We start from the raw sequence: 121896 nt of genomic DNA, 5'->3' as shown, positions 1-121896 counted from the left end.
CATAATCTTCCCGGTACTTTAGACCGCAGTGTAAACTCAGAAAGAAACCGGTCTGGGGTAAAAAAAATACTGGTAATAAAGTTCCTGGGACAAATGGGAGTTCCTGGGATTGCTGCATTATTCTCTAAGAAGGCAGTCCAATATACAGGCTGGACCCGGTCCTGGTTGATGGACTATTGAGGGTTGGATGGGGGCTGAGTAGGGGAGCGATGCCTGAGGAAGTCAAACATCCCATTATCCTCTCCAAAGAGCAGCATGTCGCAACGCTCATCCTCAGATATGTTCATCAGAGTCTGGGCCATGCTGGACGTACTCACACGATGTCATCAGCAAGGAAGAAATGCTGGATAGCCAAGGCGAATGCGGCCGTCTGAAAAATTATTACTGAGTGCAGCTTCTGTAGGCGCAACAATGGACGTCTTCTGGAACAAAAGGTGGCTGATCTTCCAGAGATGAGAATTCAGCCAGATCTACCCCCTTTAACCAACACGGGAGTGGACTTTTTTGGTCCCTTGGAAGTGAGGAAAGGAAGAGGAATTTGTAAGCGGTATGGAGCTATACTTGCCTGTTTAGCCAGCAGACGGATGCCTGTATCAATGCTCTGCAGCGCTTTATAAGCAGAAGAGGTCAAGTGACTCACCTGGTGTCTGACAACGGTACCAACTTTTTTGGGGTGAACAGAGAACTGAAGGAAACTCTTGCTGCACTGAACCATCAGCAGATTAAAGGAGTCCTCTCACAAGTTGGAATTTGCTGGAGTTTTAACCCACCAGCCGGTTCCCATCATGGCGGTGTGTGGGAGAGGATGATCTGCATCATAAGAAGAGTCCTTAGTTCTGTCCTACGTCAGCAGACGCTAGATGATGATGGTTAACATACAATGCTCTGTGAAGCAGAAGCCATCTTGAATGACCGACCACTTACCAAGCTGTCAGACGATCCAAATGATTTGGAATCACTTACACCTAACCATCTACTTTTGCTTAAAGGGAAGCCAGCCCTTCCACCTGGATTGTTCCAGCCTCATGACCTCTATGTGAGAAGAAGGTGGAGACAGGTGCAATACCTCTCAGACTTGTTTTGGAAGAGATGGGTGAGGAAGTACCTGCCTCTACTTCAAGAGAGGCAAAAGTGGAATGACAAGAAGAAGAGTTTGAAGGCTGGAGATATTGTGGTCATTATGGACGCTTCGGCTCCTCGTGGTTCTTGGCCACTCGCAAGAGTACTTGAAGTTTTTCCTGATAAGCAGGGCCAAGAACGTTCTGTGAAGTTGCAGACAAAATCTAATGTCATTGAAAGACCTGTGACCAAACTTTGTTTAGTGTATGGAGTATAACTGTGAAGGTATCATCTTGATTATTTCATGGTATTTTGTAACATTTTGGTTCCTTTTGTTTCATATGTTTGAATTGTTGTGCCTGCTGGCCATCAACAATTAGGGGCCAGTGTGTAAGAGCCAAATGCTACTTTGTATTCAGGTTGTAATTTCTTTTGTCTAGCACTGGGTGGCGCATGTCTGTAAATTGGTTTTTGACCACTTGTGCACGGCGCCTTGTATTGTTACGCTGATGGGAACTGCTATGGGCAATGTGCTGGAATATTGGAATAAATGTACCACTTTGGATTTCAACGTCAACATTTGTCTACATGCGTTTGTTTAGCACAGGGCAATCAAGTGAGCGTAGCATTCGTAACATCTAGCGTGTCAGCCAGGCCTTCCCCGGGCTCTGTGATGGATTATCACGATTAATACCGTTCCCAATTATCCTACATCCTCCCTAGGATATATATATACACTGTATATATATATGGATAATCTTGCGGTAACTAAAGAGCCTATCCTTTAGTCGTGTACTCAAGAGTTAGGTGATCAGTCTATACAAATTTGTATTCTAACAATAATAGATCTCCCATTTGTATTATAAGTTGCCTTTTGTGGTACTCTTAAACCTTGATCGCAATACAACAATATTGTTATATGCTGCCTCTTTGGCTAGGCTAAATGATCAATCAAATCTCATAATGACTATTCTTTTTTATTAAAAGAATGCTCACCCTCTGGTGTCGTTTTCTCCAGGAAGGATCCAGGTCGAAGAATATGACTCGTACTCAAAAATCCAAGGTCCAGTCAGATGATTACAATAAATGTTTTAACAAAATTTATTAAAAAGAATCAAATGAAAGGAATACTTGTTACAGATTTATAAATCAGTACTAACTAACAGATAGATAATAGCTAGGCTTAAAGTTTCTTGCATCTGATAAATGCTGGCGTATCAGCCGTTGGTTGCAAGGAAGAGCGATGAGTCCTCATCAGTCTTCTTATATAGCCTTGAATTCTTGCTGAATTCAGGTCCTGCCTTGTTACATTGTAATTAGAAGCAGCATGGCTGACATAATCATTTCAAAAAGAGGAACAGGGATACGAGAGACACATAAGGGTATGAAAGGCACATTTTGATATGAGAGGCACATTGGGTTATGAAAGGCACAATCTCTGTTACCATAAATTATACGTTTATCTCTGTAAAGCTGCTTTGAAACAATCTACATTGTTAAAAGCACTATATAAATGAGGATAACTTGACTTGACATGGTTATGAGAGGCTCATTAGGTTATGAAAGGCACATTAGGTTATAACAGACACAAAGCCCTTACTCAAGAGATACGCAGCCCCTATTCAGCAGAGGAACTTGTAATAGTAATGTTCTTTATTCCCCCGGACAGTTCTCTGACAACAGCTGCAATATCCTGGGATGTCTGTGTCTTATTATGACGTTTTCTGCGCTCGCTGATGCCGAGAAAAAGGATCTGAAAAAGCGAGAGAAGAGCCATCCTTATATGGGCTTCCCTTAACAGCTCAGGCACCTCAGTAGTTCGGTGTTAGACCGAACTCCTTAAACAGGACAATAACAATAAGCTGTTGATAAAATGATAATTAGTTTAATTGAGTTTAATTAAGTGAAAACGAACAGAGACAGATCTCAAACAATGAACAAGTTCAAATTAATTTCAGATTCATGTCTCTGTTGAAAGTGTTACAGCCTCTCCTTCAGCTCCCTGAACATAGAAGCTTTTTCCGGTGTATTTTTCTGGTGCACTTCTTCAGAAGAGAAGGCAGAACTCTCATGTAAACTTTAAGACTTTTCCATGTGAAGCGTATTTACACTGAGGGCAAGAAACAGATTTTTTGGCTTCCGTTATTCCTTTCTCGTTCACGTCCATCAGATCTAAAAGAAACAATAAATCAAGCGAGATTTCAAATGAGAGACAAATGTGAAATGAAAAGTGAAATGAAAAGTGAGGCTCAAAGTCAAGATAACTGATGAGTTCAATAGACACTTTAATCCCATCAAATCTGGTGTACAACTGCTGTGCATGAGTACGATCTATTTTAATGTCATGAAGATGATTTGTGTTATAAATCACTAGTTTGGTCATGAAACAATGTAAATCTGGTGAGCATCAGCATGTTCTTCATCATGATGAGTGAATGAGGAATCAAGAATAAACACCAACCTCTTTGTTCTTCAGTGTGTGTTTCATTCTGCAGATTCTGGATCACTGGCGTTCTCTCTGTCCACTCCTTCCAGATGCTTTCTGGTAGTTCTGCTAAAAAACAATAAAAGTTTCATTTCTAACAGACATGATGCAAGAGGAATAATTAATATTTCAGAATCTGAACTAGGATAATCATGTTTAAAAAAAATTGTGAGATTGATCATGTGACTAAAGGGCACCTGTTATGGAAAATTCACTTTTACATGGTGTTTGACGGACACTGCAGTTTTAGAGTAGACCCGCCCTGAGTGAGCTAAACACAGTCCGCCAGTGTTTCGACGCCGGAGCAGCTGTAGACACGAATGTCTCCTAAGCGATTGAGGTGTTTTATTGTTGGATGTAAGAATGAACATGGCAGTCTTCATTTACTCTCGTTATTACTCGAGGATGGATCTGTACCAACTGACCGTGATCCAGCTTACAGTCTCCGGAGTGATAGGACTAACGTTACTGATCACGACAGTAATGGAAGGAAGAGCGCTCACTTTATTACAGTCAGAGTCACAGTTGTTTTATGGATATAAAGTTAACCAGTTTATTAAGCACTCCCTTAAAGGGTGTAAGGGTCAAACAGGTCAATTGAGCTCAAAGGGAATTATTTATTCATTTATAGGGAATTCGAAAGAATCACTTATTACTGCTCTTATTACCGCTCGTCCAGCGTTCATTTGAAAAGGCGTAACTATCAGCTCTGCAGCGGATATACAGTGAGGAAAATAAGTATTTGAACACCCTGCTATTTTGCAAGTTCTCCCACTTAGAAATCATGGAGGGGTCTGAAATTGTCATCGTAGGTGCATGTCCACTGTGAGAGACATAATCTAAAAAAAAAAATCCAGAAATCACAATATATGATTTTTTAACTATTTATTTGTATGATAAAGCTGCAAATAAGTATTTGAACACCTGAGAAAATCAATGTTAATATTTGGTACAGTAGCCTTTGTTTGCAATTACAGAGGTCAAACGTTTCCTGTAGTTTTTCACCAGGTTTGCACACACTGCAGGAGGGATTTTGGCCCACCCCATCTTCTCTAGATCAGTCAGGTTTCTGGGCTGTCGCTGAGAAACACGGAGTTTGAGCTCCCTCCAAAGATTCTCTATTGGGTTTAGGTCTGGAGACTGGCTAGGCCACGCCAGAACCTTGATATGCTTCTTACAGAGCCACTCCTTGGTTATCCTGGCTGTGTGCTTCGGGTCATTGTCATGTTGGAAGACCCAGCCTCGACCCATCTTCAATGCTCTAACTGAGGGAAGGAGGTTGTTCCCCAAAATCTCGCAATACATGGCCCCGGTCATCCTCTCCTTAATACAGTGCAGTCGCCCTGTCCCAAGTGCAGAAAAACACCCCCAAAGCATGATGCTACCACCCCCATGCTTCACAGTAGGGATGGTGTTCTTGGTTCTGATGGTACTCATCATTCTTCTTCCTCCAAACACGTTTAGTGGAATTATGACCAAAAAGTTCTATTTTGGTCTCATCTGACCACATGACTTTCTCCCATGACTCCTCTGGATCATCCAAATGGTCATTGGCAAACTTAAGACGGGCCTTGACATGTGCTGGTTTAAGCAGGGGAAAAGAAAAACCATGACGTCTTAGTGTATTACCAACAGTAACCTTGGAAACGGTGGTCCCAGCTCTTTTCAGGTCATTGACCAGCTCCTCCCGTGTAGTTCTGGGCTGATTTCTCACCTTTCTTAGGATCATTGAGACCCCACGAGGTGAGATCTTGCATGGAGCCCCAGTCTGAGGGAGATTGACAGTCATGTTTAGCTTCTTCCATTTTCTAATGATATCTCCAACAGTGGACCTTTTTTTCACCAAGCTGCTTGGCAATTTCCCCGTAGCCCTTTCCAGCCTTGTGGAGGTGTACAATTTTGTCTCTAGTGTCTTTGGACAGCTCTTTGGTCTTGGCCATGTTAGTAGTTGGATTCTTACTGATTGTATGGGGTGGACAGGTGTCTTTATGCAGCTAACGACCTCAAACAGGTGCATCTAATTTAGGATAATAAATGGAGTGGAGGTGGACATTTTAAAGGCAGACTAACAGGTCTTTGAGGGTCAGAATTCTAGCTGATAGACAGGTGTTCAAATACTTATTTGCAGCTGTATCATACAAATAAATAGTTTAAAAATCATATATTGTGATTTCTGGATTTTTTTTTTGTTAGATTATGTCTCTCACAGTGGACATGCACCTACGATGACAATTTCAGACCCCTCTATGATTTCCAAGTGGGAGAACTTGCAAAATAGCAGGGTGTTCAAATACTTATTTTCCTCACTGTAAATCTCTAATCTATAGTGAAACACTATTTATGAGCAAGGTAACTTGGATCAGCAGTTTAAGATATTAGATTCGTAAGCACATGACACAAGAACACTTCTCTTTAAAATACAAACATGACTTTGATTATTCGAACACATAAAACTAATATCTAACACAAACACATGCACACACACACACACACACACACTCATACGAGTTGCAGAAAGAAAGTAAGTGAGGAAAGAATGAGTTTTAAGAGTGAGATGATGAAATCCCAAACTTCTAGCAATATATGCACTTATAAGACAAGACATGAACGAACCATCAATCATTCATTTAACTCATCTATAGTTTCTTAGGCGGGGTTATTGAATTTTATATCAAGGCATCAGTTCAGCTAAGAGTCTGGAGGCTACTAGCGTTTGTTGCGTTCCTTTGCTCGAAAAGGGGTTTTCCTTTGTCTGCGTTCGGGTTCATTGATTGGCTGGCGGTCTCGCCTGGATTGATGTCTTGAGGATGAAGACATCTGGATTGATGTCTTGAGCGGTCAATCACGTGGTGTGTTGGCAGATGGATGGAAAATCTTTGAATGAATGAATGAATGAATGAAGCATTTATATAGCGCTTTCATATGTACTACTGTTCACCAGGGCCGGCGCGTCCATATAGGCGAACTAGGCAATTGCCTAGAGCGGCACTTTTGTAAGGGCGGCAAAATGTGTACCAATCGGGAATGAGCAATTCACAAAATAGGCTATATGATTTGCTGAGCTGCCGCTGCGCCGCCCTGCGCCGCCCCGCCCCGCCCCCTGCTCTCACGAGTCATGACTCATGACTGAGTGATGGGAAGTTCGGATAATTTTACTGACTCTCTTGTTCGATCTCGTTCATAAAAATGAACGAATCTTTATTTGAGTCATTTCGTTAATTTAAGTGGCTTTAAATGTTACACAGCCAAAATCCCCGATCACATCCACCTACGCATATAGTAGGCTATATGTATATATTTGCTTCCTCTTGGCCTAAAGTGTTCCTGCAACAGGAGTGTTCTCTGGCTAGAGCGCAGAACAGCGGAGTTTGTATGGACAGAAGTGCATGCCTGAGCTTGTGTTTTGGGTTAAGCTGCGTTGCTTTGACATTGTGGAAAATATAACAATAGAAACAAAATATAGGCTATTAGCCTTTTTACCCATTATTATCAATCTAAATTAATTTCGTTTTTCTTTATGTAAATTTCGTTTTTCTTTATTTAAATTTCGTTTTACTTTATTTAAATGTCGTTTTTTCTTTATTTAAATTTGAAATTTAGTTTTTTCTTTATTTAAATGTTTTTTTTTTCTTTATTTAAATTTCGTTTTTTCTTTATTTAAATTTTACATTTAGTTTTTTTCTTTATTTAAATTTTACATTTAGTTTTTTTCTTTATTTAAATTTTGTTTTTCTTTATTAAAATTTTGTTTTTCTTAATTTAAATCTACCCTTTACTGTGTCAGTAATTTGTTAGGGACTGTTCGTTTTTTATTTAAGGGGCCACCGGAGGAGTTTTGAGATCTGTTGTCAAAAAAGACATGACCCTCCCTTCGCCAGCAATACATTTTTCTATGACCCTCCAAAATGTTTGTGAAAAAAGGCATGACCCTCCCCGATAATTTATTGATTAGCCTACTTCTGTACTGGTTTGCGCTTGGCAAAGATGTTCAGATAGCCATTGTTGTTTTTTTTGTTTGTTTTTTTTAAACCATAAACTCTTGCTTTCTCATCTTACTAGGGCTGTAACGATAGACCAAACCTACGATTCGGTTCGTATCACGATTTTTGATTTTAGATTTGAAAAAAATCATGTTTTCGGTGCTGATGGTGAACATGTGGGTGGCGCTGCCAATGAAGCATCTAAAAGCTGTCACAAAGAACCAGCAAAAGTAATGATTATTAATATGTCAAATATAGCAAGGAAACATTTTAATTGTTTATTAATAAACAAGTGTTTTCTGTGTCGACTACAAAGATGAAGTTGACGATGCGTCGCGATCTTCTCAGAACGCGCCAGAGAGAAATGCACATTTCATAAGCAGAAAGCAGTCTGTTTTTTTAATTGTTCTGTTTAAAAGTAGACATTTCAAGCTTTCTATATATTTCTCAGGTCTGTGAGGCAAGTAGCATACCTTACGCTGAGTTTCGGTTCATTTATGAGACAAGAGTCCAGTTCACTCGCCCGCGCCTCCGTGATGATCTATTTTCTACTATATTTACTTCTTATTTATTAAATCCAGATGAAACATTGATTAAAATTAAGATACAATTAATAAAAAAACGAAATTCACTTTAAAGAAAGGCTTTGTGCTTTCTGTTTGAGGTCTCTGTGAATTTTTTAAAGTCGCTTTCAGAGCAGTCATGTCCGTAATGGAGAACTGTCACGAACATTGTTTTTTGGGGGGGTTTTTTCACATAAATGCGAACACGAAAAATAAAATAAAAATAATATTTTATGTTCTGTGGAGGCCGATCTTTATTCATCCGGTGGGTATATATCTTTTGGTTTGCACAGTGTAATTTATAGAAGAATTACTAAAACATATTTTGTTTTAGTAATCCCTCCCCTATTTTATATAGACCCTCCCCTATTTTCCTCCGGTGGCCCCTTCCATAAATACCGAACGGTCCCTTAGTCAGAAAAATATAGACTAGCCTACCTTAAAGTATTGCTTAATTTAACAGACATGTGTGTGTGCGTTTTATATTGCTAGTGCAGCGTGCATCAAGTATATAAGCCCTGCCCGCTTGAGGTGCGTCGCTTCCCGCTCGAGGTGTTCTGTAGTTTACTAAAAGTTTATTAATTCTGAACGTGTCGTGTCTCGCGTGTCCATCTATATTGCACCACCAAATGCTACACTGCACTCCCTTGTGAAGTCGATTGGATGAACGGTTCTCGAAATAATCAAAATGCAAACGGACATAGACACATAGAGATTCCTGCCTTTATTAGAGAGAAGAATATGTTCAGCACCCTCTCGAAGCTTTGAATATTCGATGTTCATTACTACCGCAGCTTCGAAGCTCAAAAATGGTATTCGGACCAGCCCTAGGGGCGGCACAAATGTTTTTCGCCTAGAGCGGCAGAAGTGCACGCGCCGGCCCTGCTGTTCACCCAAAGTGCTTCACAGTCATATCAGGGATCTCTCCTCACCACCAGTGTGAGCATCCACTGGGATGATGCGACGGCAGCGACAGTACAACGGCGCCAGTGCGCTCACCTCACCCCAGCTATAGTGGAGAGAGAGAGAGAGAGAGAGAGAGAGAGAGAGAGAGAGAGAGAGAGAGAGAGAGAGAGAGAGAGAGAGAGAGAGAGAGATAAAGCCAATTCAGTGGATTGGGATTATTAGGAGGCCATGATTGGCAAGGGCCATTGGAGGGAATGTGGCCAGGACACCGGGGTTACGGTGGCCTTCAGTGGGCAACCAGTCTTGGTCTACAGGGTGATGGCGTTTAAGTTGGAAGCGGGCTTTGCAGTCAAATCATTGACCGAAACCTAACAGCAAAACTTACTTAGACCCGAGACTCTCAAAGGAAAAGAAAACTAAGTAAAGAGAAAGAGAATTGAGATGAGAGTAGTTTGATTGAATGAAGCGGTTTAACCTAAGATTTTAAACTCAAATGTTTTTCCAGCCTTCTGGATGAGTTCTGACCAATTAGTCTTTATGTGAGATGTGGCATTTTCTTCCCCTCTCATCGTAAAAAATGACCTTGTTATTTGTACACGCTGTGACTATACAAATCACAACATGTAAATAGGAAAATGTTGGCGTTATTTTGTCACTTTTTGGAGCAGTAGGCTAGAAGGAGCCGCAAATAATATGGTTTGCCAAGTACAATTTTCCTACACTTTGAAACTTTTAGTTTTACAAATGGGGGCAATCTTTGAAGGATGAACAAATCGTGTTTTTAGTCATCACATTAAAAATAAAATTAAAGCTGGATAATATTAAGAGATTTGAAGAGCTGGAAATGGCTTGAAAGTCCTTGATTTGTGCTTGAATTTTACTCACAAAAGGATGTACGAACCCTGAAATGAATAATGTAAAAACATTTGAACATTTCTGCCACAATACCATGGTTACAGTTCGCATTACTACATTACAGTTTTTTACGATTGTTATGACAGATTTTTCAATACTTTTAACAATTTTCCAAAACTCTTAACACAGTTAGCACTACATCCGTCTGTGTAAGCTATACTATTAACACATTTCTTGTTGCTTTAACACAAAATGCATACAATTAACACAAATTTAAAATGCTTGAACTTCTTTTACACACAAGCTCAAACAAGACCAAAACAATGGATTTTTACTGCCAAATTTACCAATGCTTTCACACTGTATGTCAGAACAGATAACATCATGTTCTAAACCTAACCTTACAGTAAAGTCAAGGTAAACAGCTGCTTATATTGTGAATTAAAACACAAATATATCCCCTGTATTTTATTCCATTGCTACTGAGAAACAGCTGATTGAAGTTATGCAAATACCGTATGGGACATGGCATTCCACCATTCCCGTCTAGTCACAGCCTGGTTTGACACCCATCAGAGGATGATGTCAATTTTCCTTGCCCCTTACTTCCCTTTCCTCAACTCCATTGAGGAGTTTTCTCAGCCTGGAGATGGAAGGTTTTTGACCATAGTCCACAGGACCAAATGTCCCTCCTGTATGCAAAAGATGCTGCATACCAAGACATCACAGCTGAACACTGCCAGGATAAGGCAAGCCAAAAGATTCTTCCCAAGATGCCTTGCCAGGGAAGATATCAGGTGTGATGTGGATGAGAACATGTGGACAAATGCAGAAGACCGCGCAGATTAGAAGATGGCTTTTTCTGTTTGTATATGTTGTATTTTCACATACAGTAGTACTGCAAATGGCAGCTATATTGCATATTTTTGTTATCTTGCAGAAATGTCCTGTTGCAAATAAAGCCGTTACTGCAGCAATTCTGTCTCTGTCTTCTTTTTTTCATAATCCATACATTCTATAAAGCTACTCTAAGAAGGGTCATTTATTTTGTTGTATTGAATTTCTGCTGCAAAAAAACAACAACAAAATGCATGCATTTACATTACAAACAAAACAAAAATGTAGAGAGACTTCAAAAAAAAAAAAAAAAAAAAACTGCAGTGCAAAACACAATCTATGATCAATACAATATACTGTCTATTGTATAAGGGCAGACCTGTCACATAAATAATGCAGTTTCTGTAATTTCAGCTGATGATAGTGTTTTTTTGTCATTGTGTTATGATTGACTAAATGTTCCTGTTGGAAGAGAACATGTGTTAGTGTTTTGAATAATTATTTGATTTTGAAACATGTTTGCAGTGTTTTGTTAGACATAGTGTATTGTGTTAGTGTGTTATTGTATTTTGAAAATTAGTTTTGGAGTTATAGTTTACAATGTGTGATTTTGAGCATGAAATTAACCGTTTTGCCAATTGTGTGTTTTAGGTGTGTTGGTGCGTTAAGAGTTTAGGAAACTTGTTAAATGTATTGAAAAAACTGTCATAGCGATTGTAAAAAACTGTAAATCCATAGGGAATGTTGGGGATTTGTGGACTTAAAAGCCTTATAACTTGCTCGTTCATAGCACAACGTTTCTCCTGGCTTCCAAGTCAGTGCTGTTTGATCTGATATACAGTATATGGTTAATAACAACTGAATTAGCCCATGATTTACTCACCCTTAAAGGTACAATATGTAGTTTTTTTGCTTTAAAAATAGCACAAATCACTATATCTACGTTATATATATTTTTTAGTTGTGTACTTACATTATCCCGACTGTTTTCAACAACTTTCAAACCAGGAGAAATTTGTAATTTAATTCAAAGACACGGACCATTTCTTTATTTCCGTTTTGTTGCCGTCAATGGCGTCATATCCGCGTTCTCCCTGGTTTCCGCTCGTACTGCCATAGTAACCAGAGCCCTCTGATAGTAACCAAGGCGACAGACGTGGACAACTGTGTAGTTCGAAATGTCTATCTGCACGCTGTTGTTGTTTCGTTCAAACATTATGGACCATGGCAAGCAGACTTTGGAGAAAATTGGAGAACTAAAACGAGAATCAATATCAGCGCGGTGCTTTCAAGATGCCAAAAGCTCCACATCTGAGACTTCGACCGCTAATACATGTACTTTATTAAACAAGTGAGCACATTTACATAAAACGAATCAATGTTATATAGTTCAACAATGATAAAATGTTAGAATATGATCTGTATGTTATTCTAATGTTGATCTAGCTTACTGCTAGTCTCATACAGACAAACTAACACATAGAATAACATAAAATTTTCACAACACATTCAAATGCAGTTTAGTGTGCTAGTGTAATGTTAGACCAAGTGAAACAGTGCTGCGTTACCTCACAAGTTTAATTTGTCTAATAAACTGACTTGTGAGTAGTAATTCTGCACTTGCGTGCAGTTCGGTAGAATGAAATGCCCATATTCATTTTATATCCACGGCTTGCATCGCGTGTGGAGCTGATAGCTGTCTCTTAGCAATCCCGACCTGCTTCATATCACAGTCATGATAAAAGCATCAGTGTATTCAGTCATCCATAAACATTATTAGATCAGTCGGCTTGACGTTGACGACAAGATCCATAGTTCTTAGCAAATGTTGCATCATCAAACTACACCTTTGTTATTGTAAGAGGTTAGCGACCCCTAGTGGCGAAAAAATTACATATTGTACGTTTAAGTCATTCTAGGTGTATATGACATTCTTCTTTCAGACGAATACAATAATTTATATTAAAGTTATATTAAAATATGCCCTGGCTCTTCCAAGCTTTAAAATGGCAGTGAATTAAGTCCATAAAAGTGCATCTATCCATCATAAAAGTGCATCTATCCATCATAAAAGTGCTCCACTGCTCCGGAGGGTTAATAAAGGCCTTCTGAAGCGAAGCGATGAGTTTTTGTAAAGTCATAAGTTGTGCTTTGTAGCATATGGCCGGAAGCTAGAATTTTACTTTGTTTACATCAGAAGTAGCGTTGTGCGTCATGGCATAGCGTAAATATCAGCAGTACGTCACATTACTCGCATAAGATGCGCTTATGCTGTGTTCACACCAAACGCGAAAAGAGTGTCAAATTAAAAAAACTATCACGTCTAGTTGGACGCTTGAACATTTTTAATCGTTGAAAATGAAATGGACTCGCGTAAAAAGCAAGCGTTTGAAACAAAATTGGATCGTTGCGTCCGAGGCGAAATACGCTTCTTGTGGGAGGAGCAAGTACTAGGCTGTTGTCTGTTTGCAAGATGGCTGATGTTGATCGAGCATTCATCGAGTTACCGCTCTGTATCTGCTCTGGAGAGCAGAACAGCAGCATAGGCGTCATCGTTGCAGCAAGCAGGATCCTGATTGGTTAACGCGGCGCGAACTGACGCCAAAGTACAGATTTTTCAACTCAAACGCGTGAATGCACCAAATAAAATCACTCCCGCCAGACGCTCAATTCACCTCATTCGCACAAACTGGATGTGTGCGAATTTGCATCCAAACGCCGCGCTAAACGCCTCATTTGCGCCGCAGGACCTCCAGACGTGCGTAAACACGTCTTTACATTGACTTAACATGAAAATCACTCGCGCCAGACGCTTTCCACAATACAGATTGTATCAAAGCAGCTTCACAGTATTAAATTAAAATAATACAACAAGGTTTGTTTCTAGTGGAATTTATTGCTTGATAAAATTAAATATCCCCAAAATATCCCCAAAATATCCCCAACTGAGCAAGCCAAAGGCAACAGTGGCAAGGAAACGAAACACTCCATCAAGTGACATGTAGTGATGTTAAAATCGGTGTTATATGATCATATTTTCTTGATCTAGTAAGAATTCTAGCGGCTGCATTTTGGACTAACTGTAGCTTGTTTATTGAGGATGCAGGACAACCGGCTAATAAAGCATTACAGTAATCTAGTCTCGAGGTCATGAATGCATGAACTAACTTTTCTGCATCAGAAACTGATAGCATATTACGTAGCTTAGCAATGTTTCTAAGGTGGAAAAAGGCTGTTTTTGTAACATATGAAATATGATTTTCAAAAGACAGGTTGCAATCTAGTATAACACCCAGGTCTTTTACTGTAGAGGATAAAGTAACAGGACATCCTACTATGTTAAAGTTGTATTGTGAGAGGTTTTGTGGGCGGTTTTTTTAACCGATAAGTAGTACCTCTGTCTTGTCTGGATTTAATAAAAGAAAATTACGCGTCATCCAGTCTTTTATATCTTTAACACACTGTCAATTTGGATAATTTAGCGTTTTCATCCGGCCGTGATGAAATATATATTTGAGTGTCATCAGCATAACAATGGAAACTAATTCCATGTTTCCTTATAATATTTCCAAGTGGCATCATATATATTGAGAATAATAGAGGGCCTAACACAGATCCCTGCGGCACTCCATAGTTTACTGAAGTTATGATAGATTTTTCTCGATTTAAATAGACAAAATTGTATCGGTCAGATAGGTATGATCTGAACCAGCTTAATGCTTGTCCTTGAACACCAGTATACTTTTGTAGTCGATCTAAGAGTATTGTGTGATCTAAAGTATCAAACGCAGCACTAAGATCAAGTAAAACTAGTATTGAGATACAGCCTTGGTCAGAAGCTAAAAGTAAATCATTTGTGATTTTAACGAGCGCAGTTTCAGTGCTATGATGCGGTCTGAAGCACCTGAATCCAGACTGAAACTTTTCATAGATGTCATTTTCTTGCAAGAAAGAGCCCAGTTTAGCAGACACCACTTTTTCTAATATTTTAGACGTAAATGGAAGATTTGAAATGGGTCTATAATTTGCTAGGTTATTATGATCTAATTGTGGTTTCTTAATGAGTGGTTTTATAACTGCCAATTTAAATGTTCTTGGAACATGACCTAAAGAAAAAGATGAGTTAATAATATTGAGGAGAGGCTCTTCCACTATAGGTAACACTTCTTTCAGTAGTTTAGTTGGTATAGGATCTAATAAACATGTTGTTGTTTTAGATGAAGTGATAAGTTTATTTAACTCTTGTCTCTTTGTCTTGTAAAGAACTGTAATTGTTCTTGCGGGGTGATAATTGAGGCTGAATTATAAAGCGCTATTGAAGATTGAACGTTTACAATTGTGGTTCTGATGCTTTCTATTTTCTCAGTGAATATTTTGTTCAGGGGCCCGTTCTTCGTACGTTGCTTATTACATCCGAGATCAAATGACACATCCAAGATGATATCATCGTGCGAATCATGATCTGGCTAACTCGGTTCTTCGAACACACTTGCCGGATATGATTAGTATAGCTGGATTGAGTTATCTGAGATAATTGCGCGTTCATGCGCTGGTTTAAAAGGGGATATGTATCGATAGTAGAAACATTGATCAGCAACGCTGCTATTGGCTGCTCAGCGTGGCCAAAGAGCGCGCACAGTTTTTCTCCTCAGCAGAGCAAGAACTAATAGTCGAAGTTTATTCGGAATTTTAATGTTTAATCAAAACGCCAGGGAACACCTCAAAGTCTGCAAAAGCCAGGAGAGAGGGCTGGCAAAAAGTAGCAGACAATTTAAATCCGTTAGAAGTGGCCATGTTAGATGTTTTTATCAGCCTATATTTATATAATATATTTATCCTATAATATATTTATTAGCCTATATTTTTGTATTTTAATAATTGCATAATTACTTTGTTCATTGTAATGCCAGAGTCACCACACTAGAACATGGGAACTAATAAAAGTGAAGTACAAAAATATTCTACATAATGGTCATTTTTAGTTATATTATAGTCTCTTTTATAAAAGGCACTGTTAAATAAATGGTTGTCTGTTTATAAAAGCAACCAAGAAAAAGGCTAAGAAAAAAAAAAGATCTTAGTAGCCTACACTGTAAAATAATTTTTGCTGCATTAAATTAAAGCTGTATAGTCATTTCAACTGTTAAATCTTGAGTAATGATGAATTGCTTTGACTTGTGAAAGTGAAAACTGATAAACTTATGTTAATGTAAAAATATTTTGCCATGAGTTATTGATCACATTTTTCCCGAGTGTAGTTCATCGTAATGACATTGTGTTTTCCTCTTTTGTTCACCCTTTACATAATACACCAACACTTGTATCTGTTCCCAAGAAAGTGGTGGCTGAAACATGTGCAGTAAGTGGACATTTTCTAACTTTCCAAAGGAAAGAAAGTATAAGACTTTGTAATGTCCATTTGTGTCCATTGCACTGGACAGTGAATAAACCCTCTCAGATAACTGTCATATGGAGGAACTAGCCTACCTGCAAGTGCATAAATAACTTTACTTAATTTATACTTGTATGCTTTATGGCTGCAATATAAGTTGCAAGATTCCACATCTACAGAAAGGCCTACAGAAGAGTCTACACAGACAGAGGACACATAGGCCTACAGGTGGGCAGTGTATAGCCAACTTTTCCTTTTTATTTGTTGCATGAGTCTAATATCACTTGACCACTGGCTTTTCTTTACAAAGAACAATTTAAATAAAACTCAAGGAACTAAGCATATTTGTCTTTTATTAAACATTTAATGAAAAGTTTTTGTTTTTTTTTGGCAATGTTGTGTAATATGGCACATGCAACAATGTCACAGGCTCTGTCAGGTGTGCAACCCTCAGACTTTTCAGACACTGAAATCTTCCCTTTAGTTAGCCAAAGTTAATTTCATTGTGTGCCCTTGTCCTGGCTAGAGCTGCATTGTAACTGGTTTGGGTCAGGGAATGGGGTCATAAACACCTGTCTGCTGGCAGGAACATGTCATAATCACCTATGAAAAAATGCAGTTCTGTTAGGATCAGCATAAGTGTATGTAATACAGTGAGCTTGATATTTAATTGTGGAACTTTTCTTACCACTTTCAAATAATGTGCATAAATGTGAATCTCTGAAAATTCTTAAGTCATGCACAGATCCTGGCCATTTTGCTTTCACATTTGTGATATGGAAGATTTTAGTCAACTGCCTTTTTTTTATTTGATATAATATTACTAATTTGGAATATTAAGAATCACAATAGTAACTGGGCTGCACATTTACATTGTGAATCCCCTTTCTGTTCACATAATCCCCTTCATTGAGGCCTTGGTGGCAGTCTATGGTAGCCTATATAGTCTATGGTACCAATCAGTTAGTGAAGCCTGAGTGACATATCTGTAATTCGGCATGGTCATGATTGTATGATCTTCATAAAAAAGCATTAAAAAAACTAAAAAAAAACTGCTTTAGCCTACAACATTGGGTCTTAAGTGGCTTGGAAATGCCACAAAAAAAACCAAAAAACAAAAAAAAACTGTTTTTTAAACATAAAAGCGACAAAAAAACGACAATCTCACGAATTACGAGAAAAAATATATATTTCAGAAAGAAAGTGCACTATCGCGCTGCGCTGGACTTCCCGTATCAGCTCCGCTTATGAAGTCGGGATCTAATCCTGTTAACATGAAATAAGCCTGCTCCCGAGCAGGTTTAAGTTTGTGCACATGTTGCTATGACAGCAAGTCCAGGATGAGCGTTGAAGAACCAAACAATCCAAGATCATGCCAAATCGCCAACAATCAAATCCAGCTAAGTGAGTTAGCGACGTACGAAGAACGGGCCCCAGGTGACGCTTGTTTATTTGTTAGTCTAGCCACGGTGTTAAATAAAAACCTTGGATTGTTTTGGTTGTTTTCTATTAGTTTGCGGAGGTGCTCAGCCCTGGCTGCTTTTAGGGCCTTTTTATAACGTGACATACTGTCTTTCCACACGATTCTAAAGACCTCTAAATTAGTTTGTTTCCATTTACGCTCTAAATTACGGGATTCTCTCTTTAGAACACGCGTAGTATTGTTGTACCATGGTGCTTTAATTTTCTCTCTGACCTTTTTTAATTTAATGGGTGCAACAATATCCAATGTTCTGGAGAGAATGGTGCTCATAGTGCTAGTTAGTTCTTCTAGTTCATCTGCTTGTTTGGGTTCACTGAGCAGCTGAGACAGATCAGATAAGCAATTTGAGAAATTATCTATGGTGGATGGAAGGATTGTTCTGCCTGGTCGATAACGTGGCGCAGCATGATATATTACAGCAGTACGTAATATGCAAGTTACCATGTAATGGTCAGTAACATCATCACTTTGTGGAATGATATCTATATTGGTTGGATCGGTTCCATATGAGTGTATGATTAAGACGATGAGTGGGACCAGTGACGTTTTGCTTGACCCCAAAGGAGTTTAATAAATCTGTAAATGCAGCCCCTAACGCATCATTTGGATTATCTACGTGTATGTTAAAATCTCCAACAATTAATGCTTTATCGACATTGACCAATAGATCTGAGAGAAAATCTGCAAACTCTTTTAGGAAATCAGAGGAGGGCCCTGGCGGTCTATATACGGTAGCCAAGGCTAGAGATAATAGGGATTTTTTTCTTACATCTGAGAGCGTAACATTTAGTACAAGTACTTCAAATGAATTAAACTTGTCACCTGTTTTCTGGGTAACATTAAGAATATCTCTATAGATTGTTGCAACACCGCCGCCACGACCAATCAGATGGGGCTCATGCTTAAAACAGTATCCTGATGGAGTAGACTCATTAAGAGCGAAATAATAATTTGGTTTAAGCCAGGTTTCAGTAAGGCAAAGTACATCGATGCTATTATCTGTGACTATTTCATTTACAATAACTGCCTTAGGTGTGAGTGATCTAATGTTTAGAAGACCTAGCTTTAGAAATTGTTTTTGTTCACTAATAGCGAGACTAAGACCAAGATGTGGTGCCTCATTTCGAGGCAGTTGATGAGTAGGTGTTTCTCCGAGCTCGACCAGAGGCTGGAAGCGTCTGTTGAGATAACCCTCCTCTGTGAAACCAAACCCATGTTCACAGCCTACTGATACCAGCTGGTGACCTTCCAGGGGGCCAGAGCTCTGGTACAGCGCTGGTTTACCCTGATATTTACGAGGCCCGAACGCCACGCATGGGCTGGAATTTGAGGCATTAGCCACAGCTGAAGGGGGCGCATATGCAGTAGGCCTAGCTGGAGTACTAACGATGCTGAATCCATAAGGCCCAAAACCCTTCGAAACTTTCTGAGGGGTACACAGGAGCCCAGTTTGAACGACGCGGCGAGCCGCTGAATCGACAGAGCCGGCCCGACGTGGGCCATGCTCTCATGTAAACAGAGTTGAGAACTGTTCCCAGGAACGTGATCCGTTGGCTGGGGGACAGCACAGTCTTGGCAAAGTTTACCCTGAGCCCGAGGCTTTCGAGATGGCCAAGGAGCCAGGCTCTGTGAGTATGGGACGAGCTCATTCTGGTCGAGCTCTGACTGAGTCAGTATGAGCCAGTCATCGAAGTAATTCAGAATGTGCATTCCCCGCTGTCTTAGGGGGGAGAGAGCCGCATCCATGACCAGCAGCGGCGTAGGCATGACCGGCCATAGCGGTAGTAGTTCTGCATGGCTTAGACGGGTGCGTTGCTTTTGTTCTCCAACTGCCTGCAGTGGGAGGGCACAAATGAGCGGCGACCACTTCCTCAAGTGGCGGGAGCTTCACATAGCCCTTCTCTTCAGCTCCGTCAACAGATGAGAGCGTGGTAGAAGCAGAAGAGCGCATCCGCTCTGAAAAGGGCGCGCGCCAGGATTTAGTGAGCTCGATGTGGACCTCGGGGAAAAATGGAGCAGCGCTGGCGAGGAGCCTGTTGGTGCCCCAGCAGGAACCATTCATTAAGGCGGCTTCTAGCGGCTCTTCTGGGGAAAACCAGTCGAGAACCAGTCGACAGCGTAAGTGACAACCCGCCACAGAAACTGCGTCATCCAGGTCTTCTGCAGATCCGCCGAAAGAGACGAGTGCAGCCGCTTGGAGAGAGGGGTATTGGTCGCTCTTTGCGAATAATACAGGAGAAGTATCAGAAGGTGAAGGAGAGGGCACATGGGGAGGGACCCGGTGTGCAGGCGCTCAGATCACCACTGTTCAAACAGTTCACACTGTTCGAAAAGCTTTTCCACTGAAGGGCTGCTCGTCTGCGAGGCGGCTTCTTATCCGGAGAGGTCAGCAAAACGAGGTGAGAAACAGAGCTCGAGCTGAAAGAGATTAAATCTGTCATATGGCGAGTTCTCTAGGAATTTATACTCTTCAGCCACGCCTATTTTGGCGCGTTCGAGGCTGGCAAGGTGCCAAACGCTCCGATTGGACCGCTCGCCTCTGCCGACTCGCCATAGGTTTGTGCAGTTGCTGCAGCACAGCCAATGAGCTTGCTAGCGCTCAAGCTATGATGCTCTAGCTGTGCAGCTGCAATGCATTTTAAAATAAAGGCTACAATCATTCTCGAGAAAGGAGATTGCCATAGTGTTTGCAACGCAGTACGAGAGAACCTTTCTCGTAAGGGAACATGGGCTAATTTTCCTTTTTGGGTGAACTATCCCTTTAAAATGCTTTCTCAATGGATCTGCCAGCACTGTGTAGTAATGTTGTTTCGTGATCGAGATCGGCTCACGAGTAAACTGCTGTCTAGTATTGCTCTGAGCTGATAAACTGTTTGCGCTGCGCAGCTCAGACGGGTAGCGTGGGTTCAGTCTGCTTTCGTTTGCCGTGTGATGTTTCTCGTATGCGGCAGAAATGGCAGCTCTCTCTTAAAAAAGGTCGCAAAATGTGACCATTTAGTCGCAGTCTAGAGCCCTGTATAGTGCTGTATTTCTGCTTTACATGAGCGCCACCGTTTTTTGCATTGATCTGAACTGACAAATTAGACATTCCTGTTGGTTGAACACAAGTTAATGGATATAAATCAATCAACAAAGTGTCCTGTGCTCACCACACACCGGCTATAGGTGGAGAGGAGATATTTGGCTATAGGGTGATGTGTATCTAACTTACACAGAAGAGACTTTGTTGCTCAGCACATGAAAATAAACTACTTACCGTGATCTCAGACTGAGGTGATGTGGTTTCTCCACTGTATGGATCTTCATGTGTAGATTCAGGTCACTTTTAAAAGCAAAACTCTTTCCACATTGATCACACGTGTGCGGCTTCTCTCTGCTGTGGATCATCTCATGTGTTTTCAGAGATGATGAGTCACTGAATCTCTTGTCACAGTGTGAACACTTGTAAGGTTTTTCTCCAGTGTGGATCCTCTCATGTCTTTTCAGATGTGCTGACAGACTGAATCTCTTGTCACAGTGTGAACACTTGTAAGGTTTTTCTCCAGTGTGGATCCTCTCATGTCTTTTCAGATGTGCTGACAGACTGAATCTCTTGTCACAGTGTGAACACTTGTAAGGTTTTTCTCCAGTGTGGATCCTCTCATGTGTTTTCAGAGTTGCTGACTGACTGAATCTCTTGTCACAGTGTGAACACTTGTAAGGTTTTTCTCCAGTGTGAATTCTCTGGTGCAGTTTCAAACTGTACGTGTAACAGGGTTAAAAAGAACATTTGATTTAAAGAGTATTGTGTGAATTTCATAAAATAAGGCATTTGGTTGTATTTATTGGTGTTAGAAGGCTCCCCTCCTGTGGCTATTAATGGTACTGCAGATATTGGATTTTGTCGCTCTTCTCTTGCCGTACCGCAGCAGATTCAAGTGTCAACGCTGCGGGTATGTATGGTTTTTCATGCGCTGACGCATTAACAAATTAATTGTGAAAATGATACGTTTCAAGTGAATCTTTTTGACGCAATATATTTCATACATATATGTGAACATATAGATAATGCATTTAGCACTTTAACACGGTTGTTGAGAGTATTATAAGATGTATTGAATTTCCATGTGCGTCACACGTGCGAGCACAGATTCATTTCTCGTGACGATTGCGTCTGTCTTAACTATTTGACGATTATTTGTATTATGAGTTGAGTGAATGTGTCATTTCTATCTTTCTAGTCCATATGAATGTCTGCAGTCTGTCATCAGCCAATGTAAATTGTCTTTCTTGTTGTTTCCAAAAAAAGGTATGTTGCTTTCGTGTTTATTCTGTTATAATTGTTAACAAATGTTATTTGACAATTAATGAAGGATTACTGATGTTGTCTGCAATTAACTATTTTGTACATTTACATTGGTGTACTTATAAGTATTATGTTAAGTTTTTCACATTGTATATCATTACTATGTGTTTAATGTGAATAATACAAGTTAGTGGTGGCAGCAGATTCAAGTGTCAACGCTGCGGTCCATATGAATGTCTGCAGTCTGTCATCAGCCAATGTAAATTGTCTTTCTTGTTGTTTCCAAAAAAAGATAAATTCGAGCTGAACCCCATTTGTGAGTGTGTCCTTCCACATCCGTTACACTGGTGCCGTGACTCCGTGGATCCCTTGATCAGCTTGATGCAGATCGACCGTGATTGCTGTGTGCAGATCGAGTTCATCGGTGGTTCGAGTCTTCATTGCTGTGAGCAGGTCAAGTTCGTCAGAGGGGTCAAGTCTTCAATGCTTTGGATGCGGACAGTATACACATACTCACACACTGTCATTGGGACTGTACATTAGTTTATTACATACACAACGCATGGACACATGGAATGTAGTTCTGATTTGACTGTCATCGCGATCAAGATATAATTTCAAGTAGTGAGCTTTCTCATAATCAATCGCGTTGATATTTTTCTTGTTTTATTTTATTTTTTTATTTTTTTCATGCACAACTTTTGATTTCATTATGGCTGAGAAACCTGAATATGATGGTGATCTGGATGCATCATGTTATGGTAACATGGGTTTCCCTAGAGGAAGGGGTACATGGTTACTGAGTAGCGCCGAAGGTGGTCATTTCCGTGAAGACGTTAGTCGGGGGGTTGGACGACCACAGTTATATGATGACAACGGTAGGGGTATTGGGTTGAGTCAGTTCCCGGGTGGTACTCCTGTTGGTCGGATTCCTGGTGAGGGTCCATACACCTCGACACCTGGTGTTGATAGAGTTGCTTTTGACCACCTCACAGACATGGTAGGCCAGTTAGGTTCGCAAATTGGCGAGTCGATAGTTGCAAAACTAGTGTCTGCTGGCTTAGTTAATGCAAATGCTGATTGCCAAACCAATTCACTCAGTTACACTCAGGCACCAACACGTACTGAACAGTGTACACATACACAAATGATGGCACCACAAGTTACAGTGCACATGAAGTCTGAACATGACTCATTTAGGGGCGATGGCTCTGATAAGTATGGCATTGAGGAGTGGGTGGACAGGACAAAAGCTTACTTAAGAAAGCAAAAGTGCCCTGTTCATGAGCAAGCCGAAGAGATAATGAGTAGATTAGCTGGAAAGGCAAGAGATGTTGTCAAAGTCAGCCTTCGCAGTGATGACATGCTTAACGTCAAGCAGGAACCTGGGTTAATTTATGGCATTCTTATGCAGTACTTCAGTGAATCTACCTCTTGCTTGCCACTTGCAGATTTTTATGCCACTCTCCCCAGAGCCAAAGAGAATCCTGTGGACTACTGGATTCGAATTAACAAAGCGGCTGATCTGGCAGATGAGGGACTGCGAAGACAAGGCAAACGTTTCGACAACATAGGAGAGGAGGTAACACGGATGTTTGTTAAATTCTGTCCTGACCCCAGTTTGGCGAGTATGTTCAGATGCAAGCCTGTTCAAGAATGGAGTGCAAAAGAAATACAGAGCAGGATTGATGATCACCAGAGGGAATTTAGAAGCCGGGGAAATAGTACAGCGAATCTACGGAGCCACACAACTGCAGTGTTCAACAGTGAACATATGTACGATTGCCCCAAGACTGAGTCGCCTTCTGTTCCAGTCCAATCATTCAGTTCTATGCCTGATAGTCAGGCACGTCGCCAGCCTGAGCCTACACCAGCACCCAATCTGGCACAGCATCAGCCCTCCTCCTGCTCAACTCTGGCCCCAGCGATGTCTCAACACACACAGCAGGCTGAGAGTCAGTTGCTCACTCGAATGATGGAGATGATGGAGCAGCTCATGGGCAGGGTGCAATTTCGTGATGTTTCCAACCCAAGGCATGGCTCTAGACAGCAGCGCAGTTTTGTCAGAAGTGCCTGTCGAGTCTGTAATGACAGCAAACACACCACGGTGACACACTGCATGACGGACAAACTGTGTTTTGCATGCTTTTCCCCTGGGCACACAAAGAAGGACTGTCCTAAACACTCCTCTGCCCAGACACAACATGAGGGAAACTAGCAGACCCGTATTCGGAGGGAGGCAGTGCGGGTCCTCATTGTAACTCCCAAGCCATTGATGATTGTGAGTCTGAGAATACATACCTTTTAGCCAAAGAAAGTCTTGATCATTCAGATGTCATTTATCAGAACACGCACATTGTAGGCGGACGTGACAGCCTATTTTATACGCCAGTGAAGATTGGAGACACGGTGACATTACATGCAATGTTGGACAGTGGTTCGATGGCCTGCACTATAAATGAGTCTGCTGAGATGAAACTGAGATCAGCTGGTGCAGTGGATGAATCCAGTGAGTTCAAAACTGATGTCACCCTTGTAGGCTGCGGAGGGCTGCGCGTGAAACCTAAATCATCATTCAATGTTACCATGGAAGTGTATGGTATAAAGATGGCAGTACCCACCTTAGTGGTTCCTGGACAACATGATGAGCTGATAATTGGGACTAATGTCATTAAACACATTCTCAGATACTTCAAATTATGCGATGGATTTTGGCAAGCTCTGTCTAGTCCAACTTCAGCAGACCCTGAGTGTGAAAGTTTCTTGTCGATGCTTGCTGGATTGGACCGCTGGAGAGGAGAAGAGATTCCTGGGAAGATAGGAACAGTCAGATGCAATTCAGCTGTCCAGCTCGAGCCGGGCCGTGAGTATTTAGTATGGGGGAAGCTGCCCAAATCCGCTGTTGTGTCCCCGGGAAGTGCAGTCATGACTGAACCTACGTCATCTCACTCAGCTCCCAGAGGTGTTGTGGTGGCTAGACTAATCACGTCTCTGTGGCGAGATGGATGGGTCCCCTTGAAACTTATCAACACATCAGGCAGTCCAGTGTTATTGAGACGGAATGCAAAAATTGCAGATCTTTATCCGTGCATTGCGCTTGAAGATCTTGATCACACCAGTGCAGTCAATCCTTTTCTGGTAAACTGCCCCACTAGTTTGTCTGATGTGGCCGACATGTCACCTGTGAAAGAGCGACTGAAGTCAGTTGGTCTGGACAGTCTTAACATTGACTCGTGTGATATCTCGGATGCCTGCAAGCAACGGTTGCTGAACCTAATACTGAGTTACGAAGACATCTTTTCACGTGACCATCTTGATTGTGGGGAAGCAAGGGGTTTTGTCCATAGAATACACCTCTCAGACACCAGACCGTTCAGGCTTCCGTTCAGAAGAGTAGCACCCAGTCAATATCAAAAACTGCGACAGGTGCTATCTGAAATGGAGGAGAAGGAGATAATTCGACGATCCACCAGCGAGTACGCGTCTCCTCTCGTTTTGGTCTGGAAGAAGAATGGAGACCTGCGTGTGTGCACTGACTTCCGTTGGCTGAACAGGAGAACGCTGAAGGACGCGCACCCTCTTCCTCACCAGGCGGATTGTTTGGCAGCACTTGGCGGTAACGCCCTCTTTAGCACAATGGATTTGACGTCCGGATTCTATAATATGCCGCTGCATGAGGAGGACCGCAAGTTTACCGCCTTTACTACACCTATGGGCCTTTTCGAGTACAATCGATTACCCCAAGGTCTCTGCAACAGTCCTGGCAGCTTCATGCGTATGATGACCAACATATTCGGGGATGAAAACTTTCTCAGTCTCCTGTGTTATCTGGACGATCTGATTGTCTTCGGCCCAGACGAGAAAACCGCTATTGATCGCTTGGAAATGGTGTTTGGCAGGCTTCGCACACACAATCTTAAGCTGGCTCCAAAGAAGTGTCACCTAATGAGAAAATCAGTGAAGTTCCTTGGGCATATGATTGATCAGACGGGTGTCTCTACGGACCCAAGTAAAGTTGAAAGCATCTCTAAGATAAACAGTTTAGATTTGATGGAGCTAGATGGAACAACTCCTTCTCAGAAGAAGATAAGATCATTCTTGGGAATGGTGAATTACTACCAGCACTTTGTTCCAAACTATTCTGCCGTAGCCAAGCCACTTTTTAATCTTCTGAAGGGTCAAAAGACGACAGCGAGGAATTTGAGGAAGCTGGGTCATGCTCGTCAGAATAGGAAGCTGAAATCTAGTGACTGGACACAAGCACAGGACCAGGCAGTCGAGCGGCTGAAAACATCATTGGTTGAGAGCGTTGTCCTTGCCCATCCAGATTTTGATCGCCCTTTCATACTGGCAACGGATGCCTCCTTAGACGGTATTGGAGCTGTGCTCTCTCAGGTCACAAAGGGGGAGACAAAAGCCAGGCCTGTAGCCTTCGCCAGCAAGTCCCTTTCTCGGTCGCAGCAAAATTATCCAGCACATCGTTTGGAGTTTTTGGCCTTAAAATGGTCAATATGTGATAAATTCAGTCATTGGCTCAAAGGACATGAATTCACTGTCTTGACTGACAATAATCCTTTGGCTCATATACTTACAAAACCCAAACTTGATTGCTGCGAACAACGCTGGGTGGCTAAGTTGGCTAGCTACAACTTCGACATAAAGTATGTGCCTGGTCCCCAGAACATAGTCGCTGATGCCCTGAGCAGGGTTCCATTTGTCAAAACTGATGTTACGCAGAGACTGAGAAAGAGCCATATGGAGCACTACTGGCTGGTTCCAGAGGGATGTCTACAGATTCTGTGCAGGGTGCGTTCAGACGTTCCTGTGATTCAGATAGGAGGCTGAGTGTCATTAATCTAGGCCAGTCATGCAGACCAGACAAAAAGCAGACCAAAGACCTTCTAACTGTCTCGAATGCAGACGTCTCTGCTATATTGAACTCACATGTTGAGTGGAACATCGGAGCCAGAGCACGAGCAATGTCTGTCATTGATCACTTACCTCAGTTGATGTCAGAAGGGCAGGACACGTTGCCAACATATTCAGAACAGGAACTGCGTGAAAAACAGCTCACAGATAAAATTTTGTCAAGAGTCTTGTATTATGTTGAGCGTCAGCGTAGGCCTTCAAGAAGAGAGAGGTCAAAGGAATCAATGAGTGTTCTTCGATACCTGAGGCACTGGGAGAAATTTGTTGTCAGAAGTGGTATCTTGTACAGAGTGTCCTGTGACCAACTATCAAGGAAAAAACGCTTTCAGTTTGTGGTCCCAGAGTCTTTAGTGAGTGTGATCTTGAAAGGAATCCATGACGACTGTGGTCACCAAGGTCAGTCGCGGAGTATTAGCCTTGCAAGGCAGCGCTTCTTTTGGCTGAATATGGAGCGAAATGCGAGGGACTATGTGCGCCTGTGTCATCGCTGCACTGTGAGCAAAACGATTGATCCTTCTGGTAGAGCACCCCTGGAGAACATTTCAACAAGTAGACCGTTAGAGCTTGTCTGCATAGACTTCTGGTCAGCTGAGGACTCTACTAACAAGTCTGTTGACGTTTTGGTGATAACCGATCACTTTACGAGGCTAGCACAAGCCTTTGTGTGTAGAGATCAATCTGCCAAACAGGTTGCCAGGATAATATGGGACAGGTATTTTTGCATCTACGGCCTGCCAGAACGCATCCATAGCGACCAAGGTCCGAGTTTTGAAAGTAAATTGATCCGAGAGCTTCTAAAGGTCTCTGGAGTGAACAAGTCGCGCACAACACCGTATCACCCAATGGGTAATGGAAGTGTGGAGCGCTTTAATAGAACCCTTGGAAATATGATTCGGGCTTTGTCACCAGATGTGAAGAGAGATTGGCCGAGACGGTTGCAGACACTGACATTTCTGTATAATTGCACAATCCATGAGACGACAGGTTATGCTCCTTTTTATTTGATGTTCGGGCGTGTACCCCGTCTGCCCATTGACATTCTGTTTCGATCTGTCTTGAATGATCCAGATGTGACCTGCTGTGACAAGTTCGTATCCACTCTGGTCAAAGATCTGAAAGAAGCGTTACAGATCGCACAAGAACATGCAATGAAGGAACAGAAAAGACATGCAGAGTTGTACAACCGAAGGGTAAAAGGACTACTTATCGAAACAGGTGACCAGGTGCTCTTAGCGAATAAAACCGAAAGGGGTAAGAAGAAAGTCGCTGACAGGTGGGAGTCAACAGTTTACACTGTTGTGGATCGTAAACCAGACACTCATACTTACAGGATCCGTAATCCAGCCACAGGTCAGGAAAAAGTGGTTCATCGCAACCTGTTGATGTTGGTGAATTTCTTACCAGTGAACGTTGAGCACCCTCAGTCTGATCAACTTTCTTCCCAGAGGTCGTCTTCAGTCCTGTCATTGTGTGCAGTGGAGGATGAGTCTTTAGGAGGAGATGCGATAGTATCTGAGCACACAGAGGATAGCTACAGCAGTGTTACAATGGATGACTCTGTGATGACGAGAGGCAAGGTGATAGCCTCATGTGATGATGCTGACGTTAATTGTGAGGATGATTCTATGTCAGTTCAGGAATCTGATACCAGAAACAGAACGATAAGTTGGGTTTCGGAGCTACCTGAGGGATCACATCATGAGTCTGATCAAACCTCAAGTGGAGTTCTAGTAGATCCTGTAGCTGAGGCCTTCCTTTCGGCACCAAAAAGCCATGTATCTGACATGTCAAGAGATGTAAGAACATCTGTTTCTGATGGAGACACAAGAGGCGGTTCAGATTCACATGAATCCGATTCTGAGACAGTCCTGTCTGCCCAGCCACCCTCTCAAACTCCTACCAACACACATGTAGCTGACCCTGAGAATGTACCGCAAAGTTCTAGCTCAGTCACACAGGTTAGGACACGTTTTGGTCGAGTCGTTAGACCTGTTGAAAGATTAATACATGTGATGTCTACACAGGCTGTGGTTCAGGATACAAAACACAATGTTCAAGCTGTTTGCAAGTCATTGTTTAGGGCTTTCTCTGCTTAGAACAAGACTTTTGTTTTCGTGCCTGTTGGCATATTGTCTAAAATAGTGTTACGGCTGTTTTATAGTCTAAAAGCAGTAGTTCAGATTAAGCACATACCTAAAGAAATGGGTTGCCTTCACATCTTTGAGTACACCTGGTGTATCTCTAAATTTTTTTTTTTTTTTTTTTGGTATTGTAATGGTGAATAGAGTATTGAAGGATATTGCGGAATGTATGTAGATGTTCTGCTGTCAGTAGCTGGTGAGAGAGCTTAGCGCTACTCTCTCATCACTTCGTCCTTAAGGGATAATTGGTTTTTGACTGTCCTCCTATAGGAGTTTCTTTCGTATTGTGAAGTTTATTATTGTGAACTGAAGGAAAAGTGTTCCGTTGTTGATATTCCCCTGGTCATGCATATATTTTATGTAATTCAGTGGGGGTGGATGTAACAGGGTTAAAAAGAACATTTGATTTAAAGAGTATTGTGTGAATTTCATAAAATAAGGCATTTGGTTGTATTTATTGGTGTTAGAAGGCTCCCCTCCTGTGGCTATTAATGGTACTGCAGATATTGGATTTTGTCGCTCTTCTCTTGCCGTACCGCAGCAGATTCAAGTGTCAACGCTGCGGGTATGTATGGTTTTTCATGCGCTGACGCATTAACAAATTAATTGTGAAAATGATACGTTTCAAGTGAATCTTTTTGACGCAATATATTTCATACATATATGTGAACATATAGATAATGCATTTAGCACTTTAACACGGTTGTTGAGAGTATTATAAGATGTATTGAATTTCCATGTGCGTCACACGTGCGAGCACAGATTCATTTCTCGTGACGATTGCGTCTGTCTTAACTATTTGACGATTATTTGTATTATGAGTTGAGTGAATGTGTCATTTCTATCTTTCTAGTCCATATGAATGTCTGCAGTCTGTCATCAGCCAATGTAAATTGTCTTTCTTGTTGTTTCCAAAAAAAGGTATGTTGCTTTCGTGTTTATTCTGTTATAATTGTTAACAAATGTTATTTGACAATTAATGAAGGATTACTGATGTTGTCTGCAATTAACTATTTTGTACATTTACATTGGTGTACTTATAAGTATTATGTTAAGTTTTTCACATTGTATATCATTACTATGTGTTTAATGTGAATAATACAAGTTAGTGGTGGCAGCAGATTCAAGTGTCAACGCTGCGGTCCATATGAATGTCTGCAGTCTGTCATCAGCCAATGTAAATTGTCTTTCTTGTTGTTTCCAAAAAAAGATAAATTCGAGCTGAACCCCATTTGTGAGTGTGTCCTTCCACATCCGTTACACACGCTGCAGTAAAAGTCTTCTCACACTCAAAGCACATGTACTCTCTTACACCAGTGTGAGTTTTCTCATGTTTATGTAAAGTGTCCCACCGTGAAAAACTCTTTCCACACACAGAACATGAATACGGCTTCTCCTTCGTATGAACTCTCACGTGTGTCTTCAGGGCTGATGCATGACGACAAGTTTTGCCGCAGTGATCACATGAGAACGTCTTCTCTCCGGTGTGAACTCTGATGTGACTTTTAAGATGTTGTTTCATTGAGAAATGCATCCCACATTGATCACATGAGAACGGCTTCTCTCCGGTGTGGATCCTCATGTGAATATTAAGACTACTTTTGTCTTTGAAATTATTCCCACATTGATCACATGTGAACGGCTTCTCTCCAGTGTGGATCATCATGTGCTGTCTAAGGTTTGCTGATTGCCTGAAACTTTTCCCACATTGATCACATGAGAACGGCCTCTCTCCGGTGTGGATCCTCATGTGACATTCTAGACCCTGTTTGCTTGTGAAACTGTTTCCACACTGAATGCAGGAGAAAGATTTCTTGACTCTTTTCTTTAAAAATGTCTGTTTAGTCTTTGAACAAGGTTTTTCTCCAGGTTTGACATGATGTTCCTCCTCCACTTCACTCAGTTCTTCACTCTCCTCCTCCACTTCACTTAGTTCTTCACTCTCCTCGCTCTCTTCCATCAGGTCTGACATGAAAGAAACAAATATTCAATAAAATTTTCAGTACATAAAAATAATATAAAGAAATATAAAGTGAAAGGACATGAAAGTGAGCCCTGATGTAATAGTAGAAAGTAGACAACTGCTATAAAATATGATAATTTGATGCCTTTTTATAAATTGATTATATGTCCTTGAAACTTTCCATTAATGAGGAAAATTTATCTTCCAATTATTATTTTTAAAACATTGTAGGCACGAATCCCATGTTTCTTTAGCAAAAACTATTAAATATATTTGATCAATGACACAATTATCTAACATGGTATTAACATTAAAATATACAATACTGCCATACTTTGACACCAACTTTGAGATTGATATTTATTTTACTAAAAACGTTTTAATTATTAATGGCCGTTCACACTAGACTTTTCCTTGCACTGACTTCCATTCATGCGCATGTGAAAGTGGGACACCAGAAACACAAGCTCAAGTGAATTACCCTGTGAGAAATAACACAAGCGTTTAGCATTCAAGTGGAGTGGATTGTTTATTTTTTAAATTGCAATTATTATTATTTGATATATGTTGAACTTGTGTTTGTAAAAAAGCTGGCACAGAGAGTGACGTCATTTCACAGCCGTTGCAGCATTCACAAGCTCAAAGTGTAGAGTGGCCATAACTTTAACTGGCTTTAAATTAACTATTTTTATTAGCATTACCTGTGTCCTACATGTTTCACTCAACCCTGTTACTCCGGACATGACATTTTCCTCCTTTTAAAAAAACAGCATTTCTTAAAACTGTGACACACAGGAAGTGACACCATCTGGGCTCTTTCTACTGCATGATGGGAGGACAAGAAAATAATCTCAATCCATTGTCTCAGTTTTTACACAAACTGTAGCATTGACTGTATTCATCAACCCTGTTACCAAAGTTATGTAAGAAGAATCTCTATAACTACGAATAACTTGTGATATTTGACATTTTCGTTCCGCTTTCATTTTGTTTGCATTCGCTGTTCGGCAACACTGTGGTCGCACCAGCGCGACCTAATCAGTAACGCTAATAGAACTAGATGTTTCAATCCCCCTCAGTAGGAAACTCTTGACAGTAGCAGTCGGTGTGGAGTGGTGAACAAGGAGGGTAAGGTATGTCATTGGGGTCATCAGGTGGGCACTCTGCTTCATCGACGTTTCGTTGATTGAAGCCCACAACGTCTTCAAAAGGCTCAACAGTGTACCCAGCGCCCCAGGTACACCCCCTCCATGCCATACCCTCCATATCTCTGATGGAATCCTGCTCCCTGAGTCTGGCCTAAGCCTGACTGCATACCATCTGTCTCTACCTTGCTGCCCAGTTGTGGTCCTTACGCTTGATCCAGAGCCAGTTACTGCTTTTTTCTGCAGCACTTGACATGGACTTGATGGCCTGTTGGAGAGAGCGTCCCTTCACCCCTATTTTCCTCAGAAAACTGGTGGTAGATGTGGAAACAAATCCCCTGCATCCCACCTCTACTGGGAAAATGCTAGTCTTCCAGCCATTCTGGGATGCTTCAGCTACCAGGTCGGAATATTTGTTCTTTTTCCTCTCATAAGCCTCTTCAACCCCATCTTCCCATGGTACTGTTAATTCCACAACATATGCTAACTTTCCTGTTGGAGACCACAGGACCATGTCTGGCCGGAGTGTTGTAGCCACTATTTCTGGGGGAAACACAAGCTTCTTATCAAGGTCCACTTCCAATTTCCAATCAAGCGCTGACTGCAGGATGCTTGCATCCTTGGGTGTTGTACTATGCGCTTGATTTTGGCCAGCTGGTACGAAATTTGTGAAGTTGACCTCTCCAGCCGATGTTTGTGGGAGACTGTTTGTTGTGGTTCGTCTCTGTTCCAGTATTGATGCCAGTTCTCTGAGTACTTGGTTATGCCGCCAAGTATAGCGCCCTTGGGTGAGACTTGTAGTACACCCTGAAAGAATGTGCCTTAGGGATGCAGGTACTTGACACAGGGAACAGGCGGGATCTTCTCCATACCATTCTTTCAGATTTTGGGGGGAGGGTAACAGGTTGTATGTGGCCCTGATGACAAAACTCAGCCGTGCTCCCTCCATCTGCCAGAGGTCACGCCAGCTGAGCTTTTTCTTCTCCAGGCCCTCCCAGTTGGTCCATCTCCCTTGCTTGGCCATTGAGATGGCTTTGGCCTGTTGCTCTCCCTCCTCCTGTCTCCTAACCTCTTCAACCACTAGCTGTCTCTTCTGCACTGATGTTGCTTTATGCCACAAAGGAGTTTTGGGGATAAGTTCAAACCCTGCCCTTCCATGCTGTACTTGTCCAACCACATCTCTGAAACGAAGCGCCAACTTTGCACTCTGAACAGCTACTGATGGAATCCACTTCCTTCCCGCTACCACTCGGGGGGCCGCTGTTCGAATGACTGCATCCTCTGATAAATAAATATTTGGTCGCACCTGCAGGAAAAATGGACGCAAAATGCGACCAATTGGTCACAGTCTGGAGCCCTGCTGGTTTTTTTTATTTTTTTTATTTTTTTTTACAAATGGTCAGTAAAGGGAGGTTTGAGAATTTTATATTGATTGTCAACATCAGATCAAGCTAAATACTATTTTAACTGTTTTATTTTACATAATCAGTAAACACCAAGTTACTGATAAAGTTGTATTCGCATTACTCATTTATGCTTCACGGACCGTTTATTAGTTCTGACAAATCATAAACAGCGCAGTGCCCAGAACTTGCCAGTCGCGGGCCAATCTCGATCACGCGACACTGTTGCTAGGAGATCCAGACTCTATAGATCCAGTGAAGAAATCCATTGAATTCGCCTCAGAATTAATAACATCATCGCTGCGAGATCCAGTGAGAAACATTTCGATTCGACACAGAGTTCTCTGTTATAAACCATAGATATCAGATCAAACAGCGCTGACGTGGAAACCAGGAGAAACACTTATAGAAGGCTTGCCATAACTATGGCATTGTGACAGAAATAGTCAAACGCTTACAAGTACTACACATCTTTTTCCAGCAATTCAAATCTATAATATCATATATAAATGTTATTTTTAATTTGATGACCAACACATTTTTTGTTTATCCTTCAAAGATTAAAACTAAAAAAATTAAGATGTAGGAAAACTCTTATTTAAACACTTATTTAAAAATAATTAAATAAACAAATTACCATTGCAAACAGTAGGAAATAGCGTATTTTGGCTATTTTCACTCCCTAATATAAATTATTTCACTCATTTAGCTTTTTAATGAATATTAAGACATTATGAATGATAATAATTCAAGTTAATCATCTACACCCTAAATTTAGCTTAGTGCTTTATTGTCAACCTCAGTTCCACCAGATACGCAGAACTCTCTGCAGAACGGTGCCGCTGCCCTCAGATGCTAGTCTGGAGCCTGTGAACTTAAAATAAAACTGCACTATCTGTATGTTAAGTCTATTTATTATTAAATAATTTGTCAGTATTACAGTTATTTGGGGGGAAATTCTAATAATTGCATTGCAAGCTGATTTAAGGTGTGCCCCTAAGTTTTCTGCTTGTGCTCCTAAAAGTTTCAGTCAGGGGCTCCAGCGCTCCTAGTAAAAAAGGTTAGTCTGGAGCCCTGCACAGAACATTCTGCACCATTTCATAGTTGAACTGTTTATCTAAATGTGATGAAGTGCTTGAATGTTTCTAACATGAATGTTCTTCAGCAGCATGAATGAATGAAGAATAAACACCAACCTCTTTGTTCTTCAGGATCTTCAGTGTGTTTCATTCTGCAGGGTCCTGGATCACTCCTGTTCTCTCTGTCCTCTTTAAGTGTAAATTTACAGGAGATCTGAAGACATCAGCATAATAAATGAGGTGAAAACAGGAACTATTGTCATGAAATAAATCTGTTAATATTGATGAGCCTCAGACTATCAACAATCATTCAACAAGCCATTCAGGATCATCAGCAGATCATCTCACTTTATTCTGATTGTTTGCTGTTAGAAAGACATTATTTGAGTCAGGATTAATGACAACAGCCTATTAAACTGATCCATTGAAAAGACAATAATGGTATTTCTCAACACTATGACATGGATAAAACATCAAAAACAATCACTAATGACAGTCATCTTCATCAACCACTACAGAGATAGGCTAGTGACAAATGGTCAAAAAGTGCTTTCGTTTTTAAGATACCCCTACCGGAGGTAGAACTAAACCCAACAATGTTTTTCCTCATCTCTAAGGTCTCCCATATATGAAATGGACTCTTGGCTCAAAATATTTTACTGCTAAGATTGTTTAATTAACAGATATTGTTATACACCCCAAAACCAAAAAAGGACTAAAATATTGCCTGTCCGTATGAGAGTTAAGGCATATTATAGTGCAGATCAATCACACAAGCTCTGAGAGCTTTCAAACTTGGTATGTTTGTAGTCAGGAAGTTGCTGTAACTATTAGAAAAGACTGGATGTGAATATCTTGATGTATGGAATAAATAGAGACATATAAACACATACCTAAAATAAGGGGACAAGCACAAATTGAATATTTATGCAGAATGTTTTCATTTACTTTGTGGTTGCTTTGCCAGGAATTATCATAGAAACACATTTGTTGACTTGTTGGAAAGATGGAGTTGTGCTGAATCTGTTGTGGTTAATTATTTCTTTTCAGGGAAATGACTTCAGAGATTTTCGATACCAGAAATATTAGACTTTATTAACAAACAAAGCCGAGAGACTCTCCGCAGAAAGAGCCCCTGCAGAAAGATTGTCCAGCAAACGTATATACCTACATCCTTCTCCCAAATATGGTAATACATTCTATAGGTATTTTGAGAAATAGTTTGTACCATGTGACATTACTGAAATAGAATTCTCTGCTGTAACCACACAGCTCTCAGGTTCCAAAGTCACCCAAAGTCATACACAGACAGAAAGGAAATAATATTGTACAAAAAATAGTTAAATTACTTATTTTCTAAACAACAAAATCTTCAACATTCCCTCCTCTGGGGCTTATTTAAGCCCCACATTCACTATCCTTTTCCAGAGTGTAGTTTCAAAATCCAGTCCCCTCCGTTATACTACCTTAGTGACTAAATTAAATCACTCATTCTTATTTTCAATGACTGAAATTATGCCACCACACTCCTGGAGGAGCAATCGAGCCAAACATCTTTCTCCATACATTTTTTTTCTTTCAGTTGTTTTTCTTTATTTTTCTTTCAATGGAGAAAGTAAAAGACTCGAATCCTCCCTAATCAAACATCAAACATTGTTACAAGTGTGTTGATGAAATTGGTTCAGCATTGTCTGTTATTGTCACAGTTATAATATGTCAAACATAAAAATCCCTTATGCAATTAAAAGTTCTTGCATTGTAGATATCCTCTTCGACACATACACCCAGGATCTGGCTTATTCATTTTCTTCTTCATTCTCAATCGAGGTACTTCCATCAACGTCCATTGATTGTAAATCTCAATTTGGTTTATAAACCCAATCTTAATAATATATGATTTATTTGCCCTCTAAAATTTGTTTTCATTATCTTCTTGATATGGGAAGTACACAATAGAATAATAACCCCCTTTCAATATTGCAACTTCAGAAAACATTCCTAATTCTTTAAATCAAGTTTTCCTTAACTTTTTGACTCAATCGTATTTGCTCATTTTTCTCCAAACATAAGTCATTCTACTTTTTTCATGTAATTGTTTTCATTATAATAAAGACAAATCATTATAATAAATCTCTGCTGATTATAGTAGAATAATTGGTTTAGTTTGCTTTTTCATTTTGCATAATCCATATGAATTTTGATTTAAAATAGGGCTGGGGAAAAATGACTTCCTCTCATTTTTATTCGCTTCTTATTTATGAAGGAATATCAATTCTTACATTTGAAGAATCAATCTTTTAGTCAGTCATTTTTAGTTGATTAAACAAACATAACATTGTAGTGCACCTTCTATCCATTAAATCGCAATATGCTTCGTTATAACGTTTTACATTTCAAATTCTGTCTACTTTATTACCAAATTTAAACAATAAATACAATTTTTAAAATGTTTAATCTCACGTGTTGCAGCTTCTTCTCATTATAGCTCCTCAGTTCAAGCATACCTTAACTGAATACCTTTTCTTCCTTTCTACTAATTTCTAAATGAACTATCATGAATAAACTTAATTATGTCACATGTAATCACTCAAACTAAGAAAGCTTTAAGAGCAATGTTACATTTACTTCATAAAAGTCATTCAATAAACTCATTAGATAATTAGAAAAAATAACTCTCAAAAATAACTTTTTATACTATCTTACATATTCATTGTACGTACATTTCTTTTTCTGTATATCTAATCATGATATCTAATCATGATAAATGATATCTAATCATTTCAAACATAAAGCATTATAACTTAAAACTTCCTTTCTTTAATTTGAGTTTCTGCACACAAATAATTTTAATCTTCAATTTCTCTGGAATGACTGCTGTCTCATTATCTAAACTTATTTCTGATAGAATTTAAAATCTAAGAAATACTTCTTTGGGAATATTTAATTACTTCTCCTGACCCTCCTCTGTTGATCTCATTGCCTTTACCTTTCTCTATCTTGCTCATATAATCCATTACCAGGTGTTTTATTAGCCCTTCTGGTACTGATATATGGCCTATTTGTGTCACTGTTCCTTTTTTACCTTTATTTTTGGCACAAATTTCATATGTGTACAGTCAGAAATTGCCAGAAATGCCTTTTATTTAATTTTCCTTTAATTCTTAATTTAGCCTTTTAATTCTTTCCTTATTCTTAATCCCTCCTTACTCCCTCCTTGCGCACAGGTGAAAACCATGCGCATCTGGATTGAGAATATTCAAAAGTATGTTTTTGTGCAATAACCTGTCATTCTTACCCCCCTCTGGTACCATATAAATTGTTCATAATGCCTGTTTGTTATTGAATTCGAACAATTTACAACTGAGGTGGTCATTCTATTAGCACCATTTAAAATACATTAAATTAGTCAATAGCATATTGAATCAAATCATAATCTTATAACTTAAATTGAAATCAAATATTTGTTAATAGCCAGTGTTAATCTTTTCTTTAATTTTCAACTGTAGCCTTAAATTAATTACTTATACTCCTGTATTGACAAATTATATTCGAGTAGGCCCACCATTTATGATCTTTTTTTTTTTTTTTTTTTTTTTTAAATGTCATTTAGTTCTAGTTGTATTTTCCTTCATGACTTGTCTTAATTCTCACTATGCTATGACAATTACTTGAATTAGTCGCTTATTCATTATTTTGTTTCTTTTTAAATCATTTATAATTTCTTTTCTACGTTGTTTTTGATATATTCTTTAATTCAATATTTTTCCTTCTGGTGGGGTTATTATTAAGTTGCTACTAGTATATTCAAAGGCTTTAACATTACCTTAAAATAAAGTTTGGTTGATGTTGACTTTGAACTTGTACTCATCTCTGTTGATTCTCTCTTCTTTGCACAACTTTTTGTGAGCTTTAGAATTTTGCAAATTTTCATTTAAAGTTCTTCTTGTCGTTTGTCTTCTTTTTGCATTCATGTTGATCATTCAGTTTCACCAGGGTGACTCTTTACGAGCCGTTGCAATGGGCTTTCCTTCGACGGCGAGGGAGGCTGTTACTAGCACAAGCCCTTGATCCCTCACTTCCTGTTGTGGAGAGTAGAGGCTTGTTGGTGTATTTTAAGTTGAGAGGTATGGACTCAAATGTCAGTTTGCTGATCAATGCTCTTCTGAGATGACAAAGCAGTCACTGGTTCTTTTTGTCTGAATCGTCTTAGTAACCTTCCTGGAACTGAACTGTTCTCATCTGTGAATGAAACCTTCATTATTTCTGTTAGTTCAGTTAGTGACAACAACATATTAAATCATCTGCTCATCTGGCCCATTGTCCTTCTTTCTGTCACCTGTAAAATGATCATGTGGGCTGAGTGGTGTTCTGTCCCCTTTTGGGGGTCTTAACCCCTATATTACTTTTTACAATTAGTCAATTCAGCTCAGTTATCTCATTGTTTTGAGTCCCACTGTTAGCACACTATTTATCAGGCATCTTAGACAACACTCAACCCACTTTACTAAAAGACAAAAGTTACACAACAATATTTCATACTTTTGACAAAACGTAAGCTCCTTCATGATATGCTGAAAAGAAAATCAGATGTGTTATGCTCCTTCATATTCTGAAAGGAAAGTCAGATGTGTTAGGCGCTGCACAATTGTGGTACTGTTTTCTCTTTTCTTTTCTATTGTCACTACAGTTTCGACCAGGAAATTAACCAAATCCATCCATGGTCATTATTGGGCAGAATATGCCCTGTGGGCCCACATATCAAATTTAGATACAGCTGTAGGCAAAATAATGGATTTTGGATCACACATTCTTCTTCCTCAGGTTGTGCTCTAAATGCGGAACTTGTAAATTTAGCTGTGGAATTCCAAAGGTCTGACGGACACCGTCACACACAGCTACGCAAACACTATTCAGAAGTGTCAGTGATCTTAACGTTTAGTTTAACACCGTTGTTATAAACCCTTTTTTCTTTTTCTTTTTTCAAACTCTAATAGATTAAATAGTTCAGAATAATAGGCCTTAGTATGGTGCAGTTGAGAGTAAGACAGCCAATTGTAATTTCTCAAATGCATTTTGTCATTTGTTTGGTCTACTTTTTCATATTCTTTTTATTTTTTGCTCATGAGCTGCTTTAAGAAGAAAATTGGAGATCTCTACCTAATCTTGGATCCATGGCCAACAACATTTCCATCTCATTATCCCAGTTTCGACATCATTTTTTATTTCATAATTTTTTGGACTTTTGGAGTTATTTTTCCTTCTCCAATCTATCTCTAGAAAATTATTAAAACAAGATGGAGTGACTAGTATCATGGTTTTGCAAACAAAAATAATAATCATTCTTTGACATTTTGTGTCTATCTTTTTCTTTGCCCTATATGTCTAATATAATAGCCCTCACTATACCAAATCCAGCCTCAGTTTTAACTATTTGGTGAGTTGAGCACCCACTTCTCTGTATTTTCTTTTCTTATAGAGCTGGACTTGTACCTATTGAAAAAGCAGAGAGGGTTAGTTTAGCAGAGAATATAAAGAATTGCTATGAGACCAGTGAATAATCAGAATGAATAACGTTAATATAATAATTAACCAAATTTGAAGCAGTCTCTAGAGTGTTCATAGGGTTTGTCACACCTGTCGTGTCGTAAGGGTCTGTTCTTCTGTTTTTAGCTTGGCTGTCGCTCTGCATGTTTTGCCAGTCTAGCTGTCACTCAGGCTATTGCAGAGTGGAGAATAGGCTCTGTTGTTTCTCTGCCTCTTCTTAGTTTGGGCTTTTTATCGATCCTGCCAGTTTTGCATCTCAGTATTTCTCTTTCTGAGTCTTTTTGATTGGTCAACTTCAGGAGGGGAGCTGAGAACCCCTCACCCACTCTCTCTTCTTCTCTCTGCATTTGTGTCTTTGCCCTTTGCCCTTTTGTTGCTTCCACAGGACACTGAAGCCATCTGCAATTTGAACACTCAGAGATCTGCATGAATCAAATTGAACTTTCACATATAAGCTATTAGTTCTTTATCACATTCCACTTTTTAACCTGTATCTTCGCTATTCCTTTTATATAAAAAATCTCACTGGTTGACCATAGCAGTTCCCCCATTCTATTAGTAAAGCAGTTCTTCATTGCAGGAAAAAGCAAGCTAGTACTGTTTTTCTATATCAGCAATAACTCTGATGATCTGAGAATAATACAATTGAATAATTTTCCCTATCATAAAATTAGACTTCAATCTTTCTTCTATATTTGCATGCTGTGTTCACAATAATCTAGTATGTTTCTCAACAAACATCAAGGAATTCCTCTTATTATTTACTCTCATCAACTTCTGAAGTATTCATGACTTTTGAAACTTAGTCACTCAATCTTGTTAACCTTCAGCACTGCACCAGTTATTTTTCTCTTAACACAAACTTATTAATCTGCAATGGAATACTTTTTCCACTCTGTCTTCAGGGATAATGAGATACACATTTTAGACGTCTTCAGATATAATATATAATATATTAAGCACGTGCAATCTTATTTATATTCATCTATTAATATTTATCATTACATTTATTGATTAAATATAAATCTTATTATGTTAACTTGTTTTATATAATATTCTTTATAGTTAATATCTTGGAACAATTGTTTTCCCTTACTTTTCTTTTTTTTTTTTTCTAATACACACCATTTCAGTCCCCTTCATTCACTGGTCATTCACACGTTCTCTGTCTCTTCAAGCAACCAGGGTCAGAGGTCACTTATTTTCAACCACAGTCACACAGGATCCTACAGGCACACCAACATGATCTCACACACTTTTTTTTTTCTACTCTGTCAGATCTGAACAATACATTACAAATGTCTGCAGATCAACCATCTATATAAGCTAAACTACACCTGTATCAATCAATGCCCACTTACAGGTATAAAACATCAATAACTGATATCCTTATATCAGTACGCTTGTCATCCATCAAGGCCCACTTGACAAGTAAGACATAACTATCCTATTCCATAAACCTCTGTGATTCACTTCCTCAACACAACAGAGTGAAATAAGACCTAACTTCTACTGTGTTCATGCTATTCTTGTATCCATCAAGGCCCACTTACAAGAACCCACAGTCAATAATTGATATTCTTATCAATAAATTCAAACCCTCTGTGTGCATGCTTTTTGCTCATCATCCTTCAAGGCCCTCTTGATGAACATACACAGGACTTTACGTACGTACGTCAAAACTCTTAGCGCTAAATCAGCATCCCCAGTAGTTATAGAATCCACTCAGGATTAAACAAGTACTGGCAAACACTATCGGGAGCTCCCCCAAGCTATTACCAACTACTTGACATTTACAAAGACAATGCATGCAATTATTTCTGGTATCAAACATCTCAGTTTTTAAGTTCTTTAAATTTGGAGAAGCTTTTTCTTACCACATCCGGGCCACTGGTGACTAACACATACCTTATTCTAAAGCAAAACTGCTCACCTCAAAGTACAGCGGCCACTGTTGTCTGTGTAAGTCACCAGCGAGCCCTTCGTGGCTTCTTCAGCTCCTGAGCCACGTCCTGCCGGGGTCGCCATTTGTTGTGGTTTAATTATTTCTTTTCAGGGAAATGACTTCAGAGATTTTCGATACCAGAAATATTAGACTTTATTAACAAACAAAGCCGAGAGACTCTCCGCAGAAAGAGCCCCTGCAGAAAGATTGTCCAGCAAACGTATATACCTTCTCCTTCTCCCAAATATGGTAATACATTCTATAGGTATTTTGAGAAATAGTTTGTACCATGTGACATTACTGAAATAGAATTCTCTGCTGTAACCACACAGCTCTCAGGTTCCAAAGTCACCCAAAGACATACACAGACAGAAAGGAAATAATAGTGTACAAAAAACAGTTAAATTACTTATTTTCTAAATAATAAAATCTTCAACACTAGTCCTGAAAGATGGAGCAGTTCCAACTTTAAAAACAGAAACTGTTTACGGGCCACAACCTGTAAGTATGATTTATTTTTCGTCGTTGGGTTTTCCTGTAATAGGTCGTATTGTTAATTGCACGTTGTAGCTAGGAGGTAAACTAAGGACAATGCTGTTTGGCTCCACAAACCAGTTTGTTAAATGCTAACGTTAATTAATTCATACTTATCCGACAAGCACATACAAACTTCTGTTTAATATCACCAGTGCAGCGACCTTGGAATGTTCGTGGTTGTTGTGTTGTCGTTTATGTGATCAGTGTAAATTATTCTTTGATTATAGCTTTTATGTATTGTTTATCTACATGCTTGTTTATCTACAGGCATGCTAAACATGGTTTTGTGTTTGATTTGGCTACTGTTGTAAAGCCAGTGTTTAGTGTTCGTATTGGATTAATAGTTCAGGCGACAGATATTTAGCTAGCTGCTACAATCGTTCTAAATATACAAAAGTAACAGTGTCATATAGCGATCTGCAGTCTTAAAAAACATACCTTTCTGAAACGTCCTTTAACAGCCGTTCTTGAGCAGGTTCTGCTCGATCCTCTCCTCTAACATTCTCTGGGTCTGATTCGGGCTCAAACTGGTATGGCAATATTGACGCCGTTGTTTACTGTCTGAAGCACAAACTACCGGTAAAATAAGGGGGCTGAGGTTTCCGATTTTCCGTACTTGGCGGTTAGCGAATCACAACACACTGAGCCAGCTAACCAATCTGAGCCCATTGCGTATTTTGAAGAGGGGGCTTCATAGAACGCGGAAATCATCCGACCGTTTTTACAAGGAGGGACAGAGCAGTGTAAAATAATGGTTTAATTTGTGAAAAATAATGCGAATTTTTAAAAACGAAGCATGAACACATGTTACAGTGCACCCCACAAACACAATCAAGCCTTCGAAAAAAGGCGTTTTACCACCCCTTTAAACCATGCTAATGCAATTCCACTAATGCCAACAAAGTGTTTGAGTCTATTTAAAAGGATGTTGTGGTCGATAGTAGGGCTGGGTATTGGCAAGGGCATCACGATACATGGGTCACGATACGATATATCACGATACGATACAATACAATACATATTGCGATATATTGCAATACTTTTTTTTTTTTTTATCAAACAAATAAAAATAAAATAAAAATAGAGCTGAATATACAACTTATGTACCACCTGGGGTATTCTGGTATGTGTATCACATTATATTGATAACTCAGCAGACAAAAACTTAAATTCCAATTTATTCGCAAAGGTATTTGCATTGTGTCGAGTGTGTCTGCATGCGTGAGCGACAGTATGCGAGAGACGGAGTGTGTCTGCTTGCGAGAGAGACTGAGAGTGCCACAGCATTAGTAGCCTAATTGGTACATAATATTAAGAGGCATGGAAGTTCGATTAATGGACAACAATAATCAGTACTACAAACGTCTTGTTTTGAACTATTGTTTATAATAATTTAATTGTTGTTTTTATTTATATTGTTGTCCATTAATTGAACGTCCATAACTCTTATAATAATTATATATTACTATGTACCAAATAAGCCTACTAATGCTCGGACACCATGACTTGCACTGACAACATCCTGATGTTGGTGAATAAAATTCAGAATCATTGTTATTTGACGCGGTTGTGGTACAGTGTCAGTGATTAGTTATGGAATCTTACTACATTCAATCTTATTTAATCCTCCATATGGAAGTTTATGTGCTCGAATTATTTATATTTATTAAACAATAGTTCAAAACAAGACGTTTGTACTGATTATTGTTGTCCATTAATCGAACTTCCATGCCTCTTATAGTAATTATATTACTATGTATGTACCAATACTAATGCTCGGAAACCCTCGGTCTCTCTCGCGCGCAGACACACTCGGTTTCTCTCGCGCGTTCACACACTCGGTCTCTCGCGCGCAGACACACTCGGTCTTTCTCGCACGCAGACGCACTCTGTTTCTCTCGCGCGCTCACACCCTCGGTCTCTCTCGCGCGCAGTTCACTTCGCTTTTGTCCAGTCCGGCGCCTCATACAACTGGACAGCGAGTCAGCGACAACTACAGCAGCGGCGGAGAGCCGGAGACTGTTAGACGCACACAGAGGGATTTGATGAAATTTTTTATTTATTTATTTATTTATTTAAAAATATCGATACTAGAGGTTGAAATATCGATACACTATCGTGAAAAAAAATATCGCGATAGTTAGCTGTATCGATATTTTTGCACAGCCCTAGTCGATAGTGTCAAATGCAGCACTAAGATCGAGTAACACTGACGGTACGTTCACACGGGGCGTCAGCGTCAACGCTTCCCATTGACTTTGAATGGGTGAAGTCAAGCGTTGCCGAAAAGAATTGTGGATCCGTCGGCGGCGCTTCACTGGCGTTGCTCGCGGCAGAAGTTGAGAATTTTTCAACTTCTGCCGCGAGCAACGCCAGTGAAGCGCCGCAGACGGAAGCGTCAGCCAATCAGGATCGCTCTTTGCAAATACAGTTGCCAGGCGGCAGCCAATCACGGCAATGAAGCTTGTTGTTGAGTTCCTGTCTAATTTCATTGGCTGACGCTGCTATGACCATGGCGTCAGTGCCAAACTTCAGCCACGCCTTCCGTCAAGCGTTGACGCTGACGCCCCGTGTGAACGTACCGTTAGGCTATAGAGAGATACAACCATGATCAGATGATAAGAGCAAATCATTTGTGACTCTAATGAGAGCAGTCTCGGTAATGTTGTATCCTAATGACAAAGAGGAATTAATGATATTAAGAGGAGGATCTATGACCTTTGGAAGCATATGTTTCATTAGCTTAGTCGGTATTGGGGACCCAACAATGGACAGTGTTCACTAAGCTAGTCACATCCAAAGCTGTATCTAAAGCCCTTGCACTCTTACTATCCTCAATTAAAGTTTGGATGTGTGTGTAATGACTGAGAAATAATAAATTTAACATATAACAAATAATAAGTAAAAATTTTAAAATAAACAATCCACTCCACTTGAATGCTAAACGCTTGTGTTATTTGTCACAGGGTAATTCACTTGAGCTTGTGTTTCTGGTGTCCCACTTTAACATGCGCATGAATGGAAGTCAGTGCAAGGAAAAGTCTAGTGTGAACGGCCATTAATAATTAACGGTTTTAGTCAAATAAATATCAATCTCAAAGTTGGTATCGAAACATGGCAGTATTGTATATTTTAATGTTAATATCATGTTAGATAATTGTGTCATTGATCAAATTAATAGTTATTGCTAAAGAAACATGGGATTTGTGCCTATAATGTTTTAAATATAATAATTGGAAGATAAATTTACTTTGTTAATGGAAAGTATCAAGGACATATAATCAATTATAAAAAGGTATCAAATTATCATAATATTTTATAGCAGTTGTCTACTTTCTACTATTACATCAGGGCTCACATTCATGTCCTTTCACTTTATATTTCTCTCTTTGAATTATTTTGATGTACTGAAAATTAAATGTAACATTTGTTTCTTTCCTGTCAGACCCGGTGGAAGAGAGCGAGGAGAGTGAAGAACTGAGTGAAGTGAAGGAGGAGAGTGAAGAAATGAGTGAAGTGAAGGAGGAGAGTGAAAAACTGAGTGAAGTGAAGGAGGAGAGTGAAGAACTGAGTGAAGTGGAGGAGGAACATCATGTCAATCCTGAAGGAAAACCATTGAGTCGCTCAAAGATTAAAAATATTTTTTTAAAGAAAAGAGCCAAGAAATCTTTCACCTGCACTCAGTGTGGAAAGAGTCTCACAACCAAACGAAGTCTTGAGATTCACATGAGGATCCACACGGGAGAGAAGCCATTCACATGTGATCAATGTGGAAAGAGTTTCAGTCATTTATCATCCCTTAATGTTCACATGAGGATCCACACCGGAAAGAAGACGTTTTCATGTGATCAATGCGGCAAAACATTTCTTAGTGCATCAGACCTGAAGAAACACCTGACAGTTCATACGAAGGAGAAGCCGCATTCATGTTCTGTGTGTGGAAATGGTTTTTCACTGCTGCAACATTTACATAGACATCAGAAAACTCACACTGGTGTGAGAGAGTACATGTGCTTTGAGTGTGAGAAGACTTTTACTACAGTGGACGGTTTAAAACGGCACGAGAGAATTCACACTGGAGAAAAACCTTACAAGTGTTCACACTGTGACAAGAGATTCAGTCTGTCAGGACATCTGAAAACACATGAGAGGATCCACACTGGAGAGAAGCCGTTCTCATGTGATCAGTGCGGGAAGAGTTTCAGTCATTCATCAGCCCTTAATGTTCACATGATGGTCCACACCGGAGAGAAGCCGTTCTCATGTGATCAGTGCCGGAAGAGTTTCAGTCAAACATCAGCCCTTAATGTTCACATGATGGTCCACACCGGAGAGAAGCCGTTCTCATGTGATCAGTGCGGGAAGAGTTTCAGTCGATCATCAGCCCTTAATGTTCACATGATGATCCATACTGGAGAGAAGCTGTTCACATGTGATCAGTGCGGCAAAACATTTCTTAGGTCATCAGAGCTGAAGTCACACCTGAGAGTTCATATGAAGGAGAAGCCGCATTCATGTTCTGTGTGTGGAAAGAGTTTTTCACTGCTGCCTAATTTACATAGACATGAGAAAATTCACACTGGTGTGAGAGAGTACATGTGCTTTGAGTGTGAGAAGACTTTTGCTACAGCGGACGGTTTAAAACTGCACCAGAGAATTCACACTGGAGAAAAACCTTACAAGTGTTCACACCGTGACAAGAGATTCAATCGATCATCACATCTGAAAATGCATGAGAGGATCCACAGCAGAGAGAAGCTGCACACGTGTGATCAGTGTCAGAAGAGTTTTGCTTTTAAAAGTGACATGAAGCTACACATGAAGATCCATGCAGTGGAGAAACCACTTAAACACAGTCTGAGATCACGGTAATTTATTGTCATGTGCTGTGAAACAAAGTCTCTTCTTTGTAAGTTAGACACACATCACCCTAGGCCTAAAAGAAATTGTTTGGTTCTGGTTTCCGACCGACCCTGTCAATTTATGTGCGACCCAAATTTATTTTATGAGTTTGGGGAAGAAATAATACAAATTAAATAAATTCACAAATAAAAAACGTTGAGGCGAACTATAATTTACGTTTTTGTACAGCACTGTTTTTGTATAGCACTCTTGCAATGCAAGATGACTCTCTTCCTCCAGCAATGCTAACAAACGAGTCAGCTACACGGTCGTTCACACATCGTTGTCGTCACTTACAAAGGCGACACTTTCCGCATCTGCGTGGAGTGTGACGCCCGTTTCACAAATACTCTGTTTGCAGTGCATATGCGGTGCGTATTTTTTTCCGTACCCATGTTAACATGTTCGAGCTTTCACACTGCACGCGGTTGCGGTCCGGCAATCCATTCCAGTTCCAGTGCGTATACAGCAGTGCAGTGATCGTTTCCGCACCAGGGTCTATTTCTGCTGTGTGCACACGCTGAATTAAAGTGACACCGCATGCATTTAATAAAATAAAACTTTTTACTTCAAGACCGGGGTAAATCAAGGAAAACTACATTTACTTCAACAAGGAAAGAATGATAGATAGATTAGTTGGAACTAAAGAGATTAGGTAGAAAAAAAGAATGATAAATTATTAAGAAAGAATGATAGATAGATTAGTTAGAAAGAATTATAGATAGATTAGTTAGAAAGAAAGATAGATTAGTTAGAAAGAATTATAAATAGAATGATAGATAGATTAGTTAGAAAGAAAGAAAGAAAGAAAAATTAGTTATAAAGAGATTAGTTAGAAAGAAAGAATGATAGATAGTTTAGTTAGAAAGAATGATAGGTAGATTAGTTGGAAATAAAGAGATTAGTTAGAAAGAAAGAATGATAGATTATTTAGAAAGAATGATAGATGGATTAGTTAGAATTATAGATAGATTAGTTAGAAAGAATGATAGATAGATAGATTAGTTAGAAAGAAAGATAGATTAGTTAGAAAGAATTATAGATAGAATGATAGATTAGTTAGAAAGAAAGAAAGAAAGAAAGAAAGAAAAATTTGTTAGAATGATAGATTAGTTAGTTAGAAAGAATGATAGATAGATTAGTTGGAAATAAAGAAAGATAAGTTAGAAAGAATGATAGATTAGTTAGAAAGATAGGTAGATTAGTTAGAAAGAGATTAGTTAGAAAGAAAGAATTATAGATTAGTTAGAAAGATAGGTGGATTAGTTAGAAAGAGATTAGTTAGAAAGAAAGAATGATAGATAGTTTAGTTAGAAAGAATGAGAGATAGATTAGTTGGAAATAGATTAGTTAGAAAGAAAGAATGATAGATTATTTAGAAAGAATGATAGATAGATAAGTTAGAAAGAATTATAGATAGATTAGTTAGAAAGAATGATAGATAGATTAGTTAGAAAGAAAGATAGATTAGTTAGAAAGAATTATAGATAGAATGATAGATAGATGAGTTAGAAAGAAAGAAAGAAAGAAAGAAAGAAAGAAAGAAAGAAAGAAAGAAAGAAAGAAAAATTTGTTAGAATGATAGATTAGTTAGAAAGAAAGATTAGTTAGAAAGAAAGAATGATAGATAGTTTAGTTAGAAAGAATGATAGATAGATTAGTTGGAAATAAAGAAAGAGATTAGTTAGAAAGAAAGAATGATAGATTAGTTAGAAAGAAAGAATGATAGATTAGTTAGAAAGAATGATAGATAGATTATTTAGAAAGAATTATAGATAGATTAGTTAGAAAGAATGATAGATAGATTAGTTAGAAAAAATTATAGATAGATTAGTTAGAAAGAAAGAATGATAGATAGATCAGATAGAAAGAAAGAAATATTAGTTAGAAAGAATGATAAATTACTGCGGCATTTACTACACAGAGCCGTAGATAACTGACAAGCTGAGCCATATCGCATTAATTATCGCAGGCGATACGGCTTGCCCACAGGCCTTGAGCACCGCTGTGATTACTTCACTTATACCTCTGCCAATAGGAATTGCAAATGGTTATTGGGGTAAGAAAGAGGAGGTTGAAACAGTAAAAGCAAATGTTTATGTTCATTTTCAAATATCTTTATTTTCAATCTCACACTTTTCCACACAGACTGAAATTTCCAACCCTTTCTCTAGATTTTTCTGACCATAATCAACATACATGATTCATACAACATTACAGTGGTGAGAACAAGTATTTGATACACTGCCGATTTTGCAGGTTTTCCTACTTACAAAGCATGTAGAAGTCTGTAATTTTTTTATCATAGGTACTCTTCAGCTGTGAGTGATGGAATCTAAAAAAAAATCCAGATAATCACTTTGTATGATTTTTAAGTAATTAATTTTCATTTTATTGCATGACATTTGATACATCAGAAAAACAGAACTTAATATTTGGTACAGAAACCTTTGTTTGCAATTACAGAGATCATACGTTTCCTGTAGTTCTTGACCAGGTTTGCACACACTGCAGCAGGGATTTTGGCCCAGCTCCCTCCAAAGATTTTCTATTGGGTTCAGGTCTGGAGACTGGCTAGGCCACTCCAGGACCTTGAGATGCTTCTTACAGAGCCACTCCTTAGTTGCCCTGGCTGTGTGTTTTGGGTCGTGGTCATGCTGGAAGACCCAGCCACGACCCATCTTCAAGGCTCTTACTGAGGGAAGGAGGTTGTTGGCCAAGATCTCGCGATACATGGCCCCATCCATCCTCACCTCAATACGGTGCAGTCGTCCTGTCCCCTGTGCAGAAAAGCATCCCCAAAGAATGATGTTTCCACCTCCATGCTTCACGGTTGGGATGGTGTTCTTGGGGTTGTACTCATCCTTCTTCTTCCTCCAAACACGGTGAGTGGAGTTTAGACCAAAAAGCTCTATTTTTGTCTCATCAGACCACATGACCTTCTCCCATTCCTCTTCTGGATCATCCAGTTGGTCATTGGCAAACTTCAGACGGGCCTGGGCATGTGCTGGCCTGAGCAGGGGGACCGTGCGTGCGCTGCAGGATTTTAATCCATGACGGTGTAGTGTGTTACTAATGGTTTTCTTTGAGACTGTAGTCCCAGCTCTCTTCAGGTCATTGACCAGGTCCTGCCATGTAGTTCTGGGCTGATCCCTCACCTTCCTCATGATCATTGATGCCCCACGAGGTGAGATCTTGCATGGTGCCCTCAGACCGAGGGAGATTGACCGTCATATCTTCTTCCATTTTCTAATAATTGCGCCAACAGTTGTTGCCTTCTCACCAAGCTGCTTGCCTATTGTCCTGTAGCCCATCCCAGCCTTGTGCAGGTCTACAATTGTATCCCTGATGTCCTTACACAGCTCTCTGGTCTTGACCATTGTGGAGAGGTTGGAGTCTGTTTGATTGAGTGTGTGGACAGGTGTCTTTTATACAGGTAATGAGTTCAAACCGGTGCTGTTAATACAGGTAATGAGTGGAGAACAGGAGGGCTTCTTAAAGAAAAACTAACAGGTCTGTGAGAGCCGGAATTCTTACTGGTTGGTAGGTGATCAAATACTTATGTCATGCAATAAAATGCAAATTAAAAATAAAAATCATACAATGTCTCCAGGGGGTTAATAAAAGTCTTTTGAAGCAACACGTAAGAAAAATGACCACATTTAAAACTTTATAAAGTAAAATAACTAGCTTCCGGCCAAACAAACATATGGATTTGACTTCAGTCTAAGCGCAACTTATGCAAATAATGTGACACACTGCTGATATTTACGCTACGCCATGACACACTTAGTGCTTTAGGCGCAAGTAGACTGCGTATGGCAGGAAGCTAGAATTTTACTTGGTTTACTTTACACTAGGGCTGTGCAATATGGCCAAAATAATCAGATTACGATTTTTTTTTATTTTTTTTTTATTGTTTCTGTTTTTTCAAACATGCTACATTCTAAATGTATTCAGTGCACAACAAGAGCATAATAAAACATTTTAAAATAAAATAACATTATTGAAAGCTTTTAAACAGACAAAATAAAATAAATTAAGGTTAACTAACCTAAAATCCAGTCATAATAAATAAAAACTAACAGAATTCAAAACCAAAAATATACCTCTTTTTAAAGTCTTTTTTTTTTGCACACACACACTAAAAACAGCATGTCCACCATTTCTGGGTTTAAGCATAAAAGTAGACGTCAACACTAAACACTATTGCTAAGTTAGACTTTATTATACATTCTATATGTATTATACTTTACATAATAATATTAGGACACTCTGCAGGGCATCATATTTATTAAGAAACGGATTGTGCAAAGATGGTTAATGTATGTATTATGTTTTGTACTAATGCCTAAATACATTAGCTTACCATGAACAATTTAGCTTTTCAGCATTTATTGCTTATAATTCGTCTTTTGCGTTGGATGTTCTGTGCAGATTCTGTATAGGAGCTATGGGACACTTCGGCATGCAACAACAGACCCGAAGACGCCTTTCTCCGACCTCCGAGGTCACAGCAGACCTTAATCTAGGAATCGTCCGACAAATATCTTGACTAATGGAGACATACTCTCCTATCTATCCATGTGTGGAAATATGCTTAGACTATATGTGTTCTTAGCCAGTCAGAAACCAGCTTAGACCCCTTGGTGTAGGGTATAACTGCTGTGATCTTTGTAACTGTAAGCGGGTCGGCATACGAACTCCTGTGTGAGTCTTGAAGCTGACTTCTGCTGATGAAACTGCAAACTATCTTCAGTAAAACTTTTCCTCAATTTATTATAATTCTGACTCTGGGTCTTTTTTTAAACATCTGGTCCTTGGGTCCAAAACTGTTAACCCCTAACAGAACAATGTCATATACATCTAGGATGATTTAAGGGTTAGGAAATCATGGGCTAATTTAAAGGGATACTCCACTTTTTTTTTTTAAATAGGCTCATTTTACAACTCCCCCAGAGTTAAACAGTGGAGTTTTACCGTTTTCGAATCCAATCAGCCGATCTCCGGGTCCGGCGGTACTACTTTTAACATAGCTTAGCATCATTGAGATCATTGAATGGGACAGGACCATTAGCATCTCTCTCAAAAAAATAACCAAAGAAATTTTTCCTATTTAAAACTTGACTCTTCAATAGTTACATCGTGTACTAAGACCGACGGAAAATGAAAAGTTGCGATTTTCTAGGCTGATATGGCTAGAAACTATACTCTCATTCCTGCGTAATAATCAAGAAACTTTGCTGCCGTACCATGAGTCCAGCAGGCGTAATGATATGACGCAGCGCCTGAAAATAGTCCCCAGCTCGGTAACTTCCAACATGACTGGGACTAAGTCTGTCTAACCTGTTAGACCTATTTTCAGGTGCTGCGTCATATCCCATCTGCTGCATTCATGGTATGACAGCAAAGTTTCTTGATTATTACGCAGGAATGAGAGTATAGTTCCTAGCCATATCAGCCTAGAAAAACACAACTTTACATTTTCCATTGGTCTTATAAATGCGATGTAACTACAGAAGAGTCAAGTTTTAAATAGGAAAAATATCGAAACTCTTTGGTCATTTTTTTTGAGAGAGATGCTAATGGTCCTGTCCGATTCAATGATCTATGCTAAGCTACGCTAAAAGTGCTACCGCCAGACCCGGAGTTCAGCTGAATGGATTCGAAAAAAATCCCTTTAAAGGTCCTGTTCTTCGTGATCCCATTTTTCAAACTTTAGTTAGTGTGTAATGTTGCTGTTAGAGCATAAATAATACCTGTAAAATTATAAAGCTCAAAGTTCAATGCCAAGCGAGATATTTTATTTAACAGAAGTCCTCTTTCAAAGCCTACATCGAACGGCCGGTTTGGACTACATCCCTCTACTTCCTGCTTTAATGACGTCAGTAGAACAGTTTGACTAACCTCCGCCCACAGGAATACACACAAAAAGGGGGCGTGGTCTTGTTGCGCTCCCACAGATAAGAGGAAGAGTTACGTTTGTAGAGTGTTTGTCGCCATGTCGTCGAGACGCTGTTATTTTAAAGACATGTTTACAATAGCACTGAGCGCATGCATCTCCACGTTATGGTAAGAGGCGTGACCTTTCCGGGCAACGTGCGCTAAGCTGCTGTCGAATCACAACACAGGAACCGCTGGCACAATCAGAACTCGTTACGTATTTCTGAAGGAGGGACTTCATAGAACAAGGAAGTCATCAGCCCGTTCTTAGGACAGTGAAAACAGCGGTATACAGATAAGTAAATTGTGTGAAAAATACTGTGTTTTTTTACACGCGAAACATGAACACATGTTATATTGCACACTGTAAACACAATCAAAGCTTCAAAAACATAGGAAAAAACGGTACCTTTAAATGTTTTTATTTAAAAATTAAAAACAATGTTTTGATTTCATTGAGCGTAAAAACAAAAAATAACTGTTAAATGTAAACTGTGCGTAATTTCTAAAGAACTTTCTACTGCTATTAACTCGACCAGCAATTTGTTGAAGCACTTGAACAGAATGCATTCTATGACAAAACTCATCGCCAAGGACGTTACCCACGCCCAAGACGAGAGCGGTGCAACAAGCTAGATTGGATTTTTGGTTCAGGATCGGGAGGGAAGGTAACTTCTGGACAGGTGAAGAGAGCTGTACTGCCCTACAAAGGCAAAAGACCTTAAGTCGCTAGAGTGTGGAACTGAGAAAAATGACTTTAAAGATTTTTAGTTGTTCCGCCAAATTAATTATAGGTAGGACACTGGAAATCTGGTAAATAGATGTTTAAGTAATGGAAATTATATACATAAAAAAATCTTGAGCTCAAAACTTGACTTTTGACCACTATTTTAAAGTTACTGTACTCTGCCTTTGTATTGTCAGCAAAAAGTGAGAAGTCATGCCAAGGCAAAAGGCAGTAACTTCCACATTATCAATATTTAGTTGCTGATCACCATTAACAAAATCATTATAGTAACACCTGTATAAAATCTAGTGATCATGGCATTTATGTTGTATGATTTACAATTATTTATAGCCATCTACTTATTGCTATCCTGTGCTTTGGTTGCATTCTGATGGCATTATTAATACATTTGACATGACAAAATACCTCCATAGATATTAGTCCAGCGTTGACTCGACCGCGTTTAGGGCGGGGCTGAAGGCGAAGTTTTTCATACGGTTTGGGGTATTTTTTTAAATAAAGAAAACGTATATGAGAAATGTTAACCAGGTGCAGCTTATTATAAAAAGCAAAGAAAACCATATTTCTGCATCATTGACCAATAATTGGGAGGGGGCAAGTCGCACCCTGGTGTAACCTAATGTATTCAGGTGTATTCAGTCATTAGATATTTGACTTGACTTGTATAAAGTTAATTCAGATGTTGAAACAGTATAAAGTATAAATTCAAATTTAATTGTATTTCTAAATACTTTGGATTAAAATAAGGTATTTTTCTTTACAGGCCATAAAAGTGCGATTCAGCTCTGTCTTGGACAGTAAAAATGCTCTTTTGGCGGCTGCAACTTTACCCCGGTTCAAGATACGCTGGATTAAAGATGAGGAGAGAAGAAACCATGTGAAGTCACTGCTGAATGTCAAGCTCAGCACGCTGAGGGACATATTTACATTTACATTTAGTCATTTAGCAGACGCTTTTATCCAAAGCGACTTACAAATCAGGACTAAATTAAGCGAGTCATCATGAAGAGGCAAAAACAACAACAACGCAAGAAGTGTTCAAAATATGAAGTGCAGGCATTATTCAGAGTAGCATAAGCATGATAAGTGGGGTTTTAAAGGGAAAAGTTTTTTTATTTTTTTATGAGTTTAGGTGCTCATGGAAGAGATGGGTTTTCAGCTGTTTTTTGAATGTTGTCAGGGATTCTGCATTCCGGATGAGGGACATATTGTAAATGATACAGAAGTCATGGAGTACTTGAAGTCTTCAGGATTAGAGCTGGACATTCTCAACAAATTCCCAAACATTAAAGTCATCTCACTCAAGTACAACACTACAACACCATCGAGTGCTCCTGTGGAAAGACTTTTCAGTTTAAGGAGTCTTGTGCGGACCCCAAAGAGAAACAGACTTTCAGCAAGTGATTTGAGAAACTTCTTTTGATGAGATACAACCACTATTTTACTGACAAGTATATAAATGGTTGAAGAACAACTACATTTCAGCATTCAAATATACCTTTTTTTTCTTTTTCTTTTTTTATATAAATACTGTTTTCAAGCAAATCGAAAAAAATATATAAATATCCATTTCGGTTTGATTTTTAACAGCTTTACATTATTTGTAAATTATTATTCTAAGATTCTATGCAATGTGACGTAGAATTGCACAAGCACCATTGACGTGGTTTGATTGACACTGTAGTTTTTGCATAAACCCCGCCCTCGGTGATCTGTACACCATCCGCCATTGTATCAACGACAGCCGGTAATGTCTCCTAAGAAATGTAGGTGTTCTGTTGTTGGATGTAAGGATGAACATAGCAGTCTTCATTTACTCTCATTGTTACTCGAGGATGGATCTGTACCAACTGTTCGTGATCCAGCTTACAGTCTCCAGAGCGACAGGCCTAACGTTACTGATCACGGCAGAAATGAAAGTGAGAGCGCGCACTTTATGACAGCTCATCGAGTAGTTTTACGGATATACAGTGTACCAGTTTATTAAAGGTCCCGTATTATCCCCCTTTTCACAAGATGTAAAATAAGTCTTTGATGTCTCCAGAGTGTGTATGTGAAGTTTCAGCTCAAAATACCCAACAGATCATTTTTTACAGCATGTTTAAATTGTCATTTTTGGGGCTCAGAAAAACGCTCTGTTTTAGTGTGTGCCCTTTAAATGCAAATAAGCTGCTGCTGGACGACACAGGGGGCGGAGCTTCACGAGCTCGCGCTCAGTCTGTCAGGACAATCTCATCTCACGGAATGATGATAATATCAGAAACTCTCAGTAACGGTGTTCATTTCGAGTCGGACAATAATGCCTACAGAGTCAGAGTGCTGTATAGAGATGAAAAAGTTATAGTTTAGTAGTTTAATTACGGTTATTATAACGTATTTGTCATCTGCTTGTATGTATCCATTATTTATTAATAGCCTACAAGTCTGCTGTCTGAATGATGATCAAACATATACTGATGAGTTTAATAAAGTTTATTGTACATCACACAAAAGATGAAGCGTCAGTTTTACTTCAGAAAATCACCGTAAGAGCTGAGTAAACACAGTAAGTTATTAGAAGTGCGCAAGTACATTAACGAATTTCGGTAGAGATGAGGGAGCATTCCTGTGGGCGGAGGTTAGTCAAAAAACGGTTCTAGTGACGTCATTAATGAAGGAAGTAGAGGGATGTAGTCCAAACGGGCCGTTCGATGTAGGCGACTTCTGTTAAATAAAATATCTCGCTTGGCATTGAACTTTGAGCTTGATCATTTTACAGATATTATTTATGCTCTAACAGCAACATTACACACCAACTAAAGTTTGAAACATGGGATCACAAGAACGGGACCTTTAAGCACAGACTCAAAAGGTGTGTATATATGTTTACTGTTATTTGTAACAAGTGGTTTGTGTACTTCGCTGTGTATGTTCCATGCTAATGAAAGGGAGAGAGAGAGTTTTGGATAAGACTTAAATGCTCATGATGTACAATAAACTTCACTGAACTCAACAGTATATTTTGGTCATCATTCGGACGGGGTCTGCTACAGCAGGCTTGTATTAATGGTGGATAAAAGCAGATAATAAATAAGTTAAGTGATACTGTAACAAAATAAAGTATATATTTAATATTGTATAAAATAATACAACAAAGAACATTCAGAATATTTATCCAGTTCCATCTGGTTGGAAGTCGGAGTCATCACACCGGTATGGAGATGAGTTTGTTGAGGATCAGTCGTGTGGATGAGGCCTTCACAGGGCTGATGAGGCTGGCACTTCAGGGATGCGTCATGGATGGGTCCGGGCGCAGGTCCACCTTCTGATCTGGATACGGCCCAGATCCGGCTGACTTCAGTAAACTTTAGAATGAACAGAAAGATATACATTAGCCTAGCATAGATGCCATTCTTCTTATTAAATAATGAGTACATCAGATGTTATAGGAAAGTGTCCCCGGTTCTGGCTGACCTATGCAGCTTAATAATCATTTAACTGATTTGAATAATAGAAATGTATAATGTTCTATATGAATGCGAGGTAAAAGAGATGCGTTTTTAGTCTAGATTTAAACTGACAGAGTGTGTCTGCTTCCCAGACAATCACTTAGAGTGTTGCAATAAAACTGACATGCAAGTTAAGCCCTTTTTTTGTGGAAATATTAATTTATTATTGAATATGCAATTAAAATTATTGCAAACATTACCAAATGACCAAATATGAAAAACAAACAAAAGGTGTATTCAGTATTTGTAAACTGAATTATAGTAATAAAAGAGTAATTTGGACAAATATTATCAACATTATATAGAGCTAGAATTGTCTCTTTATTACATGCGAGAAAATAAATGATCTGAGAGGAAAAAAAAAAAGTTTGAGAGAAAAAGTTATCACACTGATAGCAAAAAAAAAAAAACATTTGAGAGTTTTGAGAGAAAGTATTTTCTCATAGAACATAAAAAAAATATACATTTGAATTTTTTTAAATTATTTCTGAGAAAAAAAAAATCTCTCTCAAAATACTTTGAATACTCTCAAATATATATATTTTTTGCTATCAGTGTGAAAACATTATCCCTAAAAAAAAAGTGGGATACTTTTTTCTCTCAAAACGCTTTTCTTTGCTCTCGATGCAATTTCTTGCTCTCGTGTCAGATTTTGCTTTCACTGTGAAAATTGTGTCATGGGTGGGGCCACGTTCCTATTGGCCAGTCGGGTGAGCATCGTGTCAAAGCGTCCTGTCCTCACCACACACCGGCATTAGGTGAAGAGGAGAGATTTGGGGATAGGGAGATGCGTGTCTAACTTACACAGAAGAGACTTTGTTGCTCAGCACATGAAAATAACGATGCGTGAGGACGCTGGCGTGTATGTCGCCGCTTCACAAATCGCTATGTAGCCTAACGTTACTCACCCACGCTGACTGCTCCGGCTAGTGATCCACTACGGACAAACAATTTTGGATTATATCCTCCGGTATCACTGACTGGACAACTGTCACGAAACCTGGACTATCGACTAACGTACTCTGTCTCGTCTTCACTGCAATGCCGTTGACGCGGTCGAATTTGGATGTATCTGTCTTCGGTGGCTAAGCTAGCTGGTGCTTCCACATACCACCATGTCGCTAATTAAATACTCATCCTCGGGACTTCGGAACCTCTTCTGTCCCATCATACCACACTGCCTTGACACCATCAAATTTATTCAAAATCCTGCGTCGCCCCCGCTATGTACATAGGGGCTCCCGACGTAAGTTTGTTTACACGGACTATGCTATTCCCACTGTTTTGTCTGACAGACGCTCTGTTGCTGTGAAACAACGTCATCACAACAAACCACACGTGTGTTCTGTCAATCTAAGGCCCCTGGTTTGTGCTGATGTTGCTTCTTCTACACTGCCTGCAATGTTCATGTTATTGAACACTCGTTCCCTAAACAATAAAGCATTATTCATACATGACATTATTACTGACAGGAAAATGGATTTTTTTGCTTAACAGAAACCTGGCAAAATCAGCAGGATTTCATGACACTTAATCAAGCCACACCATCAGGCTATGTGTATATACAGAAGCCTCGCTCTTCGGGCCGTGGTGGTGGCTTGGCTGTTATTCATCGAGCTGACATCCCAGTGAAAGAACTTCCAGTGCCTAACATTACCTCATTTGAGTGTCTTTGTTTTACATGGGCTGGGCCTGCACAGCTCCAGGTAGTCCTTGTCTATCGCCCTCCAAAAACTTCCACCATCTTCATGGCTGAGCTATCAGAGCTACTCATCTCGGTTTGCTCCATGTTTCCATCTACACTCCTGCTCGGGGACTTTAATATCCATGTGGACTCTAACAGCTGTCCCTTTGCTGCTGAATTCCTGTCACTATTGGACTGCCTTAACATCGTTCAGCATGTCAAAGGTCCCACTCACACCAAAGGTCACACACTGGATCTAGTGTGCTCCACTGGTACCACTCCTTCCCAGCTGCAATGCATCGACCTAGCAATATCTGACCACAGTGCCATCCTTTTTTATGTTCCAGTCCTTCTGCCCAGACAAAAACTCAAACGTACCATCACATTCCGGAACATCAAGTCTGTTAATATATCATCCCTAGCCAGCGCTGTAGGGACCCACCTGGCCTCAGATCCCCCGGACCCTGGGGTGGATAGCCTAGTCGCCCACTATAATATGGCACTGTCTCTCAGCCTGGACTCTCTTGCTCCCATTAAGACCCGGACTGTCTTTTTCTCCCGTCCTGCTCCCTGGTTCACTACCGAACTTCGCACCATGAAAGCCGCTGGTCGCCAGCTGGAAAGGCTCTATAAAAAATCTGGCCTTACTGTCCACCTAGAGGCTTTCAGAGACCATGTGAGGTCTTATAAAGAAGCTCTCTCCAAGGCCAAAACCCACTACTATTCAACTCTCATTGGTAACCAGCATAAGCAACCCAGAATGCTCTTCTCCACCATAAACCGGTTGCTCTGCCCTCATGTTGCCTCCTGTCCCTCTGACACTTCTAATCTTGGTTCCAATTTCCAGGATTTCTTCCAGGCAAAAGTGGAGTCTATCCATCAACAACTGCTGCCTCCTACTCCTGACTGTCTACCTACAGCTCACCCTCATGATGGTGCCCCTCCTTTTGCTGCATGTTTGCCGCAGCACTGCCTCTCCTCCTTCTCTCTTCTGGACGCAGCTCAAGTCGTTAAGTTGGTTACCAGAGCCAATATCTCCACCTGTTCTCTGGATCCCATGCCTACTATTTTGGTCAAGGCATGCCTCCCTACCCTCTGTCCTATCATGGTGGACATCATAAACACTTCACTGGTATCTGGCTTGGTACCCTCCTGCTTCAAAACGGCTGTCGATACTCCTATTCTTAAAAAGCACAGTTTGGACCTGGATGACTTCAACAACTACCGTCCGATCTCTAACCTTCCCTTCATGAGCAAAATCCTGGAAAGAGCAGTCGCTGCCCAACTTCATCAACACATGTCCCATTATGCTCTTTATGAACCTCTCCAATCTGGCTTCAGAGCACATCATAGCACTGAGACTGCCCTTATTAAAATTACCAATGACCTCCTCATCGCTGCTGATTCTGGACATATCAGCATCCTCATTCTTCTAGATCTCTCAGCAGCCTTTTGACACAGTTTCCCACACTAACCTTCTCAACCATTTAGCTGAATGTGTTGGCCTCACCGGCTCAGCACTCTCCTGGTTCCAGTCATATCTCTCCAATAGGGAACAGTTCGTCACTTTTAGAAACTCCAGCTCCCCCCCGGCCACAGTCAAACAAGGTGTGCCTCAAGGCTCTGTGCTTGGACCCCTCTTATTCACCATTTACATGCTCCCCCTCGGCCAGATAATACATCACCATGGTCTCAGTTTCCACTGTTATGCTGATGACACACAACTGTATATCAGCACCAAACCATCCACTCAGCTTCCTCCACTGTCGCTTGTTGACTGCCTGAATGAAATAAAAACCTGGATGTCATCTAACCTACTCAAACTAAACAGCAGTAAAACATAGCTAATGGTAGTGGCTCCCAAGCTGCTTCTCTCGATGGTAGGTGATTTACTCCTCAAAGTGGATGGTTGTTCCATCTCTCCATCCCAAGAAGTCCGTAACCTTGGTGTCATTCTGGACTCTACCCTTTCCTTCCAGTCACTTTTACCACCTTAAAAATATCTCCAGACTTCGACCTTCTCTCTCAGACTCTGTGGCAGAGTTACTCATTCATGCCTTCATCACTAGTCGTTTGGACTACTGTAATGCTGTCCTGTATGGGGTACCCAGCAAGGTCCTGGACAAGCTACAATATGTCCAGAACTCGGCGGCCAGGGTTCTCACACACACTAGGTCGTGGCAGCACATCACCCCAATCCTCACTCAGCTTCACTGGCTCCCAGTCAAATTTCGCATCACCTACAAAATCCTCCTTTTCACCTATAAATCTCTCCATGCCACTGCCCCACAGTACCTACTGGATCTTCTCCATCCCTACACTCACCTAAAGGATTATTAGGAACACCATACTAATACTGTGTTTGACCCCCTTTCGCCTTCAGAACTGCCTTAATTCTACGTGGCATTGATTCAACAAGGTGCTGAAAGCATTCTTTAGAAATTTTGGCCCATATTGATAGGATAGCATCTTGCAGTTGATGGAGATTTGTGGGATGCACATCCAGGGCATGAAGCTCCCGTTCCACCACATCCCAAAGATGCTCTATTGGGTTGAGATCTGGTGACTGTGGGGGCCGTTTTAGTACAGTGAACTCATTGTCATGTTCAAGAAACCAATTTAAAATGATTTGAGCTTTGTGACATGGTGCATTATCCTGCTGGAAGTAGCCATCAGAGGATGGGTACATGGTGGTCATAAAGGGATGGACATGGTCAGAAACAATGCTCAGGTAGGCCGTGGCATTTAAACAATGCCCAATTTGGCACTAAGGGGCCTAAAGTGTGCCAAGAAAACCTCCCCCACACCATTACACCACCACCACCAGCCTGCACAGTGGTAACAAGGCATGATGGATCCATGTTCTCATTCTGTTTATGCCAAATTCTGACCATCTGAATGTCTCAACAGAAATCAAGACTCATCAGACCAGGCAACATTTTTCCAGTCTTCAGCTGTCCAATTTTGGTAAGCTCGTGCAAATTGTAGCCTCTTTTTCCTATTTGTAGTGGAGATGAGTGGTACCCGGTAGGGTCTTCTGCTGTTGTAGCCCATCCGCCTCAAGGTTGTGCGTGTTGTGGCTTCACAAATGCTTTGCTGCATACCTCGGTTGTAACGAGTGGTTATTTCAGTCAAAGTTGCTCTTCTATCAGCTTGAATCAGTCAGCCCATTCTTCTCTGACCTCTAGCATCAACAAGGCATTTTCGCCCACAGGACTGCCGCATACTGGATGTTTTTCCCTTTTCACACCATTCTTTGTAAACCCTAGAAATGGTTGTGCGTGAAAATCCCAGTAACTGAGCAGATTGTGAAATACTCAGACCGGCCTGTCTGGCACCAACAACCATGCCACGCTCAAAATTGCTTAAATCACCTTTCTTTCCCATTCTGACATTCAGTTTGGAGTTCAGGAGATTGTCTTGACCAGGACCACACCCCTAAATGCATTGAAGCAACTGCCATGTGATTGGTTGATTAGTTAATTGCATTAATGAGAAATTGAACAGGTGTTCCTAATAATCCTTTAGGTGAGTGTATATCCCCTCACGGAATCTACGGTCCATTGACAAGGGCTTGCTCTCTGTCCCCCATACCAGACTACGGACTTTTGGGGACAGAGCATTCAGCGTCGCAGCCCCCACCCTCTGGAACTCCATCCCCTCAGACATCCGAAATGCCCCTTCTCTGGACATTTTCAAAAAACTTTTAAAAACCCACCTTTTTAAAAAGGCATTTAACCTTGAATGACTTTTTTGTATTATTATTATTTTTTTTTTATCTCTGTAGTTATATCTGTAAAGCGTCCTTGGGTCCCGTGAAAGGCGCTATATAAATATAAGTTATTATTATTATTATTATTATTATTAAATAAACTACTTACCGTGATCTCAGACTGTGGTGATGTGGTTTCTCCACTGAATGGATCTTCATGTGTTGCTTCAGGTCACTTTTAAAGGAGAAACTCTTCCCACACTGATCACACGTGTGCGACTTCTCTCCAGTGTTGATCCTCTCATGTCTTTTCAGATGTGATGACTGACTGAATCTCTTGTCACAGTGTGAACACTTGTAAGGTTTTTCTCCAGTGTGGATCCTCTCATGTGTTTTCAGAGATGATGACTCACTGAATCTCTTGTCACAGTGTGAACACTTGTAAGGTTTTTCTCCAGTGTGTGTATTTTCATGTCTTTTCAGAGATGATGATCGATTGAATCTCTTGTCACAGTGTGAACACTTGTAAGGTTTTTCTCCAGTGTGGATCCTCTCATGTGTTTTCAGAGATAATGAGTCACTGAATCTCTTGTCACAGTGTGAACACTTGTAAGGTTTTTCTCCAGTGTGAATTCTCTGGTGCTGTTTTAAACCGTCCGCTTTAGTGAAAGTCTTCTCACACTCAAAGCACATGTACTCTCTCACACCAGTGTGTATTTTCTCATGTTTACGTAAAGATTTCAGCAGTGAAAAACTCTTTGCACACACAGAACATGAATGCGGCTTCTCCTTCGTATGAACTGCCAGGTGTGTCTTCAGGACTGATGCCTTAAGAAATGTTTTGCCGCATTGATCACATGAGAACGGCTTCTCTCCGGTGTGGATCATCATGTGATCTTTTAGAAAACTTTTGCATGAGAATCTCTTTTCACACTGATCACACATGAATGGCTTCTCTCCCGTGTGGATCCTCATGTGAACATCAAGTTGCTTTTTGTCAGTGAAACACTTCCCACATTGATCACACGTGTGCGGCTTCTCTCCAGTGTGGATCCTCTCATGTGTTTTCAGAGTTGATAAGTGACTGAATCTCTTGTCGCAGTGTGAACACTTGTAAGGTTTTTCTCCAGTGTGAATTCTCTGGTGCTGTTTTAAACTGTCTGCTGTAATAAAAGTCTTCTCACACTCAAAGCACATGTACTCTCTCACACCAGTGTGAATTTTCTGATGTTTATGTAAATATTGCAGCCGTGAAAAACTCTTTCCACACACAGAACATGAATACGGCTTCTCCTTCGTATGAACTGTCAGGTGTCTCTTCAGCTCTGATGCACTAAGAAATGTTTTGCCGCAGTGATCACATGAGAACGGCTTCTCTCCAGTGTGCATCCTCATGTGACCATTAAGATTTTGTTTGTATGTGAAACTCTTCCCACATTGATCGCATGAGAACGGCTTCTCTCCAGTGTGAACTCTCATGTGAACATCAAGACTATGTTTGCTTGTGAAACTCTTTCCACACTGAGTGCAGGCGAAAGATTTCTTGGCTCTTTTCTTAAAAAAAATATTTTTAGTCTTTTTTAGTCTCAATGGTTTTACTTCAGGATTGACATGATGTTCCTCCTCCACTTCACTCAGTTCTTCACTCTCCTCCTTCACTTCACTCAGTTCTTCACTGTCCTCCTTCACTTCACTCAGTTCTTCACTCTCCTCCTTCACTTCACTCAGTTCTTCACTCTCCTCCTTCACTTCCATCAGATCTGAAATTATTCATTTCATTTTCAGTGCATCAAAATAACTCAGAGAGAAATATAAAGTGAAAGGACATGAAAGTGAGCCCTGATGTAATAGTAGTAGACAACTGCTATAAAATATTATGATAATTTGATGCCTTTATATAAATTGATTATATGTCCTTGAAACTTTCCAAAAATGAGGAAAATTTATCTTCCAATTTTTATTTTATAAACATTATAGGCACAATTACCATGTTTCTTTAGCAAGAACTACCACATATATTTGGTAAATGAAACAATTATCTAACATGATATTAACATTAAAATATACAATACTGCCATACTTTGACACCAACTTTGAGATTGATATTTATTTGACTAAAACCGTTAATTATGAATGGACGTTCACACTAGACTTTTCCTTGCACTGACTTCCATTCATGCGCATGTGAAAGTGGGACACCAGAAACACAAGCTCAAGTGAATTACCCTGTGAGAAATAACACAAACGTTTATTAGCATTACCCATGTTCACATGTTTCACTCAACCCTGTTTCTTTTGACATGATTTTCCTCATTTTAAAAACAGAGCATTTCTTAAAACTGTGACACCCAGGAAGTGACATCATCTGGGCTCTTTCTACTGCATGATGGGAAGACAAGAAAATAATCTCAATCCTTGTCTCAGTTTTTACACAAACTGTAGCACTGACTGCATTCATCAACCCTGTTACCAAAGTTACTCCAAGAAGAATCTCTATAACTATGAACAACATATGATATTTGACAAATACAGCTTTATTAGTAACTTGGTGTTTACTGACTATGTAAAATAAAAGTTAAAATAGTATTTAGCTTGATCTGAAGTTGACAATCAATATAAAATACTGACCATTTGTTGAAAAAACAAAAAACAAACCCAGCAGGGCTCCAGATTGTGACCAATTGGTCGCATTTTTGCGACCATTTTTCCTGCCACTGGTGCGACCATAGCGTTGCTGAGCAGCGAATGCAACAAAAAAAGTGGAAGCGGCATTGTGGAATGAAGTGGAATGAAAATGCGCTACTCATTTATGCTTCCGTTTATTAGACCGTTTATTATTTCGGACCAATCATAGACAGCGCAGCGCCCCAAACTTGCCAGTCGCGGCCCGATCTCAATCACACAACACTGTTACTAGGAGATCCAGACTCTGGAGATCCAGTGAAGAAATCCATTGAATTCGCTTCAGAATTAATATCATCATCGCTACGAGTTCCAGTGAGAAACATTTCAATTCAACTAACCCTAACCCATAGATATCAGATCAAACAGTGCTGACGTTGAAACAAGAGAAACACTTATAGAAGGCTTTCAGTCCACAAATCAGCAACATTCACCATGGATTTAGGCTAATGTAGTAACTCTAGCCATAACTACTTGGTTACTAACGTAACCTCAGTTCCCTGAGATGAGGGAACGAGTATTGCGTAAGGCTAGCTTACGCTATGGGAAAACATCTTTTTCTCCAGAATATTGAAGCAAACTTTTTAAAATGCAGTGCAGCTGCACAGCGAGCACAACTGAGTGCGAGAGCGGTCATTGGCTGTGCTGCGGCAACTTCACAAACCTATGGTGAGGCGGCTTTGACGCCAGAACCAATCAGGACGCCTGGCGTGTCAGAGCCCGCCAGATGGCTCCAGGTTTTAAACGAATGAAGCGATCTCCTGATCCTAGCACAGTAGCACGGCGGGTTATGCAATACTCGTTCCCTCACCTCAAGGAACTAAGGTTACATTAGTAACCAAGTAGTTCCCTTTCGAGAGGTCTCTCATATTGCATAAGGCTAGCTTACGCTATGGGAACCCCCTTCAAAACACTGTGCGTGCTAACTTCGCCCTGCCGTAACCCAAGGCATATGAATGAACCACAAGGGAAGCATGATCCTAATATAAGCCAGTTCTAGACGGGTTTCATATACTGGATAACTAGGAACCGTAGTTCATTGTCATAAGGGATACATAGTAACCAGCCGAAGGCCAGAGTCGGGTATGTATGAGCCCTAAGACTTTTTTTTGAGGGGGGTGGGGGTGCTTAACACTTACACTGAGAGAACCTTGGCCTGGTACCTCCAAGTTATAAAACTTCACAAATGTGGACGGCGAGGCCCAGCCAGCCGCCGAACAAATGTCCTCAATGGGTATTCCACTGGACCAGGCCCACGAAGAGGCCATGCCTCTCGTGGAGTGAGCTCTGACGCCCAGGGGGCAAAGAAGGCCTTTGGACTTATAAGCTAGCGCAATAGCATCCACTATCCAGCGCAACAGTCTCTGCTTTGTGATGGCTAAACCTTTATTGCAGCCGCCAAAGTATACAAGGAGCTGCTCTGACTGCCTATATGAGGCAGAACGCTCCAGATAAATCTCCTGAGACCCATTACGAGGCAGAATAAATACACATCACTCTCATCATCTGGCGAGGAGAGAGCCTTCAGGGAAATGACCTGTGCTCCGAATGGAGTGGAGAGTACTTTAGGAACATAACCATGCCTCGGTTTAATGACGACCTTGGAGTCGTTTGGCCCAAATTCCAGGCAGGAGGCGTTCATATATAACGCTTGTAGATCACCCACTCACTTGACTGAGGCAGCGCCAGCAGAAAAGCAGTTTTGAGCGAGAGCAAATTCAGGTCCACAGACCGAAGCGGCTCTAAGGGGGACCCTTCATGGCCTCCAGGACTTTAGAGAGGTCCCAGATAGGCACAGACGGGGGGCAAGGAGGGTTTAACCTCCTAGTGCCCTTGAGAAAACGGACAATGAGGTTGTTCCTTCCCAGTGGTTTGTCGGCTACCGGAGCGTGAAACGCTGTTATGGCTGCCACATAGACTTTGAGTGTGGAGGGGGTGCGACTGAGTGATCCAGGAGCTCTTGTAAAAATGCGAGCACACTAGGTACTTAAAATGAACGAGGGTCTACGTTTAGTGTAGCACACCAGTTAGAAAACACTGCCTATTTCTGAGCGTACAGGCGCCTTTGTTGTGGGCGCTCTAGCTTCCGAAATGGTTTGCAGCACCCTATCTGGGAGATACCCGGGTACCTGTTGAGGGGCCATGCGTGGAGGGCCCATAAGTCAGGACGTGGGACGAAATTTTCCCATCCGCCTGTGTGAGGTCTTTCCTCTGTGGAATTGGCCATGGGGCTGTTTTTAGCAGCTTCTCCGGGGGGGGGGGGGGGGGGGGGCTATTAACAGCACTGCACATCTGCACTCCCTGATCCTTTCGATGACCTGTGGTAACATCGTGACAGGAGGGAACGCGTACAGAGGGCGGCTCGGCCAGTCGTGGGTGGGCGCGTCCCTGTTATTTGTAAAAAATATTTGGCAGTGAGCGTTGTCTTCTGAGGCGAAGAGGTCGACCTCCGCCCCGCCGAAGACATCCCCACAGCAGCTGAACCGTTTGTGTGTGAACTTGGACCCGTGGTTTTAGCCAGCACTGAACAGGACGCATTCGCAGCAGTCCTAGTTGGAGTAGGGGTGTGGCCGAAGCCATGAGACCCAGCATCTTCTGGAATCTCTTGAGGGGAAGATGTCGCCAGGCACCGAATAGAAAGCGTGCGCGCTTTGGTAAGGCGCGCTCTCATGCGTACCGAGTCTATTTCTATACCCGGGAAGGAGATGTTCCGGCTGGGAGATAGTGTGCTTTTGGAGAAATTGATCCTGAGGCCCAGGCATTCTAAGTGGTTGAGGAGCCAGGCTCTGTGAGTTATTAATAGCTCCTCCGATTGGGCTACGATGAGCCAATCGTCAAGGTAGTTTAACACTCGCACTTCCCCACTGTCTCAAGGGCAAGAGCACCACATCCATACACTTCATGAAAGTACAGGGCGCTAGAGACAGGCTGAATGCTACTGTGTACTAATAAGCCTGCCCTTCGAATGCAAACCTCAGGAATGGTCTGTGATGGGGCGCTATCTGGATGTGAAAATAGGCGTCTTTCAGATCTACTGAAAAAAAAAACAATCTCCCGGGCCAATATGCACGAGAATTTGTTTGGTTGTCAACATCCTGAACGGACGCGTCATAAGGTTTCTCATGTAACCATATTATTTGTACACGCATAAACAGTGAATGAGCCGACTCAGTTCAACGGATTTCTTTTTATTTATTATATTTTTATTATTATTGTTCTTTGAAACGTTGTTCTTCAGCAAAGTTACTTAAAGGAGAGGTTCACTTTTAAAATGAAAATTCTGTCATCATATACTCACCCTCATGTTGTTTCAAAGCTGTATGAATTTCTTTCTTCTGCTGAACAGAATATCAGTAACCAGACTGTTTTTGGGTCCCATTGACTTCCATAGTATATTTTTTTTCCTACTATGGAAGTCAATGGGACCCAAAAACTGCCTGGTTACTGATATTCTTCTAAATATCTTCCTTTCTGTTCAGCAGAAGAAAGAAATTCATACAGCTTTGAAACAACATGAGGGTGAGTATATGATGACAAAATCTTCATTTTAAAAGTGAACTTCTCCTTTAACATCAAAAAAAGGTAGGCCGTAAATCTTTATTTACTGTTGGATCACATTTGGCTATATAATATTCTCTACTGCATGCTTATGCTTCTCTGTAATGGACAGTCTGTATTAATATTTGTGGGCATAACTGTCAGGGGTAGTAGTTATGTTTGAGGCCTATAATAAAATTTTACCTCTTAGTAGCGTGTGTGTGTGTGTGTAGCAAAGTCAGCGCATGTCAGAGAGAGCTTAAAGTGATATTGATGTTGGTCTCGGGTCGGGTTCGGGCTGAAAAATTGCAGACGTTTTCGGGCAGGGGCCGGATTAGGGCTTAAACACCACGGGCCAGGTCTCAGTTAAGGCTGGATTTTTTGCCCCGTACAGGACTCTAAGCAGTATGCTAGCTGGAGCCGTTTACCTCCAGTCTTTGTGCTAAGATGGGCTAGCGGTGGGTGCGTCAGACAGAGTTACGGCACACACGGAGATGAGAAGGGTATGTATGGACTTATCTAACTCTGGGGGATACGGAGAATAAGCTAAAGTCCCAAAAAGTCGGCGTGTTCCTTTGAAATAAAACTGCACATTGTAAAATCTGTACGTTGTCTATTTATTATTAAAGAATTTGTCAGTAAAAAAAGTTAGTCTGGAGCCCTGCCCAGAACATTCTGTACCATTTCATAGTTGAACTGTTTATCTAAATGTGATGAAGTGCTTGAATGTTTCTAACATGAATGTTCTTCAGCATCATGAATGAATGAAGAATAAACACCAACCTCTTTGTTCACTCATGTTCTCACTGTCCTCTTTAATAAACTCAGTCTTTGCAGATTTCAGCTCTTCCTGATGCTCTGATGCTCGTCTTCACTTGTAGCTGATGGGAATTTACAGCAGCATGTCCACATTAATCTAAATCTAGTTTGATTTTGACATTAATCAAGTAGCCTACTTAGATCTATCATTAAAATAATATGCGCTGAAACTAACAATGATCCTAAAACATTTAAAACTAAAGAGCATCACAAAGTAATATTGTTCAAGAGTAAAACGCTAAGCATTTATTAACATGTAGCCTAAGAGTTGATTTAATGTCTCACGTGGCTCATTATAGGCTCAACGTAAAGTAAGAGATCGATTCACATAAATTCCCCTCACAGATCTCAAACTTTACCTCTTGCCTCGACATTCAGTAACAGTTCTCACTCCAAACATCGAGACAATCACACAAACGAACACAAACTCGCTCAGGTCTGAATGAACTCAACATATTCTCCTCATGCTCGCTGCTGCTGTAGGCTACTAAATGTTTATTTCAGACGGAAGACGCCAGAAAAGACGCACAAGTATCGCTGTGGTCGATGAAAACAAAACAGAAATGAGCCTGTCGCTTAATCAAACTGTATAAAGTGTGTGTGATGGTTGTGTAAATATGAGAAATACCGTGAACTGCTCTCCTCATCTCAGAAGACTCGACGGTGCGTCCCAATTCGGTACTATCCACCCTAAATAGTCTCAGAAAATAGAATAAGTACATCCCTGATCGTAGTAGGCCTATGTTGGTTTCAAAGATACCCGGATGGTCTACTATTTCCGGTCAGAATCCGAAGTGCAGAATCGCGCGTTGGCCGAGGATTCGGTTAGAACTACAAACACGAGTGAAAAGAGCTAAAAAACTACAGACATGGAGGACGCTCGAGTCTGGCTTTTATGTAGAGATGTTTAGATAAAGGGGTTTGGGTGATTACTTATCAGTTTCTAACCTGACGAACATGTATTTATTCAATGTTGACTACATTATATTGCATCTGCAGCAGCATTGTGAACTTTTGTAAAGATACGTTTAGCCAAATGTTCATAAATGTGTGGGGATTGGGTTGGCGTGTCCTCTGATGGTTATACTCTCGCTCCTTACACGATGCCATTTTTTGTTTTATGCATGTTATGAGTTTCACAGAAAACAACATTTATTATCCATTGTCATTTTGCTTCTCAAATAAATGTCCCTTAATTTAAGAATATTACTCAAATTAGTTCCTAATATAGCTTCTTTTTTAAACTGGCATTGTAGACGATGAATATTGTTGCCTCTATTGTAAGTTGTTGTGAATAAAAGCATCTGCTAAATGTAAGTTTATTTAGATTCATAACATTTCTGTACATCAGCAGCAAACACATCATATCCAACAGATATCCTTCTTAATATGTCTATATAACTTAAAATCTAAAGTAATCATTTTATTTACATAATTTTAGTTGTTGTTGTTGTTTTTAACACATGTGAGCAGCTCAGTTTAGGTAGGGATAGCAACAAATAAAAAAGTTAGGGATAACTGTCTTATGTCATTTAAGAGCAAGTGATATTGATTTGAATTTTGTGGACCTAAATATCTATTCAGCAACAAAAATATGCCTATCTGGTAGTGTTACTTGAAAACCATATTTGTTTCTTATAGAAAATAAATAGTCAAAAAATATGGTAATATGGTAATAAACTTTTTGGACTGAGAAATCATGGTTTATGCAAAGCGCATTTAAAGTAAGACTTTTAAATGTCACATGATTTCAGCTCAGTAATCCTCCTCAGTTTCGCGGACAGTCGGAAACATACGTCGGAAACTACTTTTTCTCTGTCGCTCTGCATTTTTCGGTTGATATTTGCAGCAGATATTTAAGTGGAGAACTGCCCACCCTTTTTGACACTCTCAGCCGTTCTCAACGCTTTCTCCGGCCCGCTGTCAATCCCACAATGCACTGTGCAGGCATGAAGCTCGACTTCCATAGGAATTAATTGAAAACGCTCACTCCGCTCCGTGCCAGTGGACACGCACCGTTAGGGAAGAGCTCGTGGCAGGTTAGATGAGCTGTTTGGCAGGTTAGATGAGCAAAACCGTCCAGCTCCCATGAGGCTTCCATTCCTCCCTGACCTCCACGCTGGTGAGCGTGTGGCCTTCTCTCATTTCAGAGAGTCCGTGTGTTGAAGCCTGAGCTCCAGGTAGATGATGCTTTCAAGTCCAGGCCTGAGGTAAGACCATCTCAATAATTTCCCTGTAGTGAGTGAAGTTGGTTTTCTATTGAGCTCATTGAGGCATGATAGCAGTGAGGGCAGTGGCCATATTGTGAATGACAGTCTAGTGTGTGACCAGAAGGGGTGAATGGTTTTGGGCTTTCTGCTTGAAACTGCCATTGTGCTATAGTCTCACAGCCATTGTTTTGGCATGCGTTCCTTGAGCACTGGGAACGAGACACTGCGTCTTTCGCAGTGTGTCCTCTGCGTCTTTTTGCTGTGTCCCTTCAGAGGAGAAGTGGATGACATGTTCTCTAGGCACCCTTATATGCTTCCTGGTCGCACTAGTATGATGTCATAGGCTGTCGCTGGCCAATAGGATGGCCGTGATTTGACGGTTGCTTCAGATACCAGTCTTGCTGAGGCGTTCCCCATTAGTGTCTCAGGACGGCAGTCGTAACCCTAGATGTTTTTTATTAGTCGGTTGCAGAAGTACTGACAGACTTTATGTAAAGACAGAGCCATCGTTTGTTCAGTAAACCACCGTTAAATTAAAAGAAATAAGAAGCAATTTTATGTTTGTTTGTTGTTTTTTTCACTGTGAACCTTGACTTAAAAACAGAGGCATTTAATTTTGTGTAGCGCAACACTGCATTTCACCTCTGCTTTAGCTGGTATCCTATAGCTTTCTAACAAATCTGTCTTTATGTTGTATGAATATCACTGGCTCTGTGATCAATTGATTGAGATTTGATTGAATAAATGTAAATGAAGCTGCTGTTCATGTTTTTAATGTTGTTTATTCACTAGTTGTTGTTTTTTTTGGAGAAATGTCTCAGTGTTTTTTTGTCCATACAGTGAAAGATGTGACGAACTGGAAGTTGTCACCAAAAATGGTTGTGATGTCCAGAGGAGGGCGATGTTGTCATAGAGAGTTGCAAGTATAAAAGCAAAGAAACAAAATGAAAGAGGAAGATAGAAAGTCTAGGTCTTAAGTTATATGGGAAATCTCTTGAAAGAGTTGGGGTCTTCAAGTTTCTTGGGGTCTGGGTAGATGAGAAGCTAACGTATAAAGAACATGTATGTAGAATGGTGAATAAATGTGGAAAGGTTATGAATATTTTGAGGTGTTTGGTGGGATGCTCTTGGGGTGCAGACAGGAATCTTATGCTGATGATTTATAAAGCTATGATAAGATCAGTTTTTGATTATGGGTGTCTTGCATATGGATCAGCAGCTAGGTCCACACTTAGTAAGTTAGATGTGGTTCAGTCTAGGGCTTTGAGGATATGTACTGGGGCATTTCGGACAACAGCGATTCTGTCGCTGCTGGTGGAAGCAGGGGAGGTTCTGCTGAGGCTGCGACGTGCAAAATTGGCATTAAATTATTTCGTCAAAATTAAAAGCTCTGGGTCAGCTCTTCCTTCAATTACTTTGTTAGCAGAGTGTTGGGAGTTTAGGAAGGGTGAGAGGTAGACTTAATAGATTCAGTGTTTTACATTCTGTTAAGACATATGCAGAGGAGCTTAAGCTTAATGAAAGGAAAATGGGGCCTTCTGGTCATCTATCCCTCATTGGTTACTGCCTGAGGCTGATGTAGATATATCTATTAAAGATTTAATAAAGGAAGGAAGTGTAGGAAATGTTGCTCACTATGTACAGGAGCATCTTAGGAATTTACGGAATAGCTACATAGATATTTATACAGATGGATCTAGAGACCCTGAGAGTAAGAAAGTGGGCTTTGGTTTATATGTTCCTCATTTCCATGTTAGACAGTGTCATAGACTGCCTGATGGTCTTTCAGTCTTTACAGCTGAACTGGTAGCAATCATATGGGCTCTGAGGTGGGTGGAAGAAGGTGGGGTGGAGAAAGCCATCATTTGTTCTGACTCGCTATCTGGCTTGATGGTGATAGGGGGAGAAAGAGGAGGGGCTAGGTTAGATTTAGTCGGGGAGATCTTAACAAGTGTTTATAGATTAGAGAGGCGGGGGTGTAGTGTGGGTTCCAGCACATGTGGGGGTTGAGGGGAATGAGGCTGCTAGGGCAAGTTTAGTTAGGGGAAATGTGGAGGTGGAGGTGCCATTTGACAGACTGGAGTGCCGTAGCATCATTAAGGAAAGACTGACACAACAATGGCAGCACGAGTGGAGTAAAGACATTAGCGGGAGGAAGCTCTATGACATAAAACCATTAGGCAACCCTGGGAATTCAATTATCCTGCCTCGGATGGATCAGATTAAGTTGGCCCGACTAAGACTGGGTCATTGTGGATTGGCAAGAGGGCTGTTTCTGGTGGGAAAGCACAGGGACAACAAGTGTCAAGCCTGTGGAGTACAGGAGTCTGTCAAGCATGTCATCATGTTCTGTCCGAGATATGCTGAAGAAAGGAGATTGTTATTCATTGGTCTAAACGTTCTGGGAATTGATTTATTCTCTGTTAAAACTCTGATGGGTGATGGTCCTAATCAAACAGAAAGAGCATTGGAGCATCTCACTGTGAGAACATGCCGCTCTCATCTCTCCGCTCTCGTCTCGTTCGAGCTTATCCGCGTCCTGTCGAAGCTTTCGAGGAGCTCGGACTCACTGGGCTTCTCCTGAACGAGCCGCCTGGACGAGTGGTTCCTGCCGGGGCGCCAACAAGTTCCTCACCAGCGATCTGCACCGCTCCTCCCAGAAGATCACGAAGAACTGACAAGTCGTGGCACTACACAGTCGTGATGTCATAGCCTATATAACACGCGCTCGAGTTTCCGGAAGAAAATATTTTAGTTTTCTACACATTTTGACTAGGATCCGGTTATGGTTTAAATATGTTTATTTTATATGCTTAAGATAGTATTTTTGGGAGGATACGGGGTAAAACATTTTTTTTTAAAGAAAAAACAGTTTTTTACTCCGATCTCAGTGACTGACGCTCGATTTATTTTCACACAGTCACATGAACTCTCAACTGTCATAATCAATTCAGCCTATCCAAACAACGACACGACAGTCATAAAGTTATACAGTTTTAGAAAAGTTACAACTCTGCACTTTATGCTCTGCATCTGCCATTTATACTTTGGTATTTTTGTGCAATAAAACATAATCATAAGATACTATAAGATAAAGTAAACTAGTATTTTTTTTTTCTACTGTATCTATTTGGCTACATTTGTTGCCCAATTAAAAATCTTTTAGACTAGACTATTCATTATGAATATTTACTTTTGACTAATTTGACTAATTTGTAACACAAATAGGAGTTTGTCTTTGCATTTTTTTTATTATTAATGTTTTCCCAGATTTTGTAGTAACGTCAACTCTTACTTTCACTTTCATTATTTCATCAGTGACAATAGCGCCCTCTTGTGCCCTACATATTCAAATAATGTCATTTCTGCATGTCATCGTTTTGTTACAATTTATATAAGTTTCTTCTGAACTGTGATGCTTTCTGGGAGGAAAAGATTGAAATTAAGGTTATTTGTTGAAAACTTCATATTTTAAGGGGTAATTTTCACTGGTTTAAATGCACATCACTACACATTTTCCACGTATGTTTAACCACTACAGAGACCCCAGGGTCAGCGCCGAACGACTAGCCGAGGAAAAGCTGTTCCAGGCGATGTCATCATCGCTGGATCTCACAACTGGATAAAATTTTCATAAATCTTTAAATAAACCACAGATTTGAGCTTTAAACAACTACATTCTCACCTGAAAAACTCCTAAAACTACATTTCATGATACAGAAACAGTAGTATTATATTTCAACTGTGTTAAAAAATGGCGCTTCTTATGTTGTCATTCTCCTTGGTGCAGCCTGAGCTGTCAATCAAGCTGTCAATCAAAGTTAACCACGCCCTTATTTGTCATACATTTTATATCTAATATTATCTAAACTAACGAGTTAGAAAAAATTCACTACCCTCGCCGTTGTCAGGCACTCGGAACCTATCGAAAAATACAATAAAGTCCATGGGACCAACCTGTAAAAACATGAATTTATGCTGTGAAAACGGACATTTTAACATGGGGGCTATGGACATTTGCTCCCTTTTGGAACCTTCCCCTAGCGGATTTTCGATGTAATGCAGTTTTTCGCACTTCCGGGTAGGCTTCATTTTTCAGATGAGAATGTTGCCCCTTGGTCCTACCGCTACTTTTTTTGGCCAGGGACACGACGTTGCCGTCGGACCGATGTTTGCTGGGCTTTTTCCAAGGCCCATCAAAATTGTGGCTTGACTTGATACACAGTCTAATGGTCTAATTCTTACAAAATCCAAATTTTAAATATCCTTTGCTGTAGCAATTGTATGGGCCTTATGCATAGCCTACACTTCCTATTTGAGCCCGTGCAGATGGATGATGAATGAGCAAAGTTATTTCTGAGCAAGATCGCACAGAGTGTAAAGCCAAACGTGATTTGTGGTCGTTATCTGATTGGCTTGAGTAAACGGTGGGTGGAGTCCACTTTGTGGATTTCTCTAGAAGTGTTTCAAAATCCACAAATGCGTGAGGGGATTCGCTAATGCACAAGAAGAGATTCACAGATACATGCAGCGATTTACAAATGCACAGAAACCGGTTCACAAATAAATGCCAGGCAGAGTTGTGTTTGTAAAGTAAGAAAACATTTGTAATTTTTTTATTTGCAAATCTCATTTAATTTATTTGTGAATTTGATATTTTTTTGTGAATTTCCTTACATTTATTTGTGGATCTTAATCAATTTATTTGTGAATTTGATATTTTTTTTGTGAATCTCTTTACATTTATTTGTGAATATTAATCTAATGCATATATCCTCCTCTGCCTATTCTGCCTATTTTGGGCTTCACTTGAAAAAGTTCCTTTCACCTTTAGTAACTGGAGTCACTTCAGTTCTAAAATAATAATAATAATGGAAGGCTTCTAGTAAAGCCAATAGTATCTGTCTGCGTGGCCCTGATTGGCTGCGGGGGTGTCCCGTACGCGCGTGCGTTGGAGGCCGATGACGTCACCGCTCGCTCGCGCCGTCTCCTCCCTCATTGAGAGTTTTGTGTGAACGCAACGCACCATTAGCGTCGACTCTTCTGAGGTGAGGAGAGCAGTTCACGGTATTTCTCATATTTACACAACTATCACACACACTTTATACAGTTTGATTAAGCGACAGGCTCATTTCTGTATTGTTTTCATCGATCACAGCGATACGTGTGCGTCTTTTCTGGCGTCTTCCTTCTGAAATAAACATTTAGTGCAGCAGCAGCGAGCATGAGGAGATGTTGAGTTCATTCAGACCTGAGCGATTTTGTGTTCGTTTGTGTGATTGTTTCGTCAAGTCAAACGTTAAAGTTTGAGATCTATGAAGGGAATGAATGGGTTATATCGATCTCAAGTGTCATACTGGAACAGATCTGCTAAATGCTTTACTTTATTTTACTCGTATACAGCCTATAATGAGCCAGGTGAGACATTAAATCAATAGCCTAGCTGCTACTTAAAATTATGTATAGCGTTTTACTCTTCGTACAATAGTGCTCTGTGGTGCTCTTTATTTTCAAAAGTGTTATGGTAATTTTCAGTTTCTGCACATATAAAATGTTATTATAATGATCTAACTTATAGTGATTAATGAATCATAACATTAAACTATATTTTAGATTAGATTAGATAAGATTTTAGATTAATTTGGACATATTATGCTGCTGTAGTAGTTATTTATCTGTAGTAGGGTTGGGCGATATGGCTGAAAACTGTATCACAATATGAGTAGCCTAAGTGTTTCATATCGATATTGATAATGACCTATTTAAAGGACCAGGAGAGAAATATATTACATTTAAACATTTTTTATTTTAAACTTAACCCTCCTCTGATTATAATCCCCTCAGTTATAAAGGCAGAAATGTCAACACAACCATGGAAAACACTCAAATAATTATAATAATGTAAACATAAGTCTAAATCACAATGAACACTTAACAATTATCTCTTAACATTAAGGTGCAAAATTAATAAATGCGTAAGAAATGCTTAATAAAGAGTAATAAAATAGCGCAAAGTGTTAAATAAACATAGAGAAACCGACGACGGTCTAGCATAATTTGCAGACGACATTGGTCTGACTCAGGGCTGGACTGGAAGGCCACTAGGGCCTATATGATCATAAACGCCACCCATCTTTGCACGCCCTTAATTATATGCATACCAAATCATATTCCTTAAAACCGCTAATGTCATGTAAATGATGTGAGTATAAGAACGAGTGAGAGTTAACAGATGAAATAAGTAAAAATGTGACATAATTAATACAGTTGACCTATACTCCACAGCGGTGAATCCTAAAACAACCTATAAGCTGCATTAGCATAGCAATACCAGTGTTTCTCACAGGATTTGTTAAATCTGTGGTGGGTGGACCTCGGTAGGGCTGAACGATATGGACAAAATTTCATATCTCGATTTTCATGCCAGATATCTCGATATCGATACAATACGATATAACTACGTAAGTACTAAAAAAACAATACATGTATTCCCAGTTACGAGTTGGAAAAACACGGGTTACAGGTTGCCTGTAACGTGGCATAACAGATGATCGGTTCACGTGCCGCTTGAACTCTGTCAGCGATTTGTCAGGCACCAAAACCGTGTGTTTATTGTTTGAATTTCATAATTGAATCTGAGAGCTGAGAAAGTAAGAAAAGTTACAAAAGTAACTAATTACCAGGGAAAGTTACTATTGCGTTACTTTAAAAAAAAAGTGTTTAAATATAAGAAATTTCTTGGATACCCCCAATATGAAATGTTAAATGAATTAAATGGACACTAAATAGAACACTGTATTATTATAAAACATTGTACACACTATTTTACATTATCATTATTATCAACATTATCTACACTATCTACACTATTTTAATGTTGCTGTGGGACAATGTAAGAGACACCTATAAACTTATACTAAAGATGCCTTAGAATGGATTGTTTTATTATTTTATAATGTTTCCTGGGGTGCCCTTATAATGTTAGTATGTTTTTTTTAGATCTAAAGTTGTTATAATTTAGAAATAAAAGGCATATTTCCTAGCCTGATTTCAACCCCTGATTTGAACACTCTGTTTTAAGGGGCGTGTCTGCTGTGAGACTTCAGTGTAAACGCCCACTGCTGTGATTGGCTGACATGCTTGCATATGAAATATCTGGCATTACATGTAGATCTATCTGGAAAACTTTTACTATTACAGCTTTTATACATTTTTAATATTACAGCTATCGGGATTAACGAATCGTGAGTAGTTTTTTAAGGATTTAGATCTATTCCCATCACATAAAAGGTTGCAGTGATGAGCATTGAGCAGATTGATCGCGTGAATGAAGATCTTATCACTGCAACGCAGTTTCTGCGAGAAACGACGTGAAGTTGAGCGTTTAGTCACTGGCTTGATTTACTGATGCAAACAGTATTGAACAACTTTGAGAGAAAGATTATCTTTCCAGGGGTGCAAACACATGTATGGTCAAAAAAGAGAGAGGTAATCGAAGCCCTCGTCCCGCGGCAAATATCCAGATACTACATTGCCACCATCCCCAACCCACCCCTATAGGCACATAGAGTCAAATGAAATTTAGAAAAACTATCTTGCACTTCTTCTTCTTGCTTTACTGCTACTTCCTGAAAACAATTTCACCTGATGAATTGAATAGCTCTTTTTGTAAAGAATTAATAATTCTAGGATGATTGGGGTAATTGTGTAGGGTAGGCCTAGTGCATCTGCATAGAAACTAATAAACAAAATACAAATATAAATACAATAAAACACAAATACACGAGAAATAAAGCAGTACTTTATGTTTTTCAGGTAAATTAACTGTATTAAGTATTAATACAGTTTATCTTTTGACAAAACGTGATTAAGCTCTTTCTCTTTTGTTGTTTGATTAACTTTGGTGACACAAACAGCTGCAGGTATATTGGGTGCTGTCCCTTTAAGACGAATGCACGTATCTAATACCGGTAATGACACGCATCCGTTTTATTTTGACTGCGTTTACGGGGAAACTCGTTGAGACGGACACTGGCTTATTTTTTCGTGCACATGTCTGTTCAAACACAAATAGATAAGAAAGAAAAGGGAATTCGGTGTTCACGAACTTCACGTGCTGTCTGCGACTGAGTGGCTCTGTGCGCCGACAGACCATCTACATTTGGATGTTAAACATAATAGATAGCCTGATACAGCAAAGACAACGTCGGCAGTATTGACGGCAAAATAGGCTACAGAATATTTCGTTCTGTAGGCCTATTGACAGGGGCAATATTTGAAAATCGATAATTAGGCCTATTTTTTAAATTACAATTATATATGCATTTGTCAAAACCGAGAGACTTTCAAGCATCAAAATGTAATTCATTAATATGTATTTGCGCCTTCTATTTTGTCTGAAAACTTCCAACACTCTTGCGTGTCGCGTGAAAAATAGGCGTCGGTTGCGGTTCTATTTCTAGCACGCGGTTTCGGCCTGGCTCGAGAAGTGTGTGTGTCACGCAGGCATTGTGCTCTAACACAAGCTCTAACCAGTTAACATGAGAGCCGACATAAAAACGGACACTCCACGCCACGCAGAGAGAAATGTGATGCAGTGGCAGATCCAGAGTGAGACAGAAACACTAGTGGTTCACGCTTGCGCACATACTGCTGGTTTGGCGCGCAGTGTTCTGATTCGCTTATTTCCTATTTACTTGTTGGTGGACGCAATCCAGAATTACTGTTGGTTAAATTATAATCAGACCCCCCCCCCCCCCCCCCCTCCCCTTAAAAAAAAACTCTTCGGATCTGCACGATTCACACAAGTCACCCAAACTGACGTGAAAAAAGCGGGAGGCGCCGAAAAGCGCGCTGTTTGCACCCCTGATCTTTCTGAACTTGAACAATTACGCATCAGATTTTCACATAACCCACTGCTTCTTCTCCAGAGGCTCGGATGAAGGAACTAAAAAAATACTTTTGTGTTCATTTGTACATCCAAACACTGAGCAACTGCCATGCTTCGCTCGTTTGCAAGCCATGATGTCTCTCGAGGAAAAAATATTATGAGATGCAGAGAGAAGCCTGGCTGCTTGATATTGTTCCAGGTTGGAAAAACAGTCCGTGGTGAAATGGGCAGAGCAAACTAACAACTTCGAATTAAACTGTAGCGGTATCAGATAGATAGATAGATAGATAGATAGATAGATCTGCCATTTTCCCTATGATCCTTGCTTGTTTATTCACCTGCAGAACTTCCGATGATTTGACATTGAACATTGAACATGGCATTGAACATGGGCTGGCATATGCACATTTTTGGAGGCGTACATATTAATGATCCCGACTGTTGCGTCACAGTCGGTGTTATGTGGAGATTCGCCTATTTTTCAGGGGTGTTTTTCAAAAAACGAGATTTAAATAAGAAGGAGAAAACAATGGTGTTTGAGACTCACTGTATGTCATGCCCATGTACTGAACACTTGTTATTTAAAGGACAAATCAAGTGAAAAATGAACCTGGGGTTAATTAACACATGGTTACCGAGTCGATCGTTCCCTGCGATGCGTTTTCATGAAAATCGAATGTAAAGAGTTTTATTTATAAAAACAGATTAGCTTATAACACTAGTATATAGGGCAGAGAGTAAGTAAAAGTAAATCGCAAGTTAATACCACTAACAAGGCTCAAAATAGCCTCACACTAACACGGTAACATAATGAGGGTCCTTACATACAAACCGAAGCATTGAGAACTTTGTAAGTGTACAGACAGGTTAATAAGAAGATACTTTATAAAGACAGTACATTACGCATTTACAGGCAGGAGCCATCTTGGAAAACAGTCTCGACTAGTCGAGCCACGAACGCCGTGCGATGTGAGCTGGTCGATAGGAATTACGTTTGTGAAATCTAATGTAGCACGGCGTTCGTGGCTCGACTAGTGTGAGAAATGACAGTATTGTCTTTCAATTGAGCAGTTTAATAGGCTTTTGTCATCTATCCAGGGCTTGACATTAACTTTTTGAGGCACTTGTCCTTTGGACAAGTAAATTTATGTTTTACATAATTTATTTTTTTGTGTTTTGCTAATGCAGAATTCGAACAAACTATTGAAAGCATCCAAACACTATCAATATTAATAAAATTCAGACTCCGATTCAGATAAGGATCTCTAGACTCCATAATACAAAGTAATTCTTTGCACGCTGGTGTGCAGTGTATCACCAGAGGAAGTGGTGACTCGTGTAGGTATCCTCAGAATTTGCAAGCTGGCTAGACAAGCTAGCTAGACTTATTACTTACTGTATACTATATCTAAAATATTTTTTGTAGACATAGAGATGCACCGATTACAATTTTCTAGGCCGATTCCGGTTTTTCATTGAGTTTGACCTGCCGATTCCGATTTTTTTTTCTAATCACTTTACAGCACACACAAATTTATTTTGGACCTTTTCTTTAACCCTTTCACGCGCAAGTTTAAAATATTCTAACTGACACCCCCTCCCCACCCCCAGAGTGAGTTTTTTCAAGGCGAACGTTCCCTTTAATGTTTCCATGGCGACGCGGCGTCACGCGATACACCGCAGCCACAATAATACTGTATGACAGATGTGTCGCTTTTATTTCGCTTTTCCTTTTTTATTCAAAATATTCACAAACTTGCTTACCATGTCATCAATCAGCCTGTCTGATATTCCGATTCTCAAATACGTTTAAGTGAGTGTGTTTGGTCGTTTAAAAACCTTTATAAATAATCTTGATCTATAACATGAGATGGGCGCCGCAATGTTGTCCTGTCAGTCGGATTTAACTTACAGCACGTGAATTCATCAGTTTCTCCCGAAAGAAAAAAGTTTCTTACTGAAAGAATAGAGTAAACTTAATAGCCTAGTTAACATTACTTCCACTATGTTTGTCTGATATGAATAACACATGTCGGCAAATTATATTTGAATAGATTGTTATTGCTGCTTCCACAGACATCAGTGTGTATTTTACAAACTCCAAATGTATTGTTTTACTTGTGCTTATGTGTATTTAAATAGCCTATCTGAAACCTAAAATAAACATTATGAGGTTGAAAACACTGCTTAGTTGGGATATATGACAGCACTGAACGCGTCCGACTCTGGCTCAGCTCCAGGCAACGCGCGAAAGCACAGTTTGAATCTGGCAGTTATGCGACGTCTCAAATCGGTAAAATTAAATCTGTAAAATTATAGACGTAATGAGTGGCACATAACATGAAGTAACATGGCATTTTTTGTTTGAAATTTAACTTGTCCAGTGGAACAACTAATTTTCCACTTGTCCTACAAAAAAATCCACTTGTCCCGGACAAGCGGACAAGCCTTAATGTCGAGCCCTGTCTATCTGACTCAAATAATGTGTTTCTAACAGCAAACACTCAGAATAAAGTGAGTTGATCTGCTGGTGATCCCGAATGACTTGTTGAATAAGTGTTGATTAGGGCTGTAGTGATATGTGTCATGAAACCGAAATCACAACACTCAGATCCAGGAACCTGTGTCACCATGTGAGAAGGCAAAATTCTTAACGAAAAGGCTTTCTACAAATCAAAACTTAAGTGGTCAAAATCATGTCTGACCCTCCCCATATGTCTCCTGATATATTGGGCATCTTATGATCTTACTCATCTTATATGTATATAGTGAATTTCGTTTTGTATAAATTGTAACTTAATTTAATCAATGTTTCAGCAACAAATTCCCTGATTTAATAAATAAGAAGCAAATATAGCAGACAATATAATCAGGACACGAAGGCGCCGGCGCGTGAACTGGAGCTCGCCTCATAAATAAACAAAAACTCAGTGTATAAGCTATACTTGCCTCACAGACCTGATAAATATGTATAGAAAGCTTGAAATGTGTACTTTTAAACAAAATTCAAACCAAAAAGAACTGACCTACTCTCTGCTTATGTAGGCTAATTCGTATGAAGTGTGCATTTCTCTCTATAGGCCCGTTCACTAAGTGCTGCGAGGATGGCGAGTCAGCATCACCAACTTTGTTTGCAGCCGACACTGACAGACTCATGCATAATCATTACTTTTGCCGGTTCTTTGTGGCAAGCGTTAGACAGTAAGCCTCAGTTACCTCAGTATGAAACGGTAGCCATTTAATTTACATTTAATCGTAGATGTAAGAAGCTTGATTGAAGAATAATTTTCAACATGCTCGATAGGGGTGGGGGATTAAATCAATTAGATGCATCGCGATGTTGACGATTCTGAATCGAATCACAAATGTCAAAAATCAATTTCCGATTTCAGAAATGTTCATTGATAACGAAATATTGACGAAACGCAAAAGGCAGAGACACATGATGGTTGAGCGAGAAATCCGACTGGCACCCTCTGCATTACAATCTTCTGTTACATACAAGAAATATCAAATGAAACAGAAACATGAAACAGGTTTATTCGTGGTCCGATCTCAATCACACTATACTGTTATTACACAGCGCTGGGAGATCCAGTGAGAAAGCGTTTAAATTCACAGCAGAATTAATAACATCGCAGCGAGATCTAATTGGAAGCATTCAAATTCGGTGCATAATTCTTTTATAAACCACACGTCTGATCAGAAACCAGGACAACCTTCAAAGCTTCCACCCAACTCGGAAAAAGAAAAGCGAATTACAAACTCTATCGCTACATTTATTGCCAAATCACTTCCATTTGTTTAATTAATAAAATATATTGCAAGTAAAAAAGAAAATCTATATAGAAAAAAGATACATCAATAACCGTTTTATCATCGCATCGCAGCCCTCTGAATCGTAATCGAATCGTGAGGTGCCTAGAGATTCCTACCCCTAGTGCTCGAATCATCTCCACAATGTAGTTTAGTTCTGTTTGTTTTTCAACAGTATTTTGTTACAAAGAAAACGTCTCAGGTTACAACTGTAACCCTAGTTCCCTGAGAAGGGAACGAGACGCTGCGTCGATGATGATTTGGGAACGCCCCTACGTGATTGCGTCTGAAACACGTATGTCAACTAGTCCATTGGAAAGAAGGAACGTCACGGGCGGGTAAAGGATAAAAGCACATCCTGTGCAACCGGCGCTAGCTTCGAGAGCCAAAGCAAAGTCGATCACAGGGATGCAGGAAGTATGTGCAGGGCGACGCAGCATCTCGTTACCTTCTCAGGGAACTAGGGTTACAGTGGTAACCTGAGACTTTCTCTTTCGAGGGAACTCGCGCTGCATCAATGACGCTTTGGGAACAAGAATTCCCAATATGCCATACTTAAAATTGCCTGTATGTAAAACTGTCGGCAAGATACGTCCAGGTCCAGGCTATAATATCTCACAAATGTGAGCGGCAAGGACCAACCCGCCGCATCACAAACCTCTTGAAGGGAAGAGATAGATAGGGAGATAGGGAAGAGAGAGAGCCTCAACTATTCACTTGCTGATTGTCTGCTTAGAGGCTGGAAGACCCTTCTTGGGTGATCCAAAGCAGACAAACAACTGATCTGATTTTCTCCACTGGGCAGCCCTGTGGACACAAGTATCCAGTGCTCGCCCTGGACACGAGATTCAGTTTTTCCTGGTCTTAAGAAGTAAACAGAGGACGACAGAAAGCCTGCAGTACAATAGGCCTCGGAATATTGGTCGGCACCTTCGGGACGTATCTCTGCTTAGGGTATAAGAATGCCTTGACCATCCTGGGTGAAAACTCAAGGCAGGTGGGAGAAACCGAAAGGGCCTGATTCGGTCTCCGACTCTTTTGAGGGACGAAATAGCTAGAAGAAAGATGGTCTTGAAAGTCAGAATGAATCTAGGGGCTTGAATGGAGTCCCTGACAGGCCTTCCAAAACTATTGCCAGGTCCCAAGCCGGCACCCTAAGGCGAGTTGCTGGCCTCAGCCTCAAGGTGTCACAAAGCACTGCAGTACTACAAGGTAGTGCTCTATTCTTTGACAAATCCAATAACAACGACTAACATTTCACTTCAAAAAATTTTACATTGGAGACCTAGAAGCTGCGCTGATCGTAACTTACACAACACACAAATACTTGAGCATGCTACATAACACATAAAAGCAACAATTATTAATAATACTTACAGGTTGTGATTCGGAGGAGGAAGCTGATCCAAATAAACTTGGTACTGAACTGTCCTTCTGTAACAACCAGCTTGCGAATCCACACTTGAAAGCAGTTTGTAAAGCAATCGTCATTAAAATGACGCGAACACAGCACAAGGTTTGGGCTACAACGTTACTTGTGTGGTATAGTTGTAAATATAAACTCTAGCCACTGATTCTTCACGTATGCTCGTCCCTGGGCAGTGAAAAAAGGTCACTTTTGATTCGCACTTCAGAACACAGCGTTTTGTTGTCGACATGATGTTTTCAAGCTTTCCCTGGTGTCTGCGTGCGTGCGCAATGAGTGGGTGCGGCCAATTTGAAATTTTTTCGTCTTGACGTCACAACAAAAAGGAAAATGACTCATTGGAAAAACGATTCATTAAAATTGACTCAGAGTCGACTCCTACTTTTGAGAGACAATAACTTTTTTTACGGTGAACTTTCATATATAAAACTTTGCAGGATGTTTTTGTTCACTTAGATCTATGTTACACACTACATGAAAGGTAATTTTCAAACTTCCATAATAGGTGCCCTTTAACGCGCTCCGGCTGCCCATCCGCACAAAAAAGTGCCTAGTGTCTCGAGAACGCACTCCCTGAAATAGGTTCGAAAGTGCAAACGATTACCCGTTTTCTCTGCGCAAACCTCTGAAACGCAAATCCGGGAAAATGCAGAAGGCACGCGCATATGTGTATCACGTGTTCGGGCGATAGGTATGCGTGTTTGAATATGTGCGCAGACGTGTAGTCCTTCACAAAATCAACTCTCAACAAACTTCTTTTTATGCCTTAAAGATTTATAATACAGAAATTGTCATCGCGTCTGCGTAGCCACGCGAACCGGAATTATCCTGACAACGTTTTATCTGTATAGAGCAGGGGTCACCAAACTAAGGCCCGCGGGCCGACTCAGGCCCGCCACCCCCCTTTGACTGGCCCCCCAGCCCCTCTGCCCCCTACTACTTGAACCGGCCCTATGAGGCAATCCCCAAAAGTCGTCATGGACGGTACGTCATGGTACAGGCGTCACGGTTTGGTGCATACATTTACACGGAGAATACACGGTATAAAAAGAAATAAAACTCGCGTGCAATTTAATTAATGTAATGCGGAACTACTGTTAGATACGCGGATTCTTTAGGGACACCTAATCTGTAGCTCCGCCTTACCTCTGAAGCAGGCTGCGATGTAAATATTGCTATGCTGGAATATGTTGAGAGAGAGGTGTGGGTGCGATCGAAAACTCGTAAAGTGTTTACTTATATTTGTGTGTGTGTGTGTGTGTGTGTGTGTGTGTGTGTGTGTGTGTGTTTGTGTGTGTTTGTGTGTGTTTGTGTGTGTGTGTGTGTGTGTGTGTGTGAGGCGCGGCCGCGATCGGTGTGTGTGTGTATGAGGCGCGGCCGCGATCGAACAGTGGAAACATAAAAACATGAAACGTAGCAGATTAATTTTCAATTCATTCAGTTACAATTACCAAAAATATCAAGGTATTTTTATTAATGAACTAATTATATAAAACTATTGTCAGTGCACTACAAATAAACTGGTTCTATGCCTTTACTTTATTAATAAAACTTTTTTTTTTTTTAAATACAAGGTTTAATACATTTATTTTTCTTTTGGTGGTCCAGCCTGAGACATGCACAAGCCTTCTGCATTTTTGTTTTGCTTTTCCCTCCATTGTACCGAACTCGTACCGAACCGTGATGTCTTAACCGAGGTATGAACCGAACCGTGACTTCTGTACCGTTCCACGCCTAAAAGAGAGTGCAGAGTTCTCAAAGAATAGTGGACCAACGATTATTTGTGAAGAATAACTTTAATTAAAACAAAGTGTGAAGACTCGATTACAACTTTTGCAAACCACTAGTAAAGATAAACAAATATGTGCCAGGAATCAAGTGTTGATATAGTAGTGGGGATATAGTAGTGGGGATGGCTGTGCCAGGCTAGTAATCTCTACTACACAATGAGGCCTGCTGGTGGTCATTTTGGTCTGGGTCATACAATTCTATGTTATATAGCTGACCTGGACCCGGCCCCCCATCACAGTCAGGAATGATAATGTGGCCCCCAGAGAAAAAAGTTTGGTGACCCCTGGTATAGAGGTAAAGGGAAGGAGGCCTTCATTGGGGAGAAGACTAGTTGACAGTTCAGGACTGCGTTGTTGTCGTGTCCAGGCGCTGGTCCTTAATCAGATCTGGATACGGCCTGGATCCAACGGACTGCGGTAAACCTCGGGATAAACAGAGACTAATATTAGCGTAGATACCATTCTTATGATGTAACGAGTACATCCAGATTTATGGGAAGTGTTCCCGGTCTCGGCTGACCTAATCTATGCAGCCTAACATTGAATTATAGAACAGTGTTAATTTTGGCAGCCATTTTTGATTTAGTCTTAGTCTTCATCTTCAGACGAAAATGCTTATTGAGCCCCTTTCACACAGCGCATTGAACCCGGGAAATTGCCGGCAAATTGCCGGAACGCCTTCTGTGTGAACGCAAACACGACCCGGGTTTAATGCCGGGATCGATGCCGGGTTGGGGACCTAGTAACATTGCCGTGTTCAGTCCCGGGACGCGCGCTGTGTGAACAAAAGCCGTAATAATGCCGTGTCGTAGTGATGACGCTGAAGCCGGGATCGTTCGCCAGCTGTGAAACGGTACGAAATGCGCAATTTTATGATCGAAATCTCTGTGTGAAAGGGGCTTTAGTCTGTCACATTTTAGTCACTTTGTCTTTCATAGTTTTAGTGTAGTTTTAGTTGATGAAAAGTCATTGCATTTTTTGTCAACTTTTAGTCAAACTGCAGTTACCGACATGAATTTTGGTAGCTATTTATATGTAGTCTTTAGACAAAAAATGTCATTATAATTTTTTCTCTCTAGGCCAATTCAATTAAGCTTATGATAAATTTAAATGAAGGTAACAGGCTGTATTGACATTGCACTCACTCTTTAGCAGCAGCACTTCTACTGTACATACCCCTTTTCCATAGTTCAGCTGTTCAGTGTTTTTTAGAGTGCTGTACCCCCTAGTACCCCCTCTCTTCCACTTAGACTGCAGTCACACCTTTTCCATTAAGGGACAATATTTGCCCCCTTTAATCGATTCTTCCAGTTAATTTTTTACCTGACGTTTAAAACCTATTAAACAATGTTCAATAAATATGCAATGATGGTAAAAACGAAGTGTCTCTTTTATGGAGTCATTCATTCATTCAGTAACGAAGCAAGTTGCTATATTTATGAACGGGTCACAGAATTCACGATTCGTTCAAAGCCACAGATGTTTGCAGCAGTTCTGCTATGGTTTTCGTTGCAAAATAGAGCAATAAGCCTACTGACAATACTGTTTTAAATGTAGTACATTACTTAATGTTACCCTTCTGTTTGTTGAACTGTTGTATAAAATCAATGTCACATTTGAAATCGTGTGGATATTCGGGAAACATTGCATTCTTGCTCGTATAATATGATCAACATTAAAAACACTGCTGGATATCAACCTGCATTTTGATCGCAGATTTAGTCGGACAAACAGCGCGGCTCGTGACAGAACACAGACCGACTGAATGACACTTTAATTTAAGTAGAAACTCTCAAATGAAGATCGCTCGCGCTTCTTCAGCAGTGTAGAGAGCGCACACGCATGGTTGCCAGATACTATTGAAAAGACCGGGTAGAAAACGTGTTCTTTTAACAGAAAAGCTCTGACTGGGGGGTTAAATTATTGAAATCTGGCAACCGTATGCCTGAACGCTCGTAAAAACAGTCGATGTGTTGTCATCTCCTTTATTTGACACAAACAAGTGGTTTTGGTCAAGTTAAAAAAAAAAATTAAACACATTTCAGTCTCGTCTTTATTCGTCAACGATAATGCATGTGTTGAATATAGTCACAGTTATCGTTTAATGACGTGGGTGTCGTCTCTCATCGTCTTGTCTTAGTCAGGGAAAAAAAGGTCCCTGACTTTTTCGTCATAGTTTCATTAACGAAATAAACACTGTTATAGAAGTCTATAATGTGTTATGTGTATGCTAGGTTAAAGAGATGTGCTTTTAGTCTAGCTTTGAACCGACAGAGTGTGTCTGCTTCCCGGACAATGCTAGGAAGACTGTTCCAAAGTTTTGGTGCTAAATAGGAAAAGGATCTACCGCCAGCAGTCGATTTTGATATTCTAAGTATTTTCAACTGCCCGTAATTTTGAGATCGTAATAGACATGAAGGACTATAATGCGTTAAGAGGTCGCTCAAGTACTGTGGAGCTAAACCATTTAGTGCTTTGTAAGTAATCAGCAATATTTAAAAATTTATACGATGTTTAATAGGGAGCCAGTGCAGTGTTGACAGAACCGGGCTAATATGGTCATACTTCCTGGTTCTGGTAAGAACTCGAGCTGCTGCGTTTTGGACCAGCTGTAGTTTGTTTATTACGCATGCAGGGCAACCACCCAGTAGAGAATTACAATAATCTAGCCTTGATGTCTTGAACGCATTAACTAATTGCTCAGCATTTTCAGAGAAATCAGCATTTTGAGAGCATATGGCGTAATTTAGATATTTTTTTAGATCTTTTTAGACACGTGACATTCATATGAAAGATTGGTATCAAAGAGCACACCCAGGTTCCTCACCGACGACGAAGACTTGACAGAGCAGCCATCAAGTGTTAGACAGTATTCTAGGTTATTACGTGAGGACTTTTTTGTCCAATAATTAGAATCTGTTTTTTGGTTTTTTTTTCAGAATTAAGTAGTAGGACATTACGAGTAGATAATCTTGACAACCAGACAGTTGATGGACCCCATTGACTTCCATAGTATTTTTTTCCTACTATGGAAGTCAATGGGGTCCATCAACTGTTTGGTTACCGACATTTTTCAAAATATCTTATTTTGTGTTCAGCAGAAAAAATAAATTCATACAGGTTTGAAACAACTTGAGGGTGAGTAAATGATGACAGAATTTTCATTTTTGGGCGAACTATCCCTTTAACAGCTGTTCTTGAGCAGGTTCTGCTCGATCCTCTCCTCTAACATTCTCTGGGTCTGATTCGGGCTCAAACTGGTATGGCAATATTGACGCCGTTGTTTACTGTCTGAAGCACAAACTACCGGTAAAGATAAGGGGGAGTGAGGTTTCCGATTTTCCGTACTTGGCGGTTAGCGAATCACTACACACTGAGCCAGCTAACCAATCTGAGCCCATTGCGTATTTTGAAGGGGGGGCTTCATAGAACGCGGAAATCATCCGACCGTTTTTACAAGGAGGGACAGAGCAGTGTAGAATAATGGTTTAATTTGTGAAAAATAATGCAAATTCGAAAAAAGGCGTTTTACCACCCCTTTAAACCATGCTAATGCAATTCCACTAATGCCAACAAAGTGTTTGAGTCTATTTAAAAGGATGTTGTGGTCGATAGTGTCAAATGCAGCACTAAGATCGAGTAACACTTAGGCTATAGAGAGATACAACCATGATCAGATGATAAGAGCAAATCATTTGTGACTCTAATGAGAGCAGTCTCAGTAATGTTGTATCCTAATGACAAAGAGGAATTAATGATATTAAGAGAAGAGGATCTATGACCTTTGGAAGCATATATTTCATTAGCTTAGTCGGTATTGGGGACCCAACAATGGACAGTGTTCACTAAGCTAGTCAAGTCATCTTCATTTATATAGCGCTTTTAACAATGTAGATTGTCTCAAAGCAGCTTTACAGAGATAAATGTATAATTTAACGTAAGATTGTTTTGGCTTTATAGCGGTTCTATAACAAAGTTATTTTCCAGCTAAAGTTAGTTTTGATTGATTTGCCTCCGTCGCAACGATCATTTGTTATTAAATTAGGGCCGGCAAGACGACACCATTCCCTCTACACAGACAGAAGCTAGTCACATCCAAAGCTGTATCTAAAGCCCTTGCACTCTTACTATCCTCAATTAAAGTTTGGATGTGTGTGTAATGACTGAGAAATAATAAATTTAACATATAACAAATAATATAGTTATTGCTAAAGAAACATGGGATTTGTGCCTATAATGTTTTAAATATAATAATTGGAAGATAAATTTACTTTGTTCATGGAAAGTTTCAAGGACATATAATCAATTATAAAAAGGCATCAAATTATCATAATATTTCATAACAGTTGTCTACTTTCTACTATTACACCAGGGCTCACTTTCATGTCCTTTCACTTTATATTTCTCTCTTTGAGTTATTTTGATGTACTGAAAATTAAATGTAACATTTGTTTCTTTCCTGTCAGACCCGATGGAAGTGAAGGAGGAGAGTGAAGAACTGAGTGAAGTGAAGGAGGAGAGAGAAGAACTGAGTGAAGTGAAGGAGGAGAGTGAAGAACTGAGTGAAGTGAAGGAGGAGAGTGAAGAACTGAGTGTGGAGGAGGAACATCATGTCAAACCTGGAGAAAAACCTTTGAGTCGCTCAAAGACTAAAAATAAAATTTTAAAGAAAAGAAGAGCCAAGAAATCTTTCACCTGCACTCAATGTGGAAAGAGTCTCACAACCAAAGGAAGTCTTGAGATTCACATGAGGATCCACACAGGAGAGAAGCCGTTCACATGTGATCAATGTGGAAAGAGTTTCAGTCATTTATCAGCCCTTAATGTTCACATGAGGATCCACACTGGAGAGAAGCCGTTCTCATGTGATCAGTGTGGCAAAACATTTCTTAGAGCATCAGACCTGAAGACACACCTGACAGTTCATATGAAGGAGAAGCCGCATTCATGTTCTGTGTGTGGAAAGGGTTTTTCACTGCTGCCTAATTTACATAGACATCAGAAAACTCACACTGGTGTGAGAGAGTACATGTGCTTTGAGTGTGAGAAGACTTTTACTACAACGGACGGTTTAAAACGGCACCAGAGAATTCACACTGGAGAAAAACCTTACAAGTGTTCACACTGTGACAAGAGATTCAGTGAATCATCATCTCTGAAAACACATGAAAATACACACACTGGAGAACAACCTTACAAGTGTTCACACTGTGACAAGAGATTCGGTGACTCATCATCTCTGAAAACACATGAGAGGATCCACACTGGAGAGAAGCCGTTCTCATGTGATCAGTGCGGGAAGAGTTTCAGTCAATCATCAGCCCTTAATCTTCACATGAGGGTCCACACCGGAGAGAAGCCGTTCTCATGTGATCAGTGCGGGAAGAGTTTCAGTCAATCAGCAAACCTTAATGTTCACATGATGATCCACACCGGAGAGAAGCCATTAACATGTCATCAATGTGGCAAAACATTTCTTAGGTCATCAGAGCTGAAGAGACACCTGACAGTTCATATGAAGGAGAAGCCGCATTCATGTTCTGTGTGTGGAAAGAGTTTTTCACTGCTGCAATCTTTACATAGACATGAGAAAATACACACTGGTGTGAGAGAGTACATGTGCTTTGAGTGTGAGAAGACTTTTAATACAGCGGGCAGTTTAAAACAGCACCAGAGGATCCACACTGGAGAAAAACCTTACAAGTGTTCACACTGTGACAAGAGATTCAGACACGCATCATCTCTGAAAACACATGAGAGGATCCACACTTGAGAAAAACCTTACAAGTGTTCACACTGTGACAAGAGATTCACTCGGTTATCACATCTGAAAATGCATGAGGATCCACAGCAGTGGGAAGCTGCACACGTGTGATCAGTGTCGGAAGAGTTTTGCTTTTAAAAGTGACATGAAGCTACACATGAAGATCCATGCAGTGAAGAAACCACTTAGTCAGGGGGCCAAAACTGATATTAAAACTTTGTCGGACACTTTTTGGTACAAGTATACAACCTATCCAGTATTAATATTTATCCCCTCAACATGTGTTCTAGCCAGGTTGTCAGCTTAGAAAATGTTTTTTTGTCCATTTTAACACTATATTCTTAAAAGTGGTAAAAGCGGATTTTTTTTCCCAAAGTGCTTCCATTTTCTTCCATGTTACCTATTGTAATTTTGGGCAAATGTGCAATATAATCCAACTTATGTGCAAGCATGATCATTAAAAAATAATAATCAATAAATACCACAAGAGTATCACACTGTGATTTGGCAGCAGATTGAGGCAGCAGATCCAGAGAAGATGATCACAGCAGGTGTCAACAGTACAGTCTGAACAAAACTTTATAAAGGAGTGAATCACACAATCACACAACAGATTAACTTGATCTATTTGTCTACACAAACATTTACCTCAAGATTCTACCATTCTACCATCAAATGTTGCCTGAAACAGGTAAGCTAAACTGTTTTCCAACTAGCTATATACTTACCAGACATACACTCACCTAAAGGATTATTAGGAACACCATACTAATACTGTGTTTGACCCCCTTTCGCCTTCAGAACTGCCTTAATTCTACGTGGCATTGATTCAGGTGCTGAAAGCATTCTTTAGTAAGGGTGTCACGATTCTCCAAATCCTCGATTCGATTACATTTTCGATTCTAAAGTCACGGTTCGATTCGATTCTCGATTTTAAAAAAATAAATTGAAAGCACAAGCTATGCCATTTTAAGACTTTTATGCAATATAATAATATCTGACCTTTGTTCGCAATACCACACACTACATTGTCAAATTTAAAACGTTTATTAACAACATAATGTAACAATAACTTATATCTTCAGTCAATTGGAAACTTAAACAATATAACCTATTACCTGGCTATTATAGTCCCGGGGCTCCCTGGACTCCTCAGAGCAGTCACAGGCGAATAGCACGGCGTTTTAAATTGGGTTCCCACAGCATTTGCAATGCAGTACGAGAGAACGTTCTCGTAAGGGAACGTAGGCTACTTGGTTATGTTGGAGAATTTCCTTGATTCATGTCTAAGTATGATGTAATGAAAATGACAAGCATGACAAAATGGGTCTGAGAAAGGATGAGAGAATGGAAAATAACCAGTATGCATCAGCAAATGCAAAGTGTCAAAATACAGTATGAAACAGAGCACCATTGTGTGAGGTTTGACCAATAGAGAAGACATGTCTAACTGTGCCACGGTCACCAGGCGTGACAGAGGGGAAGAGATAGATTTGAGGGTGCCCATTGGGCACCTAGCGATAAGAAAAAATATAAGACATGAACACTGGCCATTGTAACTTCAGATGTCCGGACGGCCGGCCGGCTTCTCCTTTGTTGTTTTGTACAATAAAGTAAATTCTTCTGACCTGGAGCCTCGACTCTGAGAAACTTCTTTGAGACCTGAACCAAAAAGAACTATGAATTCGCCACAACAGTTACTTGCGTAACCTCGGTTCCCTTAGAGATAAAGGAATGAGTACTGCTTTGCCTTGCCGTGCTATTTCGCTCATATCAGGTACTTCGCTTCAGTTGATTTAAACCTAAAATCCTTTGGCGAGTTTTTTTGTGAATTATACTCTCCAGCCACGTCCAAATTGGCGCGCTCGAGGTTGGCAGGGCGCCATGTGCTCCCATTGGACCGTACGCCACTGCTAACTCGCCATAGGTTCGTGCAGTTGCCGCAGCACAGACAATCAGCTCGCTCAGACGAGATATGATGCTCTCGCTGTGCAGCTGCAATGTGTTTTAAAATAAAGGCTTCAATATTCTCGAGAAAAGGAGTTTTACCTATTACAGGCAAGCCGAGCAGGCAATTCCATTTTTTGATTCGATAATCGAGATTGAGCATTAATTTCGATCGATCGATCGAAATCGTGACACCCTTATTCTTTAGAAATGTTGGCCCATATTGATAGGATAGCATCTTGCAGTTGATAGAGATTTGTGGGATGCACATCCAGGGCACGAAGCTCCCGTTCCACCACATCCCAAAGATGCTCTATTGGGTTGAGATCTGGTCACTGTGGGGGCCATTTTAGTACAGTGAACTCATTGTCATGTTCAAGAAACCAATTTGAAATGATTCGAGCTTTGTGACATGGTGCATTATCCTGCTGGAAGTAGCCATCAAAGGATGGGTACATGGTGGTCATAAAGGGAGGAACATGGTCAGAAACAATGCTCAGGTAGGCCGTGGCATTTAAACGATGCCCAATTGGCACTAAGGGGCCTAAAGTGTGCCAAGAAAACATCCCCCACACCATTACACCACCACCACCAGCCTGCACAGTGGTAACAAGGCATGATGGATCCATGTTCTCATTCTGTTTACGCCAAATTCTGACTCTACCATCTGAATGTCTCAACAGAAATCGAGACTCATCAGACCAGGCAACATTTTTCTAGTCTTCAACTGTCCAATTTTGGTGAGCTCGTGCAAATTGTAGCCTCTTTTTCCTCTTTGCAGTGGAGATGAGTGGTACCTGTTGGGGTCTTCTGCTGTTGTAGCCCATCCGCCTCAAGGTTGTGCGTGTTGTGGCTTCACAAATGCTTTGCTGCATACCTCGGTTGTAACGAGTGGTTATTTCAGTCAAAGTTGCTCTTCTATCAGCTTTAATCAGTCGGCCCATCCTCCTCTGACCTCTAGCATCAACAAGGCATTTTCGCCCACAGGACTGCCGCATACTGGATGTTTTTCCCTTTTCACACCATTCTTTGTAAACCCTAGAAATGGTTGTGCGTGAAAATCCCAGTAACTGAGCAGATTGTGAAATACTCAGACCAGCCCGTCTGGCACCAACAACCATGCCACGCTTAAAATTGCTTAAATCACCTTTCTTTCCCATTCTGACATTCAGTTTGGAGTTCAGGAGATTGTCTTGACCAGGACCACACCCCTAAATGCATTGAAGCAACTGCCATGTGATTGGTTGATTAGATAATTGCATTAATGAGAAATTGAACAGGTGTTCCTAATAATCCTTTAGGTGAGTGTATAGCTAGGCTAATTTACTTTCATAATTACTAGCTTACTTACTAATAGGTAAATTAAGTTTTGTGCAGATGTGTAATGGAAATATTGTTTTTAATTTATTTGCTGCACAGCAGCCTATTTTACAGTCTGCTATAGCTAAAAGTGTTACTAAGTTTGTTAGATAGCAAAGCCCTCAGCTTATGTCAGAGGACATTGTAGTGATCCACTCAGAAACCGTAGTGTAGTGAATCAGACTAGTGTAGTGAAACATATATTTGCCTTCAGATGAGATAACATATGGGGCGCCGTTTGTAAAGCGGTAGGGATGGGGAAATGAAGCCTCATGAATCACTGAGGCTTTCTCCTGACTGTTCCGGGAAAAGATTCAAAGCTTCGAGAGTGTCGAGAACAGCGCCGAGAGCAGCGCCATCTGGTGGTTATTTAAAAGAAAGCAGCCAGAAGCCTGTGTTAGAAGCTCTGGCAGATGAAGCAACCACAACACACTCCATAGTTTCAATGTTATGTGTACAAATAAAAGCATTACATGTTTGTGTTTGATTTGTTCATTAAATAAATTCATTTTCCCATTAAAGTGTGACAATAAAATATAATATAAACTTATATGATTCAACAAGATTTAATGTAGGCCTACTCTGTCTCTCTCTCTCTCTCTCTCTCTCTCTCTCTCTCTCTCTCTCTCTCTCTCTCTCTCCACACACACAAAATGAATAAGGACGTTGTCTGATAGGTTAATCTGTTATTAAATGTGCTTATGACACTTGTTACTGATAGTGCTTAACTGTAGGAATGACAGAAAGGTGATAAAGTTTTTAATTATATTTATTATTTTTGGCCGTTGCCATTGCTCTAAATACAAACCCTTCACCAAACACCAACACCCTATAACCCACCCTAAACCCAAATACCAACACCAAATTACCTAAAATCACCAAAAAGTGCAAAGATTTTACAAAAACAAAAAGACACAAAAACAACGAACAAATTATAGCCTAAGTAGTGAAAAATAAATGTTGGTTATTTAAATGTAATATTGATTCACTTTCAAAGTACAACACTCTCCTCACAAACACATCAACCAGACTGAGCCAGCAATGACTCGTTAAATAAGATCTGGAGTTCGAGCCTTCTGACACCCAAAGCGAAACGCGCACGTGATTTGACAGAAAGTGAGGCTTCGTTTGTCATCGATCACGTGACTCTAGTAAACTGATACACGCCCCGATACGGGGCTTCACTAGAAATTGTGTCGCTTGTGTGATACGCGCATCGAAGCTTCAGTGTCATACGTAACATCACTATAAAGCGGCTCACACTGAAAATAACAGCAACATTTTGTCACATTTAGCTTCAAACAATGTTTAAAAAACTGGTATGAATTTTTGACGGTCACTTTTTATACCACATTTACAACAATATTTGTCAACTTAGAAATATTTTAAATAGTTAAATTTAAATATTAAATGTTACACCTAAATATTAAATGTTACACCTAAATGTTAAATCTAAATGTTAAATCTAAATCTAAATGTTAAATCTAAATCTAAATGTTAAATCTAAATGTTAAATCTAAATCTAAATGTTAAATCTAAATCTAAATGTTAAATCTAAATCTTAATGTTAAATCTAAATATTAAATCTAAATCTTAATCTAAATGTTAAATCTAAATATTAAATCTAAATCTAAATGTTAAATCTAAATATTAAATCTAAATCTAAATGTAAAATCTGAATATTAAATCTAAATGTTAAATCTAAATCGTAATGTTAAATCTAAATATTAAATCTAAATATTAAATCTAAATGTTAAATCTAAATCTAAATGTTAAATCTAAATGTTAAATCTAAATCTAAATGTTAAATCTAAATGTTAAATCTAAATCTAAATGTTAAATCTAAATGTTAAATCTAAATGTTAAATCTAAATCTAAATGTTAAATCTAAATCTAAATGTTACATCTAAATCTAAATCTAAATGTTGAATCTAAATGTTTCAGGTGAAACTAAATATTTAACAAATATGCAAATTCAAAATGGCGGTAATCGGATTTAGATTCAACATTTAGATTTAGATTTAGATTTAACATTTAGATTTAACATTTAGATTTAGATTTAACATTTAGATTTAGATTTAACATTTAGATTTAGATTCAACATTTAGATTTAACATTTAGATTTAGATTTAACATTTAGATTTAGATTCAACATTTAGATTTAACATTTAGATTTAGATTTAACATTTAGATTTAGATTCAAGATTTAGATTTAACATTTAGATTTAGATTCAACATTTAGATTTAACATTTAGATTTAGATTTAACATTTAGATTTAGATTTAACATTTAGATTTAACATTTAGATTTAGATTTAATATTTAGATTTAACATTTAGATTTAGATTTAACATTTAGATTTAGATTTAACATTTAGATTTAATATTTAGATTTAGATTTAATATTTAGATTTAACATTTATATTTAACATTTATATTTAACATTTAGATTTAACATTTAGATTTAGATTTAACATTTAGATTTAGCATTTAGATTTAACATTTAACATTTAGGTGTAACATTTAATATTAAGATTTAACTATTTAAAATATCTCTACGTTGACAAATATTGTTGTAAATGTGCTAAAAAGTGACCGTCAAAAATTCATACCAGTTTTTTAAACATTGTTTGAAGCTAAATGTGACAAAATGTTGCTGTTATTTTCAGCGTGAGCCGCTTTACAAACGGCACCCCATAATATCATGGATCCAGAGGAAGCTGTAAGCCTAGCATCCAAAGAAAAACAAATGGGAAGAGATATTGATTGGGAACAATGTTTCATTTGTCAAGACAAATATGGAAAATACAGCCAAGATAAAGCCCTTTGATTGAAGTGATTTTTCAGGAAGTGGTGTCTTTGTGCTCTTTCTGGAGATTATTGTAGTATAATATTGTGCAATATTTTTGCAATATAATCGACACACACCATTATTTGCATTGCGCTTAGCTTGACCTTGCTTATTCAATCCATTCAGTCTCAAAGGGATGAGACTGACAACCTGAGAGCCACTGCTTTGATGGGGAAAAACATACCTTTGCCATACGACTATTACATATAGTTATTACTACTAACTAGTTACTAACCCTAAAGAAGTGAGAAAGCAGTTTTGTTAGGATGGAATTAATAACTATAGTGATATGTGAATGTAATATAATGTGTGTTACAACCTGGTATACTAAGTCAAATAGCACCATAGACCATTATCTACAGTTCTAAATTTCCGCCTTGACATTAAAGTATTATAACTTGTGCAGCATTGCACTGTCTCTCCCTACAAGCTTTAAACTTGGCTTGACTCATTCCCATAGATATGGGTACTGATTGATAGAGGTTTTGGGATACTAGGTTATGTTTCCAAGCTGATATTCACTTTGAAAACTGGTTCTCTTTAGGCGGAGATAGTTTTTTTCATGTTCTAGTTCTGTTGTCTCTTACACTGTACAATAAATGTTCATTCTGACACTTCAGCAGACATCCCATGAGTGTTGGCTTTCATTTGATACCATTTTTATGAATATGGTCCTTGTGGTTGTGGAGATATTCAACATTTACTGTTGGCATGTCGTGTTGAGCAGGAAACCAAAAAATTGGCCTGAAATTGCTTGTACAAGTCACAAAAATTCAGCTTGACAACCACCCTAATATCTTACCTATGGGTGTCTTCTAACTAAAAAAAATAGGGTGACAGCTTGTACCAAAACATGTCCGCAAAAGTCTTAACGGAAGCCCTTTTCAGAATTGGCCCCCTGACTAACTTAAACACAGTCTGAGATCACGGTAATTATGACCGCCGCTAGCATAGCTAGCGAAAGCGGTCATAAAGGGATTGTCAAAGTTTTTTTTTTTTTTTTTTTTTTTTTTTGTCAACGATACCAGGGACACCGAAACACCGGGGAACATGAAATTTGGTGGGCATGTAGCCCCACTAGACTTTTACGGAAAAATTTCATTTGGTCCCCAGGGGCCAATCCCCACCCCCTTTATGTGCACATTTAGTGACTGTACACTCATCGGCCTGTAGATGGTGGTGTTGAGCGAAGGGTTGCTGGTTTAGGATGATACTGTCACTAAGGTTGCCAACTGTCCCGAATTAGGCGGGACGTCCCGTATTTTGGGCCTAATTTATTTGTCATGTGCGTGACCTCCCGTGTCCCGTTTTTTGACAAGCTGATAAACCACTGACTGATACAACAGCAACAGCAGCAGTGCTGACCACGACACTTGAGAATGATCACCGACACCTGTCATCATCCAATCACAGCTTTTTTTAATCACTGTTTTGAGACAAATCATTGTTTGATTTGCGAACATCCTCTGCCGTCTGGTTGCTTCCGCTTCAAGCCGGACTCGTCTCGCGCTAACGGTAATTTCCTTTCACTGTCCACGTTTTGATTTTGGCTAATCAATTTTGGCGAATGCAAACAACGTGATTATTGTTCATGAGTCTAACATCCAGCCACGCAAGAAAACATGTAATCTACCTGAGGGAATAATATGCTCAAAAAACATTTCTGATTATTATTAATGTTTTAAAGCTTTTAGAAAGTACATAGAAAGCTTTTGTAACATTTGTAACTGGTTGCCTTTGGCTTGCTCAGTTGGGGAAACTTAATTTAATTAATCAATCAACAATACTATTGATCAGCATTACCAAACGTGGATGTTTTACACTAGAAACAAACACTGATGTACTATTTTATCTAATACTGTGAAGCTGCTTTGATACAATCTGTATTGTGAAAAGCGCTATATAAATAAAGTTGACTTGACTTGACTTAACATTATCTTAACTGTCACTTTTGATTAATGTAATGCATCCTTGCTGAATAAAAGTAGGCAATTACTCTTTATTTTTTTTCCCAAAAAATAATCTTACTAACCCCAAACTTTTGAACTGTAAGCCTAGTGTATAATGTTAAAAAAGCTTTCTATTTTAGATAACTGCTGTTATTTTGAACTATGGTTTGTTTGTAATGTTACTTTTTTCATGTATGACATTAAAATTATTTTTAGAATTAAATACATAAATAGGTTAAGCAATACAAATGTGTTTATGTCTGATAACCTTTTAAACACAAACTTAACTGCAGACACTGAAATGACGTACAGTGTGTGATACAGTACAAATATTTTGAGTGTCCCTCATTTTCCTATAAATAACCAGGATTCTCCCGCATTTTCCTTTTCTGAAGTTGGCAACCCTAACTGTCACACACACACATGAAGGAATACAAACAAACGCAAGCATGCACACACACTGACATCCACACGCACAGACACACACCCATACACACACATACAAATCTACATGCACAGACACACACACACAAACACACACGCGCGCACACACATGTACGCACGCATACATACACACACAGACACACACATACACAAACACACACACACATACACACACAGACAGACATGCACATACTACTATTTTTTTTAGGTATATACATAAACACGCAATACAGCCAAATTGCTCCACGTCATTTATTTTTGTGGAAAGCCAGTGCAGGCCTGAGCGGCGGTCATATTTTGTACCGCCATGCGGTACATCTAGTTTATTGTCATGTGCTGTGAAACAAAGTCTCTTCTTTGTAAGTTAGACACACATCACCCTAGGCCTAAAAAAAATGGTTTGGTTCTGGTTTCCGACCGACCCTGTCAATTTATGTGCGACCCAAATTTATTTTATGAGCTTGGGGAAGAAATAATACAAATTAAATAAATTCACAAATAAAAAACGTTGAGGCGAACTATAATTTACGTTTTTGTACAGCACCGTTTTTGTATAGCATTCTTGCAATGCAAGATGACTCTCTTCCTCCAGCAATGCTAACAAACGAGTCAGCTACACGGTCGTTCACACATCGTTGTCGTCACTTACAAAGGCGACACTTTCTGCATCTGCGTGGAGTGTGACGCCCGTTTCACAAATACTCTGTTTGCAGTGCATATGCGGTGCGTATTTTTTTCCGTACCCATGTTAACAGGTTCGAGCTTTCACACTGCACGCGGTTGCGGTCCGGCAATCCGTTCCAGTTCCGGTGCGTATAAAGCAGTGCAGTGATCGTTTCCGCACCAGGGTCTATTTCTGCTGTGTGCACACGCTGAATTAAAGTGACACCGCATGCATTTAATAAAATAAAATGTAGTAATCTCACCATAAATTCATTTAACTAAATTCTACTATTTTTCACAATCATCTTTTTACTTCAAGACCGGGGTAAATCAAGGAAAACTACATTTACTTCAACAAGGCGACATAATGAACAACACTCGTCTCATTCATGGAGGTGGAAAAACAAGTTCTTTGTGACATGCAAGATTTATTTATGTATGCGATTTTAATATAAGTGCATGGTTAAATATTTTACCACTTGCTTGAGCAACTTTATATATAGTTATATAGAAGTAATGCATTGAATAATAGTTTGTTTAGATTGTGTTTAGACGTGAATACGTCTATTAAAGCGTGTAGGCCTATATGTGTACAAAGAGAAACTAGAAAAAAAAGTTTGAGACAAACTTTAAGTTGGCTTGAGAAAGCCTGACCAGAGAGTTTGAAGAAGTTTAAAGAAGTTAGAAGTTTAAAGAAGTTAGAAGTTTAAAGAAGTTAGAAGTTTAAAGAAGTTAGAAGTTTAAAGAAGTTAGAAGTTTAAAGAAGTTAGAAGTTTAAAGAAGTTAGAAGTTTAAAGAAGTTAGAAGTTTAAAAAAGTTAGAAGTTTAAAAAAGTTAGAAGTTTAAAAAAGTTAGAAGTTTAAAAAAGTTAGAAGTTTAAAGAAGTTAGAAGTTTAAAGAAGTTAGAAGTTTAAAGAAGTTAGAAGTTTAAAGAAGTTAGAAGTTTAAAGAAGTTAGAAGTTTAAAGAAGTTTAGTTCTTCTTAGAGAAGAAAGAAAGATTAGTTAGAAAGAATGATAGATAAATTAGTTAGAAAGAAAGATAGATTAGTTAGAAAGAATTATAAATAGAATGATAGATAGATTAGTTAGAAAGAGATTAGTTAGAAAGAAAGAATGATAGATAGTTTAGTTAGAAAGAATGATAGATTAGTTGGAAATAAAGAGATTAGTTAGAATCATAGATAGATAGATAGATAGATAGATAGATAGATAGATAGATAGATAGATAGATAGATAGATAGATAGATAGATAGATAGATAGATAGATAGATAGATTAGTTAGAAAGAAAGATTAGTTAGAAAGAATTATAGATAAGAATGATAGATAGATTAGTTAGAAAGAAAGAAAGAAAAATTTGTTAGAATGATAGATTAGTTAGAAAGAAAGAGATTAGTTAGAAAGAAAGAATGATAGATAGTTTAGTTAGAAAGAATGATATATAGATTAGTTAGAAAGAAAGAGATTAGTTAGAAAGAAAGAATGATAGATAGTTTAGTTAGAAAGAATGATAGATAGATTAGTTAGAAAGAAAGAGATTAGTTAGAAAGAAAGAATGATAGATAGTTTAGTTAGAAAGAATGATAGATAGATTAGTTGGAAATAAAGAAAGATTAGTTAGAAAGAATGATAGATTAGTTAGAAAGAATGATAGGTAGATTAGTTAGAAAGAATTATAGATAGATTAGTTAGAAAGAATGATATAAAGATTAGTTCCAACCCTTTCTCTAGATTTTTTTCAGACCATAATCAACATACATGATTCATACAACATTACAGTGGTGAGAACAAGTATTTGATACACTGCTGATTTAGCAGGTTTTCCTACTTACAAAGCATGTAGAAGTCTGTAATTTTTTATCATAGGTACTCTTCAGCTGTGAGTGATGGAATCTAAAAAAAAAATCCAGAAAATCACATTGTATGATTTTTAAGTAATTCATTTTCATTTTATTGCATGACATTTGTTACATCAGAAAAGCAGAACTTAATATTTGGTACAGAAACCTTTGTTTGCAATTACAGAGATCATATGTTTCCTGTAGTTCTTGACCAGGTTTGCACACACTGCAGCAGGGATTTTGGCCCACTCCTCCATACAGACCTTCTCCAGATCCTTCAGGTTTCGGGGCTGTCGCTGGGTAATACGGACTTTTAGCTCCCTCCAAAGATTTTCTATTGGGTTCAGGTCTGGAGACTGGCTAGGCCACTGCAGGACCTTGAGATGCTTCTTACGGAGCCACTCCTTTGTTGCCCTGGCTGTGTGTTTCGGGTCGTGGTCATGCTGGAAGACCCAGCCACGACCCATCTTCAAGGCTCTTACTGAGGGAAGGAGGTTGTTGGCCAAGATCTCGCGATACATGGCCCCATCCATCCTCCCCTCAATATGGTGCAGTCGTCCTGTCCCCTTTGCAGAAAAGGATCCCCAAAGAATGATGTTTCCACCTCCATGCTTCACGGTTGGGATGGTGTTCTTGGGGTTGTACTCATCCTCCTCCTTCCTCCAAACACGGCGAGTGGAGTTTAGACCAAAAAGCTCTATTTCTGTCTCATCAGACCACATGACCTTCTCCCATTCCTCCTCTGGATCATCCAGATGGTCATTGGCAAAACTTCAGACGGGCCTGGACATGCACTGGCTTAAGCAGGGGGACCTTGTGTGCGCTGCAGGATTTTAATCCATGACGGCATAGTGTGTTACTAATGGTTTTCTTTGAGACTGTGGTCCCAGCTCTCTTCAGGTCATTGACCAGGTCCTGCCGTGTAGTTCTGGGCTGATCCCTCATCTTCCTCATGATCATTGATGCCCCACGAGGTGAGATCTTGCATGGTGCCCCAGACCGAGGGAGATTGACCGTCATATCTTCTTCCATTTTCTAATAATTGCGCCAACAGTTGTCTTCTCACCAAGCTGGTTGCCTATTGTCCTGTAGCCCATACAAATAATGTGACGCACTGCTGATATTTACGCTACGCCATGACACACTTTAGGCGCAAGTAGACTGCGTATGGCCGGAAGCTAGAATTTTACTTGGTTTACTTTACACTAGGGCTGTGCAATATGGACAAAATAAGCAGATTGCGATTTTTTTTTATTTTTTTTTATGAATATTGCAATTGTACGGAAGCCCTGAACCGCAACGTAAAAAAAAAAAAAATCCGTGAAAAAAAAAAATATTACGTAAAAATAAATAAGTAAAATTATGTTAAAAAAAATGCTATCATTTCGAGATTAAAGTCGAAATGTTTCGAGAATAAAGTCTTCCGTAGAAGTCGTGTGTGTGCTTGCCGTTGTTTCACATTGCCGCACAGGCATGCGTGTGTGTGTGTGTGTGTAAACTGGATCTACACAAAATAATAGCTTTTTACTTTTATCTGGGCTTTCAACAAAGGGATATTCTACAGGTCTACCAACATGACATTAGGCTATAGGACGTTATAAAATATACTGTCAGACTTGATCAAGATATCCAGCTTTATGAATGCATGAATGAGACATTTATATAGCGCTTTCATATGTCTACTGTAGGCCTACACTTAAAAGCACTTTACAATCATTTCAGGGAATCTTTTCTCAGCCACCAGTGGTTATTATATTTGAGGAAATCACGGGATCCGGCCAAATGATTGGATACAGAATGATGCACTTAAAATGTATCCAGAACGTACGGTGTCTATAGACGGCAGTTCGACTTCACAAGCGCATGTCTTTATACACACACACACACACGAATGCCTTTGCGGCAATGTGAAATAATGGCAAGCACACACACACAACTTCTACGGAAGACTTTATTCTCGAAACATTTCGACTTTAACCTTGAAACATTTCGACTTTAATCTTGAAATGATAGCATTTTTTTTTTACATACATTTTTTTTTTTACAGATTTTTTTTTATTTTTTTTTTTTACGTTGCGGTTCAGGGCTTCCGTACAATTGCAATTTTATTTTATTCAATTTTTTTATTCAATTGTTTCTGTTTTTTCAAACATGCTACATTCTAAATGTATTCAGTGCACAACAAGAGCATATAACATTTTAAAATGAAATAACATGTTATTGAAAGCTTTTAAACAGACAAAATAAATTAAGGTTAACTAACCTAAAATCCAGTCATAATAAATAAAAACTAACAGAATTCAAAACCAAAAAAATACCTCTTTTTAAAGTTTTTTTTTTTTTTGCACACACACACACACACACACACACACACACACACACACACACACACACACACACACACACACACACACACACACACACACACACACACACTTTATTATACATTCTATATGTATTATACTTTACATGATATTATTAGGACACTCTGCAGGGCATCATATTTATTAAGAAACGGATTGTGCAAAGATGGTTAATATATGTATTATAATGTTTTGTACTATGCCTAAATACATTAGCTTACCATGAACAATTTAGCTTTTCAGCATTTATTGCTTATAATTCGTCTTTTGCGTTGGATGTTCTGTGCAGATTCTGTATAGGATCTATGGGACACTTCGGCATGCAACAACAGACCCGAAGACGCCTTTCTCCGACCTCCGAGGTCACAGCAGACCTTAAGAATCGTCCGACAAATATCTTGACTAATGGAGACATACTCTCCTATCTATCCATGTGTGGAAATATGCTTAGACTATATGTGTTCTTAGCCAGTCAGAAACCAGCTTAGACCCCTTGGTGTAGGGTATAACTGCTGTGATCTTTGTAACTGTAAGCGGGTCGGCATACGAACTCCTGTGTGAGTCTTGAAGCTGAACTTCTGCTGATGAAACTGCAAACTATCTTCAGTAAAACTTTTCTTCAATGTATTATAATTCTGACTCTGGGTCTTTTTTCAAACATCTGGTCCTTGGGTCCTAAACTGTTACCCCCTAACAGAAGAATGTCATATACATCTAGGATGATTTAAGGGTTAGGAAATCATGGGCTAATTTAAAGGGATACTCCACTTTTTTTTTTTAAATAGGCTCATTTTACAACTCCCCCAGAGTTAAACAGTGGAGTTTTACCGTTTTCGAATCCAATCAGCCGATCTCCGGGTCCGGTGGTACTACTTTTAACATAGCTTAGCATCATTGAGATCATTGAATCGGACAGGACCATTAGCATCTCTCTCAAATAAATGACCAAAGAAATTTAGCCTATTTAAAACTTGACTCTTCAATAGTTACATCGTGTACTAAGACCGACGGAAAATGAAAAGTTGCGATTTTCTAGGCTGATATGGCTAGAAACTATACTCTCATTCCTGCGTAATAATCAAGAAACTTTGCTGCCGTACCATGAGTCCAGCAGGCGTAATGATATGACGCAGCGCCTGAAAGCCTATTTTTTTTAAATAAAGAAAACTTAAATGAGAAATGTTAACCAGGTGCAGCTTATTATAAAAAGCAAAGAAAACCATATTTCTGCATCATTGACCAATAATTGGGAGGGGGCAAGTCGCACCCTGGTGTAACCTAATGTATTCAGGTGTATTCAGTCATTAGATATTTGCACTTTTGGCGGCTGCAACTTTACCCAGGTTCAAGATACGCTGGATTAAAGATGAGGAGAGAAGAAACCATGTGAAGTCAGTGATAAATGTCAAGCTCAGCACGCTGAGGGCCATATTGTAAATGATACAGAAGTCATGGAGTACTTGAAGTCTTCAGGATTAGAGCTGGACATTCTCAACAAATTCCCAAACATTAAAGTCATCTCACTCAAGTACAACACTGCAACACCATCGAGTGCTCCTGTGGAAAGACTTTTCAGTTTAAGGAGTCTTGTGCGGACCCCAAAGAGAAACAGACTTTCCAGCAAGCGATTTGAGAAACTTATTTTGATGAGATACAACCACTATTTTACTGATAAGTATATAAATGGTTGAAGAACAACTACATTTCAGCATTCAAATATGCCTCTTTTTTTTTTAGATATCTATTTTGGTTTGGGATTTTTAACAGCTTTATATTATTTGTAAATTATTATTCTAAGATTCTATGCAATGTGAAAAATTGCGCAAGCCCCATCGACGTGGTTTGATTGGCACTGTAGTTTTTGCATAAACCCCGCCCTCGCTGATCTGTACACCATCCGTCATTGTTTCAACGACAGCCGGTAATGTCTCCTAAGAAATGTAGGTGTTCTGTTGTGGGATGTAAGAATGAACATAGCAGTCTTCATTTACTCTCGTTGTTACTCGAGGATGGATCTGTACCAACTGTTCGTGATCCAAATTACAGTCTCAAGAGCGACAGGACTAACGTTACTGATCACGGCAGAAATGAAAGTGAGAGCGCGCACTTTATGACAGCTCATCGAGTAGTTTTACGGATATACAGTGTACCAGTTTATTAAGCACAGACTCAAAAGGTGTGTATTTACTGTTACTTGTAACAAGTGGTTTGTGTACTTCGCTGTGTATGTTCCATGCTAATGAAAGGGAGAGAAAGAGTTTTGGATAAGACTTAAATGCTCACATCTTATAGCCTACTGTGTTTATTTAGCTGCTCTTACAGTGATTTTCTGGAGTAAAACTAATGCTTCATCTTTTGTGTGATGTACAATAAACTTCACTGAACTCAACAGTATATTTTGGTCATCATTTGGACGGGGTCTGCTACAGCAGGCTTGTATTAATAGTGGATAAAAGCAGATAATAAATAAGTTATAACCATAATTAAACTAAACTATACCTGTTCTATCTCCATACAGCATATTCTCTGGCTCTGTGGAAATTATTGTCCGACTCCAAGTCGAAATGAACACCGTTACTGAGAGTTTCTGTTCTGATATTATCAGATGAGATTGTCCTGGCTCTGAGTGTGAGCTCATGAGGCTCCGCCCCCTGTGCGGACAGCAGCGGCTCATTAGCATTTAAAGGGGACACACTAAAACGTCACGTTTTTCTGAGCCCCAAAAAATGACAATTTAAACATGCTGTAAAACAATGATATGTTGGGTATTTTGAGCTAAAACTTCACATACATACTCTGGGGACATCAGAGACTTATTTTACATCTTGTGAAAAGGCTCATAATAGGTGCCCTTTAATAAAATTAGTAACACATTTTTTTTATATTACGAACGTAAAATACTTATCTCTGTAATACAATAAACCAGAGAGGCCACTGTATATGTGATTTCAATCTCATTTTTTTCATCATTTTTATACATTTCTTTAATACTTTTCTTTATCGAATACAAGTGTTAATCAATGTCAAAGGTCTGACATGTCCCCCTCGTCTCATTCCTGAGGCACAGAATGTGCAGCAATTCACCAGAAATCTCATTTTGTAAATATTCAACCATGTTGGTCCTCACCTGTTGATTACACAAGTCAAGTCATCTTTATTTATATAGCGCTTTTTACAATACAGATTGTATCAAAGCAGCTTCAAAGTCATACTGTAACAAAATAAAGTATTGTATAAAATAATACAACAAAGTTTGTTTCTAGAAAAAAATTGCGTTATCGTCCACCTTAAGGCAAATCAATAATATTGCTGAATATTAAATGTCCCCAACTAAGCAAGCCAAAAGCCAAGGCAACAGTGGCAAGGAACCAAAACTGACAGAACTGGGACAACCTTGGGACAAGGCTCAGTCGTTCAGTTCTCCTCTGGCCATCGAGCGAACAGTGTATAATTATGATTCAGGCAGCATTACTGGTCAGAAGTCAGATTGAATCAGAACATTCAGAATATTTATCCAGTTCCATCTGGTTGGAAGTCAGAGTCATCACACCGGTATGGAGATGAGTTTGTTGAGGATCAGTCGTGTGGATGAGGCCTTCACAGGGCTGATGAGGCTGGCCCTTCAGGGATGCGTCATGGATGGGTCCGGGCGCAGGTCCACCTTCTGATCTGGATACGGTCCGGATCCGGCTGACTTCAGTAAACTCTAGAATGAACAGAAAGACAAACATTAGCATAGATGCCATTCTTCTTATTAAAGGGGGGGTGAAATGCTATTTCATGGATACTGAGTTTTTTACACTGTTAAAGAGTTGGATTTCCATGCTAAACATGGACAAAGTATCCAGTATCCAGATCTGATGAAAGAACTTCGTATCCAGATCTGATGAAGGACCAACCGATGACAACGCAGTGCTGAAGTGCCAACTAGTCTCTCCCTATGGAGAATCCCTTCACTCTACAGATAAATCGTCGTTGGGAAAACTCAATTCGCATACCTCCCCCGAAGAGACAAAATAAAATAAAATTCTGAATCAAAATTAATAAAGAAAGACCAGTACTTTGTTTAGGCTTGGTTTGTAGCACAGGCAAAGCACTTACTTGGGTGCAGAGATATTACACAACACCTGAAAACTTCCGTCAACATACCGGCGTGAAAAGTAGCCGGCTATTTTTCCTACAGTAGACATAGTGAATTGCGATGATTGTCAAGATCCAGAACCATACCTCTATGAACCAGAGTTTGAGAAGAGAAGCTGCGCGCTTTGGAAATAGAACGACAGGAGGAGGAGGTTGCGATCGCTCAACAGCCTGAGGACATGAGGATGAGAGCCAACATGAACTGGTGATGTGAGTGTGGGGGAATATGCCAACCTATGCCGACTGAAATAGAGTGTCTGTGCTGTGGCGAGTGGGACAAGGTACTGTCATCGATGACCAGGCTCAACGTGTGGGGATTTCAGGTGTTGCGTGATATCTCTGGTCATAAGGTCATACACACTTAGGATGACTTGAGGGTGAGTAAATCATGGGCTTTTTTTCCTTTTTGGGTGAACTATCCCCCCCCCCAATAAATAATTGTAATGAGTGAGTAGGAACGCGTGAGAGTTAACACGACCAGATGAAATAAGTACAAAATTCTCACTTATTAATAGAATTGAACTATACTCCACAGTGATGAATCCCCCCCAAAAATCTGTAAGCTGCATTGGCATAGTAATACCAGGATTTCTCACAAGATTTTTTGGATCACTGTGGTGAGTGGACCTCTGCCACTCTAGGGGGGTTCGGGGGCATGCTCTCCCGTCAGAAAATGTTGTGCTTTTTAATGTTAAATTCATCAATCTGGTGCAAATTAAACAAAGAAAAATTCAAAACTCTTTTAGTTACAGTGTCTGTCTACATTACTACTACAAAGATAGTTATACAGTAATATTAATAATATCCCATGATAGTAGCCTAATAGCAATCTATTGTAAAACAAATGCACTGAAATGCAACAAATGCCTTTCACCATCCACTTATTTAGCTGCTGTCGCATCAGTTGACATGCCATCTCATTTCCCCTCTTTCTTTTTCTATTTTTAGCCCCCGACAGCTTTTTTTTTTGCGTTATCCATCTTTTTCGACGACAACTCACTAACTGTTACTCGTTCCTGCTCGCTCAGAGCTCACGGCGCCCGCGCCCGCTCGCGATATTATCCCGCCCACTTCTATGTCAAAATTATAAATAATGACATTGTAAGCTAACTTACCTCAGGCTTGCTTTCCGACGTGCGGTTCTATGTTCGGCAGTGTGTCCAGTTGTCAGACTCGCGGTGTAAAAGACTTTGAAAACATTTCTGCCCTAACGTTACTCTGACTCGTATTGGCTGTCATGTTTCGGCATTAAGAATGATGATTACCTTAACATTACTTTTTTTTATTTAAGGTAACTCTCTGTTACCTTAAATTATACGCTTATCTCTGTGAAGCTGCTTTGAAACAATCTACGTTGTTAAAAGCGCTATATAAATGAAGATGACTTGACTTGACTTGATTGTTTTTTAAAGCTGCGAAGTTTATGGTAACTTTATAGCGGGTAAATGCTGGCCTCGACCACGACCCACCCCATAAATATTTTCTCATCGGATCTGCACAAATCACGTAGGTGACCCATTTTGGTTTTAAAATGGCGAATTTCGTCGAAAGGTGAGGAGTTTTCATGCCTGAGTAATGTTGTTGCGTGATCGAGATTGGCTCACGAGTAAACCGCTGTCTAGTATTGCTCTGAGCTGATAAACTGTTTGCTCTGCGCAGCTCAGACGGGTAGCGTGGGTTCAGTCTGCTTTCGTTTGCCGTGTGATGTTTCTGGTATGCAGCAGAAATGGCAGCTCTCTCTTATAAAAAGTTCGCAAAATGTGACCATTTACTCGCAGTCTAGAGCCCTGTATAGTGCTGCATTTCTGCTTTACATGAGCGCCACCTACTGTCAGAGAGCGAATTTGTGTTTTTTTTGCATTGATTTGAACTGACAAATTAGACATTCCTGTTGGTTGAAAACAAGTTAACCCTCTGGGGTTGGCAAACGCGCCGGCGCGTTTTGCTGGATTTTCTCCACATTGTAGCACAATAAACTTAAATTACTCCGTCATTTATGGTCATACAGAAAAAAGAACTAAAAAAGAATCTGTGAGATGTCTACTTTTATATGTGTCCACTTACAATCAGATCAAAACATTGTGCTTTTGTAAAATAAAGAAAATAAACAGGGTGTGCCTTCTGGCTCTCCGTCTCACTGAACTTTTCTTGAGCACGTCTATAAACTGAAACAAAACTCAGCGAAAACTTGTCACACATTTATGAGCCATATATCTTTATACACATTTAAGTGTGTACTTTTAAATGATTGCATTTGAATGAACCAACAAGATGTCCAGTTTCTCAAACGCTTGCTCATTACTAGGGCTGAAATGATTAGTCAACATTGTCGACAATAAAAAATTGTCGACAAATATCTTTGTTGTCGAGTAGTCCTGTCCTCACCACACACCGGCAAAGAGGAGAGATTTGGCTATAGGGTGATGTGTGTTGATGTGTCTCACTTTGTTACTCAGCACATGAAAATAAACTACTTACAGTGATCTCAGACTGAGGTGATGTGGTTTTTCTCCAGTGTGGATCATCTCATGTCTTTTCAGAGATGATGACTCACTGAATCTCTTGTCACAGTGTGAACACTTGTAAGGTTTTTCTCCAGAATGGATCTTCATGTGTCGCTTCAGGTGAGCTTTATCAGAGAAACTCGTTCCACACTGATCACACGTGTGCGGCTTCTCTCCAGTGTGGATCCTCTCATGTCTTTTCAGATGTTCAGACAGACTGAATCTCTTGTCACAGTGTGAACACTTGTAAGGTTTTTCTCCAGTGTGAATTCTCTGGTGCCGTTTTAAACAGTTTGCTGTAGTAAAAGTCTTCTCACACTCAATGCACATGTAATCTCTCACACCAGTGTGAATTTTCTGATGTGTGTGTAAATATTGCAGCAGTGAAAAACTCTTTCCACACACAGAACATGAATGCGGCTTCGTATGAACTGTCAGGTGTGTCTTCAGGACTGATGCACTACAAAATGTTTTGCCGCATTGATCACATGAGAACGGCTTCTCTCCGGTGTGGATCCTCATATGACTCTTAAGATTACCTTTGCTTGAGAATCTCTTTTCACACTGATCACACATGAATGGCTTCTGTCCTGTGTGGATCCTCATGTGAACATCAAGTTGCCTTTTGTCAGTGAAACACTTCCCACATTGATCACACGTGTGCGGCTTCTCTCCAGTGTGGATCATCTCATGTGTTTTCAGAGTTGATAAGTGACTGAATCTCTTGTCACAGTGTGAACACTTGTAAGGTTTCTCTCCAGTGTGGATCCTCTCGTGTTGTTTTAAATCTATCGCTGTAATAAAAGTCTTCTCACACTCAAAGCACATGTACTCTCTCACTCCAGTGTGAGTTTTCTCATGTCTATGTAAAGTTGGCAGCCATGAAAAACTCTTTCCACACACAGAACATGAATGCGGCTTCTCCTTTGTATGAACTGTCAGGTGTGACTTCAGGTGTGATGACCTAAGAAATGTTTTGCCGCACTGATCACATGAGAACGGCTTCTCTCCGGTGTGGATCCTCATGTGTCTTTTAAGATATTGTTTGCTTGTGAAACTCTTCCCGCACTGATCACATGAGAACGGCTTCTCTCCAGTGTGGATCCTCATGTGTTGCTCAAGAATTCCTTTCTTTGTGCAACTCTTTCCACACTGAGTGCAGGTGAAAGATTTCTTGGCTCTTTTCTTTATAAATGTCTTTTTAGTCTTTGAGCGACTCAATGGTTTTCCTTCAGTATTGACATGATGTTCCTCCTCCAATTCACTCGGTTCTTCACTCTCCTCGCTCTCTTCCATCAGGTCTGAAATCAAAGAGAAAATTATTAATTTAATTTTCAGTACATCAAAATAATTCAAAGAGAGAAATATAATGTGAAAGGACATGAAAGTGATCCCTGGTGTAATAAAATCGGCATCACGTTTATAAAATATTATGATAATTTGATGTCTTTTTATAAATTGATTATATGTCCTTGAAACTTTCCATGAATGAGGAAAATTCATCTTCCAATTATTGTCTTTAAAACATTATAGGCACAAATCCCATGTTTCTTTAGCAAGAACTATTAAATGTATTTGATCAATGTCACAATTATCTAACATGATATTAACATTATAATAGTGTTGTCACGATACCAAAATTATTGTTTCGATACCGATACCAAGTCAAGTATTGCGATTTCGATACTTTTCCTGAAAAGGGAGAAACACTCTCAAATATCATTGCTGTGCTTTATTTTAAAACCGGGACAACATTCTAATCATATAACACAATAATAAATGAACATATGAACAGCAGATATATTAAACATTTTTTACAAAATATGAAATATCAAAATATATAAAAAAAATTAGAGCAATGACATTCAAGGTAAAAAAAATAAAATAAATTTAGCAGCATTATCTCATTTATCATAAGAAACATAAGAGTTACCGGTAATAACTTTATCTTGATTCTGAACTTTTAATAAAAATATGAACAGCGATTATATTAAACAATGTTTAATATTGGTAACATATGATAAGCCTCCATTGGTGATATATTTTACATATGGGGAGAGAGTTGTGGAAGGCCTATACTTCATGTTAAACATAAATATATAGCAGCAAAGACAACGTCGGCAGTGTTGACGGCAAAATAGGCTACAGAATATTTCGTTCTGTATTGAGAGGTGCAATATTTGAAAATCAAAAAAAAAAATTTAAATTACATTTATATTGTATTTATGTCAAAACCTAGAGACTTTCAAACATCAAAATGTAATTTATTAATATGTATTCGTGTCAAAATGACATAGAAACATCTTTCCCTATTCTATTTTGCCTGGAAACGCTTGCGTGTCGCGTGAAAAATAGGCGTCGGTTCTATTTCTGGCATGCATGGGTTTTCCGCGCGTCTCGAGCTGCGCCTGAGTGTGTCACGCAGGCAGCTAAATATTTTATTTCGCAGGCCGAAATAAAAACGGACATGCCACGCAGCCAGTGTGTCGCCGGCCTTACAAATCTGGAACGCGGTCATTCTTAGAAGTATCGATACTAATACATTTAGGAATCGTGACGTTTTTAATTTCCGATTTACTTTTGAAGTATCGGTGCACCGTGCAACAGAGCAAGGTAGGCAACGTACTTCCATATGTCACTCTTTCTACGAGTCGTGACCACTTGTGCTCGCACGTGCAGCCATCTCGCTGTAGTGTTTTGTCACATGACACTGACAGCGGCAGGTTCTTTGCTGCGTGCGTCAGGAAAAAAACACAGACGTCCATAGGGAGGCGTTTTTTTTTTTTTTTTTTTTTTTTTAAGTATCGATACTGCTAAATTTAGGTATCGTGACGTTTTTAATTTCCGAGTATCGCGATACTTTTGAAGTATCGGTACACCGTGCAACACTACATTATAATATACAATACTGCCATATTTTGACACAAACTTTGAGATTGATATTTATTTGACAAAAAAACTTTAATTATTAATGGCCGATCACACTAGACTTTTCCTTGCACTGACTTCCATTCATGCGCATGTGAAAGTGGGACACCAGAAACACAAGTTCAAGTGAATTACCCTGTGAGAAATAACACAAACGTTTATTAGCATTATCTGTGTCCTACATGTTTCACTCAACCCTGTTTCTCCTAACATGATTTTCCTCCTTTTAAAAACAGAGCATTTCTTAAAACTGTGACACACAGGAAGTGACATCATCTGGGCTCTTTCTACTGCATGATGGGAAGACAAGAAAATAATCTCAATCCATTGTCTCAGTTTTTACACAAACTGTAGCATTGACTGTATTCATCAACCCTGTTACCAAAGTTACTCCAAGAAGAATCTCTATAACTAGGCCTGTCACGATAACAAATTTTGCTGGACGATAAATTGTCCAAGAAATGATTGCGATAAACGATAATATTGTCGTTCTGAGACCATTTTCATCTAATATAATGATAATGGCATAATAATGCAGGTACACCTTTTCAAAGACCTATAAACCTTTATTTCTAAAGAATATTAAACATTGAAACCGGTAAACATTTTAAATATCCACAAAAAAATTAACAAAACAACCAAAAACAATAAAAGCAATGGAGTCTCAGTGTCTGTTTACACAAAAAATGTACTTGAATAAATAACAAAAACAATAAATAAAATGGATGTAAACAAAATTGCACTTCAAAAAAATATTAAACATTAGGCTCAGACATAAATAGTGATACATTCCATAACAGGCAAAACTGCCAGGACCTTTGTAAACAAATAAAAAAGGCTCAACAGGCCATATCACACCATTGTGCACTGTCCTCCTGTTACTTTGTCGACTAAACAAACGCCCAAGTGATTGTGTACTGTCGGGAAGACGGAGACGCACTTTATTGCGTGTATATGCTACGCACTGATAATACTTGGTTAGGATTAGGGGTGAGGAGTGCGTGCGTATCAAAAACTTTTTTTGCCGTATAAATGGCACGAGAAATAACATTCGTGGTATAGATACGCATTTTCATAAGATCGGGCTCGACATACCGGATCGCTCAGGTTAAGTGGTTCACCACGATCATTCGGTTTGAATCCGAAGTGCTCCCACACCACTCCATTTTTTTTCTTTTTTTTCTCTCCAACTCACAACTAGCGTCTTCTCTCTCTCCCGGCAGTCGACGCAAGCAGTCCCGCTTTCCCACACAAAGATCATGTAACTGACAAGAGGGCTCACTCCTCCTATACGCTAACCCAGCTAACAAAAAGACGTTCCTAGAACGTCCCTGAACGTCCTCTGCGAACGTCCTCTGGACGTCTTCGTGTAGGGTTCTTTAAACGTTAGCAGGACGTCGCGGGGGACGTGCGCAGGACGTTTGCAGGACCGTCGTGCGACGTCCCGAGGGACCTTAGTGGGACGTTTGGAAAACATTCGGGGACCTTTACAGAACGTTCATTAGAAGTCCTTTTAACATCCTTTTATTTTATTTTACTTCTGGCTAACCAAAGAAAACAGACACGTTGTAAGGAACAAAGTATTTATTTAAACAATTGTAAAGGTGTTGTGCTCTTTCCGTGTGTGTGTGTGTGTGTGTGTGTGTGTGTGTGTGTGTGTGTGTGTGTGTGTGTGTGTGTGTGTGTGTGTCTTCAAACGCGCTGGCAGCTGTGTGTGTGTGTGTGTGTGTGTGTGTGTGTGTGTGTGTGTGTGTGTGTGTCTCGGTCGGTCAGCTGTGGGGTTAACTTAGTCCGTTGGCAATTCTTCCCCCTGGCATCTAAAACAACAAAATGAACACATTCAGTAGTGTTATGATTTTATATGTCTATATATGAATATGTGAAATATAACGTCGTTTCATTTCAGCAACATTTAGCTGCTAACGTTAGTTTCGTAGTGTTAGCATAACGGTTAGCAATGGTACAACGGTGGACAACTTCAGCAAACGTTTTAAAAGGTCAAATTTTCATAATATGTAATGATGTATAGTGGTTACGATAACTAATGTATACTAATCTAAAAATTAAAAATACCTTTTAGACTGTCGAAAGAGAAAACACAAGGCCGCGTCTGAGGAGGACCGTTAACTGTCACTACGCAGCTGAGCGTTGCCATGGATACACGGATACATGCTGCGTGCCATAATGAATGACGTCACTCGCTTAGGTGCATTTGATCGTCACTTGCTAGTGTGTTATGGAAGGCATATTCTGCCAAAATTATAGTGTGTAGCTATATGACACTTTTTTTTGTTATTTGAAATGCAATGTGCTATCAGTCTTAAGTGCAATAATTAGAATAATATTTTTCCTAAAATAACTTATTTTGAATAAAACCAGTCCTTCGATCGCCTGACCAACATTTTTACAGGTAGCCTAAATTAGGATACTTTTCTTTGTCTTACCTGTGTTATTTTCCACTTTCTTTCCAGAAATGTGCTTTTCCATTCTTCGCATTTTCCTTGGCTGCGTTCATCATGTGAAGTCGATGCATTATTTTAGAGCTCCTGAGATTCAACCATATTTTCTTCATGCGGAATAATAAATTGTAGGCTATTCAATTGAATCACTTCTCATGTTTTTGATGTTTAAATTATATTGGCTGAAAACAGACTCGTGATTTGATTACATCTTTAATTAGTGATAGAAGTTATAAGTAACATGAAAGTTATTATCTTAACATTAAAATTAAAACACTAACAATTTTAACATTAATTTTACAATTAATTCAAATAATATTTTTACTATAGTTTATTTGCAGTTATAAAACTGTCAATCTGCAAAACAAAAAACCATGGTTTTTAGATAAAATCTATTAATTATTACAGTTAATTTAATGGATAAACAAATCCCCTTTTAAATCCAATATGGGTTTATATTTTAGTTTAATTATTCGTTTGTCTGAGTTGCAAGATGTCCAGTCTAATGATAAAAATCAAAGGCATGGGCGACTGGATTGTGTTGTCATGGAAATGGCAGGTGAGGGACGAAATAGACGTTCGCAAACTGGCCCGGACAAATGTCATCAGAACGTCCATCAGCGAACGTTACAAAGCGGACCAAATACGGACGTCCTCCGAAGGTCCGCTCGGGAACGTTACAAAGCGGACCAAATACGGACGTCCTCCGAAGGTCCGCTCGGGAACGTTACAAAGCGGACCAAATACGGACGTCCTCCGAAGGTCCGCTCGGGAACGTTACAAAGCGGACCAAATGCGGACGTCATCAGAATGTCCTTCAGCGAACGTTACAAAGCGGACCAAATGCGGACGTCATCAGAATGTCCTTCAGCGAACGTTACAAAGCGGACCAAATGCGGACGTCCTCCGAACGTCCGCTCGGGAACGTTACAAAGCGGACCTAATGCGGACCTAAGGGGACGTTGGAAAAGTCCGGGGGACGTCCCCTGTTAGCTGGGAAGGAACCGAGAGTGGTCATCCAGTCTCTTTGGTAGAGAGAGAGAGAGAGAGAGAGACGAGGAAAACAAACAAGCATGCAAATGGAATTATCGTGGGCAGAAAAATTATCGAGCTAGCCTAATTTTTTTTATTGTGCGATTAATTAATTTATTGACTATTGCGACAGGCCTATCTATAACTATGAACAACATATGATATTTGACAAATACAACTTTATTAGTAACTTGGTGTTTACTGATTATGTAAAATAAAAGTTACAATAGTATTTAGCTTGATCTGATGTTGACAATCAATATAAAATTCTCAAACCTTCCTCTACTGACCATTTGTTGAAAAAACAAAAAACAAACCCAGCAGGGCTCCAGATTGTGACCAATTGGTCGCATTTTTGCCTGCCGGTGCGACCAAATATTTATTTAGAACAGACAGTTTTTGGGTCCCATTGACTTCCATAGTAGGAAAAAAATATACTATGGAAGTCAATGGGACCCAAAAACTGCCTGGTTACTGATATTCTTCTAAATATCTTCCTTTCTGTTCAGCAGAAGAAAGAAATTCATACAGCTTTGAAACAACAGCTTTGAGGGCGAGTATATGATGACAGAATTTTCATTTTAAAAGTGAACTTCTCCTTTAACATCAAAAAAAGGTAGGCCGTAAATCTTTATTTACTGTTGGATCACATTTGGCTATATAATATTCTCTACTGCATGCTTATGCTTCTCTGTAATGGACAGTCTGTATTAATATTTGTGGGCATAATTGTCAGGGGTGGTAGTTATGTTTGAGGCCTATAATAAAATTTTACCTCTTAGTAGCGTGTGTGTGTGTAGCAAAGTCAGCGCATGTCAGAGAGAGCTTAAAGTGATATTGATGTTGGTCTCGGGTCGGTTTCGGGCTGAAAAATTGCAGACGTTTTCGGGCAGGGGCCAGATTAGGGCTTAAACACCACGGGCCAGGTCTCAGTTAAGGCTGGATGTTTTGCCCCGTACAGGGCTCTAAGCAGTATGCTAGCTGGAGCCGTTTACCTCCAGTCTTTGTGCTAAGCTAGGCTATAGCGGTGGGTGCGTCAGACAGAGTTACGGCACACACGGATATGATAAGTGTATGTATGGACTTCTCTAACTCTGGGGAATACGGAGAATAAGCCAAAGTCCCAAAAAGTCAGCGTGTTCCTTTGAAATAAAACTGCACATTGTAAAATCTGTACGATGTCTATTTATTATTAAAGAATTTGTCAGTAAAAAAAGTTAGTCTGGAGCCCTGCCCAGAACATTCTGTACCATTTCATAGTTGAACTGTTTATCTAAATGTGATGAAGTGCTTGAATGTTTCTAACATGAATGTTCTTCAGCATCATGAATGAATGAGGAATAAACACCAACCTCTTTGTTCTTCAGGATCTTCAGTGTGTTTCATTCTGCAGGGTTCTGGATCACTCATGTTCTCTCTGTCCTCTTTAATAAACTCAGTCTTTGCAGATTTCAGCTCTTCCTGATGCTCTGATGCT

General features: G+C 39.6%; 5 protein-coding genes across 11 annotated transcripts in view; 3 read left to right on the top strand and 2 right to left on the bottom strand.

Annotated features, from left to right (window-relative positions):
* Nucleotides 1-1935: 1935 nt before the first annotated feature.
* LOC309492610 (uncharacterized protein) lies at nucleotides 1936-63731 on the bottom strand. 2 transcript variants are annotated; one of them, XM_082161617.1, is made up of 3 exons: nucleotides 63178-63731; nucleotides 3521-3613; nucleotides 1936-3231 (listed from the first exon to the last, which is right to left on the bottom strand). In XM_082161617.1, the coding sequence occupies exons 1-2, from the start codon at nucleotides 63699-63701 to the stop codon at nucleotides 3544-3546; spliced, it is 594 nt and encodes a 197-aa protein (XP_082017743.1). In that variant the 5' UTR covers nucleotides 63702-63731; the 3' UTR covers nucleotides 1936-3231; nucleotides 3521-3543. The 2 variants fall into 2 exon arrangements, with proteins under 2 accessions (XP_082017743.1, XP_082017744.1); XM_082161618.1 differs by having other exon boundaries at nucleotides 3521-3610.
* Nucleotides 21312-24749, top strand: LOC309509882 (uncharacterized protein). 2 transcript variants are annotated; one of them, XM_082184856.1, is made up of 2 exons: nucleotides 21312-21492; nucleotides 22138-24749. In XM_082184856.1, exon 2 carries the CDS (start codon nucleotides 22558-22560, stop codon nucleotides 24061-24063), a length of 1506 nt encoding a protein of 501 aa, XP_082040982.1. In that variant the 5' UTR covers nucleotides 21312-21492; nucleotides 22138-22557; the 3' UTR covers nucleotides 24064-24749. The 2 variants fall into 2 exon arrangements, with proteins under 2 accessions (XP_082040982.1, XP_082040981.1); XM_082184855.1 differs by having other exon boundaries at nucleotides 21312-22104.
* Nucleotides 45044-52218, top strand: LOC309508322 (uncharacterized protein; the record flags this gene model as incomplete). The annotated part of the gene is made up of 4 exons (XM_082182905.1): nucleotides 45044-45109; nucleotides 45498-45555; nucleotides 45977-47399; nucleotides 51871-52218. The coding sequence occupies 4 exons, from the start codon at nucleotides 45044-45046 to the stop codon at nucleotides 51986-51988; spliced, it is 1665 nt and encodes a 554-aa protein (XP_082039031.1). The 3' UTR covers nucleotides 51989-52218.
* A 13542-nt stretch (nucleotides 63732-77273) lies between the features above and the next one.
* On the top strand, nucleotides 77274-94423 carry LOC309492259 (uncharacterized protein). The gene is made up of 2 exons (XM_082161166.1): nucleotides 77274-77323; nucleotides 92645-94423. The coding sequence occupies exon 2, from the start codon at nucleotides 92650-92652 to the stop codon at nucleotides 93949-93951; it is 1302 nt and encodes a 433-aa protein (XP_082017292.1). The 5' UTR covers nucleotides 77274-77323; nucleotides 92645-92649; the 3' UTR covers nucleotides 93952-94423.
* Nucleotides 94424-108610: 14187 nt separating this feature from the next.
* LOC309491589 (uncharacterized protein) overlaps nucleotides 108611-121896 on the bottom strand; it is a 14905-nt gene continuing 1619 nt past the window's right edge. Inside the window, exons 2-4 of one of the 5 annotated variants that reach the window (XM_082160876.1) lie at nucleotides 121772-121896; nucleotides 113975-115301; nucleotides 108611-111062 (exon numbers count right to left, since the gene is read on the bottom strand). The exon at nucleotides 121772-121896 is cut by the window's right edge and continues 15 nt beyond it. In XM_082160876.1, the coding sequence (XP_082017002.1) occupies nucleotides 111053-111062; nucleotides 113975-115301; nucleotides 121772-121829 (1395 nt within the window). In that variant the 5' untranslated portion in view covers nucleotides 121830-121896 and the 3' untranslated portion in view covers nucleotides 108611-111052. Of the gene's footprint in view, nucleotides 111912-112346; nucleotides 118221-121771 lie in introns of those variants that run through there. The other 4 variants (XM_082160877.1, XR_014203203.1, XM_082160874.1 and 1 more) reach the window with 4 other exon arrangements.

The sequence above is a fragment of the Leuciscus leuciscus genome (genome assembly GCF_965113295.1).
Source record: "Leuciscus leuciscus genome assembly, chromosome: 1".
In the NCBI taxonomy this organism is placed as follows: Eukaryota; Metazoa; Chordata; class Actinopteri; order Cypriniformes; family Leuciscidae; genus Leuciscus; species Leuciscus leuciscus.
The sequence above is the reverse complement of the archived record's forward strand: the minus strand, read 5'-3'. Positions and strand labels throughout refer to the sequence as shown.

What these genes read in the sequence shown, in the direction of transcription:
- LOC309509882 (XM_082184856.1), top strand. Translation starts at nt 22,558, where the DNA reads ATGGCTGAGAAACCTGAATATGATGGTGATCTGGATGCATCATGTTAT.
- LOC309492610 (XM_082161617.1), bottom strand. Translation starts at nt 63,701, where the DNA reads ATGTGCTTTGAGTGTGAGAAGACTTTCACTAAAGCGGACGGTTTAAAA. An exon ending in CACCACAGTCTGAGATCACG is followed by an intron (nt 3,614 to 63,177) that starts GTAAGTAGTTTA and finishes ATTGTTTTTTAG; the next exon opens with CAGAACTACCAGAAAGCATC.
- LOC309492259 (XM_082161166.1), top strand. Translation starts at nt 92,650, where the DNA reads ATGGAAGTGAAGGAGGAGAGTGAAGAACTGAGTGAAGTGAAGGAGGAG.